Source organism: Sciurus vulgaris (genome assembly GCF_902686455.1).
Source record: "Sciurus vulgaris genome assembly, chromosome: X".
NCBI classification, from domain to species: Eukaryota; Metazoa; Chordata; class Mammalia; order Rodentia; family Sciuridae; genus Sciurus; species Sciurus vulgaris.
In genome coordinates, this window is record NC_136471.1 from 70,217,912 (window position 1) to 70,331,731 (window position 113,820).

Consider the following 113,820-nt stretch of genomic DNA (forward strand, 5'->3'; position numbering starts at 1 on the left):
ACCAACTGGCCTCCATTTTCTTAATTCAACCCAATTACCTATCTATCCTACCTGCATTTGTTTAATTCTGCCTTCAAGATTATGGAAGGAAAGGCAGAAACTCCTGACCCCTAGAGGTTCTAGGATTGGGGAGCTGCTCCCCAGCACAATCAATAAATGGGCAAGGAACTGAGTAGATACTTCACAGAAGAAGATCTACAAGCATTCAAGATATATATGAAAAAATGTTCAACATCTCTAGTAATTAGAGAAATGCAAATCAAAACCACCCTAGGATTTCATCTCACTCCAATTATCAATAATGTAGGCAATAATAGGCATTGGTGAGGGTGTGGGGAAAAGGTACATTCATACATTTGCTCGTGGGATTTCAAATTAGTGCGACCACTATAGAAAGCAGTATGGAGATTCCTTAGAAAACTTGGAATGGAACCCCCATTTGACTCAGGTATCCCACTCCTCAGTTTATACCCAAAAGACATAAAATCAGCATACTACAGTGATGCCACCACATCAATGTTTATAGCAGCTCAATTCACAATAACTAGATTATGGAACCAACTTAGATGCCCTTCAGTAGACAAATAGGTAAAGAAACTGTGGTATATATACACAACAGAATATTATTCAGCCATAAAGAAGAATAAAATCATGGCATTTGCAGGTAAATGGATGGAACTAGAGAATATCATGCTAAACAAGATAAGCCAATCCCCAAAAAACAAACGGCCAAATGTTTTTTTTTCTGGTAAGTGGATGCTGACACATAACATGTGGTGTGGAGGAGTAAGGGAAGAATGGAGGAACTTTGGATTTTGTAGAGGGAAATGAGGGGAGGGGAGAGGGGAGAGGGGAGAGGGTGGGAAAGATGATAGGCTGAAGCAGACATCATTACCATTACCCTATGTGCATGTATGATGGCACAAGTGATGTGAATCTACCTGATGTACAACCAGAGAAATGAAAAGTTGTACCCCATTTGTATACAATGAATCAAAATGCATCCTGCTTTCATGTATAACTAAATAGAACAAACCATTTTTTTAAAAAGAGCATTTTATCAAGCTGGTGTTCTCCAAACTAAAGTTGTCTGTAATGTTAATTTTAGACACATAGAAATAGAAAATTTAATTGGGGATTTATTTATATCATATAATGTTCTGTTCTGTAAATGGACCTGTTATCAATAACATATATGTAAAAATTTATGTTACTTTTTCACTGAGGTTTGAATTTAAATATATTTTTATAAGTTAATGAAAGCCTCATCTGTTTAAAGGTTAAAATTGTGAAACATAAAAACATTTTGCCACTTTCCTACAAAAGGAGGTTAAAAGTTCTTTAAGTTTTTGTTAGATTACTGTTTCAGATGTAATGTTATATCATGTTAGCTAACATTCATATAAAATCAGGAAATAATGTATATAAACATATATATATATATAAATTTTATAAATTGATATTTAAGAAAGAGGCAAAAACCAGCTTTAGATATAAAACACTTTACCTAATATTTGCAAGAGCCTTACCTTACCTTAATTAAGACTCTGCCTCTCACCTTACTCCATGTTAAGATAATTTCCAAGTAGGTTAAGACTTAAGCTCATTTGGAGTCATGTTCAAGGGATTAATTTTTGTTATGAAGATACTGTGATCTTGCAATAAACAGGACATATATAATGAAGTATGGTTTAAGAGTATAAAATTATTTTCTTAATTCATACTTACATAAACTTAATATGTTATTACTCTTGTTAATTTAATTTTGTATTTTCCTTTTAAACTTTAACTGTTGTCTGTTAATACCTTATAGAAGTACAAATTTAAATACAACAATCTGAGCTAATTGAGATAGTAGGCCATCATATGTAGAAAGACAGAATGTATGGTTAATTTCCAGTGCTAATGCTGACCTGATTAAACAAAAAGGGTGAATGACTGTAAAGTTATAGACATTAAAGTTAAAACCCATTACTCATACTTTAAGACTCATGAAACTGGCTTGTTGAATGTTTAAGACCAAGGCTTGAAGATAAAATTAAGGAAGTAAAAGGGCCAAGAAAGAAAATAGCCAATATTTGGCTCTAGCCCTCTGAGTCAGCTTGAATCAAGGGAATAGGGAACTTCCTTAAAGACTTTGCAACTCTGGTCCACAAGACCTCCCAATCAGGGGGATCTATGAGACCCTGGAGAACAGAAAGCTGACCAGTGCACGTGTTGCAAAAAAGGAGAGTCATTGGAGAAGGAAGACATCCCTGATGCTTCCAAGGGAAAACACATCATCAAGGAGACCCTAACCAATCCCAGCAAATGACACTAAAAGAGCTAAAAGTCTGCTCTCAAGTTACCCAGTACTGACCCTCTGAGTTAATTCTGCTGACTTTTAACAATAGATAGGAACAAGGTCAATTTGACCATCTTGGTCTAGAACACCTAGCAAAAACAGTTAAAACCAAACTACAGCCATACCTGGGTGTTTAAAAGAAAGACAATGGTTCTTTTAATAAAACTTAAGACATACACTTGTGTCAGCCCCACAAATTCTGAGGTTTTTGTTTTGTTTTGTTTTGTTTTTTGTTTTTTTTTTCCTTTTTGAGGCTCATATTTACCCCTGCCTATCTTGGTCTTCCTTCCTCCTCAAATTGATGTTTTATCTAAGAACCATAGTTTGTCTATCCTGATAATGGCATACACCAGACACAAGAGAGACCTTCAGTTTATTTTCTTACTCATAGAAATATCTGCCCAGATTGGCACAGGAGCAGAATGATTAGGAACATCTCTTCACTACTATAAAACAATTGTCAGTAAAAGTTATTTAAGATATCCAACAAGTTGCCAATTTGGTACTAACTTTACAAAATCAATTGGATTGCCTGGCATCTGTTGTTCTGCAGCATCATCAGGGCCTAGATCTCCTTACTGCAGAATGAGGTGGCCACTGCCTCTTCCTTGGGGAAGAATGTTGCTATACATTAATCAATCAAGACTTGTAAGAGATAAGGTTAAACAACTACAGGACTGGTTAGAAGAGCAGAGATGAGGACTAGCCGATTCCTCGTAGGCCTCCTTGGGAGACTTAAAAAAGGGAATTCCTGTTTTCTCCCTCTTTTAAACCCTCTAATACTAATTTTTCTTTTAATAACTTTTTCCTTGCTTTGTTAACTTTATAAAGAAGCAACCTCTTGACAAGGTGATCTGTCTAGCCTAGATCACCTCCCAAGAACATGCAAAAGCCATTCTCCTCCATCATCCACAAGGTAACTATCCTAAGTCCTATAAGGAAGGAATCACCCATGATGATGTCACAGTTCCCTCTCTCTACACCCCCTCTTAAGCCACAACTGCCAGGATTAGAAGTCTAAAATACCTCCCAACTTCTCATACTCTTCCAGATTCTGACAAGGGATTCCCTCTACTCCACACCTTCTCATCAGGAAGTAGCCAGATATGATGAAGTAATCCCAATTCATTATAACCTTTCAGAGTCTGGAATGAAGGTTATGAATAATAGGCCCCAGTGAACTTCCCTTACTATTCCCCTGCCTGACCTGCTGTCCCAGCCGAAATGACCCTGCCACCAAAACTCCTTCCATGACTAGCCCTGTTGTGAGCCCTCCAAAAGTAACTAACTCCTCCCATGACCTGGCTCTGCTAAGGTCCTATAAAACCCAGACCCTTGTGGTGACCTGCGACCATTTTCCCCCTGAAGAATTGGTGCTCCAGTGTTGAATAAATCATCGCTGGTTCATTGAGGTCTGCCTTCGTTTTCTTTTTCTTTTTGTATTCTCTTTCATGTGCTTTAACAAATAATTGATGATGATTAAATATTCCCACATTTTCCTGTTGCTACATATTTGTTCACATTGTTCCCAAGGAAGAGCTGAAGACTATTTTCTCAGCACTTTCAAAACTGCATTTTTCATGTAGCATTTCTTATAATGTTTTCATTTCTGTCTCTCCCACTAAAATATGAACTCATTGAAGAAACTCCATTTTGATTAAATGAAAGGAGATTGAGTCTTTGTTGATAGTACTTCAGTAGACAATTTGCTGATTAATACAGCAGTGTGCCACCTAGTCTAGATTTAAAAAGAAGTGCAACATTTTATTGACTCTAGTTCAAAGACAATAGTTAGATAAATTTCTGGAAATTATTTCCTTAAGATAAATAAGCCCACAGACTGTTCAAATAAAACATGATAAAGTTTATTAACCAGTTTTTCAGTTGTTTACTTTTTATCAGAAATGAGCCATTTCTTTGTGGTTTCTTTTTCTTTCACTTTTTTTTTTTTTTTTTTTTTTTTTTTTGTCATTAGGCAAACATTCCAGGCAAAATAACAATTCACTGAATAGTTCCCTGACCCAGTGCCCCTTCCAAAGTAGTACTATATTCACAGGGGCAATCTACCACAACTTAAATGAGAAATATGGTAGAACAGCTATTGAAAACTTCACTTGATTCCTCAGCTGCTAATTCTTCTCCAGAATTAAGAGACAGCAGGGTGCCCTCCCAGGATTCAAATGGCTTTAGATTCCAGGAATTTTTGTCTTTGTAAAGAAAATGACTATTCCAATGAGGATTACTGAAGAAACAGAGAGAGAGAGAGAAAGAGAGAGAGAGAGAGAGAGAGAACGATGTTCAAAAATCTTTTATTTCCTGAACAGACTATAGAAAAAAATTAATTCAAAATTTCCAACAGCAGCATTTTTTTTTCGAATTTTCCAGACATAATTTTCCCTTCCACTTATGCTTTTATGTCATTCAATTTTTCATGTTTTTTTTAGTTCTTCTGCTTTTTTTAGTTTCTAATTGCTACATCTCCCTATGCTTGTTACCATACGTACATTAGAATTGTATCACTGAATTACTAAACTGGGGCTTTCTCAGAAACTGAGGCAGTGTGAAGATTCCCCCTTCAAACCCCTTTCTTCTAATCAAGTTAGAGAAATTTCAGACATGTCACTCAGGGTAATGGTCATAAGTTTATTGAAGGGATAGAAAAAAGGAAAGGGGATACTCTCAAGGAAGAGAGTGGGTCCTCTGAGAGAAGAGAGGAACAGTGTGCCTCTCCTGCAATCCAATTTTATTGGGGATCCCAGAGAAGTTTCCAGAGAGTCCCACCCATGTCCACCTCTTGACTTTTGACTGACAGCAGGGTGATATCAGACTTTCAAGTCCCCACTGCCATAACAAATCTAGTTCATGTTGGTTCATGCTGACCAGTTCTAATTGGATTCTCAACCATAAATCTTCACAGATTTTAGAAGGAATTATCCTTATCTTCCTAAGTTTCAGAATCAGGTCTATGAAAAGGGTCACAAATGTCTCCCCATTCAGGGTAACTTAGGTTCTTCTTATCAATGCTATTTTTGTTCTGCATTTGCCCTCATGTTACAGGTAGTTTGCTGAGGAATGTGACATAATCTGTCCTTTTGAGCCAGGCAGAGCTGCAGGTAAATTGTTTCTTGGAAAAGAAAGCATGTGGGGGTCAGCACAGTAGGCTGTATTATAGAATTATTCCCTTAACCTTCTATTTCCACCATTTGCATCTGTCTGTTCCTTACAACAGGAAGAAAAGGCTTAGGAGTACTGAACTTGCAAATTTACATGTTGAAGGTTTGGGTCAGTAAGCAGTCTATCCCCTTCAACCTCAATTCCTTCTGTAAAATAACCAAGCTTCCAACATTTTTTTAATGCATCCCTTTGGCAAAGCCACCCTAGGAAGGCAGTTTACATACCACAACAAGGGAGAATTTTATACTGCCTTATTCTTCCCATGTTTTTATAATCACATGGTAGAATTGTTTGCACATGGCTCCTCACAAATAAATCTATGCAAGTAAGAGGCTATGAATGATTATGAGGCTCAGGTTTAATAAAGCACAATGGATATTTGTTTATAGGCTTCTTTGAGTATTTAGCAGTATACTGTGGTGGCATATGAGCCATAGGAATGAAGTAAGTGCTTTATTTCTCTGGAAACTATCATGGATAAAAAAAATTAAAGTTGATATCTGAGAAATAATGTCTCACATTGTTACTTAACCAAAATTATTTTTTGCCAGTGAAATAAATCTCATTGCAGTTTAAGATTTCTTCAATATGGTCCAGATTACATGAGAGAAGGGCTTTCTTCACAATGTATTATTGGGGTTCAATATCAACCGATCCCCAGAAAGTCAAAGTGCTTCGAAGCTGAAAGGGGGCAGCGAAGGGAAAGCAGTTTGGATTTCCCTTTTAAAAATCAGATTAATCGAGGGGTCCAAGGTAGAAGTCTGGTTGGGGAAGAGCAGATTGTAAAGTCATCTGGGAATGGGTGCTTCTATGAGAGAAGAACAAAAAGACATGAGTACTGAAATGAGATTAGTACAAAGTAAATGTTGCAGCACCTGGAAGATGCCAATGAATATCATGAAGTTGACAGAAGTCAATCTCTCACCAGGAGGTGGAAGAACTGAGAAATTGTCCCCATAATAAGGCCTAACAAAGGCTGGAGAGGACAAGGCCTTTATTTGGGAAGTTTAACATTGTCCAGGTTATCAGGAATGTGAACACAACATTTAACTCTTAATGTCATTGATGCCCCCAGAAAATGTAGTTAAGCTACTTAATGTCATCTGATTTTTGTAAAATATCCCTTTATTGGTATAACCTGTGTTTAGTAAAGATCTCTATACTTCTGTTACTTAGGGCTAGATAATCATACTAGCAGTGAATAGAATTAAGCTTACTTGTATAAACTGACTAAAAATTTCTGACTCTGGCAGTTTCTCCTGATAGTTATCAGGCACATTTGCTTAAGAATCTTCCACCTTGTAGCTTCCAGTCTTTATTCTAGTGGGCTAACACAAGTGTACATCTTAAGTTACATTTAACTATTATTTCTTTTAAATGCCCAAGAATGGCTGTATTTTGGTTTTAACTGTTTTTCTGGGTGTCTAAGATCAAGCTGGTCAAACTGACCTGTTCCTGTCTTGTTAAAGAGTCAGCTGAGTTCCCACAGGGGTCACTTGTAGAGAACTTAAGAGCAGCTTCTTAGCTCCATTAGTGCCCCTGGTTAAGTAGAGTCTCCTCGATGAGGTGGCTTCCTTTGGAAGCATCAAGGGATGTTTCCATTTTTCTATGACCCTCCTCTGCAGCAGGTGCACTGATTGACTTTTCATCCTCTAGTGGCCTCATTCATCTCGTTGATCAGGAGATTGTATTGACCCAGAGTTGCAATGCTCCTTAGAGAAGTCCTCTTGTTCCCTGGGTTCAGGCTGACTGAGGGCAAAAGATCCAAATACTGGTCTATCTTGCCCTCTGTATTTAATCTCAATCTCTAAATTTGATCTTAACCATTCAGCAAGCCAGTCTCACCAGTCATAAATTAAGAGTACTGGGCTTTAACTTCAATGTCTATAACTTTACAGTTATTTACCCTTTTATTTAACTGGAGTCTGTATTAGTACTGGAAGTTACCACTATCTGTTCTATAGGTGATGGTTTATTATCACAAGTTACCTAGGTTGTGTGTTCTTGAAGTAGCTACTTCTGCAAAACATTAACAGGTAACAGTTTTATAAAATGAAATTAGCAAGAGTAAAAATATATTCAGCTTGTATAATAGCTATCTTAAACTTTTGCTGAGCTATGAGATCACAGTAATTTTACAACAAAAACCAATCTCTTGACTATAACTTTAAATAAGCTGAAGTCTGACTTATTTTGGAGTCACTCTAACATGCAATAAGGTGGGAGGCAGAGCCTTATCTCAGGTAAGGCATGGCTCTTAATCTTGTGTTCTAATTCTGAAGTTGATTTTGCTTCTTTCTTAAATGTCATTTTAAGAAGTTTACATATATTGATTCCTGAGTCTAAATGAACACTAGTTAAAACAATTTAACATTATATCTAAAACATGAATTAAAGAAAGGCTGAGAGAGCTTTTAACATTTCTTTTGTGTGGCAAAGTGGCAAAATGCTTTTATGTTTCACAATATTAACCTTTAGACAAATCAGGCTCTAATGTTTAGAAATACATTTACAGTTAAAATTATCTCAGTGTAAAATGTAACAAATTTTACATATACCACATTAATAACTGATCCTATAATAGAACATTAATTTTTATAAATAAATCCACAATAAAATTTACTCTTTATAAGTTAGAATTACCATTACAGACAAGTTTAATCTGGAGAATAGCTGCTTGATAAATTCCCTGCCTTAAAAACTTGTATACCTGGAAAATATGAACACATTTAATATACAAAGAGTGATCATTTCACAATTACCTTGACACTTTTATATTACCAAATTTAGTTTTTAGAGAAAAATTTAGACTGTAACATAGTACAATACTCTAACAGTTGTTAAACCATAATTGTATAAACCCCAATTTTAAGACTAGTTGTTCTAAAGAATAAAACTTAATAGACACAAAGTTAAGAGTAAATTAGTGTTTCTAAGAAATCCTTGTCATTTTACCATATACATTAAACTTTGATTTATATCAAAACATTAGTATTCACCTTAGGAAAAACCTTAAATAGCTTTAACTGTCTCACATACATAAAACCAACTTAGTTACATGCAAGCTTGTTGAAATTTGCCCTTTACTTACACAGACTTTCTTAGCACTTACTTAGACCCTCATGTATTTCATCACATAAATACTTTCTTACCCAGAAAGATTTTGTTCTTCACTAAATATATTTCCATATCTAGAACCTTTTATTTTCTCTTTCCTATCTGTTGACCCCTTTTTGTTCACATTCTGAAACAACTCTTAAGATACTTCTGAATTTAGATAAATTATTCCATTTTAATAAGATTAAATATTTTGTTATTTATAGTACTCTAATTGAAACACAGTTGAAACTTTTGGAACTCTTTGTATATAGAATTGTACCTATTAGGACATACTCTTAGTAACCTTGTTTTTGGTAATGATGCAAAGCAATTTTAAATCCTTTTTATTTACCAATCTATGAAAACACCAGTAATGTTTAAGTAGTTACCCCATGGAATTTAAGGAGTTAAAGAGTATTTGATGTGATTTAACAATTAGTATTTTAACTCTGTAAATTAATCAGATGTCTCTAACACATTTGAGTAATCCCATACATGTTAACTCTAATTCACTTATTTTGTAAGAAAAAAACAAGATATCAGACAAGTGTCCTGAACAGTATTTGCCATCTCTTTCCTGTTGAAGGAAAGTCCTAGAAACCACTGATATTAGACATTTTATTAACATCGGCATTTCATTAGTTTGACTACCTAGAGACTTGTGAGGTATTTTCAAAGACATTTTACTTTTTATTAGTTTACCCAATTTAAACTGAACCCTTTTAAATCACGTGAATTAAAAGTATCTGGATCCATTTTTAAAATTTTAGTTTTAGGAGAGCTCAATTTTGATACAGACAAAACATGACATCAGACAGCATGACATACAAATAACACAAAATTGAAGGCCTGTAACTTTATAGGTGAATCTGCATTGCAATGTAACAGGTGTTCAAAAACTCTAGTTGAATAAAAAACTAGAACTGATCAAAAAGTCATGAGCTCAAAAAAAAAAAAAGAATTCAATTTAAAAAAAAAAAAACAAGAATTCTGAAAAAAAAATGATACGGCCATTAATTACTTTAGTAAAGTACCATAAAATTTACTTTTGCTGCAGTTCAGGTAAGACTCTTTTTACTTTTTTTGTTTTTGAGACCTTTCTCCTACCCAGACCTCAAGCTTCCTCTATTTACATTTCAGTGTAAGCCTTGATTGACATCTGGAAGGAGATAACAGGTTTTAGCAGAAATTTGTGCCTAGGACATTTTAACCATCCCTATCTGGACAGGCTTGAATGTCAAAGAAAATTATGAGACCTTAGTTTCCATTACTTTTGAGAATGAAGCTACTATGCTAAAGTCCTCACTGAGATATGCCATTGGTTATTGAGCTGCCTATGGCTGCCTATCCAGGATTTATTTTCCCCTCAGTGACAAACAGGTTAAATCTTACTCCATAGGTAAGCTGAGGACAGGAACTTGAAGTAAGGCCCCTTTTTGATATTCCTGGGGCAGAATATTGTTCTATGGTGGCTATCTTTCAGTAGTATTGAACCTATTGATGGAATAATTAAGCTTTATCTTTGAGATCTTAAAATTTCTATCAGTTAAGAAGTTTAGGAGCTCTGTAATGGTCTTTTGATATTCCTCCTGGGTGGAGGCACATAAAGGATGTCATTTACATACTGGAGAACAATTACAGATGTTTTATAAGTTGAGACACATTATCTGGTTCCTCAAAGGCAAACATAAATTGCTATTCAGAGTCTAGCATATACAGGAAAAACTGTCTTTTAAATCTAACTTAGTAAACCAAGCGGCAGCTGGAATTTCAGATAACAGTAAGAACTACAGGGTGGGGGGAAATTACTGCCTCATTATTTGGACTAGGTTTTGGACTAGGCAGTTTACTTTTTAACTCCTAAAATTAGTAAATTGCATGGGTTGCAAGGCATTAAAAGTTTCTGTCATTTTGAATGATCTTTAATAAGCCATTTTTCTTGTCTTTATGCTCCCTTTTCTTTCTTTTTGATCTCTATTAAGATATTGAAGATGCAAGCTGGAGAAGATTATCTAAGGATTGATCAGGGCCACATGCCAATTTTTGTAATTTCCTCTAAATATTTGGGACTGACTGAATGATAAATTTATACTTTAAAAATAGGTGGCCCTTTATTGATTCAGGGTGGTGTGTTTTCTTACTGCCTTCCTAAGTCTCTCCATGAAAATAGCAGGGTCTTCCTGAAGGCCTCATATAGTTTTCTAGGCATCCTACTCATTATTTTAATCCCAGTTAGTTTCTGAATCCCAGTTAGGATGGTTTCTGGGAACTGCCTGTGCTCTAGATGGCTAATAGCATAATTTCCCAGGCGAAGTCAAATACGTGGCATAAGTTTTGAAACATTTCAATATTTATTAGGATCCTCTGAAAACCTTCCTGAATTTTTTGTCTGTCTTAAGTCGGGAGGGTCCCCTTGGTCTTCCTCCCTTAGTCTCCGGAGGGCGAGGCAACATCTGTTGGTTGTTAGGCGATAACACCCTTTGCTTGGAGGGTCTCACGGGAGGGTTTTTTTTTTTTTTTTAATGCCTCCTTCTTGCAGCTTAAAGAGAACACAGTGAGCACATTTAAGCACAGGAACAGTAATGGGGAGACTCTAGATAGACTAGTGACAGGCTAATTATGCGAACAAAGGGAACCTGGGCATTTTCATACTAATCATCCCAGGCCTTAATCCTACAGTTCGAATTTCTAATGTCTGACTGGCAAGGGAAGGGGAACATCCAGGAGGGAGTGGTTGTGCTGGGGAGTGCTGAAGGGCCCATATGGAGGCAAAGGTAATTGGTGCTTTCCCTCAGTGTCATTCGTCAACCGATCACCCTGGATACCCCTTAGGGCGGTCGGGAGGAGGAGTCCAGAGAAGGAACCTTTGGGGTCCAACCGAGAGTAGCCCAGGCCACAGAACCCCGCAGTTGTTCCAACCTTTCCTCCACTTCCATGCATCCTGGGTGGGTCAGGACTAGGGACACAGTGTACTGGTGGCAATTGCGCTCCGGGCCTGGACAGAAAAGTAGGAAATGGGTTTGGCAGATTCCAACATGCCTGATCTGTACAGAGCAGGTGATTGAAAACTGCCTAGGCCAGGAACCTCTCACCCAAGTCTTGAAGAGTTGCGGCTGCACTAGTTGCCTTTAAGTAGCCGACGGGTGCCCATTTTGCCCTCCAAAAATAAAGAGACAGAAAGACACACCTCAAACAGATGTGGGGTGCATGGAGAGAGAAGCTTACTTACCTCACTCAGCACGGATCTTGGTGAAGATTGGCCACTCCACGGAGCAGAGTGTAGCAAACATATCCTTCTTTAGGTGGTCCACACCAAAGTTCCGTCCTCTGGCACAGACCTCTGAGAAGTGACTCAGGAGGAAAGTCTTAGGAGTTACCTAAGCCTGTCCCATAATAATGAGGAGAAAAGGTCCAAGCAGATCGAAAAGAACAAGGGAGGCAATACGCACAGTAAAACAAATTTTCACAGTACTCTCCAACATTCACTCGCCAGTCAACCACACCAATCTCACAGGCACAATGCCCTTCTCATTCACACTGTCACAATCAGACCAAGGATCCTTTACCAAATAGCCGCCCAGACAGCGTCCACTGGGACATTGGTGTGAATCCTGATCATCCGGGATGTCTCCCACGACTTCCAACAGTGGAACCTCCAGGGTCTCTCGCAACCCTTTCCTTCCACCAAATGAGAATTCTCAACCAAACTCAAATGGGGACCTGTGTCCCACCAAATGGAGGTGGCCACTCCTCCTTCCGTGGCAAATTTCCTTAGAAACCTCGGTACCGTGGGCTGTTTGTCTCTCCTGGGGCAGAGTTGGACGATCCTATCCTGGATGAGCCCCCAAATATTGGGGTTCAATATCGACCAATCCCCAGAAAGTCAAAGTGCACGCACGGTAATGCAAATCACACAATGAGGTTTTATTGCAAGCTTGAGCCTGGACCTCAACCAGCCTCTCAAACCACTACCAAGACTGAGTGGGAAGCGGCCCCGAGGGATGAGAAAGCACTCTACTTAAGAAATTTCCAATCATTCACATACAAAGACCTGTATATTATTGGTTAACATTGGAACAGCTAAACATTTGTTCTCCTTTGGTTGGGTCCTGCCATTTATTTGAATCTCATTGGGTCCCGCCAAAACTGAATGGTCCTGGAGGAAGAAGGGAGGAGGGAGGGGGTGAACTATGCAGGAGATGAGTCAGGGCTAGGCCCCCTCCCCTGTCCTTGATAGATAAGGTTTCCAGGCACCTGCCCATTTCTCAGACAGATATCTCTTAACAGTCTTGATAAACCCCAGGGACCCAGTACTTCCTGTTTGTCCTGTATTGGCTCTTGAGGGTAGTACCTGTGTGCCCTTTCCTGGGGAGAGGTTTTATGGGCCAGTTCCCAAAATGGCTTGTTCATACAACGTGGCTGCACAGATGTCACCTTGTTCTCAACAGTATCACATGCACATGCTAAAAAATGTACTGTGTAATGAATCAATATCCCTTTACCTTTCTCAGTTCACATTAAGTTCACAATTAGGGCTATTGAACTTCTTGTTGTGTATAGTGACTCTTCTCCAGTATTTTTCAATATTTCTGTTTTCTCTTTTCATAGGAAAATATACACAAGTATACCACTCAAAATATTTTATGTAACACATTTCTGTATTAATAGTCTATTATTAAATTCTACAGGACAAAAAGTCTCCTTGTCATTTTACTGGGTCCCCTATTTTAAAAAATCTTTTTAAATTTCTTACAGTGAGAACTCTATCAGTATCTTGCTACAACTTTTTAGGTGCATACAATTCGCAATCAACATCCTTTCTCATCTAAGAAGATCAGATTTGCCTTTGTGGAAGTATGCTTAAATATACAAATTTTTTAAAAAAAGAAAAGTAGACAAGAGAAAGACTAAGAAGGAGAAAAGAGAAAAAAGGAAAAGAAACAGCTAATGAAAGCTAAGGTAAATTCTCTATAGTGTAATCTTTTTAAACAGCTTACGGGAATAAAACTATTAAAGTACATTTCCATGAAACAATGCAATGTACAATGATAGAATAAAACTATGTTTTAAACATTTTAAAAGACTAAAATTCAGCAAAGAATTCATTATCCCTACTTAAGTTCAAGTATTTAGCAGTTTTCCACTCAGTCATAAAGTTTCAATACCATCAAAAAAATGACTTTTAACAAAATCAAATGTAAAAAGAGTTGAGATTATTAGAAATTGTATTAGAGGCATAAAGTAACTAGAAAATACATCATGAAGTACTTACACTGACTGAGGTACCTTGGAAAAAATGTATGATTTTTTATCAATCATAATAACTGGAAAATTAAGTGTAAGACAAAATGAACACTTAGAAAACAATACCTAGAAAAATACCTGATTTTCACATTGAATATTCTTTTTTTTTACATTTTTTAAACTAAAAATCATAAATTTATATAGCGCAATGTTGTTTGATTCATTCTGTTACTTTTTCCCCTTCCCACCCACCCCTCCCACACCTCTTTTCCCTCTATACAGTCCTTCCTTCTTCCATTCTTACCACCCTGCTTATCCCTAACCGGAAAACTAACCCTAACCCTAACACTAACACCTCCTAACCCCCATTATATGTCCTCATCCGCTTATCAGCGAGATCATTTGTCCTTTAGTGTTTGAGATTGGCTTATCTCACTTAGCATGATATTCTCCAGTTTCATCCATATGCCTGCAAATACCATAATTTTATCATTCTTCATGGTAGAGTAATATTCCATTGTATATATATGCCACAGTTTCTTTATCCATTCATCAACTGAAGGGCATCTAGGTTGGTTCCACAATCTGGCTATGGTGAATTGAGCAGCTATGAACATTGCTGTGGCTGTATCTCTGCAGTATGATGATTTTAAGCCCTTTGGGTATAGGCCAAGAAGTAGGATAGTTGGGTCAAATGGTGGTACCATTCCAAGCTTTCTGAGGAATCTCCATACTGCTTTCCAGAGTGGTTGCACTAATTTTCAACACCACCAGCAATGTATGAGTGTGCCTTTTTTCCCACATCCTTGCCAACACCTATTGTTGCTTGTGTTCTTGATAATTGCCATTCTAATTGGGGTGAGATGAAATCTTAGGGTAGTTTTGATTTGCATTTCTCTTATTACAAGAGATGTTGAACATTTTTTTCATATATCTGTTGATTGCTTGAACATCTTCTTCTGTGAAATGTCTGTTCATATCCTTAGCCCATTTGTTGATTGGATTATTTGTATTCTTGGTGTAGAGTTTTTTGAGTTCTTTATAGATTCAGGATATTAGCTCTCTATCTGAAGTATGAGTGGCAAAGATATTCTCCCACTCTGTAGGCTCTCTCTTCACATTATTGATAGTTTCCTTTGCTGAGAGAAAGCTTTTTAGTTTGAATCTATCCCAGTGGTTGATTCTTGCTTTTATTTCTTGTGCTACGGGAGTCCTGTTAAGGAAGTCTAATCCTAAGTCAACAAGTTGAAGGTTTGGACCTACCCTTTCTTCTATAAGATGCAGGGTCTCTGGTCTGATTCTGAGGTCCTTGATCCATTTTGAGTTGAGTTTTGTGCAGGGTAAGAGATAGGGGTTTAATTTCATTGTGTTGCATATGGTTTTCCGGTTTTCCCAGCACCAAATGTTGAAGAGGCTATCTTTTCTCCATTGCATATTTTTGACACCTTTGTCTAGTATGAGAAAATTGTATTTATTTAGGTTTCTGTCCATATCCTCTATTCTGTACCATTGATCTACCTGTCTATTTTGGTACCAATACCATGCCGTTTTTGTTACTATTGCTTTGTAATAGAGTTGAAGATCTGGTATTGCGATACCCCTTGCTTCGCTCTTTCTACTGAGGATTGTTTTAGCTATTCTGGGTTTCTTATTCTTCCACATGAATTTCATAATTGCTTGCTCTATTTCTGTAAGATACATCATTGGGATTTTAATTGGAATTACATTGAATCTGTACAGCACTTTTGGTAGTATGGCCATTTTGACATTATTAATTCTGCCTATCCAAGATCGTGGGAGATCTTACCAACTTCTAAGGTTTTCTTTAATTTCTTTCTTTAGTGTTCTGTAGTTCTCATTGTTGAGGTTTCTCACCTCTTTTGTGAGATTGATTCCCAAGTATTTTATTTTTTTCGATGCTATTGTGAATGGGGTAGTTTTCCTAATTTCTCTTTCTGAAGATTCATCACTTATGTATAAAAATGTGTTGGATTTATGAGCATTGATCTTGTAACCTGCTACTTTACTGAATTCACTTATGAGTTCTAAGAGTTTTCTGGTGGAATTTCCAGGTTCCTCTAAATATATAATCATGTCATCAGTGAACAGGGATAGTTTGAGTTATTCTTTTCCAATTCGTATCCCTTTAATTTCTTTGGTTTGTCTAATTGCTCTGGCTAGAGTCTCAAGAACAATGTTGAATAGAAGTGGTGAAAGAGGGCATCCCTGCCTTGTTCCAGTTTTTAGGGGGAATGCTTTCAGTTTTTCACCATTTAGAATGATATTGGCCATGGGCTTAGCATAGCTGGCCTTTACAATGTTAAGGAATGTTCCCACTACCCCAATTTTTTCTAGTGTTTTGAGCATGAAGGGATGCTGTATTTTATCAAATGCTTTTTCAGAATCTATTGAAATAATCATGCGATTCTTAACTTTTATTCTGTTGATATAGTGAATGACATTTATTGATTTCTGGATGTTGAACCAACCTTGCATCCCTGGGATAAAACCCACTTGATTGTGGTGCACTATCTTTTTAATATATTTTTGTATGCGCTTTGCTAAAATTTTGTTGAGAATTTTTGCATCAATGTGCATTAAGGATATTGGTCTGAAATTTTCTTTCCTCGAAGTGTCTCTGTCTGGTTTAGGTATCAGGGTGATATTGGCTTCATAGAATGAGTTTGGGAGGGTTCACTCCTCTTCTATTTTATGGAATACCTTGAGGAGTATTGGAATGAGCTCTTCTTTAAAGGTTTTGTAGAACTCGGCTGAGAACCCATCTGGTCCCGGACTTTTCTTTGTTGGTAGGCTTTTGATAACCTCTTCTATTTCATTGCTTGAAATTGATTTATTTAAGCTGTGTATGTTCTCCTTGTTCAGTTTAGGTAATTCATGTCTCTGGAAATTTGTTTATGTCTTCAAGGTTTTCTGTTTTGTTTGAGTATAGATTTCCAAAATAGCTTCTAATTATGTTTTGTATTTCACTCGTGTCTGTTGTGATATTTCCTTGTTTATTTACAATTTTATTAATTTGAGTTTTCTCCCTCTTTCTCTTTGTTAGTGTGGCTAAGGGTTTATCAATTTTGTTTATTTTTTCAAAAAACCAACTCTTTATTTTGTTAATTTTTCCGATTGTTTTTTTGTTTCAATTTCGTTGATTTCGGCTCTGATTTTAACTATTTCCTGTCTTCTACTACTTTTGGTGTTGGTCTGCTCTTCTTTTTCTAGGGCTTTGAGCTGTAGTGTTAAGTCATTTATTTGTTGATTTCTACTTCTTTTGTTGAATGCACCCCATGAAATAACTCTACTTCTAAGTACTGCTTTCATAGTGTCCCAGAGATTTTTATGTGATGTGTCCTTGTTCTCGTTTACTTCTAAGAAGTTTTTTATTTCCCTCCTGATGTTTTCTGTTATCCATTTATCATATAATAGTGTATTATTTAATCACCAGGTATTGGAGAGGTTTCTGTTTTTTTATTCTGTCATTTATTTCAAATTTCAATCCATTATGATCTGATAGAATACAAGGTAGTATCTTTATCTTCTTGCATTTGCTAACAGTAGCTTTGTGGCATAAAACATGGTCTATTTTAGAGAAGGATCCATGTGCTGCTGAGAAGAAAGTGTATTCGTTCTTTGTTGGATGGTATATTCTATATATATCGGTTAAGTCTAAATTGTTGATTGTGTTATTGAGATCTACGTTTTCTTTATTCAATTTTTGTTTGGACGATCTATCCAGCGGTGAGAAAAGTGTGTTAAAATCGCCTAGTATTATTGTGTTGTGGTCTATTTGATTTCTGGAATTGAGAAGGATTTGTTTGACGTACATGGATGAGCCAGTGTTCGGGGCATAGATATTTATGATTGTTATGTCTTTCTGATTTATGCTTCCCTTAAGCAGTATGTAATGTCCTTCTTTATCCCTTCTGACTAGATTTGGCTTGAAGTCCATATTATCTGAAATGAGGATGGATACTCCAGCTTTTTTGCTGTATCCATGTGCATGGTATGTTTTTTTCCCATCCTTTCACCTTTAGTCTATGGGTATCTCTTTCTATGAGATGAGTCTCTTGCAGGAAGCCTATTGTTGGATTTTTCTTTTTAATCCAATCTGCCAGTCTATGTCTTTTGATTGATGAGTTCAGAACATTAACATTCAGGGTTATTATTGTGATATTATTTGTATTCCCAGTCATTTGACTCATTTTGGTTTTTTGACATCATTTGGTTTCTCCTTTATTTGGCTATTCCTTTAGGCTAGTTCCTCCTGTTGCTGATTTGCATCGTTGTTTTTCATCTCTTCCTCATCGAATATTTTGCTGAGAATATTCTGTAATGCTGGCTTTCTTTTCGTAAATTCCTTTAGCTTTTGTTTATCATGGAAGGATCTTATTTCATCGTCAAATCTGAAAGTAAGTTTTGCTGAGTATAAGATTCTTGGTTGGCATCCATTTTCTTTCAGGGCTTGGTAAAGTTTGTTCCAGGCCCTTCTAACTTTTAGGGTCTGGATTGTAAAATCTGCTGATATTGTTATTGATTTCCCCCTGAATGTAATTTGATTTTTTTCTCTTGTGGCCTTTAAAATTCTGTCTTTATTTTGTATGTTAGGTATTTTCATAATAATGTGCCTTGGTGTGGTTCTGTTATAATTTTGTATATTTGGAGTCCTATAAGCCTCTTGTACTTGGATTTCCATTTCATTCTTCAGATTTGGGAAATTTTCTGATATTATTTCATTGAATAGATTGTTCATTCCTTTGGTTTGTTTCTCTAAGCCTTCCTCAATCCCAATAATTCTTAAATTTGGCCTTTTCATGATATCCCATAATTCTTGTAGATTCTGTTCATGATTTCTTACCATCTTTTCTGTTTGGTCAACTTTGTTTTCAAGATTAAATATTTTGTCTTCATTATCTGAGGTTCTGTCTTCCAGGTGTTCTATCCTATTGATTATGCTTTCTATGGAGTTTTTAACTTGGTTTATTGTTTCCTTCATTTCAAGGATTTCTGTTTTTTTTTTTTTTCAGTATCTCTAACTCTTTATTGAAATGATCACTTGCTTTCCGTATTTTCTCTTTTAACTGTTGATTGGTGCAATCATTTAATGCCTGCATTTGCTCTTTCATCACCTCCTTCAATGCCTGCGTTTGGTCTTTCATCTCCTTGTTTGCTTCCCTGATTGTTTTAATTATGTACATTCTGAACTCCCTTTCTGACATTTCTTCTGTTGTACTGCCTTGGGTTTTATTGATATAGTATCTAGGTTTGTTTGGGACATTTTCTTCCCTTTTTTTCTCATATTGGTCAGGTGTCAGTGGGACTCTGTGATATGCAGATTTCCTCTATTGTCTTATAGTGTCCCTGTAGATTTCCAGTGTATCACCTCCTAGCCTTCAGTAGCCTGAAGTCGTGGAGTAACTTGATAATGCAGTGCTTCCGAAGAAAGCTGCCCCTAGCGCACTACTGGTTCCAGGCCTTGGAGCTGGCTCTGTGTGGAAAGGCTCTCACTGGGGGGCCTGCTTTGAGAAAGGCGCTTCCTGCCAGAGGGAGCCAGGCTGCTTGGGGAAGTCCCTGGCTACCTTGTACTGGTCCCTGAAGCAACCTGCCTGCCGGAGCTCACTGCGCTGCCTCAGGGACTTGGAGCTGGTTCTATGCAGAAAGGCTCTCACTGGGGGACCTGCTCCGAGAAGCTGGAGAATCTGGCCCTGTGGGAGGAGCCCAGTGCTGGAGTGCTCAGGGCTGCCTGGGGAAGACTCTAGCTGCCCTGCCCTACTCTAATAAGCCACCAGAATCTGGGCCTACCGCCCAGGCCGAGTTTCACCAGGTGGGGGATACTCACCCCATGGTTCTATTTTAGTCTGAGTCTCTCAATGCCTCTCCTTCTTGAATCCTGGGTTCTGGAGTGACTGAAGATGCAGTCACCTTCTAGTCTGCCATCTGGGATCACCGAATATTCTTAATTTACAGATATTCTATTATATATATAGAGTAAGCACATGTATATTTGCACATGTATTGTTTTTCTCTGAATGGGTAACAGTTTTATTTTTCAAATGTCATATTTTGAAATAAAAATGGGTAGAGAAATTTAGCAGAGGCATTATTATATTCAAATTTTTTAATGACAAAATGATACCAAATATCAAATTAAAGAAGATTATAAACCTTAGTTGACGATCAAATTATTTTTGATCATATTCGATAAAATTCTAAGAAAATTAAATAATTTCAATGGTAACTTGTTAACTTATATGAAACTCACAATTTGAATGTTGTACATATTCTTATAAATTTTATTTTATATGAACATATAATTTGTTTTAGATTTTACACTGTATTTGTATTTATTTTCTAATGTTCTATTCAAATCCTTAAGAGATAAACAGGCAAAACAATGTGGCTCAGGAAGATAAATTGACTTAGTTGATATCAATGCAAAGTACCTGGTAAAACATTAATTATGATCCAATTATCTTGACTTCTAACCCATATTTTTTACATTTTTCCTGTGCTTTTCCAATGAATGTGAGTGAAAAAAAAAAAAAACACTTGTAAAATCTAAGAAAATTTATTATGCAATAATTTTAAAGCCAATATTATCCACTCACAGTAAAACTACATGCCAAATGCTGAGTGGCTTAATTGGGCAGTGCTGATTTGGATTTTGCAAACAGAATTAATTAACATGTAGAAGGAACAGACACACACACCCCACCTAATACAAGTTTGCTTCCTTGTATTACCATTATCTTGAAGTTTGATCAGTGTTTCTTCCCTTCCTTTGAATCTCTGTTTAACTGTACCCTCATGTCAAAATATCAAAAGATCAGTCATCTGCCATAATACTAGAACTCATTATTTCTTGAAAGACTTTTCTTCCAAATATACATCAGTCATTTCTCAGAACCCTAATTCTTGGCCCTTCTCACCTTTAAGTTATTCATATTTTGCATTGGCCTGAAAATAAGTCCATATATCCTTATCTCCCAATGTACTGGAGGCTACATAAGCTTAGAAATCATTCAGATAAATCCCAGCAATCAGTAAAATTGTTGCATATATTATGTGCTCGATAAGTATTTATTTTTTTTAGTTTCAGATTTGTTCCCCCAAAGATAATTTTTACATAATTTAAAATTTTTATTATTAGGTATTTATCCTTCTTCTTGACCTTAGAAAGCTTTTAAGGATAGAAGAACCATGTATCCCCATAACACATATAAATCATTCATAAGAATTCAGAAAAAAGGTGTTGATAAGCAGAATGGTTTGTGATTTTATTTGGTCATAAGATTCACTGTATGACATGGTAAAATGATTGAGTTTGCAATTATTTTTCTTAAATTCCCTTAAAAGACAAAAAATGTTTACAAATACATGTGATATTTTCACTTGTTTGTTCATCAAGTTCTGTCTGCTCAAGCAACCAGAGAGTCTTTTTCAACACCCTGTTTCAAAATTGGGAACATTTAATAGTGGAACTTTTAAGGTACATGATGGAAAACAATTTATTCTATTGGGGGCAATAGGATTTCTTATAATCTGAAATACATGGTATATACCTGGGTAGAGGTATCATTCATATACAAAAGATATTAATTTGAATCATCAGTACTATGTAGGCAAACACAAAGATAAGAAAATAGAAAAGAAAATCACACCATGAAATTGATCATGCTTATTGTATCCAAATATTTAAACTCCACAAAGCCTCTTTACTTTTGAATTATTTCAATTACCTTGAACTTCTAAGAGAATTTACTAAAACTCCATATCTCAATCATGCCATTCAGTCTTTGGTATTAAAAAGGGTGATTTATTTCTCATTTGAAATCTGAGGTTTAGATATCAAGTAAGAAGAAATGAGTAGAATCATATGATTTCAACCATTGACACAATGTCTATATTAGAGAATTACAGTAGCACTACATACAATCAACTAATATGAATATATATAAATGGAGCAACATGATAAGGTGTCTTACATTGAAATTACATTTAACAGGTACTATTGTAAGATTTAGCTTTTTACTTGAAGGAAAACAACTCAAAGTGTAACTCATTAAAATACTGAAGTTACTCTGTGACCTCTTCTCCATTATACGCAATGAGCATTTCATTTAAATAAGTGAAATTACCTTTACATAAGTTAATAAGTGAAATATTTACATTGGAGAGGTATAATGTATTAAGTGGAAAATTCTTCATCTTCTACAGTGGCAAAAATGTAGTCTATATGAAATGGAATATGATTTCTTATAGACCAGAAGAATGTAAATAAAAACATTGGGTGAAGAATGACATGGATCTAGAGTAGAATGAATAAAGATAGAAACTATATGATTACAGTGCATTATTATACTATTTAAACAGAAGTTTCATGTCTTCCCTAATATTAATAATAAGATATATCTCTTTTCTATCATTGCCAATATGGAAGGCAATACACTTATATATTTCAGTGTACATTATTTTAAACTTTATGATTAATACATTTAAAATACATTTTCTTGTGGCACATGGTGGTGCATGCCTGTAATGCCAGCAACTCAGGAGCCTGAGGCAGGAGGACCCAAGTTCGAGGCCAGCTCCGGCAACTTAGTGAATCCCTGTCTCAAAATACAAAATAAAAAAATGGCTAGGAATGTAGCATAGTAGTGGAATGTCCCTGGGTTCAAGTCCCAGTTCTACAAGAATATATATATATATATACTTTTTTCTGCACATCTTTAAAGATGGACATAACTTTTGTAATATTGAATTTTGAATACATGTGTTCATTTTTCTTCTACAGAGATAGGGACAGTAATCTGCCCAATAATAGCAAAATGGGGCTGGGCAATATAGGAAGTGTTTTCCATAACAGCAAGAAAAAAATGGAATAAAGAACATAAACTTCCTGGTTGCCTAATTTTAGGTTTGATTTTAATGATTATGATACTGATGTTCAGTCTATTTGATTGACATTTACATTGAGATCTATAAAGTGAAAATTACAATAGATATAAGAAAGAAATACAAAATGGCCAAGTCTCAAAGGAAAAATGTGCTTTGAGGAATTCCAATAGTGCATTCACCATTTTGAAAGCAAATTTCATACAGAAACAGTTAATTTGACTGTATTCAGTTATTTACAGATTCTGGCCATAAGTTTTATTACCCTGGTTGCTTTCAGAGTTCTAAAATTTCATTGAATTTATAATTCACATTTTTTGTTTTCTTTGTTTTCACAAACTAATGAGAATAATTTATTTATATCATATCAAGATGACTATTTTTGCAAGCTGTGCTCAACTCCGTCAACAATTTCTCTTTCAATTTATAAACTTTTGGTGATTTTGTTTGTGTATTCTCAGTTGCCACTATTAGATTATATATTTTAACTATGAAGATTAAAAGTTTGATTTAGAACTCCAATCAATGAATAATAAACAGAATAATAAATCTTATATTGGTTGCTAAGCAAGAAGGTATTTCTATATATGGTACCTTCCTAATTTGTGAAAATTGCATTTAGCACTCAATTTTTTTGAGCACTCAATTTTTAAAACAAAGAAAACTAAATTTAGTATCAAATTCGGTTCACTTTACAAACAGATATCACTAATTATTATAGGTATATTACTGTTATACACCAATTATTTTGCAGACTTGGCAAATATTCATTTAATTAATAATTAATACAATCACTGGTAGTTCCATGAGATAGCCACAGATCACCAGGTTTGGGTTTTATAATCTTTGATCTCAGTCTGTTTCATCTTCATTTACTATTTCCACATTGTTCTCCTTCAATGAAGTAATATAACATTCTGACTTGGAACGGCTATATTTTACACCAGAAGCAGCTATGGAATCACCTGCTGGAAAGTGAAGAAAATTAAGGAACAGTCAAGACTATCAGAATTGTTTAGACTAAACATGTACCTGAAAGAAAATAAAGGAGTAAATGTTTGGAATTTTTTTTGATTATCCCAAAATTTACTGTCATCTCATTTTTTTCCTCAAGTATTTGTAACTCTAGAATTCAGAAAATAATGAATGGGGGAATAATTTCTTAGAAATTATAAATTCAAATAAAGGCAATACCAACCAAGTACAACAATAGAAAATTTCCCCCTCCATTCAAAAGTGTATTTTTCAAACTTCCACCTACACTTCTTCTCTAGAGTGGCACTATAGATAAAATATTTAGTAAGCAATTTGAGTTCAAAGAGAGTTATCATGATTTTCATAAATGAAATTCCAAATAGTTTTCAAATGAGTTATTTAAATAATCAGGCAGTAACAATCCAGAAGAGAAAAATAAAAACAATTAGGTGGATATGGGGTTTTCAACATCAGTGTTTTGTTTTGTTTTGGTTTTGTTTTCATTTTGGTTTTGGTTTGTAAAAGCTGAAATACATGATTCTTCAAGAATCACTAATTGCTGTGCTTATATTCCCTGGTAACCAACAGAGGCTGCATGTTAGGAAACCATCTACCACACTGTGCATACTCATCAATTCTTTCTTTGAAAACATAATACTATGTGGATAATAATCTATTGTAATGAGGAGATTCAGACTGCATAAATGTGATTATAACTTCTCCCCTTTTTAAGGATATAAAAGAAGCAAAGCATACACTTTTGATTTCTTACACATTACATTTCCATCTGTTTCTCCAGGGACTATAAATTATTTACAACTAGAAGTTCAAATGGAAGCCTTGACGTTCTATGCATAAAACTTCCAAAATTTATTTTGCAAATGTTGGAAATGGGAAGCTTCTTCAAAGTATTACAACACTTTATTCCACATTTTTTTGCACTGTGGGAATCCTCTTCAATCCTAAAATAATCAACAGGACAGAATTCCCTTCAAATTACATGGAAGAGGAAGAAATTAGAGAACAATCAACAAATAAGGAAGTATAACTTCCTGAACCTCCCTTAAAGAGTGTGAAGAGGACAAGATGATGGATTGACATTTTTTATTCCCTCTTATTTATTGGACGGTTTGAAAAGAAAAAGAATGGTAAATATTATAAGGCATTATTTTCAAATATCCTTATGGGTCTGAAATTTCACATGTGAGAGGAACAGATCTATAGCAATTTAAGAAACCAAACAGCAAGAAAGAATATTTTAAAGAAAAAAACAAAGCAAAGAAATAATCATCTTAGTGACCAAGCTACAATATTCATCAACCTATATACTCTATCATGTTTTTATCCCTTGAGAAGAAACAATGTGGGTAAAAACAAAAAAGAAATAAGAAATAAAAAAGATCCTCTAGAATTATTCACAAACCATTACAATATCAGACAAAATAAATCCACCCTGTGTCTCAGAATATTTCAAACATAAAAGAAATTGCAAAATGTATCTACATCACTGAATAAGCAATTAATGTAACTAATGTAACAGAAGACAGAGAAGAATTTCGAACTTATTTCCAAATCCTACAAATTAATAAGGCCAGGTTACATAATACCTGGGCCATTAATTTGGGTGTTTCACAATTTTGCCCACTATATTGACCAAACTTTGAAAAATAAGTAAAGACTACTGAAAAAAAATATAAATTAAACCAGGCAAAATATTTCTTGTCAGCACATTTTTCTACTGAGACACAAATATTATTGGTAAGGCAGTTTGTTTCATTTTATCTGCGTTCATAAAAAAATCAATTTTTATCATTGTCTTTATAAAGAATCTAATTGTAGATTCAGTTAACTTAAGTGTAATGTAATGAACCACCTTGAGCAGTAATGAGTTTGCACTGATATTCACAAATTCTTGTGTAATTAATTACCCTTGTGACAAATGTCTTACAATATTCATAGTTATAGGAATGGAAACCTACCAATTATATACAGGTTACCCATTATTTTGGAACACCTATGAAGTAAGACACCTGATCATGGTTCATGATATAATTTTCAACGAAGAATTAGAGTGAAACTAACAGGTCCATATGAGACCAAAACTATGACTGTAGATTCAGTTAACTGATTGAACTAACCTAATAAGGAGATAGCTCTGTTAAACATGTGATATATTTCTCAATCAAATTATAAGAAGCTGACATAACATAGGACAAAAAAGATTAAATTAAGTATAAGTACTAGAGTAAAATCCCTATTGTCAGAAGCAATGCTCATTTATCATCACTAAGGTTATAGAAAGTACATGAATTGGTCTTAGTCAAAGTATCTTGAGAAGAAGCACCTTGAAGTGACCACTTTCATTCTGCAAATATGATTCAGAATGGATAAATATTTTTAGAATTTTATTCAGTGTCAAAAACAAAAAGCAAAAAATATGGCTTCCAACTTACCTATAATACTGATATGTACATATAAAAATATACACAGGGGTGAGAGATTATTGAAAATTGACATAATTTTTAATAAACTGCTTTTTAAAACCTTAAATTTAAAATAAAAACTCAGAAAAATACCTTTCAACAGCTAATTTGACAGAGTTAATAAGATTACATTATTCAAAAACTGTTCAATTATTAAATAAATAATCATAATTATTTCCACTGTCAGGAAGTGGAAATGTGCACCTGAACATATCACCCTTAGGTTGTGATGGAGATATGTGGCTATTATTGTCATGGCAAAAATACTGGGGGAAATAATATCTACAATTATCAGATTACCAACTTACTAGTTAATGACTGACATCGTTTAGCCTTTATTTCAGAATCACCATGCAATGAGGAATAGATATCTTTCTAGAAAGAAAAGAGACAATTGATTATTGTACTCATAAAAACTGCTAACACAATTGTTAATATTATTTAAAAATTATTAAAACAAAAATATGCTTCACTAGCATTTTTTTATTCCTCATTTTTTAATTACCAAGAAAATGCAAAGCAAATATATTTTATCTTAATATAAACAGAATTGTATTATAATGATATGCAAAAACAAGTTTGTAAAATTTTTCTTTCTTATTCTTTCATAATTCCACTTGGTTTCTTCCCATAGTTTTATAGTTTAGGGTCTTGTATTCAAGTGTTTAAATAAATTTGAAATGAATTTAGATGTGTAAAATAAACTAATTTTATTTTTCTGCATGGAGATATACTGTTTGACCCCAAGATTTTTAAAGAGACTGTCCATCCCCAGTTGGGTATTTTGAGTATCATGGTCCAAAATCTCTTGAACACAAATGAATGAAATTACATCTGGATTCTCAGTTCTGTTCCATTGATCTGTGTCCGTTTTTATGCCAGCACCATGCTGTTTTGATTACTATACCTCTATAATAGATTTTGAAATCAGGTCATTTGAAGATTCTTCTTTGTTCTTTTTGTGTGCTTATGTGGTTCTATATGAAATTTTTATATTTCTATAAATAATACATCAGAGTTTTGGTAGAAACTGAATAAGCCTGCATATAATGTTTGGTAGTATGAAACTTATTTTTCATTATTGGTGCATTCTAATTTTACCTAATAGAAGAAATCATTATGTCATATCTGTATATGCACATAATATAATTTGTTCAATCTCATTTCCCTGTACCAACCTATACCCTCCCTTCCACCTTCTCCTGACCTGATTGCTCTATTCTACTAGTCTCCCTTTTATTTTTGCCATTTTTATTTTAATTGGTGCATTAAAATTATGTAAAAAACTGTATTCTTTGTGATATACTTGCATGACATATCACAATTTGATAGTTATCATTTTCCAGTACTTCCTTATCCCCTCCCCTCTTTACTCAATCTCAAACGAATTTCTCTACCCAGTCCGTATCCTTTCTATTTTTATGCAGTCCTTTGTTTCCCTTTCATTTCTCTCTCTACCTCCCAAATATGAGAGAAAACATTCAGCTCTCAACTTACAGGCTGATTACACTTAGCATGATGTTCTCCAGTTCCATTTACCAACAAATGACATAATTCACTCTTCTTTATAGATGAGTAAAACTCCATTGTGTATATATACCACATTTTTGTTACCCATTCATCTGTTGATGGGTACATAGGCGAATTCCATAAGTTGGATACTCTGAATTGCACCGCTATACACACTGCTATGCATGTATCAATATAGTATGCTGATTTCAGAGCTTTTGTATAATTTCCAAGGAGTGTGATGGCTCGATTGTATGGTGGTTCCATTCCTATTCTTCTGAGAAATCTCCACAATGTTTTCCAAAGTTATTGTAATAATTTGCAGTATTGTCAACAATGTATAAGTGCACCATGTCCCCATGTTCTCATCAGTAATTATTGTTATCTGTTCTTTGATTGACATTCTAAGTAGATTGGGATGCAGTTTTGATCTTCATTTCCCTGATTGCTAAATATGTTGAACATTTTTCAGACATTTGTTGGCCATTTGTATTTTTTCTTTTGACAAATGTCCATTTGGTTGATTTACCCATTTGTTGATTGGGTTATTTATTTTCTCTGGTGTTAAGTTTCTTGTGAAATCTGTATACGTTCTGGATATTAATTATTTGTCACAAACTAGCTATCAAAGATTTCCCCCCACTACTTAGGCTCTATATGCTCTCTCTTCATGCTTTCATTTTTTTTTTCTTTGCTCAATAAAACTTTTCTGTGTGTAGTGGGGATTGAACCCAGGTGTGCTTAATCACTGAGCCACATCCTCAATTCTTTTTATCTTTTTTTTTTTTTAATTTTGAGGCAGAGTCTAAATTGCTTAGGGTCTCTCACTAAACTGCTGAGGCTGGCCTCAAATTTGTGATCCTCCTGCCTGCCGCAGCCTCCCAATTAACTGCTATGTAAAAGCTTTTTAATTAAATATCATCCCACATATAGAATCTTTATTTCTTTTTTTTCCTTGTTCTTCCAGATAACAAGTCTTGTTATAAACACATAGAAATGAAGATAGTGTGACATTAACATAAGGGTAGACAAAATTCAATACAATAAAATATATAATGTTCTTGTGAAACTCGTGAGATTTTTGGTAGAGGTTGAACTGCTGGGCAGTACCAAATCATTCTCTTTTCAATAAATATTTCTGTTTCACCCAATTAGATGTTGAGATTGCAAAAATTTCTAACTCACTTATAGTAAAATATCTGTCCATATTATGTACAAAAATGTGAAAAGAAAAACAAATAGCTTTGGCAGTATTTATTTAAAAATCTTCATAACATTGGAATAAAAATATTTTCACAATCACACAAAACTCAAGTGAAAAGTTATAAACATTTGTCTACATTAAAATTGAGAAATCCATTAAAACAGTATTAGACAGTGAACAGAAAGCAAAAAAGAGTGGGAAAAGAGATTAAGAACCACAAAATGAATAATATAAAGACAAATACAGCCAATTATTTTTAAATCAAGGCTTAAAGAGGCATTTTACAAAGAAAAAAATCCAAGTAAACATACAAAAAATACTTTTAAAGTTAGTAAGAACAACAATGTAAATTAAACCCCCAATGAAATAGCATGCCTACAATAATGACTAAAATTAAAAAGCCTGCCAAGATCATTTGTTGAAGAGGTTGTAAAAAATCTTTCTTCTATTTCTTGAACTTTAAGAGTTTTGTTAAGGAAGTCAATGCCTGCCATAATTTGTTGGAGTATTGAGACTATATTTTACTCCAGTGATTGTAGAGTTTCTGGTTTAATTCCTAGGCCACTGATACACTTCAAGTTGATTTAAGTGCAGAGTTAGAGATTGTGATCTTATTTAATTCTTCCATATATGTATATCCATTTTTCCAGTATCATTTCTTTAAAAGGCTATCTTTTTGTCCAGTGCTTTTGGCATCTTTCTGAAGGATAGATAACTGTATTTATGTGGATTTATATCTGTGTCTTTTATTCAATTCGATTGGACAGCATCTTGTTTTATGTAAATTCCTTTCTTTTTTGTTGTTAATAAAGTTCTTCAGAAGTTTTTGATATTGTATATTGTTTGCTACCAGCATCATTCTTATTGCTCAAGATTGCTTTGGCTTTTCTGGGTCTTTTAGTCTTCCACATGAATTTCAGGACTCTTTTTTGTAGTTATGTAAAAAATGACATTGTTCTCTTGATGGGAATTCCATTGCATTCATGGATTGCTTTTAGTAATATAGTCATTTTTACAATATAAATTCTGCCTATCTTAGAACATTGGAGGCCACGGCATCTTTTAAGTTCTTCCTCAATTTTTTTCTTAGGTGTTACATAATTTTCATTATAGAAGACTTTCACCTCATTGATTAGATTTATTCCAAGATATTTCATTTCCTTTGAGGTTAATGTGAATGGAATTGTTTCCCTGATGCCTTTCTAACCAGACTCATAATTGGTGTATAATAAAGTTGTTGACATTTGTGTGTCAGTCTTGTATCCTGCTACTTTGATGAATTTATCAATTCTGGAAGCCTTCTGGTGGCATTTCTTGGAGTCTTCTATATATAGGATCACATTGTTGGCAAAGAAATAATTTGAATTCTAATTTTCATACTTGAAACACTTTGATTTCATTCTCTTGGCTAGTTCTGCTGACTTTACTTTCAAGTATAGTGAATAGGAGTGGGAACAGTGAACATTCTTGTCTCATTCTGATTTTAAAGGAGATGCTTTCCGTTATTCTCTATTCAGTATGATGTTGGCTTTATCATATATAGATTTGATGATGCTAATGTAAGATCCTTCTAGCCCTAATCTCTTTACTTTTAAATAAGAAGGGGTGCTGAATTTTGTCAAAGGCTTTTTGTGCATGTGTTGATATGATGATGCAATTGTGTTCTTAATTCCATTTATGTAATTAATTATATTTATCAATTGGTATCTGTGAGAAAAATTTGCATCCTTGGTATGAAACCAACTTAATCACAGTCTACAATCTTCTTAATGCATTTTTGAATGTGGATATCTAATACTTTTTTCCAAGATTTTGCATTTATGTTAATCAGGGATATTGGTGTGCAGTTTCATTTCTTCATGTGCCCTTATCTGAATTTGTTATCAGGGTGATGGCTGGATTCATAGAATGAAATTTGGAATGTTTTCTCTTTCCCTATTTCGTGGAATAGTTTGAGGAAGATTGACATAATTTCTTCTTGTTAATTCAATGTTATTAATCATTATTGGTCTTTCCATATTTTCTATTCATTTATGATTATTTCTAATTTGATTTATGTGTCTAGGATTTATCTATTTCTTATAGGCTATCCAATTTGCTGACAAATAATTGTTCAGAGTTGTGTGTTAATAAGTTATATTTCTATAGTATCAGTTTTAGTCTCCTATTTCCTTTGAGATTTTATTAACTTGACCTTTCTTTATTTTTCATTAGTCTAACTAAAGGCTTGTCAAATTTATCTTTTCAAAACACCAACTTACTTTCATTGCTTTTTCTATCATTTTTTCTATTTTATATTTCATTTATATCTTTCTTGATATTTATAATTAACTTCTTTCTAAAAACTTGAGCTTCATTCTTCACTTTCTAGTTCCCTCAGGTGTTGGATTAGATTATTTAAGATTTTTTTTCATTTTTAGATATAGGCATTTATTGCTGTAAACTTCTCTCTTCAAACAACTTTAGCTTGGTATAGCCACTCTGGAAAGCAGTATGGAGATTCCTCAAGAAACTAGGAATGGAACCACCATTTGCCCTAGCTATTCCACTTTTTCATATATATTCAAAATATTTAAAATTTGCATAGCACAGTGACAATGCCACATCAATGCCTATAGCAGTTCAATTCACTAAGCTAGGCTATGAAGCCACGGAGCCAACCTGGGTTTCTATCAACAGATAAACATAGAAGGAAAATGTATATCCACAAGGGAATATTATTCAGTCATTAAGAAGAATGACTTTGATATTTGTCAGTAAATTAATGGATCTGGAGACTGTCATTCTAATTGAAATAAGCCAGTCCCCATAAGCCAAAGTTTGAATGTTTATGCTGATATATGGAAGCTAACCCACGACATGCGGGGAGGGGATGAATAAAAATTCATTAGTGAGAAAAAGGAGAATGAAGGGAAGGGAGGGGGGGATAGGACAAGTAAAGACAGTGGAATGAGTCTGATGTAATTTTCCCATGTACATATACCACAGTGAAGCTCACAATCTTTTGCATCCAAAAGGATGGGGTCCTAATTAGAATGAGATATAATCCATGGTTACATAATTATATCAAAATGGATTCTACTATCATGTATAACTAAAAAGAACAAATAAACAAATTTAAAAAGTACTTCCAAGTGAAAAAACAAAGAACTATTGCTTAACCAATAAGTTCTGGCATGTTCTTTTTCCATTTTAATTAGTCTCAAGATAATTTTTAGTTTTTCTTTTCATTTTTTTCTTTGCTCCTTTATGTTTTTTAAATAGCATGTTAAGTTTTTGTGAATTATCCAGAAATTTTCCTATTGTTGATTTCTGACTTCATATTCTTGTAGTAGGAAAATACATTTGAAATTATTTTAATTTCTTAAATTTGCTAATCATTGTTTTTTTTTTTGCCTAACATATGATCTGTTCTTGAGAAATTCTCATGTGCACTTTAGAAGAATGTATACTGTGCTGTTATTGGATAGAATGCTTCATACACACACACATGCATATCTCATTTGTTCTAACATGCAGTTAGAGTCCTGTGTTTCTTTTTTTTTCCTTTTGTTTTGTTTTTCTTTCTGTATGTCCTGTACTTTGTTGAAAGTAGGACATTGAAGTCTATTGGTATTATTGTACTGCAGACTCTCTATCTCCCTTAGGATCTTTAAATGGATGCTTTATATTTTAAGTGCTTCCATGTTGAGTGTATATATATATATGAATTATTATGTTTTCTTAGTGAATTGAGTCCTTTATCATTGTATAAGATATTGTTAGTTTGTTCCATGATTTTAACTTAAATATATTATAAGTGATTTAAGTAACCTACTTGGGCACTCTTTTCATTTCCATTTCTGTGAAATATTATTTTCCTTTCCTTTATGTTCAGTTTATGTGTGTTCTTACACATGAAGTGATTCTTTAGGCAGCATATAGTTGGGGTTTTACTTTTATGTATTAAACCACTTTATGTCTTTTATTGGAGCATATATTTCATTTACATTCAAGATACTTTTGATAGATGAGGATATAATACTACCTTCTTGCTTTCTGGTTGTCGATCCTATGTCTACACATTTGGTGGATCAGCCACTTCTTTCAGACTTTATAGGTTGATTTCAATAAAGACCTTCTGGTCACGTGAAGGAGTTGTGAGGGCACAGGCTTGTGGGGGTACAAGAGTGATGGCCCCAGTTTGGCTGCAGGAGTGTTGTCTTCATGCCACTTTGTCAGTTCAGTTTGTTGTTGATTAATATTGAAGTGGTCACCAAGAGACAGTGCTATGAATGTCCACATCAAAAGAGAGAGCTATTGGGCTGGGGTTGTGCTTCAATGGTAGAGTGCTTGCGTAGCATATGTTTAGTTCTCAGCACCACATATAAATAAATAAAATAAAGGTCTATCAACAAATAAAAATATATATAAAAAAGAAGAAGAGAGCCATTAAGTTTTTCAGAGGTTATGACTGCTTAGGTTATTCCAATTTCTTTTTCTTTCACTGGGAAAATTGTGACTGAGAATATCCCTTTTGCCACTGGTCTGGCTTTTTCAAGTCCTAGTCATGGTAGTCGTGGCACTTGTATCCAATGAGCGGCACCCATGTACCAGCCATAGAGTTTATGTCTAAATCATAGGCACATGTGAACGTAGTATGGCTCTGTGGTCTAGGAGGATTGATATCAGCATAAAGGACTCAGTGTGTCAAATATGATAATGATATTGCCAAATGTACAATGTTGTATGAGACACAGGTGTTTATGCATCAGTGAGTGAGCCAGGGATGGGAACATGAACATGTGCAGATCTATGGTGGCTCTAGGGTCAGGATAAAACCTAACTTCTATGGTGGATGAAATGTACCCAATGTATGGATGAATGTAAAGAGATACTGGTTCCAGAACCAGGATGCAAGGTAGCTCCCTGTGATCAACGTTCTAGTTCCTGAGGCATAGGCATTCACAGTGCACCATTGGAACTTAGAACTAGGATCCAGAGCATAGGCTAGCACTCATTGTTTGATGAGCTGGTGTCCACAGTCTGGGCACGTGCAGAAACCTGGCTCTTAGAACTGGGATTTAAACTATCTCATTACTGAGATGATTCCAGTGTCTGAGGTATGAGGACAGTGCAGGCACAGAAATTAGGTCTTGTGTATGAATACTTATGGAATTGCCATAAATCAGAGGTAGTGGGCATGGGTAAGTTTGATAAAGGTAGAGACTCCACACCCAGATTGGCACAACAGTAACTGTTTCCTGGAAGGTTTGTTTGTGTGACTAATCCCTCTCTGGGATTTCCCTGATACAATAGTTTTTGGTTAACTCAGTGGCAAGAAAAAAGTGTGTGTCCTATTCAGAACAGGCTCTCATAAACTTTGGTTGTTCACACTGCATGGCTAACACTAATAACCTCCATCATCTTGCTTCACTGTTTTTGTTGTTGTTTTGTTTCGTTTTTCACATCATGGTTCAAACCCAGGGGTGCTTAACCACTGAGCAATATTCCCTTTTTATTTTTATTTTTTATTTTGAGACAGGGTCTTACTAAGTTGTTTAGGGTCTAACTAAGTTGCTGAGGCTTGCTGTGAACTTGAAATCCTTCTGCCTCAGTCTTCTGAGTTGCTGGGATTACAGGTATACACTACATCCAGCTGTGTTATTGCTTTGAAGACATTTTATGGCTCTTGTATATGCTGATGTCAGAGGTGATATTTTTAAAAAAATATTTTTAGTTTTAGATGGACACAATACCTTTATTTTATTTATTTATTTTTATGTGGTGCTGAAGATGGATCCTAGTACCTCACACGTCAGGTGAGCCCTCTACCACTGAACTACAACCACAGCCAACTGATGATCTTTTGAATATGGATTTTATATGTTTTTTTCTCCTCTGGACTACTGTAGACTCTGAGATGGGACCTTGACCACCCCAGGGATATTCTGGTTTATTGATAGGTGTGTATATTTGTTTTCTGTAGAGGATGAAAACCATTATCTCTTATGGCAACATTATGCTCCGTAATTACTTTTCACATTATATCACATTCCAAAGAGCATTGTGCCCCACATCTTGCCTTCCAACATTCCCAAATTAAACTTTATCACTTGCCATAGATATTTCTAAAATATAATCTGACAAATGTGACTGTCTTTTATTTCTGATATTTCCCTTAAAATTTAGACATATTATATTATTTCTTATATTTACATAAGACATTAAAACTTTGAAAGCACATTAAAATCACATTTTACTATTTACTCTTTTTCTATAGGATCATTCAAAAAACTGTGGTTTTATATTAAAACACAAGTTAAGAATTTGGATCACAAGTTGTTATAATTACTGACCCAAATTCACATAGAAATTGAGCAAAGACTGGCACCTATAATTTTTGTTCCCTGTTTTGTGCTTTCACCACTACATTGTCTTCTGGTCTCATACTAGGTGCTCAATAGTTAATTTGTCTTTGGCTGTTTAAACATCAGTTTGTATTCAGAAAATGCCCTACAAAGCCAATAATCTGTGACAAATAATTTCCTCTGAAATTCTCTGTGATATTCAGAAGCCATTAATTTCCACTTCTTATTACAGAATAACTAAAAACTAAACTTGACACAGGTGAACAGGAACTTCTTAAATGCTTGTTATGGTTTATATATGAGGTGTTCCCCAAAAGTTCATATGTGAGGTAATACAAGAAAGTTTAGAGGTGAAATGTTTGGGTTATGAGAACCTTAATCTAATCAGTGTGTTAATCTATTGATATGGATTAAACTGATGGTAACTGTAGGTAGGTAGAGTGTAGAAGGATGAGGGAGGTCACTGGGAGCATGCCTTTGGAGATTATATTTTGTTCCAGGTGCACAGAACATTCTCTCTGCTTCCTTGTTTCCTTGTTCTGAGCTGTTTTCCTCCACCATGCCTTTCTGCTATGATATTTTGCCTCACCTTGGGTCCAGAGCAAAGGAGTCAGTCATCTATGAATTTAGACCTTGGAAACCATTTGCACCAACTAAACTTTCCCTCCTCTAAAATTGTTCTTTCCAGGACTTTGGGTTACGTGGTGAAAAGGCTGGCTAAAACAATGCTATGAAAGATCGTCAGCGAAATATTAAGGAATAAATTGCACACATTATAACTAAACTCAGAAAAACAAAGTATTTTCTTATAATTTCCCTGGGAAGTAATTTTTTAGTCAGGAAAAAAAAAGGAGGGAATAAAACATAATAATAAAGAAAGAGGAAAGACTAGAGGGAGAGAGGGACAAAGTATAGGAAAAGAAATGGAGATAAAGATTTAAAAAGAACAAGAACCTTTGTAGCATTTTGAACATTCCCCCCAAAATGTATAGTATAAAACCAAAATAGTTGTTTCCTTTGTAATATATTACTTAAAATATTGATAGATGATCTAATGAGAGCCAAGTGTATGTGCTGTATGTTTACCTTAAGTAGTTACTTAACGATGTCTATTAAAGTCTAACCATAATTTACATTCCCTCTTTCACTACCAATACAGATACATAGTAAATTATTTCTTTTAGTCATTTTCTTTGCAACCAATAAAACCTCCAATTCGTGGATATCTACAAAGGTAATTAGAAAAATGTGATATTAAAGTTATTGCTGCGTCTCTAAAACATGCCAAATACTCATAGTAGTTTGATAGTACTGTATGCAACCATCAACATTATAAGTGTTTCCTCAGGTAACAAATCTTTATTAAGTCCAAGTAAGAAGAGTGGAGATGTAAGGTGTGCAAGGAGTAAGAAAATGCCATGTGAGCCAGGCTCGGTGCCACATGCCTCTTAAGCCCAGGTTGAGGCAGGAGGATCAAAAATTCAAAGCCAGCCTCAGCAACTTAGAGAGGCCCTAAGCAACTTAGTGAGACCCTGTCTTAAAATAAAATATAATAAAAATGGTTGGGAATGTGGATCAGTGGTTAAGCACCCCTAGGTTCTGTCCTAGAAAAAAAATAAATAATACATGAAAATGGTGAAGATAATGAAAATGGAATAATAGAAAGTTATAGTAAGCTTCATTACAATATATGAGTTAGAAAACTTGAGTTGCAAATGACATAAAACAGTACTGCAATAACAAATCAAAGAAATAAATAAGTATAATTATGCTTTTAATCACAAGACCTTCTGGTACATGGTTGTCATGGGTAAAGGAACTGAAATATATTGATGACCTGAACTTCAGATAAGTAATTAGTCTAAAAAGATGAGAAGAGTAGGAATCTAAAACAATACCCCAGAGAGTGGGCAACATCAAAATAATGAATCAATAAAATGTGTTCATCACTGTAGATCTAAACCTGGTGAAATAAAACATTTAAAACAAAACGTCAATGTCCTTTGAATATTTTTAAGTAACCAGAAAAAAAGAAAGCTAAAAATTAAAGGGAAAGTAAAATAATTACTATCTAAGGCCAACTTGTTAACATATGTAGTACTTCTCTTCTCTTATCACAATTCAGACAGTTGTTTCCTGCTTCCTATCCTTCTTCCAGATGGTGCTGGCTTTTCTCTAATGGTGTCATTGAGGGAATTTGCAAACATTAGTTCAGGAATGAATTCTGAGCCAATGAAATGTTGTTTTATGGACTATTTCCAGATTCATGAGAATCTCATGTTTTAAAAGTAGTCAAAATTCTACTACTGTATTAGAAATAAATACACTGTGTGTGTGTGTGTGTGTGTGTGTGTGTGTGTGAGAGAGAGAGAGAGAGAGAGAGAGAGAGAGAAATAGGTATTATCAAAACAAAACTTTATTCTTAAATAAAGGTATTAAGTTTTCTGTATATTGCTTTATTTTAAGCTTGTGAATCGTTCATTACCTAGAAATTGTGCTTAAATGTTTCATTACAAAACTATTCTTATATAATGACAAGCAATAAAAAACAAAACCTACGCAAATAAATTTAAAAGACTGAAATATCATAAAATTATTAAAGCTATTTATGATTAGTTTGTTAAATGGGTAAAAGTTTTTCATCATACACTTTCATTATTGTATTAATTTTATGTAAATATGCATTATATTTGTGATAGTAAAATACATTTTAAGTGGGAGCATTAAATTAGTGCCTTTTATGACATTGGAAGAAAGAAAAACAATGAAATGGATGTGCTGAGTGTGAATAGGAAAACAATGATGACATCTGCAAGCAATACTGAATTGGAGGGTCAACCTATAAGGGATTGAAAAGAGCTTTGGACCATATATGTATATAATGGTATAGAAAGGAGTGTCCTACGTTTGGGGTTCTTAAGCTGAGTTAAACTATACATCATAGCTCTCTCAGCTCATCGAAGCAAGCCCATATCATGTAGATGCCACAATTTTGTGGAGCTCCAAAATTCTAAGTTTATTCCCAGCTCACAGGTGATGTTTCCCTGATTTCAGACTCCTAATTGTACAGCATATTTACTAATTCATTGAAATATCTAATATGTGTTGGCAATGTACAATGCAATGAAGATAACAAATTAGACACAGACACATTCCCTGACTTAATATTGTTTACAATTAGAGAAACCAGATTTATAATTGAATTATAAAGTACTAATTACTGTGAAGGAAGAGAAGTACAAAATAATTTTATATGTGATAGAGAGATCTAACTTGGTCTATTAAGTAAGGTAATTTTTGAATTTATATCAGAGGATAAAAGAAATTGATTAGGTCAAATATAAGGGGAAGATGTTGCCACATCATTGTAATATTATGTACAAAATCCTTGAGATACAACAGAAAGTAAATGTGAAAATTAGGTAAGAGGCTAATGAGGTTGAACCTCAACAAGTAAATGAGACAGTAACACAAAATAGAGTGTTAAGTGAGGGAGTAGGGGATAAATTATACGAACCTTGGTTAAAAGTTGTTGCCCTTAGATGCAGAGCAAAATGGAGGCAAGTTCCTCTGGCAAGCTCTCCCCATAGACACCAACTTAAACAGCTACTCACAAACATAATTACTAGCACTAGAGCTAAGTAAATCAGGTGAGAAACCAAGGTGTCTTCTTTCAGTATAAAAAAGTGAAGAGAAATACTAAAGAAGGCAGGAATGAAGTAGTTTTATACATCACCCCTTCTCCAACTATAAGCAGCCCAGCATTGATAGAGGTGCCTTTCATTTGGTAGAATGAGGGAGAATTAAGGCCAAGCCTTAAACTTGAAACTCAGTACTAGGTTGGTCATGGTGAAACCCAGTGTCAGACAAAGCCTCATGATCTCTAGGTGTTGGCAAGGATATGGGGGAAAAGGTACACTCATATATTGCTGGTGGGGCTACAAAATAGTGCAGTCACTCTGGAAAGCAGTGTGGAGATTCCTTAGAAAGCTTGGAAATGGCCCACCATTTGACCCAGCTCTACCACTCCTTGGCCTATACCCAAAGGACTTAAAATCAGCATACTACAGAGATACAGCCACATCAATGTTCATAGCTGTTCAATTCACAATAGCCAGATCGTGGAACCAACCTAGATGCCTTCAATTGATGAATGGATAAAGAAACTGTGGTATATATATATATACAATGGAATATTACTCAGCCATAAAGAATATTAAAATTATGGCATTTGCATGCAAATGTATGAAATTGGAGAATACCATGCTTAGTGAGAAAGCCAATCTCAAAAAACTAAAGGAAGAATGATCTCGCTGATAAATGGATGATGACACATAATGGGGGGGTGTGGGGGGCAAGAATGGAGGAAGGAGGGACTGTATAGAGGAATAAGAGGGGTGGAAGGGGTGGGGGGGAAGGAGAAAATAACAGAATGAATCAAACATCAATACCCTATGTAAATTTATGATTACAAAAAAGGTATGCCTCTACTTCATGTACAAACAGAGAAACAAGATGTATCCCATTTGTTTACAATAAAAATGAATTTAAAAAAATTATCCCAACCTCAGGAAACATGAGGAAGCACAAGACCCTATTTATTGTGTTAGGGTAAGGTAGTAATCTTGTTACTTTGCCCTGGAACTTAGTGCTGGAGTGATTAAACCTAACCAAAAAATAAAACAAAAAATAAAAGTAAAATCTTACAAAACTTTGGAAAGTTTACAAATACATGAACATTAAACACTTTACACTTTAATAATCAATGTATCAAGGAAAAATCAAGAAATGAATCTAATAAGGATTTTCTTGAATCAAATTAAAAAAGGAGACACAATACACTAATACTTATGAAATACAAAAAAAATCAGCATTAATAATGAAATTATAGTAATCAACGGCCAGATCAAAAAAGTTGAAAGATTTAAGATAAAAAAAAAAAAAACATGACTACATCCAAGGAACTAGAAAAAAAGAACAAACTAAATCTAAAATAAGTAGAATGAGAAAAATAATAAATATCAGAGCTGAAATAAATTAAATGGAGAAGAATAAAGGGACAACTTTGTGGACACATACACAAATTTAGCAAAGAGGATATTAAAAGTATAAATACATCAATAAAAAGTAATGAGATTAAAGCAGTAATAAAAAGTTCCCTCAAAAATCAAGCCCAGTTCTGAACCAATTTAAGGTGAATTTCACCAAACTTTTAAAGAAAAACTAATACTAATGCACGTTAAACTATTTATAAAATACAATAGGAATAATTTCTTCAAACTCATCCTACAAACCAATATTACTCTGCTACCAAAACTCATTAAGGAAACAACAATAATAATTTAAAATATTATAGACCAATATCCTTGATGAATAAACATGCAAATTTCTCAATAAAATACTTGAAAATCGAATGCAACATAACATTACAAATATCATATGCCATGACTAGATAGTTTCTTTCTAGGGATGCAAGATTTATTCAACATACACAAAGCAATAAATGTAATATGACATATAAATAGAATCACACATAAAAATCACATGTCAATAGATGCAAAAATTATTTTGAAAAAATTATAAGTTTCAATGTAAAAGGCTTGAAAAACTTATGTATAGAAAGACCATACCTCAGCATAATAAAAGATATGCAGAGAAAACCCAAAACCAACACCATACCGAAATGGGAAAAATTGAATTTCTTTCAAAATGTGGAATAAAACAAGGCTGTCCATTATCAGCATTGTTTTCAGTATTGTAAAATTTAGCTAAAGTGACCAGGCAGCAAACATAAATAAAACAAATAAAAGCAGGAAAAGAAAAAGTCAGATTATATCTGTTTGCAGATGACATAATTCTATACATAGAAAAAACTGAAAAGTGTCCACAGATGATATACTGATATAATTCTATACCTAGAAAAAAACTAAAATATCCACAAAAATCTCTTAGAACTGGCAAACAAACTAAGGATACAAAAGTAAAATACAAAAACTCTTAACTTTCCTGTACACCAACAATGAACTCACTGAGAAAGAAATCAAGAAAACAATCCCATCCAAAATAGCTTAAAATGCTAGTAATAAGCCAAACCAAGGAGGTAAAAGGATCCTAAATGAAATGATAAAATTCTGCAGAAACTGAAGAATATACTAGAAGATTTAAAGAAATCCCATCCATGGGTTGGGAGAATTACTATTATTTAAATGGACATTCTACCAAAAGTAGCTTACAAATTAAAATAGAAACCCCCTTAAATTACTAATGAAATTCTTAGTAGAACTAGAAAAATCAGTTTTAGAATTCATATTAAAGCATAAAAGATCCAGAACTTTCAAAGCAATTCTGAGCAAAATGAACACTAGAGGCATTGCAATATCTGCTATGGTTTAGATATAAAGCGTCCCCTGAAAGCTCATGTGTGAGACAAGACAGGAATGTTCAGCAGTCGGATTTTATGAGCTATAACTTAGTTGGTGGATTAAAATATTTGATTAATAATTTGAATAGATTAATGGGTGATAACAGTAGGAAGGTAGGGTATGACTGGAGAAAGTGGTTCACTTGGGGGCATGCCCTTGGAAATTATATTATCCCTGGTTCCTTGAATTCCAGCTCTCTCTGCTTCCTGATTGTCATAAACTAAGCAGCTTTCCTCTGACACATCCTGTGACCATGACGTTCTGCCTTAAGTTAGGTCCAGAGCAATAGAGTCAGCAGACCATGAAATGAACCTCTGAAGTCATGAGACAAAATAAACTTTTCCTCCTCTAAGTTGTTCCCATTGGGTATATTTGTTGCAGCAACACAAAACTGATTCATATTGCAATACCTTATTTTGAATATAGTATAGAGCCATTATTGTAGCCAAATACATGTTATTGGCATGAAAATAGACATGCAAAATATCAATGGAGTATAATAGAGGACCCAGGAATAAACTCATACATCTATAACCATCCAATGTTTGATAAAGGAGCCAAAAACCATATTTTGGGGAAAAGAGAGAGCTTATTTATCGTATGGTTCTGGGAAAATTGAACTCTGATTATCAGAAAATAGAAATCATAGCCCTATCTCTGACACTGTGAAAAAATCAACTCAAAATGAATTAATGACATGAATTTAAGACCTGAAACTTTAAACTATTAGGGAAAAAAGGAGAAAAAAAAACCACTTCAAGATATAGGTACATAAAATGATTTCCTGACTGGGACTGTAATGAACAAATAATCCAATTGATATTTGAAGAAAATATATATGAACAGAAAATACTCAAAAGAAATACAAATGGCCAAAAATTGTAAGAAAAAGATGTTTGACTATTTCACCATTTGGAGAATGCAAATCAAGACTACATTGAGATTCCATCTCATCATAGTTAGAATGGCTATTATCAAATAAAAATTCTGGCAAAGATGCAGGGGGAAATGAATCCTTAGATTCTGTTGTTTGGAATGTAAATTAGTGTAGCCACTATGGAAAACAGTATAGAGGTTCCTCAGAAAACTAAAAATAGATGTATCATGTATTCCATCTATGCCACTCAGGGTATATATACAAAAGGTATCAGATTCAGAACACTATATATACACTTTCATACCCATGTTTATTACAGCAATACTCACAATAGTCACATTATGGAATCAGTCTTGATGGTTCTTATGGTTTAGATAAAAGATGTCCCCCAAAACCTCATTTGGTAAGAGAATACATGAATTTCAGAGGTGAAAATATTAGATTATAAGAGGTATAAATTAATCATTGGATTAGTATACTGACATGGATTAACTGGGTGTTAACTGTAAGCAGGTAGGATATGGCTAGAGGAGGTGGGTCACTGAAGGCATTTTGGGTCTTATATTTTGTACCTAGTAAGCAGAGATAGATCCCTCTGCTTCCCGACACTGCCATGAACTAAGCACTTTTCCTACCCTGGATGTTTCCCCATGATGTTCTGCCTCACTTTGGACCCAGAGCTATGGAATCACCTGACGATGAACTGAACCTATGAAACATGAGCCAAAATAAACACTTCCTCCTCTGCACTGTTTTAGTCAGGATTTACCAACACAGTCATGAAGAAACTGACTAAAACAATGGCCATCAGTGAATAAATGCATAAAGAAAATGTGGTATATATGGACAATACAGAATTACTCATTCAGAAAAGGAACTAAATCATGTCATTTTTGGAAAAACTGATACAAGGTGAAATCAATCACATTCAGAAAGACACTTGTCACATATTTTCTATTATATGTGGCATCTAGAAAGAAAAAAAAATCAAAATAGATAACAGAAAAGTACAAGGGGAACTATTAAGGAAATGATAGGGGCTGGAGTGAAGGGGAGAACGGGATAGAGAGGAAAATAGCAAGAGGACACACCACCAAAGACATACAACAAAAGTACATCATACACATGTATGAAATTGTTACAATGAAAGTCGTTGTTTTATACAATTACTATGTACTAATAATCATAATAAAATGCATTAAAAATTTAATGTAAGATCTAAAATATAAATGTGATAGAAGAACATAAAGGAAATGCTTCAGGATCTGCTATGGGTACAGATATTTTAGGAAAAGACTTCAAAAGCACAGAAAACAAAAGCAGAAATTGACAAGTGGGATTACATCAAACTAAAAAGTTTCTGTACAGCAAATGAAACAATGAATGGAGTGAAAAGGCAACCAACAGAATGACAGAAAATATTTGCAATGTATACTTTGGCAAAGGTTTGATATCCAGAATACAGAACTCCAGAGGAGATCCAAGATGGCAGACTACATTCCTTGTCACTCCATGACTAAGAATTCAAACAGAAGAAATACTGTTTCTCTATGGGGCAGCCATTGCTGCCCACCAATCCCCTGCTGTTTACCCTCCTTTTGTCTGCCACAATCTCCCATGGTCTGCCAACATAATGCCCACCTTTGGAGCACAGATCACTTGCTGAGCACCACCTATCATCTGCCATTTGTCCGTTTGCCTGCCTCTTTCCTGCCTATCCTGCCTTTCACCTACCCATTGACTTCCAACTTACATCCACCACTGATCATACATCATTAATCTGTAGACGACCTGAAGACCACCAACAGATCTACTGCTCCCACTGCCCACTGCTGCCTGGAAGTCCATTTTCATAGTACCCACAGGTTTGGTTAATTCATGCAGCTGCCGCCATCTTGAGACACCCATTATGGCCTACAGGTTTGGTGCTGCCATGACTGCAATCTCAGGGTGCAGGCACCTCAGTCTGTGGACACCAACCAGGGCCTGGAGATGTATTGGGGTACCTGTAGGCATGATTGCACCTGGGGTACTTCTGGTGGATGTGATAGTGGCTGTGATCTGGCTTCCTCTTTGAAGGGTTACTCCTTTGTGTGAGCACATCCCTGGTGGTCTCTATGCAAGTTGAATGGGCATTGAAATCTATAGCAAGGCAGGGCCAGGGGAAACTGAAGTTGAAGTCCATCAGATTGTAGCTGGGTTTGCGTGGGCCAGTCTGGGTCTGGCAAGCCTGTAGAAAGCTGGAGAATAGGGACAGTTCCCCAGGGACAGAGCACAGGTTGGAGATAATGGAGAAAACTGAGCTCTCTCCAGCTCAGTGAGTCCTGAGGTGTGCAGGGAGAGAAAGGGATGGCTACAAGGGGTGAGAAGAATGTAAGAGGGTGTGAGGGCATCTTGCTCTTGGCTTGCCCACCCCACCATCAGGAACTCACTGTATTGGAGCTAATAACAAACTTCAGACAACCCCATCTATCAGCAGAGAAGGGAAACTGAGAAAATTTGAAAAAGCCAATGGAAGCAATCATTCAATTTTCCATTGAGACTTTCCTTTATTTTCTCCTCTCTCTCACACCTACATCATGTTTAAATCCAAATATTTTTCATTGATCAATTTGTTGCAGAATGGGATTCTGAATAGTATACTACAGATTTGTTGTGTATTCTTACATTTTTAATTTTTGTTACATCTGTATATATATTTTTTTCTCTCACCTGTCTCCCTAGATTATCTTTCTCACTTCTCTCATACTAACAGCCAACTTCTATTAATTCCTCCCTCATTCTTACTATAATTTTTTTACCTATATCTTCTCTCCTCCTCCCTCATAAACATCACATCTTATCCTACTTCTGTTCTGTCATTGTCCCTCATTTGAAATGGTAAAAAACTTTTAGCAAACTCAGTGTTATACTGTAGACAATAAATGAACACATCATTTCTGGTTTTTGCTACAAAACTGTAGACACATTAATAGGAACTATTTGGTTTAAGTTTACATATTGTTTGCATTGGGTGCTGTTAATATTGGTCTCACCCTTAAAGGTGAGATACTGGTAGCCTTCAGGGACACTATAAGACTACAAGGTAGGAGCTGTACTGCCTCAGATCCATACCACTAGATGGGAAGACACAGAAACAACATGAAAGAGCAAGGGAACAAAGCACCTCAAATGAACCAAGATGTTCCAACAATAGAATCCATAGACAATGCAGAAGAAGAAATGTCAGAGAAGGAGTTTAGAAAGTACATAGTTAGATTGATCTTCTAAATATAGACGGTATCAAAAAGAAAATACATGGAGTGAAAGATTACTTCAATAAAGAGGCAGAGATTATAAAAAGGAATCAAGTAGAAATCCACAAAATGAAGAAAGCAATAAACCAAATTAAAAATTCAATGAAAAGTTTCCCCAACAGACTAGACCACTTGGAAGACAGAACCTCAGACAATAAAGACAACATATATACTATTGAAATTAAAGTCAACCTCATAGAGAAGACGGTAAGAAACCATGAACAGAACTTCCAAAAAGTATAGGATAACATGAATAGGCCAAATTAAAGATTTATTGGAATAGACAATGGCATGGAGATAAAAACAAAAGAAGTGCACAATCTTTTCAATGACATAGTGTCAGAAAACTTCCCAAATCCAAAGAATGAAATGGAAAATCAACTACAAGAGGCTGACAGTACCAAAAATGTACAAAAGTATAGCAGACCCACATCACGGCACATTATAATGAGAATGACTAACATACAGAATAAGGATAGAATTTTAAAGGCTGTAAGAGAAAATAATCAAATTACATATAGAGGGAAAACAATTCTGATTTCAGCTTACTTTTCAACTCAGACCCCCAAAGCCAGGACGTCCTGGAATAACATATATCAAGCTCTGAAAGAAAATGGATGCCAACTGAGAATTTTAAATCCACCAAAATTAAACTTCAGATTTGAAGATGAAATAAAAATCTTCCATGATAAACTGAAGTTAAAAGAATTTGCAACTAGAAAACCCACACTACAGAATATTCTCAGAATATTCCATTAGGAGGAAATGAAAAAAAAATCAGCAAAGGGAGTGAAGGGAGGAAATACACTAAAGGAAAGGACAGTCAAAGGATAAACTAAGTTATGTTAAAAACCAAAATAAATCAAAATGACCAGGAATACAAATCATGTCTCAGTAACAACCCTGAATGTTAATGGCCTAACCTCAACAATCAAAGACAGATTAGATTTAAGAAATAAAAAAGACCCAACAATATGCTGTCTTCAAAAGACTCACCTCCTAGGAAAAGACAGCCACAGACTGAAGGTGAAAGACTGGTAAAAAGCATGTCACTCACATGGACTGCATAAACAAGCAGGGGATTTCATCATCATATTAGACAAAGCAGACTTCAAACCAAAGTTAGTCCGAAGGGATAAAGAAGAACATTTCCTACTGCTTAAGGGACAAGCATCAAGAAGACATAACATTCATGAGTATATATGCCCCAAACAGCCCATCCATGTACATTGATTTCAAGAATCAAATAGACAACAACAAAATAACACTAGGTGACTTTAACACACCTCTCTCACCACTGCATAGATCTTCAAAACTAAAACTAAACAAAGAAATCATAGAATTAAATAATACAATCAATAATTTGGGTTTAATGAACATACATAGACAGTAGTTTACCCATCACTGAGTGACACTTTCTTCTCTAAAATAGACCACATGTTATGCCACAAAGCAACTCTTAGCAAAAACAAAAACAAAACAAAAAAATAGGAATTCTACCCTGAATTCTATCAGATCATTTTGGAATCAAACTAGAACTCAATGACAAAATTAAAAATAGAAGATACTCTAATGCCTGGAGACTAAATAGCATGCTATTGAATGATGATTGGATAGCAGAAGAGATCAGGGAGAAAATTAAAAAATATTTAGATGTGCACAAGAACACTGATACAACATATCAAAATCTCTGGAACACTATGAAGGCATCGCTAAGAGGAAAGTTTACTGCATTGAGCTCATACATTAAAAGAACTAAAAAATCAATAAACATTACATACCAATTCCCTAGGAAAAAAAGAACAAATCAATACCAAAAGCAGTAGAAGACTAGAAATAAACAAACTCAGAACTGGAATCAATAAAATTGATACAAAAGAAACAATTGAAAACAATCGACAAAAAGTTGCTTCTTTGAAAAAATAAAATTGATAAACCATTAGCTACACTAATAAGGAGAGAAGAGAAAACTGAAATTACTAAAATCATGATGAAAGAGGAAACATCATGACAAACACTACTGAAATACAGAAGAGAATCAGAAACTATTTTGAAAACTTATACTCAAATAAAATAGAAAATGTCAAAGACACTGACAAATTTCTAGAGGCATACAATCTACCCAAACTGAAGCAGGAGGACAAACACAATTTAAAAGATCGATTTCAAGCAATAAAATAGAAGATGCCATCAAATATCTACCAACAAAGAAAAGCCCAGGACAAGAGGAATTCTCAGACGAGTTCTATAAGATCTTGAAAGAAGAGTTAACACCAATACTCCTCAAATTATTCCATGAAATAGAAAAAGAGGGAACCCTTCCAAACTCATTCTTTGAGGCTGATACCAAAAACAGGCAAAGACACATCGAGGAAAGAAAACTTCAGAGCAGTACCTCTCAACTCGAAGTAGATGAAATATTTAGGTATTAGAACAGAGACCTTGCATCTAACAGAAGGAAAAGTAGGCCCAAATCTTCATCATGTTAGTTTAGGACCTGACTTCCTTAACAAGACTCCTAAAACACAAGAAGTAAAATTAAGACTCAATAAATGGAATACATTCCAACTAAAAAGCTTCTTCTCAGCAAAGGAAACAATCAATAATGTGAAAAGTGAGTCTACAAAATGGGAGAAAATCTTTACCACATGCACCTCAGAAATAACACTAATCTCCAGATTACATAAAGAACTCAAAAAACTTAACACCGAAAATACAAGTGACCCTAACAATAAATAGGCTAAGGAATTGAGCAGAAGAAGAAGTACAATCAACAAACATATGAAAAAATGTATATCATCTCTAGCAATTAGAGAAATACAAATCAAAACTACTGAAATATGTCATCTCACTGCAGTCAGAATGGCAATTATTAAGAATACAAACAATAATCATTGATGGTAAGGAAGTGGGGGAAAAGGTACACTTATACATTGCTGGTGGGACTACAAATTGGTGCAGACACTATGGAAACCAGTATGGAGATACCTCAGAAAACTCAGAATGGAACCACCATTTGACCCAGCTATCCCACTCTTCAGTTTATACTCAGTAGACTTAAAATGATCATACTACAGTGATGCAGCCACATCAACATTTACAGCAACTCAATTCACAATAGCTAAACTATGGAACCAACCTAAATGTCCTTCAACAGATGAATGGATAAAGAAACAGTGGCAAACAAACACAATGGAATATTACTCAGCCTTAAAGAAAAATGAACTTATGGCATTTGCAGTAAATGAACGGAATTAGAGAATATCATGCTAAGTGAAATAAGTCATTCCCCAAAAAACCCAAGTTCAAATATTTTCTCTGATAAGGGATAACTGATTTATAGTGGGGGGAGGTAAGAATGAAAGAACTTTGGATTATGCAGAGGGGAGTGAGGGGATGGGTGGGGCAGTGGGGATGGGAAAGACAGTAGAATGAGACAGACATTATTACCCTATATACATGTATGATTACACTACTGATGTGACTCAGCACCATGTGCAGCCAGAGGAATGAGAATTTATGCTCCATTTGGGTACAATGTGTCAAAATGTATTCTACTGTCAAGTGTAACCAATTAAAACAAATAAAATAAATAAAAATTTTAAAAACACCAAATAATAGCAAAAGAAAAAAACTGAGTCAAAATGGGCAACAAATGATTCTCAAAAGATTTCCTACAAAGGATTATCACATACAAGAAAAATGTTCAACATCACTTATCACCAATAAATGAAAACCTAATTCACAATGAGATGTCAACTCTCCCTGTAAGAATGCCTAATATCAAAAAGGCTAATTTTAACAAGTGCTTGTGAAGATGTGGAGAAAAGGGAACCACAGAACAAAATCATAGAATGTTTAATAGAACCATTATGGAAAACGGCATGGAATCTCCACAAAAAATCAAAAATAGAATCACCAAAAAAAAAAAAATCTAACAATCTCATTACTGGATATATATTAAAATAAAATTAAATCAGTATATCAAAGAGATATACGTATAAACTTCTATGTTCATTGTAGTGATATTCACCATACCCAAAATATAGAAACAACCTAAGTGTCCACTAGTAGATAAATACCTGTAGAATATATATACAATGAAATACTATTCAACCATAAACAATTAGACTCAGTCATTTGCAACCACATAGGTGGAACTGAAAATTATTAAGCTAAATGAAATAAGTCAAGGAAAGGAAGATAATTACAGCATGGTCTCATTTATATAGAGAATTTAATTTTTTTCTCATAACATTTGAGAGTACAGTGGTGGTTACCAGAACTGGGAAGGGTAGGTGGGAGGAAGCAATAAGGAAATGTTGATTAGTGGATACTTAGTTATAGTACAATCTTACTATAGTAAGAACTTCTTGTGGTCTGTTGCATAGTAGAGTGAAGATATACAATAATAATGTACTGTATAATACTGTATGTTTCAAAAAGCTGGAGGAAGCATTTCTGAATAATTTTACCCCCAAAATGATAAATGTTTGAGGAGATGAAAAATTTCATTTCAAATGAGTATTACACAATATATGAATGTACCAACATATCATATGGCACCCCATAAGTATGTACAAATTATGATTTTTATGTATTATTTGAAATTAATTTAAATTTTAATAAATGAATTTGAAATAAATAATAAATGGAAAGTAATTATTATCAAAGAATAAAGCATGGCAAGGCAAAACTAGAAAAAGGTCTAAAACCCATGGGATATGAAAATGGAAAGTCATCATGTTCATTTTTAAAATGGTACATTCCACTTTATAAACGCACATTAAATATTTCTGAAAGATAAAAGATAAAAGAAGAAAACAAAAGTATAAATAATCTTATTGAGAAAGATCAGTGGAGTACAGGAAGAGGATTGAGGGGGAAGGAGGAAGGATGGGTTAAGGGGTGAGCAGTGGAATGAATCAAATCTAACTTTTCTATGTACATATATGAATATACCACAGTGAATCTCATCATTATATGTATTCAAAAGACCCTAATTTAGAAAAAAAACTTTAATTTTTTTAAGTAAATAACAGAAAGAACAGTAGAGTAGAGGGAAGGTAACAAGGAAATGGGATTAAGGAAGTTTTGGGACCTGAATTAGAGCAAATCACATTCCATGCTTTCATAATTAAGTCAAAATGAATCCTTATGTTATGTATAACTAAAAAGAACCAATAAAAATACTTAAGTTGTATTAAATCATTTAAATAGTTCCTTCATTAATGTGATGAAAGTCTTTACATTTCAAATTCATTTACGAGAGACAGCTTCTCAGCATTCCTGGATTTTCCTATGATAAAATTAGTGATGACAAATAAAGTCCCATTTTATCAACGAGTTTTAAGATTTTTCTCTTTCAGCTGTCATGGTAATAAACAAAATAAGACATAGTAGCACCAACTGCAAAGACCCCTCTTTTAGGGTTAGAAATAAATGTGCTCAATTTTAAAAAATAGTTAAATATTTATTTCATATAAAATAATATCAATCTTTCCCAAAAATTCCCTGATAAGCATTTATGGATAGGGAGCATATGCCTAGATTATGTAATGCCTAAATATCTTCTTTTTAAATAAACATATGGTAAATTTAGTAAAATTGAAAATTGTATAAATTCTCACAGCTTTGACTTCAAGTTTTTATTATTTTTTTGTCCTTCTTTAACATCCGAATTCTAATGGTTCCATCTTGTGGTGATAATCAGAATAGGTTCTCCATATTATGTGCTTTATTTTTTCTATAAAATTCCTAAAATTAAAGCAACCCTTAAAAAGTACAGAAACTTAGTTATTACAGATGTATTTAAATATCTTTACCTGGCCCTCAAGTAATTCATAGCTAGTAAGAAAGAAGGGCAACTTAGGCAGACATTCCAATAGACTATGATTGGTATGAAAAGATTTGCACAAGGGGCAGTAACCGCAGAAAGGATCCTAATTCTTATCAACTCTTGAGAAGGTCAGGTTAGAAAATGATACTATTTGGTTTAACTTTGGGGATTTGAGTTAGATTCTAAACTATGGCTACATAAGAAAGAAACCAAATGTCTGGAGCCAGATGTCTCTTTTTGAGGCAGAATGACAAATCTTCAAAACTGGGATTAGGGACATCAGGATGATACAAATATCATGAGTCAAATTTGAGAGGTAACCAACCATTACTTATCCAGAGATGATCCAAGAGAAGAGAAATAGGTAGAGAGAGGCAAAGATGGAGTAGTGCAGAAAATTTCTAAAGGCAATAAATAGCTAGTGAAATGGTAAACAGAAGGGAGACAGGGTATACACTTCCAATCCAAATGATATTATAATTTCATCCTTTGAGGCACTATTTTGAACCACATATACAGTAATATTAGGCAAAATAGTAAAAACTAAAATATATATTCATGTAACAAAGGCAAGTATTTTCTGTGAATCATAAATAAAAGAGAAATGCATAATAATGAGTAAAACTAAACAATGACCTGCTGCTCTCTTGAGCTCAAAATTGGATAGAAGATGTAGGAATTAATCTGTAACATGGTCCTAGGAGTTGAAAGTGCTTGATATATGTAAATGTGGGCTAGGGACCCTTATATAGTACATAGTAACTAAGAGGAATAAGGAATGGTTCTAGAAACAAGGAATAGAAACAGGAGTAGCCGCACTTACTATGCCAAATGACCCAGTAGAGTACTTTGTGTCACTGTCTCTGAAAATCTGGGTTCTGTAGGATTAGAAGTCCTAAATACTACATTATGTATTTTTGCCTGGTATTAAAGAAATGGTCCGAATGAACTATAACTCACAGCTGTGACATGTCTCTTTGAACTACTTATGTCCAGAGAACCCCATAATTAACCCATATATGTATGATAAACTAATCTTCACAAGGGTGCCAAGAATACATAATGGGGAAGATATGACTTCTTTAACAACAGAATTCAAAAATGAGGTATGCAGGGGTTGAGGATTTAGCTCAGTGAGAGAGCACTTGCCTAGCTCATGCAAGGCCCTGAGTTCAGTCCTCTGTCCTGGAAAAAGAAAAAGAAAATAGAAAAAGGAAAAAAACAGGATATACACACAAAAAAGTGAAACTGGACTCTTATCTTACACCAAACACAAAAATCAACACATAAAGAACCACATATCTAAATGTAAGAGCTCAAACTATAAAGCTCCAAAACTGAAACATAAAAGGAAACCTTTCTGGTATTAATTTTGGCAATTATTCCTTGTATATAGCACCAAAAGTACAAGAAATAAAAGCAAAAATTGACAAGTAAGATCACATAAAACTCAAAGGCTTCTGTACACAAAAGGAAAATGCAACATATGTAGTGGAATAAAACTTGTACAAACTGAACATATGATAAAGTGTTGGTATCCAGAATACATAAAAATTCAAAGAACTCAATAGCAAAAGCAAACAACCTGATTTTATCAAGTCTCAGCAGATACAAAAAAAATGGATATAATTCTTTGCATTTATCAGATCACTATAAATTGAAATTACAAGTCAACTGCAAGAAAACCATGGGAATTACCTAAACCTATGAATATTAAACAATATGATTTTGAAAAACCATTCAAATGGATCAGAGAGTGAATTCAGGGAGAAATTAAACTAGAATAAAATGATGATAGACAACATACCTGATATCTGGGACACCATGAAGGCAGTTGTAAGGGGAAATTAAGCAGCTGTGAGTGTGTCCATTAAAAAATGAGATCCTAAATAAACAACCTGGTGTTTCATTTCAAGGTTCTAGTAAAGGAGAACAAACTATTTCCAAAACATGTAGAAAGCAGAAAATAGTAAGAGCTGAAATCAATGAAATAGAAAAATTAAAAATTAAAAAATATTAAACAAAGAATTGGTTCTTCAAATTGGTTCTTTAAATAGATAAACATAATTGATAAACTCTTAGTCAATCTAAAACCAAAAAGATAATACACAAATAAAAAAATTATATACTTAGTGTACAATGTAATGTTTTGATATATGAATATACAGTGAAATGATTATCACAAGCTAATTTATGCATTATTTTTTGTTACATTTTTTGAAAGAGACAGATAGAGGAGACAGAGAGCATATGATAATACTTAAGATGTACTTAGAAAATTTCTTATATACAAACATTATTAACCATGCTGTTACTGTTGGCAAATGATAAGATCCTACATTTAGAAATCTCAAAGAACTCCACCAGAGGACTTCTAGAGTTGATAAATTCAGCATAGTAGCAGTATGCAAAACCAATATGCAAAAATAAATAATTTTATGTAAACCAATAATCAATCAACTGTAAAAGAAATGAGGAAAACAACTCCATTTACAGTAACCCCCCGAAAATATAACTTTCTAGGAATAAATCTAACCAAAGCAGAGTGAGATCTATACAATTAAAATTACAGAACATTGAATAAAGAAATTATAGAAGACGTTAAAATATGGAAGACTCCAATGTTCCTAGATAGACAGAATTTCTTTTTCTATTTAAGTTGTTGTTTATTTACTTACTTTTATTGTAAACAAATGGGGTACAACTTGTTCTTCTGGTTGTACATAAAGTAGAGATGATTTGTGTAATCATACATTTACATAGGGTAATGATGTTTGATACATTCTATTTTTTCCTTCCCCCAATCCTCCCACCCCTATTTTCCTTCCATACAGTTCCTCCTTCCTCCATTTTTGCCTCCCTCCCACCCCAAATTCTGTATCATCATTCGCCCATTGGTTTTTTGAGATTAGCTTATCTCACTTAGGAAAATATTCTCCAATTTTATCCATTTGCCTGCAAATGCCATAATTTTATTATTCTTTATGGCTGAGTAATATTCCATTTTATATATATATACCACAGTGTCTTTACCCATTCATCAGTTGAAGGGCATTTAGGTTGGTTCCACAATCTGGCTATTGTGAATTGAGCAGCTATGAACATTGATGTGAATGCATCATTGTAGAATGCTGATTTTAAGTCCTTTGGATATAGGCCAAGAGTGGAATAGCTGGGTAAAATGGTGGTTCCATTCCAAGTTTTCTAAGGAATCTCCACACTGCTTTCCAGAGTGGCTGCACTAATTTGCAACCCCACCAGCAATGTATGAGTGTACCTTTTTCCCCATATACTTGCCAACACCTGTTGTTGCTTGTATTCTTGATAATCGCCATATTAATTGGGGTGAGATGGAATCTTAGGGTAGTTTTGATTTGCATTTCTCTTATTACTAGAGATGTTGAATATTCTTTCATATATCTGTTGATTGCTTGTACATCATCTTCTGTGAAGTGTTTGTTCATTTCCTTAGCCCATTTGTTGAGTGGGTTATTTGTATTCTTGGTGTAAAGTTTCTTGAGTTCTTTATATAATCTGTTAATTAGTACTCTACCTGAAATATGAGTGGCAAAGACTTTCTCCACTCTGTAGGCTCTGTCTTCACATTGCAGATAGTTTCTTTTGCTGAGAGAAAGCTTTTCAGTTTAAATCTATCCCAGTTATTGATTCTTGCTTTTATTTCTTGTGCTATGGGAGTCCTGTTAAGGAAGTCTGATCCTAAGCTGACATGTTGAAGATTTGGACCTACTTTTTCTTCTATAAGATTCAGGGTCTCTTGTATGATTCCAAGGTCCTTGATCCATTTTGAGTTGAGTTTTGTGCAAGGTGAGAGATAGGGGTTTATTTTCATTCTGTTGCATATGGTTTTCCAGTTTTCCCAGCACCATTTGTTGAACGGGCTGTCTTTTCTCCTTTGCATGTTTTTGGCACCTTTGTCTAGTAAGAGAAAATTGCATTTATTTGGATTTGTGTCCATGTCCTCCATTCTGTACCATTGATCCAACTGTCTATTTTGGTACCAATAAAATGCTGTTCTTTTTACTATTGCTTTGTTGCATAGTTGAAGTTTTTGTATTTCGATACCCCTTGCTTCACTCTTCCTGCAAAGGATTGCTTTAGCTATTCTGGGTTTCTTATTCTTCCACATGAACTTCATAATTACTTGCTCTATTTCTGTGAGGTACATCATTGGGATTTTAATTGGAATTGCATTGAATCTGTATAGCACTTTAGGTAGTATGTCCATTTTGACAATATTAATTCTGCCTATCCAAGAACATGGGAGATCTTACCATCTTCTAAGGTTTTCTTTAATTTCTTTCTTTTGTGTTCTGTAGTTCTCATTGTAGAGGTCTTTCACCTCTTTTGTTAGATTGATTCCCAAGTATGTTATCTTTTCCAAGGCTATTGTGAATGGGGTAGTTTTCCTAACATCTCTTTCTGAGGATTCATCACTTATGTATAAAAATGCATTCAATTTATGTGCATTGATCTTATATCCTGCTACTTTACTTAATTCACTTATGAGTTCTAAAAGTTTTCTGTTGGAATTTCTGGGTTCTTCTAAATATATAATCATGTCATCAACAAATAGGGATAGTTTGAGTTCTTCTTTTCCTATTTGTATCGGTTTAATTTCTTTGGTCTGCCTAATTACCCTGGCTAGAGTTTCGAGGACAATGTTGAATATAAGTGGTGAAAGAGGGCATACCTGCCTTGTTCCAGTTTTTATGGGGAATGTTTTCAGTTTTTCACCATGATATTAGAGTGATATCAGCCATGGGGTTAGCATAGATAGCATTTACAATGTTAAGGAATGTTCCCACTATCCCTATTTTTTCTAGTGTTTTGAGCATGAAGGGATGATGTATTTTATCAAATGATTTTTCTCCATATATTGAAATAATCATGTAATTTATGACTTTAAGTTTGTTGATATGGTGAATTACATTTATTGATTTCCAGATGTTGAACCAGCCTTGCATCCCTGGGATAAAACCCACTTGATAATGGTGCACTATCTTTATAATATATTTTTTATGTGATTTGTGAAAAGTTTGTTGAGAATATTTGCATCAATGTTCATTAAGGATATTGGTCTGAAATTTTCTTTCTTCAATGTGTCTCTGTCTGATTTAGGTTTCAGGGTGACATTGGCTTAACAGAATGAGTTTGGAAGGTTTTCCTCCTCTTCTATTTCATGGAATACTTTGAAGGGTACTGGAATGAGCTCTTCTTTAAAGGTTTTGTAGAACACGGCTGAGAACCCATCTGGTCCCGGACTTCTCTTTGTTGGTAGGCTTTTGATGACTTCTTCTTTTTCATTACTTGAAATTGATCTATTCAAATTGTGTATGTCCTCCTGCCTCAGTTTAGGTAATTCACATGTCTCTAGACACCTGTTGATGTCTTTGAGACTTTCTATTTTTTTTTTTAGTATGGATTTTCAAAATAGTTTCTATTTATGTTTTGTATTTCAATCGTGTCTGTCATGATATTTCCTTGTTCATTCCAAATTTTAGTAATTTGTTTTCTCTCTCCTTCTCTTTGCTAGTGTGGCTAAGGGTTTATCAATTTTGTTTATTTTTTCAAAGAACCAACTTTTTATTTTGTCAACTTTTTTGAATTTTTCTTTTGTTTCAATTTCATTGATTTCAGCTGATTTTTAACTATTTCCTGTCTTCTACTACTTTTGGTGTTGCTCTGTTCTTCTTTTTCTAGGGATTTGAGCTGTAGTGTTAGGTTGTTTATTTTTTTATTTTTTCTTCTTTCATTGAATGCGCTCCATAAAACAAATCTTCTTTTGAATACTGATTTCATAATGTCCCAGAGATTTTGATATGCTGTTTCTTTGTTCTCATTTACCTCTAAGAATTTTTCAATTTCCTTCCTGATATCTTCTGTGAGCATATTATTTAATCTTCAATTGTTGGAGTAGTTTCTGCTTTTACTCTGTCATTTATTTCTAATTTCAATCCATAATGATCTGATAAAATACAAGGTAGTATCTCTATCTTCTTATATTTGCTAACAGTAGCTTTGTGGCATAAAATATGGTCTATTTTAGAGAAGGATCCATGTGCTCCTGCGAAGAAAGTGTATTCACACTTTGTTGGATGGTATATTCTATAAATGTCTGTTAAGTCTAAATTATTGATTGTGTTACTGAGATCTATGTTTTCTTTGTTCAATTTTTATTTGGAAGATCTGTCTAGTGGTGAGAGAGGTGTATTAAAGTCACCTAGTTTTATTGTGTAGTTGTCTTTTTGATTCCTAGAATTGAGAAGGATTTGTTCTGATATCCGTATTGGTTTCCCCCTGAATGTAATTTGGTTCTTTTCTCTCGCAGCCTTTAAAATTTTGTCTTTATTTTGTATGTTAGGTATTTTCATTACAATGTGCCTTGGTGTGGGTCTGTTGTAATTTTGTATATTTCGAGTCCTATAAGCCCCTTGTACTTGATTTTCCATTTCATTCTTCAGATTTGGGAAATTTTCTGATATTATATTTCATTGAATAGATTGTTCACTCCTTTGGTTTGTTTCTCTGTGCCTTCCTCTATCGCAGTAACTCTTAAATTTGGCCTTTTCATGATATCCCATAATTCCGGTAGATTCTGTTCACGATTTCTTACTATCTTCTCTGTTTGGTCAACTTTGTTTTCAGGATTAAATATTTTGTTTTCAGTGTCTGAGGTTCTGTCTTCCAGGTATTCTATCCTATTGGTTATGCTTTCTATGGAGTTTTTAATTTGGTTTATCATTTCCTTCATTTCAAGAATTCCTGTCTGTTTTTTTTCAGTATCTCTAACTCTTTATTTAAATGATCTTTTGCTTTCTGCATTTCTTTTAACTGTTGATTGGTATGATCATTCAAAGCCTGCATTTTCTCTTTCTTCTCATCATTTGCTTCTCTGATGATTTTAATTATGTACATTCTGAACTCTCTGACATTTCTTTTGCCACGCTGTCATTGGATGTTATTGATGTAGCATCTAGGTTTGTTTGGGACATTTTCTTCCTTTGTTTTCTCATATTGCTCAGGTATCTTCTCCTCTAGTAGTGAAACTCTGTGATATTGCAGATTTCCCCTATTGACTTAAGGTGTCCCTGTGGATTTTCTATAACTCACCTCCTAACTTTCAGTTGCCTGAAGTCTTGGAGGATCTTGATAATGTGGTGCTCACTAGAAAGCTGCCCCTCTAGGGGTGGTGGCCTTCAGGTGGTGTGTATTCCTTGTTAGTGGGCAGAGGTGCCTACACTTGTTGACCGATGGTCAGCCAAAGGGGGACTAGACTGCGGGCTGGGGCATGGCTGGTCTGGGCCTGTGTCACTGATTCTTCTGCCCTGGTGGGAAAGCCTCATCCAGCAGGGAAGACTCACCAGGCAGCTCTCCTCTGAGAATTTCCCTTTATTCTGGAACTACCACCCTGAGAGGGAGTCTGTCATTGGGCAGCCTTGTTCTGAGAAGCTGCCTGCAGTCCGGGCCTGCCTCCCAGGCCGGGAGGGCCTAGCTCTGCGTGGAAGCCATTCTCTGTGCAGCCCTCCTCTGCAACTTTCCTGGTTGTCGGGGTTCACCACTCCAGTGGGGGAGTCTCGCTAGGCAACTTTTCTCGACAAAGTTCCCTACATTCTGGGACTACCGCCCTGGCTGGGGAGTCTCGCCCAGTGGGAGAGACTCACCCAGTGGCTCTGAGTTGGTCCCAAGTCTCTCAATACCTCCTCTTCCTGAATCCTGAGTTCTGGAGCAACATGAGATGCAGTCACCCTCTAGTCTGCCATTTGGTCTCTCAGAGGTAGAATTTATTTATCAATATGGCCATACTACCAAAAATAATCTAGTGATTCAATGTCATCCCCATCAAAACACCAATGACATTCTTCACTAAACTAGAAAAAGAAACAGACATAAAATTCACATGGAAGAACCAAAATAGTCAAAGCAATTTAAGCAAAACAGCAATACTAGAAGCATCATAATACCTGATTTCAAATTATACTACAGAGCCGTGGTACAAAGACAAAAAAAAAAAAAAAACCCACGTCATTGGCATTATAGCAGAAATAAAGATCAATGTAATAGAATAGAAGACACAAAGTTAAAAACACATATATACAGTCATATGTTCCCATCAAAAGATGCCACAAATGCATGTTAGAGAAAATATTATATTTTTTGGCTATTTTTATTTCTTCCCTTCAGAAATGTCTGCTTAGATCATTTCCCCATTTATTTATTAGGTTATTTTTTTAATGTTAAGATTTTTGCTCTTTATGTATATCTCTATTCTGTATATCAATCCTTTTTTGGAGGACTAGCTGGCAAAGTTTTTCTCCCACTCTAAGTACTTTGATCATGCTCTTGTTTCCTTTGCTCTGTACAACATTTTAAGTTTGATGGTACCTCATTCATTGATTCTTTTTTTTTTTTTTGGTACTGGGATTGAGTTCAAGGGCACTCAACCACTGAGTCACATCCCCACATTCCCCAGCCCTATTCTGTATTTTATTTAGAGACAGAGTCTCACTGAGTTGTTAGCACCTGGCTTATGCTGAGGTGGGCTTTGAACTTGAGATCCTCCTGCCTTAGCCTCCCAAGCTGCTAGGATTACAGGTGTGCACCACCGTGCCTGGCCCATTCATTGATTCTTAATTTCATTTATTGAGGTTTATTATTCCTTATTCCTTATTATTTTACTTCTGGAGTCTTATTAAAGAAGTCAGAGCTTGTGCCAAATGTAGGAGTGTTGACCCTATGCTTTCTTGTGGTTGCAAAATGTTTATGGTTTAATTCCTAGGTATTTGATGCACTTTGAGTTGAGTTTTGTGCTGGGTGAGAGATAAGAATGTAGTCATATTCTACATATGAATATGCAGTTTTCCCAGCAAAATTCTTTTCAAGTTTAAATGCACTTTAGTTTTAGACAACCTACATGACATACTTAAAAAACAATGCCCTCCCTCCAAATAAATCATGGTTAAAATAAATGTGCTCAAGATGATATCAGTTCTATTTGGCTGAAGTACTGGTGTTGTGTGGATGACAAGCAGCAGCCATTCAGGATGACAGATGATAGATCCAAATAACCACCAAATTTGTTAGCATTTTCCATTGCTAAACCGTCTTTAAAGAAAATCATATATGGGGTTACACTATCCTCACAGTAGTCCAGGAGTGCAATCATGCCATCTGGATTCATGTTTTTAACCAGTAAAGAAGTGATACTTTTTGAAATCAGCAAGGATGTGCTTGCTTGTTCTATAGCCCCTATCATAAAATGTTTCATTCTCTCTGGTCTCGGTTTTTCAATTTTGCCTTTGATTGATTTTTTTGATGTAATCTTTGATGTACTTGTATGCTTTTTTGTGAAACTGGTTTCCTGCAAGTGATGGTTCATGATGAAATCAACAGCAGTGATCACTGTGCTTTTGTTACCTTCACCCTCAGGTCCTTCATCAAGGCATTTCCACCAATGAGTGAGTGAGTCACTATTGTTTCCCTCTGTCCTACTGACTATGTTGCCCTCCACATCCAGGCACAGCCTCATGTGTGATCTCCCAGATCTTGTAAACTTCAGAGAACATCTCATCATGGCTGATGATCTCTCAAAAGATAAATCATGGTGGCTACTGGAAGGAGATGGTGGGGATTCTAGTTTAGCAGGAACCCAGAGCTCGGAGTGAGCACAGTGTAGCCCAGTGGCACTTGTGGTGAGGGGAGAGTGCGTGGGAAAAAAAAATCAGCACCATTATTGAAAAAGTTAATCTTTTCACTCCTCTTGCTAAGGATTACTTTTGCTATTCTGGATTTCTTATTCTTTCCAAATGAATTTCATGATTGCTTCTTCTATTTCTATGAGCTATGTCATTGGGATTTTAATTGGAATTGCTTTGAAGCCATATAGTGCTTTTGGCAGCATGGCCATTTTGTCAATATTAATTCTGCCTATCCAAGAACATGGGAAAAATTTCCATCTTCTAAGGTCTTTAGTTTCTTTCTTTACTGTTTTGCAGTTTTCATTATAGAGGTCTTTCACCTCTTTTGTTAAATTGATTCCCAAGTTTTTTTTTTTTTTGAGACTGTTGTTAATGGGATAATTTTATGAATTTCTCTTTCAGAGGATTCATCACTTAAGAATAGAAATGCATTAGATTTATGTGTGAATAACAACTTCTATGTTAACATTTCTCTTCGTCTAACCTATTCTACAAACAGTAAATTTTGACACAGAAGAAATATTATGTAAATGGGGGTGGCAAAGATGGAGGGACAGAAAATTATATAGCAAAACATTATTATTTATTTTCTGAAGGTAAAGAACCAATAATAATATAGATAAACACAGAGACACACAATCCTGCTCTTAAGTTTCATACTGCAAGATTCATAAGACAAACATCATTTTTCTTTTTTTGCAGGACTGGGGATTGATATCAGGGCTTCACACATGCTAGGCAAGTGTTCTTCCACTGACCCACACCTCAGTCTACCATCATAATTTTTTCATATTGTAAATTATGAAACATTAAATCTGACATTTCCAGGTCTGTCTTTTAACAACGTATTTATTTTAGAGATTTTTATTTATGACTCATAACTCCCAACCTAGCTCACAGTTAACTGATAAATAAAATTATACAACATCACACAAAAGTGTATGAAGTATGACTAAAAAGATTCCATAAATTGAATAAACTTTCAGAAACAGATTATTAAAAATGAAGTTAATAAGTGTTCATGTATTCAGAGCAATGCTATATGCATGGTAATGATAATAGTAAAAATGCATTAAGTGTTAATTATGTATCAGAAATTAATTTTCTTACATATATTATGTTTAATCCTGAAATAATTATTCCAGAGAAAATTATTATTCCTATTTTTCAGATAAATAAACCGAGATTATCTACATTGTGTACAACCAAAGAAATGAAAAGTTGTACCCCATTTGTGTACAATGATACAAAATGCAGTCTGTAAAACTAAAAAAAATTTTAATAAAAAAACCCACCAATCTTATACCTGAGAGATCTTGCATTTAAACTCAATCTAAATCGAGATTATGTATGCTTAACTAATATGCTATACTTGCACTTAATTAAATTAATTGACAATTTAATGATGGAAATCAAGTACACAAGGAGAGCACTGATCTATTACTTTGTTGCTTATACATGCCCTATATTGGTTGCTTTGAGTTTATATCCTTAATATAATCAATATGAATATTTTAGTCTATACTAAAATATTGTTTCATAGATCCAAAAACTATCAAACCTGTCCTGAACTTTTAATCTCACTTCTGGGCTCTGTTACTTTGTTTTGATTTGAACTTTGCGTTGCAGTATCCACCTTAACTCCATATTTCTACTCAACTGAGATAGCACATGAGCACCATCTTTATTAACAGTTTTACAATGGTAGCTACACTGGGATATTGAGTACTCTAGAATGAGATACTTATTAAATATTTCCAAATATGTAAACTTGACTCTGGTTCAAGGCAGCTTCTGAAATCACTGATTTAAAAATTGGTTCAAATATATGCATAATTCTTCTGTAACTTCCATGCCCTGACACAAATACAGGTGTTTTCTAACATTAGTTTTATATTGTCACACACTGCATTCAGTACCATGAGCAAACCAACTGTGGTAGTTGTATCTATAATACAGGCTATGTTTTAGGTATACTATCTTAGCAACAACATTATTACTGTTCTAAAACTACCTGATCCAAATAAAAAGATGATGAATATATAAGAATGTCTCTCTGCACCAGAATATTCAGATTTATAGCTAAAAGGAAGTTTATCTTTGTCTCCAGAGTGGCAGTTACTGTCTTATCATGATGTATTTTGGTGTATCAGATAGTTTAAAAAACCAAGCCCTGCTTTGATATGCCTGAGAACCAAATGATTCACTGCAATGATTTATAGAGTAGGACATGCTACATCACTTCATTCATTCATATAAATGTGTTTCATCATATACTTCTTGAGTATCTATATTGAATGTATTTGATTCCTGAGTCTTTGGATAATGACCTCATTTTCCTTATTCCCAGTTTTTTTCATCCATCTGTGAAATGGGCATAATAATATCAATGTCAAACTGTATTGTAAGGGTTAGATAATATAAAATGCTTATAATATTGATTGAAAGATAAATGTCACTTATCACCATATCATCATAATCACTATGTGTTAGGCAGTATTTTCAGGTACTGGAGATAGAATAGTAAAAAAGACAATCATAATCACCTATCTTATGGAGTTTAAAATGTAGCCCACAAAGACTATACATTAAGGCCAATGAAATACTGCCTTGCTTTTCTCCTGGTTTCCTTATTCTACTGGCTGAAGACTAACATCTTGATTTTTGCTTAAGAAACATAAACCTTGAACTTCACCTCCAGGTTTTGCCACTAATATTTCTTGAGGGCCCTTCAGACTCACGTTCAAAGTATCTGCCTCTATTATGTGCATCATAAATCAACATGGTAGCTGAGCATGGTGGTGCATGCCTGTAATCCCAGCATCTCCAGAGGTTGAGTCAGGAGAACCATGAGTTGAAAGTCAGTCTCAGCAACTTAGTGAGTCAATAAGCAATTTAGCAAGACCTTGTCTCTAAATTAAATATTAGGGGCCTTCAGAAGATGAGGGAACAAAGAGATCACTTCCTTAGATGAGCCATGGCATGAAACCAAGAAAAGCAGAGAGGTAGCTTCTCAGCAAGGAGGGTGAATAGAAAAAATTAAGGGGGACTTTGCTGGAATTTAATACTTGACACTCAAAACAGATCAGGGATTCAGGAGATTGAATATAATATTGAAGGAATACCCTACAGCAGCAGCCAGAGGCACAAGCCAAAATGGTCCCTTTGCAAACCCAATAAAGTGATAAGGGAATCAGAGGAACACGTGTTTGGGGAAGACTGAGGTGTGTCTGGGTATGGACAATTTAGATAATCAAAGACATTTCCCAGGCTGCTGCACAGTATCCTGGTACATGAAAGAAACCACATCTCTCCCACCAGCTTTCAGAGGACAAAGGAAGGAACCATTTTGCAGCCTCAGTGCAGCCCCCACAGTGGCTAAGGGAGCTGACTTGTGGCAGACCCAAATCTGGTCCAAAGAACAAGCCTGGCAAACCCACAGTGCATGACAGAAAGTGGGCCTAAGTAACCAGGAGAAAAGCAAGCATGAAGAGAGGTTTACACAAGGGATAGCTGATCCTGGAAACCAACCCAGTTTCTACCTACCCGCTCCAATCTGACTCTTTGCAGAACCAACTGGGAGAGAAGCACCTGACCAGGAATTCAAAAGGGCAAGAGTGAGAGAGAGAGAGTTTGGAGAGTAAGCCTGTGACCTGGGATCATGGATTCTGCAGGTGACTTAGTGAAATAATTGACTCCTATATCAAAGGAGTGGAACCCAAAGGAGATTCCAGGGGTACAGCCTTCCAGCATGGACCAGCAATTGGTGAACTTTGGAGGTGTGCTGATTTAAAATCTCCAGACCAACTGGCATTCAACAAAGAGTCAGGAGTATACCTAAGCCTACACTCCACCTCCAGGAGTTCACCCTAGCAACCCTACCCTGAGGGTAAAGTAAATGTCACACCTCATAGAGGAAAAGAGAAACTAAAATCTTTTGATCCCCAACAAAAATAATTCCCCAACTTTGCATTGAGATTTTCCCCCCTCACGTTTGCACCATTATTGAAAACAATTATTTGTTATGGATCAGTTTGTTGAGAACTAGTATGTCTGATTAGGATATTTCAGTTTTGTTTCATATTCTTTTAGTTTTCCTTTTTTTTTACTTTTTCTTCTTTCTTCAATTTATATATTTTTACTTTATATATAATTTTCTCTTACACACTTATCTTGATTGTCTTTCTCTCTTTTCTAACAATCAACATCTATTGCTCCCTCTTCCACTCTTTCCTTAATTTTTTACTTTAATCTTCTCCTTACTCATAATCATCACATCCTACACATCTTCTATCCTTAACCAATACTCAAAATTGTGAACCCTCTAGCAAACTTACTGTTTTTATTGTAGGCAATAGCTGTGCATATCATTTCTGTTTATTGTGACAAAACTTAAGATGTCTTCACAGGAGTTATTTGGGTTAAGGGTGTATATTTGTATTGGTTGCCGTTATCATTTGTCTGCCCCTTTACAGCAAGGTACTGGAAAACTTAAGGGACATGATAAGTCTACAGGGTAGAAACTGTGTGGTCTCATACTGCTAGTTGTTTACAAAAAAAACAACATGAAAAAACAAGGGAACAAAGTGCCCCAAACAAACCAAGATGCTCCAATAATAGAATCCACGACACCACAGTGGACGAAACATCAGAGAAGGAGTTTAGAATGTACATATTTAAACTGACCTGCAATATGAAGGACAACTTAAGGAGTGAAATCAGGGAGAATATACAGGAGGTGAAAGATCACTTCAATAAAGAGATAGCCAGAGATAGACATCCTGAAAACCAAGCAAAAATCCTTGAATGAAGCAATCAATAAACCAAATGAAAAATTCAATGAAGAGTATGACCAACGGACAGAGGTTCAGGCAATGAAGACAAAAAAAATATATAATCTTGAAAATAAAGTGGACCATGGAGAGAAGATGTTAAGACACCATGAACAGAACATCCAAGAAATATGGGACAAATTGATAAGATCAAATTAAAGATTTATCAGGATCGATGAAGGCATGGAAATACAAACCAAAAGAATATAAAATAGTATCAGACAATTTCCCAAACGTAAACAATGAAATGGATAATCAAGTACAGGAGGGTTAAAAGATTCCAAATATTAAAAAAAAATACAGCAGACCAACACAAAATCACATTATGAAAATGTCTAACATACAGAATAAGGATAGAATATTAAAAACTGCCAGAGGAAAAGGTCAGATTACATGTAGCGAAAACCAAGTGTGGATCTCAGATGACTTCTCACTCCATACACTGAGATCTAGGAGGTCCTAGAATAATACATAAAATCTCTGAAAGAAAATGGATGCCAAGCAAGAATATATACACAGTAAAATTAAGCTTCAAATTTGACAATGAAGTGAAAACTTTTCATAATAAACAGAAGTTAAAAGAATTCACAACTGGAAGCCTACACTATAGAATATCTCAGAAAAATATTTAATGAATGAGAAATGAAAAATAAAAATGGAAACTAGCAAAGGGAAGAACTACATTAAAGGAATATTCAATCAAAGAAGAAAGTAATTAAAATGAAAAACCACAAAAAACAAAATGATTGGGAATATGTCATATTTCAATGATAATTTGAATGCAAATGGCCAAAATCCATCAATCAAAAAATATAGATTGGCAGATTGGATTAAAAAACAAGACCCAAAAATATGCTGTCTCCAAGAGGCTCACCTAATAGGCAAAGACGGTCACAGAGTGAAATGAAAAAAATAGGAAAAATCATATTACTCACATGGATATAGGAAACAAGCAAGAGTTTCTATCCTCATACCAGAGAAACTGGACTTGAAGCCAAAGTTAATCAGAAGGTAAAAATAAGGCATTTCATACTGCTTAAGGGAATTATACATCAACAAGACATAACAATCATAAATCTTCCTGCCGCAAACAATAGGAGCATCTACGTACATGAAATAAACCATTCACAATTTCAAGAATCAAATAGACCACAACACAATAATACTGGGTGGCACATCTCTCTTATCACTGGATAGGCTCTCCAAACAAAAACCAAAAAAAAGAAAGCATACAGAATTAAATAATACAATCAATAATTTAGCCTTAACAGACATATAGAGAGTATTTCATCCATGAGCGTCTGAATAAACTTTCTTCTCAGTAGCACACAAATTCTTCTCTAAAATACACCATATCTTAGGCCAAAAAGAAACTCTTAGCAAATACAAAAAAATAAAGATAATGCCTTGCCTTCTATCAGATCATAATGGAATGAAATTAGAAATCAATGACAAAATAAAAAAATAGAAGCTAGTATAACACCTGAAGACTAAATAATCTACTATTGAATGAAAAATGGATAGCAGAAGAAATCAGGGATGAAATTTTTAAAAAAATCTTAGAAGTAAATGAGAATAGCAACACAACATATCTAAATTTTGGGGACAGCATGAAGGCAGTTCTAAAAGAAAAGTTCATGGCATTGAGATCATCATTAGAAGAATAGAAAATCACCTAATATATTACCTAACATTATATCTCAAAGCCCTAGAAAAGGAATAAATCAAAACCAAAATCAGTAGAAGACAGTAAATAATTAAAATCAGAACTGAAATCAATGAAATGGAAACAAAAGAAACAACTCAAAAATCAATAAAACAAGTTGGTTCTTTGAAAAAATAAATAACATTGATAAATCCTTAGCCACACTAATGAAGAGAAAGAGAGAGAAAACTTAAATTACTAAAATTCAGGATGAAAAAGAAATATCACAACAGAAACTACTGAGAAATAGAAGATATCCAGAAACTATTTTGAACATGTATACCCTAATAAAATAGAAAATCTTGAAGACACTGAAAGATTTCTAGAGACATATTACCTACCCAACCTGCAACAGGAGAACATAGACAATATAAACAGATCATTTCCAAGCAATGATATAGAAGTTGCCACCAAAAACCTACAAACTATGAAAAACCCAGGACCAGATGAATTCTCAATCGAGCTCTACAGGACCTTCAAAGAAGAATTAATACCAGTACTCCTCAAATTATTCCATAAAATAGAAAAGGAGGGAACACTTCCAAACTCATTCTATGAAGCTAGTATCACCCTGATACCAAAACCAGATAAAGACACATTAAGGAAAGAAAACTCAGACTAATATCCCTGATGATCATAGATGCAATTATTTTTAATAAAATTCTGACAAATGACACACAAAAACATATTAAAAAGATAGTGCACCACAATCAAGTGGGGTTCATCCCAGGGATGCAAGGTGAGTTCAACTTGCATAAATCAATAAATGTAATTCATCACACCAATAGACTTAAAGAGAAGAATCATATGATCATCTCAATGGAGGAAGAAAAATCATTTGAAAAAATACAGCAACCATTCATGTTCAAAACATTAGAAAAACTAGGGATAGTAGGGACATGCGTATACATTGCAAAAGCTATATATAATAAACTCAAGGCCGTTATCAATCTAAATGGAGAAAAACTCAAATCATTTCCTCAAAAAACTGGAAAAAGATAAGGATACCTTCTTTCATCACAAGTATTCAACATTGTCCTTGAAACTAGCCAGAGTAATTAGAAGAAAGAAATTAAAGAGCTATGAATAGGAAAAGAATTCCTCAAACTATCCTTATTTGCTAATGACATGATTCTATATTGAGAAGACCCAAAAAACGCCACCATAAAACTTTGTGAGCTGATAAATGAATTCTGCAAATTAGCAGGATATAAAATTAACACAAAAATCAACTGTGTAACTACACACCAGTGATGAATCAACTGAAAGAGAAATTAGGGAAACTACCGCATTCACAATAGCCTCAAAAATTACATACTTGGGAAGAAATCTTACTAAAGAGGTGATAGATCTCTACAATGAAAACTATAGAACACTAAATAAAGAAGTAGAAGAAGAACTTAGCAGGTGGAAAGATCTCTAATGTTCTTGGATGGGCAGAAATAACATTGTCAAAATGGACATACTTCCAAAAATGCTATATAGATTTAATGCAATTCCCATTATAAACCCAATGATGTTCTTCATAGAAATAGAAAAAGCAGTCATGAAATTTATTTCAAAAAGTAAGAGACTCAAAATAACCAAAGCAATCCTTAACAAGAAAAGTGAAGCAGGAGGTATCACAATACCAAAACTTAAATTATACCACAGAGCTATAGTAACAAAAACAGCATGGTACTGGCACCACAACAGACATGTAGACCAATGGTACAGAATAGAAGACACAGAGTAAATCCACATGAATGTAAGTATCATGAACTTGACAAAGGTGCCAAAAACATACATTGGAGAAAAGAAGCCTCTTCAAAAATGGTGCTCGTAAAACTGGAAATCCATATGTAGAAAAATGAACTTCAAACCCTATCTCTCACCATGCACAAAATTCAACTGAAAGCTGATCAAAGACCTAGGAATTAGACTAGAGACCCTGTACCTAATAGAAGACAAAGTAGACCCAAATGTATATTATGTCAGCTTAGAACCTCGCTTTCTTACCAAGACTCCTAAAGTGCAAGAAGTAAAATCAAGAATCAACAAATGGGATGAATCAAATTAAAATGATCCTTTGCAGCGAAGGAAACAATCAAGAACATTAAGAGAGAGACTACAGAATGGGAGAAATTCTTTGTCACCTGTACCTCAAAGCAAACCTGTACCTCCAGGATATATAAAGATCTCAAAAAACTTAATTAACATTAAAAAAACACAAAAAATCCAGTCAATATATATGTAAAGGCACTGAACAGACTTTGCAGAAGAAGAAATATGATCAGTCAACAAATATATGAAAAAATATTCATCTCTAGTAGTTAGAGATATACAAATTAAAACTATACTGAGATTCCATTTAACTCTAATCAGAATGGCAATTATCAAGAATACAAGTGACAGTAAATGCTGGCAAAGATGTGGGAAAAAGGTACACTAATACACTGATGATTGGACTACAAATTGGGGCAACCACATGTGGCTCAGTGGTAAAGTGCTCCTGTGTTCAATCCCTTGTGCCAAAAAAAGTAAATAAATAAAAATAAAATAAATAAATAAACATGGTAGTTAACAGGTAGTATTTTTAGATGAGGAAATTAAAAATATCACACACACAAGAAATATTAATGGGTTATTTACTTAATACCTACAGCCTAAGGTCCTGTTATCTGGTAATACTTATTTCAAAGGCTGAAACTGAGGTCTCCCAGAGCTACATCAATAATAATTTGTGACTAGGATACAACAGGATTTCCACTTTCCCTGTAAAGACCTGTTTACTAACTATTTTGTTTTGGTTTGTTTTTAAGTGATATTAATACTATTTGAGTTTCAACAGAACTATAGTTCTGGTACAGAGGAGTGAAGCTGTCTAATAAGAGAGAGCTACAACAGAAGAACTACAAGAAAATGGACACAACTTTAAATAAAAACATACCTCTTTTTGAGATTGATCAGAGTCACGTCGAGAAAGACTCAGTTGCAGGCTCTTGTGTCGGCGAATGAGAATTTCCTTTACCTGTTCTGCTGTTCCCATTTCTCCTGGAAGGGTATATCTGTTATATGCTGGAGCCTGGTCAAAATATACAACACCGAGATTTCAGAATTAAAGTACCAACAACATGAAAAAATTTAAACAACCTACACATAATTGAAATTGATATCAACTTCTAAAGTATGATAGGTATTAGAGTTCTTCAAAGATTCAAGAAGGTATTGATCTCTTTTATTCTTTATATATTTCTACTGGGCTAAGACCATAAGGCATATTTCTCAGGAAAAATCATTAAATATATCTCTACTTTAAAAAATTCATAAATATGTAACTGCAAAAAACCCTATATTTTAAATAAATCCATACTTTTTAATACATCATGCCTTTAGAGATTTGTGTGGTATTTTTGAAACTATGTATACATCAAAATTTTGATGGCTGGATTAGATTAATGTTAAAACTTAACAATTATTTTATTATCTTTTCCAAAAGAAAATATAAACCATAAAGTACTTAAAAATATGTTACCTCTAGATGGAAAGAAGAAACAGGGTGGAAGCAGAAAGGGATGAGAGCTACACTTACATAAATTATCTAATAGTGTATTTTCAACTGCAAAACCAAATTCAAATTTTATATAATAAAAGGAAATCTAAATTAAAAAAGACTTGAAAACAAACTGAGTTTAAGGAAAGATTAATTAACAGAGATCATATCTAACCTCTCTCCTAAAACAACCAAAGCATGGAAAAAGTATAGAAAACAATGGTTTGTAACAACTAAGTAACTGATTAATAATAATAATCAAAAATTCATAATTAATCAAGTGATTAGAAAAGTGAAAGCAGAAAAATGGAAACAAAGGAGGTAAGCCCTACAATTACTCCGTCTTACTGCTTTGGGAGATTTCCCATGCTGTGATGCAGGAAGTGAAAGCAGTAAAATGGGTTTTTTTACAATGATGAACTATTCCATTCATTAACAGAACATAAGAATATTTAATAAGTTGTATGTGTATAAACAAAGCTTTAAAATATGTAAACAAAATCTGAATCATAAGTAATAATAAACAAATCTAAATTTTAGATTTTACAACGCCCTCCCTCCACTTCCTCCTCCTCCTTCTTTTTCTTCTTTTCTCCCTCTCTTGCTCTCTCTCTCTCTCTCTCTCTCTCTCTCTCTGAAGATCTCATGCACTGTGTAAACAGAAAATCAACAATAGAGAAAACCTGAATACCACTATTAGTTACATTCACCTAATTGACAAATGTAGATCATTCCATCCAACAAAAATAGAATACATTTTCCTTAATGGAGTATACAGAGCATTGACCAAGATACATCCTATTTTAAGCTATTAAAATACATTCAAAGTATCCAAGTAACACAATTTGTATTCTCAGATGAGAGTGGAATTAAATTCCAAATTAACAACATAAAGATTTTATTACCAAATATTTGGAAACCTAATAGAATACACTAAACAATCAATAATTCAAGAAATATTTATTAAGGGAAAATATAAATTATTTTGAACTGAATTAAATTTAAAACATAATATACCAAAATTTGTGAGGTGCTATTAAACCATATTTACAGAGAAATTTCTTGCATTAAGCACCTGCAACAGAATAGAAGAAAGATCTAAAATGAACCACTGCAGCTTCTAATGTTAAGAAACTAGGAAACAAATGATCAATTGAAATCAAATACCAAAAAGGAAAAATAGAGACAAGTGTGGAAATTAATGAAATTGAAAATAGAAAAATGATAGAGAAAAATCAATACAAATATTTGATCTGTGGGGTCATTAATATTAATAAACCTTTATTCAAGTTTATCAAGGAGACAAAAGATATAAATTCCCAATATCAGGATGACATCACTATAAATTCTATTGCAATGTAAACAATAATAAGGGAATAGTTTGAACAACTTTATGCTGACAAAGAAATGACAACTTATATAAAGCTGACAGGGAGGTCTAATCAGTGTAATGAGGCAAAAAACATTTGAAATGCATGTCAAAGACAATAAGAAGTATTAAAATTGTGTCAGTTGTTTGTAGAGGACATCATCATCTATATAGAATATTTAATGTAAAATAAAAATATCCTATTCAAGGCCTGGCACAGTGGCACACACCTGTAATCCCAGTGGTTCAAGAGGCAGAAGCAGGAGGATCTTGAGTTCAAAGCCAGCCTCAGCAAAAGTGAGGCACTAAGCAACTCGATGAGATCAACTCTCTAAATAAATAAAAAATAGGACTGGGGATGTGCCTCAGTGGCCAAACTCCCCTGAGTTCTATCCCCAGTACCCCCCCAAAAATATATCCTATTCAAATAAATAAGTGATCTTAGCAAGATTATAAAATATGATATCAATATTTTAAAGTTTTCTTTCTATATCTCAGGAAAAAGTAACATGAAAAAGTTAAAATAATATTTACAAGAACATCAAAAAATTTGAATACATAGGTATGAATTGTACACTGAAAAATCATTACTGAGATAAAGAAGACATAAAAATGGAGACATATAAGATACACCATATTTATGATTTAAGAATCTGTTGTTGAGATATCAGTTCTTTCCAACTGATCTGTAGATTTAATGCAATAAAAATGGAAATTTCATCAGGCGAAGTGATGTAAGTTAATAGGCAACAGGGAGTTCAAAGGACATGCACCTCTACAAAGACAGAAAAATCAAGTAAAAACTATCTAAATCTACTTTTCAAGAATTCTCGAAATTAGTTGAAGGGTCATCACCACCAAGTAAATCGCAACTTAAGAAAAGGGCCACTTAAAAATGATACCAAAACTTTGTGGCATTTTTATTTGCCCTTGTCCCATGCCTCTTCACATCTCTGTATTGATCTTAGAGATCACTTAGAGACAGTCTCAGGATGGATCTCCATATTATCCCATTTTATGTTATTATAAAAATGCTAGAGACTGAGTTCTTTATACAAAACAAGAGGTTTACTTAATTCACAGTTCTGGAAGTCTAAGAACATGGTGCCAATTTCCTGACTGTATCAAAACACAGCAGAAAAGCAGAAAGGGAACCATTCACATGCAGAAAAGCTTAAGTGTTTGGGGTGGCCTCAGTTTATAAAAACATTGTCTTATAAGAACTAACCCATTTCAGAAGACTGGCATTAATCTCTTTATAGGACAGTACTCTCACAGTCTAATTATTTTCCACTAGGCCCTGCCTCAAAAATTCCACTACTTCTCAATGGTAGCACACTGAGGACCAAGCTTCAAATACAAGAAAATTTGGGGAACATATTAAATTCATATCCAAGCAATATTATACCTTTATTCTATTTCCAGAGAAAGCAGAAAGGCCCTTAATCTCTAAGAATTATATTTGCATACGCTAGCCTATCTAGGGTTGCATTAACTGAAAAATGCAGTTGCCTTTGTATTGCATAAATGAGAATTACACAGAGTGTGAAAGTGGCTCTTTAGAGGTGATTCTCAAAATTATTGCAAGGCAAATGAAAAAACTGTTTCTGTGTCAAAAATATGGTGGAGGCAAAAACTGAAAATATACATCAAAAGTGTAGGAGACAAAAAAACTCAGATTTCCTTGAAAGATTACATCATTCAAATTATCAGCATATATTAGAGTATATAGAAAGCCACAAAGCTGGGCCAGGTGGCACACACTTGTAGTCCCAGAGACTTGGGAGGCTGAAGCAGGAGGATTGTGAGTTCAAACCCAGCCTCAGCAACTTAGCAAGGCCCTAAGCAATTCAGCAAGGCCCTGTCTCTAAAAAATATTTTTAAAGGGCTGGGGATGTGGGTCAATGGTTAAGCACTCCTGAGTTCAACCCCTGGTACAAAAAAAAAAAAAAAAGTAGAAAGTCACAGGCATACAAAGGAAAGGATGTATGCACAGAAAAAAAAATAAGAAAACTTGAAGTGTTTACCTCTAGCTGATGTGTACACCTAGCTCCAGAAGACACTGAATGCTAAGACATACTTACAAACAACTTGAGTAAACATTTATATAGTGTTCCAACACAGGACCAATCTACAAAGACTGTGACATATTTTTACCTCATATCAATTTTTTTCTGACTTTTTTTCCCCACTTATGGCATTCTTGGAATCTCTGCCTGTACACTAGCTAAAAGCAGGTTAAATGCACAAGGATTTTAGAACTTGCATATGACAAAGACACCACTTTAAGAGTTAATCAGAAGAAGGAGGAGGAGAAGGAGGTGAAGGAGGCGATGGCAGATATAGCCCATAGAAAACAACAGCGAAGTTCTGGAGAAGGACAGGGAAGAATCTTATTTCCAGAATTGCTGTATTATAATATTTGAAATGTCCAGCTTTAAACAAAAGTATAAGCCATTCACAAAATAAACTAACAAACTATTAGAGAGGAAGCACATGGGTTGGACTTAAGAGATGAAGAATTTACATCAACTGTTTCACATATAGTGAAAGAGATAAAGGAAACTATAGACAAAGGAATGATGGGAAATGATGGAATGATTTAAAACTAGATAGTATTTTAAGAGTTTGAAATTATAAAAGGGACTACAACAAATATTCTGGACCTGAAAAACAAAGCTAAAATGGTAAAAAGAAAATTGAAAATTAAGATTTTTAATAGCATGTTTGAGCAGGTAGAAAAAATAAAATTCTTGAGAAGAAATGATTGAAATTATCAAACCTCAGGGACAATATCAAGAATACCAACATATGCATAATGGGAGTTTTGGAAAGGAGAAAAAGAAGGGGAGGAAAAATATTTGAAAATATAGTGGTAAAAACATATTTGGTAAGATAAACAAATCTACATATCCATGAAACTCAATGGACTCTAAAAAGGAGAAACTCAAAGACATTCACACTGAAATAGATTGTAATCACATTGACACAGATAAAAATGAACAGTGAATCTTGAAAGCAGCAAGAGAGGAGTGACTCATCATGTCCAAATAATCCTCAACTCTTCACAGTAGACATGTACTGGAATCAGCCTATATACCTTTCAGCAGAAAAATGGATGAAGAAAATGTGGTATATATGCAAAATGACATATAATTCAGTCATACAAAAAATTAAATCATGTTATTTGCAGGAAAATGGATGGAACAAGAGCTATCATGTTAGGCAAAATAAAGCAACCTCAGAAAGACAAGTATCATGTGTTTTCTCTCATATGTGGAATCTAGAAAAAATAAAGAAGACATGAAAATAGAAGTGAATAAAAGGAATGGTGTTTAAGAGAGGGTGTTACTAAGCAGATGAGGACATATAATGGAGGGTGGGAGGGGTTAGCGTTAGGGTTAGGGTTAGGTTTAGGGTTAGGGTTAAGGAGGGTGGTAAGAATGGAGGAAGGAAGGACTGTATAGAGGGAAAAGAGGGGTGGGAGGGGTGGGGGGGAAGGGAAAAAAATAACAGAATGAATCAGACAACATTACCCTATGTAAATTTATGATTACACAAATGGTATGCCTTGACTCCATGTACAAATAGAGAAACAACATGTATCCCATTTGTTTAAATAAAAAAAAAAGAGAGGGTGTTACTAAATTTGGATATGATTTAAGTACATTATATGCATGTATGAAATTGTCACACTAAAACCTGTTATTTTATACAATCAATGTATTCTAATAATTACAATAAAAGGATCAATAGTCAGTTGATTACTCATCAGAAAACATGGAGACTAGATTCAATGCTCTGACATTTTTAAGCTGTTGAAATAAAATAATTAAGCAAGAATGCTATATTGTTGTTTATACATTGGGCTGGGGTTGTAGCTCAGCGGTAGAGTGCTCACCTAGCACATATGAGGCACTGGGTTCGATCCTCAGCAACACATAAAAATAAATAAATAAAATGAAATAAATGTATAAAAAAAAGAAGAAAAACTTAAGAATTTCTCAGATGAACAAAAAACTGAGGGAATGCACTGATAATAATCCTCCTCCTTAGGAAAGGCTAAAGATAACACTTCAGATAGATATATAAAAATATTAGGCAGGGATTTGAAGTCATAGGAAAAATAAAGAATTCCAATGAAGGTGAATTACACAGGCTAATACAAAAGTTAATATTTTTATACTTTTGATTTGCAAATCATCTTTGTTTCCCATGTGATTTTAAAGAAAAATATATGACAATAACTATGAATTAATGTTAACATGTATCATACATTGTACATAGGGAAATATGTAATGTGTGGCCATAAAAACAGAATAGACAGATATGGGAACAAAGATTTTCTATGATATTTAAGTTAACTTATTTTTAATTTAAACTAAAATGTTAAAAATTTAGGATGCTAGTGGTAAACCTCATTTAATAAATAAGAAAATATCTTTCAAAGTGTTTAAAGAAATAAGGGAATAAAATTGGTACCCTTTAACTCCTGCCTCCATCCTGATAGGAAGTAGAGGAGTACTTTCTAATAGTTTCCCCTAGGGAAAAAAATCAATTTTTAACAGATTACTTTGGTTTACAGATATATTTGTAAGATTTTATAAACTACAAGTCTCAGCATTTAAAGTCAAAAGAAGGTCAGGTACTTCATCTCTCCTACAAAATCAATTATATAAAAAGGCTGGAAACATTATTGTAGAGTTTTTCCTCTTTCTATAAAGAATCATATTTCACTTTAGTGAGAGTTTAGTCATGAAATAGCCTCGAATAAAAGTGAAATATGACCTTTTTTTCTCTTCTTTTTAGCAGATTTGGACACTTTTGTTAAATAAAGAAAATAGGTTTGGGTTAAAAAAAAAAGAAAGTGGTAGAGGAGAAAATGAATCAGAAAAAGTTCTATAAAGACATACAAAAAACAAAGAGTAAAATGGTCCTTTTTGAAAAAAAGTTTCAATGCAAATGGATTAAATACTGCATTAAAAATTCAGAGAGTAGGCCAAGTGGATAAAAACACATAATCCAAATATATGCTGTCTAATAGTAACTCACTTTGGATCCAAAAGAAAGATAGCTTGAAACAAATGGATGGAAAGAGATAATTCCATTGAAATAGTCACTAAAATGCCCTGCATTCTGAACTCCTACACACAATAGAAACAATCAAGAAAAACACTGCTTGCTCCAAGCAGCCACAGGCCCCTGAGCTGATAAACAAGAACAGGCCGGTGGGAGGTGCTTAGCAACTAGGGAAGTGCCTCCTGTGCCCCAGCAACTCTAGGGGGATCCACAGTCAAAGAATGATGGACATGTGCTAAATGTCCAAACCTCTAATGAAATACAAACAGATTTGACAAAAATTTTCTTTACCTTGGCATGGTTTACTATAAATAAATTCTATATCAATTATGATCACATATATCATTCTTTAACCTTTGTTGAAAGTTGTTACTTTAATAGCCAACATTGTAACTTCAGCCTGTATTTCTTCCAATGGATAAAGGCATTAATTGGAATTCTTTTCTTTTTTTAATCTTAGCTCTAGTTTGTACTTGCTCCTTTTATGCCCTATTTGCCCTATTTCATATATTCAACTATCTAAAATACCCACCATCCATCTTTTTCTCCTTTATATATTTGTGTGTATTATTCTTTTCTTTCTTTCTCTTTTTCTTTATTTCTTCTCATTTCTTTTTTATTTTATTTCATTTTATTTCTTTTTCTTTTTTTTTTTTTTTTGCCCAGTCTTCCTTCTCACCCTTTTAACCCTCATTTAACATTATAGCAATTTTACTAAATTCAATAACTAATTTTTCAACCTATATCAGAATTTTGCTACAAGTTTATACTTGAATATAAGGAACTGTAGAGAACAATCTGAGCTAGTTTTTCTGAAAGGCTTGACTCTGAAATGATTATAATAAATAGGACACACATTAAGTTAAGGTTGCACTGATACTGGGGTCAGTAGAGGACAAAAAATAAGTTAAGGTATCAATATCTAGAAAGAAGCCCAACCCAGGGCACTTAAAAGAAAGAAGCTCGCAAAGTAGTCCAATGCTTTAAAAAATAAGCAATAACTATCCCAATATATGGGTAGACATAAAAACAGTACAAAAAAACAAGGAAACAAACCACATTGAACAGGCCATATGTTCTATTAATTGTATTTAATCTTTTCAATGAATAATATTAGAAATTTTTTTGAATCTAAGAAATTAGATATAAATTCAAATATAAGAGGTGTATATAACTTCAAATAGACAAAATAAAAGCAGATCTACTCTAAGACATATTATAATGAAAAGGCCTACCACAGAGAATAGGGATAGAGGTTTAAAGCTGTAAGAGAAAAACAAACTGGTCACATTTAGTGACCACAATTCACAATTCACTTTCAAAGATTTCTCAACCCAGACCCCAAAAGCCAGGAGGGCTTGGAATACTATATACCAAGCTATGAAATAAAATTGATGCCAATCAAGATTACTATATCCAGAAAAATTAAGCTCCTTAATTGATGATGAAACAAAACCTTCCACAATAAACATAAGCCAAAATAAGTCATAAGTGGAAAGAACTGCACTAAAAAGTATTCTCAATGAACTATTTCATGAAAGAAAAATGAAAAATAAAAGTGAAAACCAGTACAGGGATGTATTACATGAAAAGAGTCAACTAAAGGAGAATCAATCAAATGTAAACACTAGAAATATATCAAAATGACATGAAATGAATATTTTTCTATAAAAACATTGTATTATTGAACAGTATGAACTCTTCAATCAAATGATATAGGTGGACAGATTGGATTTAAAACAAGAATATGTTGTTTGCAAGAGACTCACCTCATAGGCAAAGACATTCACAGACTGAAGGTGAAAGAATGGGGAGAAACATAACATGCAAATGGTATATACAAACAAGCAAAGATAGCTATTCTCATATCACACAAAGTGGATTTAAGGCCAAAATTAATCAGAAGAAACAAAAAAATAACTTCATACTGATCAATGGAATCATCCAAAAATAAAAAATAATGATTATAAATATTTATACCCACCAAAATGGTGCATCTATGTACATAAAACAAAACATTCTTAATATTAAGAATCAAATACACCACAATACAATAAACTGGGTTAACACACCTCTCTTACCACTAGATAAATCATCCAAACATAAACAAAGTAAAGATTACACATGACCAAAAATATGAACCTAGCAGACATCTAGAGAATATTTAAAGCATAATCAACTGAATTAACTTTTTTCTCTGCAATACATGGAACATTTTCTAAAATACACCATATTTTAGTTCATGAAGCAAATTTTAGCAAATACAAAAGAAATACAGATGATACCTTGCATTCTATCATATTATAATGAAACGAAATCAGAAATTAATGAACATAAAAAACAGAAACCACTCTAACAACTTGAGATTAAATAATATACTTTTGAATGATGAATGGATAGCAGAGGAAATCAGGAGAGAAATGAAAAATTCTTAGAAGTCTATGAGAATAATGATACAACATATCAAATCTCTGGAATAGTATGAAGACTATTCTAAAAGGGAAGTTTATAGCACTAAGTTCATATGTCAAAAACAATAGAAAGAAACCAATTAACAATGTATCATTACACCTCATGGACCTAGATTAAGAAGAACAAAGCACCACCAAAATAAATAGAAGAAAGGAAATAATTAAAATCAGAGAAAAAAAGGAATGAAATTTACGATTTAAAAAAATAGAAGAGATCAAGGAACCACAGCATTGGTCTTGTGAAAGGATAAACAAGATTGATAAACTCTTAGCCAAATGTACCAAAAGAGAGAAAGATGACTTTAAAATCAAGATATTAGAGATGCAAAAGTAAATATCATAGACACTACTGAATTCCAGAGGACTATCAGAAAATATTTGAAAATTTATATTATAATAAAACTTGAAGATTTTGAGGTATTTCTAGAGACATATGACTGGCCCAAATTGAACCATAAGGATATAGAAAACAAACAAATGAAATTGAATCTGCTATCAAAAGCCTTACAAAAAACAAAAGCCTAGGAATGGATGAATTCTCAGCCAAGTTCTACCACACCTTCACAGAACTGACATCAATCCTCTTTAAATTATTCAATAAAATAAAAGAGAAGGGAATGCTGCCATACTCATTCTACAAAGCCAGTATCACCCAGATACCAAAATTAGACAAAGAAAACTTCATGCCAACATCTTTGAAGAACAACCATGCAAAAATTCTTAATAAAATATTGGCACACTGCATACAAAATCACATTAAAAAGATAGTGGACTAAGGAGCTGGGGAGATAGCTCAGTCAGTAGAGTGCTTGCCTTGTAAGCACAAGCCCTGGGCTCGATCCCCAGCACCAAAAAAAAAAAAAAAAAAAAAAAAGATAGTGGACTAAAATCAAGTAGATTTCATGTCAGGGATGCAAGTTTGATTCAATATACAGAAATAAATAAATGCAACTCACCACATAAATAGAATTCAGGGCAAGAATCACAATAGACGCAGAAAAGGTAATTGACAGAGTACAATGCCCATTCATAATTAAAACAGTAGAGAAACTGAGGATAGAAGGACTTAACACAACATGAGGAAACCCAAGGCCAACATTATCCTGAATGGACAAAAACTGAAAGCATTTCCTCTAATTACAGGAATAAAACAAGAATGCCCACTTACCACCATTCCTCTTTAATGTGTTCCTTGATACTCTAGCTAGAGCAATTAGGCAAGAGAAGAAAGTTAAAGGGATATAAATAGGAAAAGAAATAATCTGTTTGTGCTTTATATGATCCTATGTTTAGAAGACTCAAAAAACTCTATCAGAAGATTTCTGGAACTGATAAATGAATTCAGCAAAGTAGCAGGATACCAGGTCAACACCCATAAATCAATCATGTTCATATACTTCAATAAAGAATTTGATGTAAAAGAAATTATGAAAATATCTCATTCACAATCACATCAAAAAAAGAAAAAATATAACTTGAGAATCAATTTACCAAAAGAGTTGAAGGACTTCTACACTGAAAAGTACAGAACACTAAAGAAAGAAATTGAAGATGACCTTAGAAGTTGGAAAGACCTCCCATGTTCTTGGATATGCAGAATTAATATTGTCAAAATGGACATACTACCAAAAAAGCCATACAAATTCAATATAATCCCCTTAAAATATAAAAAACATTCTTCACAGAACTAGAAAATAACAGTTTTGAAATTCATTTGGAAAAAAATATGACCTAGAATAGCCAATGCAATCCTTAGCAAAAAGAGAATTGTTGGAGACATCACTATACTGAACTTCAAATTATATTACAGAGCTAAAGTAACAAAAACATGATGCTGGCACCAAAACAGGCATTCAAATAATGGAATAGAAGAGAAGTCATAGATGCAAACCCACATAAATACAGTTATTTCTTACTAGATATTTTGGTCAGCTTTTTCACTGCTGTGACTAAAAGACTTGACCAGAACAATTGTAGAAGGGGAAAGTTTATTTGAGGGCTCATGGTTTCAGAGGTTTCAGTCCATAGACAGCTAGCTCCATTCCTTGGGGCTCCAGGTGAGACTGAACATCATGGTGGAAGAGTGGTGAAGGGAAGTGGCTCACATAATGAACAAGAAGCAGAGAGAGACTCCACTTGCCAGATGCAAAACATATATCCCAATAGCATGTCCCCAGTGAGCAGCCTCCTCTAGCCACACCCTGCCCATTTTCAGTTTCCACTCAACCCCACCAGGGGATTAATTCACTGATTGGGATAAGACTCTCATAACCCATCATTGAGCCTCTAAACCTTCTTGCATTGTCTCATATATGAGCTTTTGGGGGACAACTCACATGCAAACTGTAACACTAAACAAAGATGCCAAAAACATACATTTGGGAAAAGATAGCATTTTAAACAAATGTTGCTGGGAAATCTGGAAATCCATACTTAGAAGAAATTTAACCCTTATCTCTCACCCTGAACAAAAGTCAACTCAAAATGGATCAAAGACATAGAAAATAGACAGAAACCCTGTAACTGCTCAAAGAAAATATAGATCCAGCACTCCATTGTGTCAGTACAGGAGCATACATCCTTAACAAGACTGGTAAAATGCAAGAAATAAAATTAAAAATCCATAAGTAGAATGGCATCAAATTGAAAAGCTTCTACACAGGAAAGGAAACAAAATCATGAGGAGAGAGCCTACAGGATGAGAGAAAATTTTGCCATCTGCTCCTCAGGGCACTAATATACACAATGTAAAAGAACTCAAAAAGCTTCACACCAACAAACCATATAACTCAATTGATAAATGGGCAAAAGAACTAAACAGACACTTTGCCAAAGACAAAATACAAATTGACAACATGTGTATGAAAAAAATGTTCAAAATCTCTAACAATTAAAAAAATGAAAGAAAAACTACATTGATATTTTATCTGACTCCAAAGGACAATTATCAAGAGTACAAATAATAATAAATGTTTGTGAGAATGTGTGATAAAACATACACTCATACATTGTTGGTGGGACTGCAAATTAGTGCAACCACTGTAGAAAGCAGAATGAAGATTCCTCAAGAACTAGGAATGGACCCACCATATGACCCAGTCATCCCACTCCTCAGTATACACCCAAAAGATTTTAAATCAGCATACTACAGGAATGCAGCCATATCAATGTTTATAGCAGCACAATTCCCAATATCCAAGATATGGAATGAAACTAAGTACCCTTCAACAGAAAATGAATAAAGAATATGTGGTATATATACAAAATGGGTTACTACTCTGCCATAAAAAAGAATGAAATTCTGGCACTTGCCAGTAAATGGATGAAACTGGGGACTAACATGCTAAGTCAAATAAGCAAGTCCCAAAAAGACAAAGGTCAACTTCTCTGATATGGGGAAGTTAATCCAAAATAAGTGTGCATGGTGGGGGGAAATGTGTTGGAAATTCCATCTGAGGGAATAAAAATAGAGTAGCTGAAGAGGATAGAGGGGGAGGAAAAAGGGATGTGATAGAAGAATAACAGTAGAATAAATCTGAACAAACTTTTGTATGGACATACATGAATATACCATAGTGACTCTCAACATCAGTTATATCCACTATTAAAAAATACTACAAGTAAATTGCAAAAAGATAGTAGAATAGAGGGAGGGGAACTGGTGAGGGAGCATGTGGGAGTAGGAATGTACTGGGGACCAACTAGAGCAAATTATATTCTTTGCTTTCATTATCATGTCAAAATGTATCCAAACATCATATAACACTAAAAAGAATAAAAAATACAATTAAATAAAATAAATGGAAAATCTAATACAAAATTTTTACAAGTAAAGAGTTATGAACCAACAATCAAATTCCTGAAAAACTCCAAGGCTTGGTGGATTAACTTGTGAATTTTACAAACACTTGAAATATTTAATATTAATTCTCTGAAACTCTTTTAAAAATGTACAAAGAGGCAACACTTCCTAATTCATTCAGTGAAGTCAATATTATCCTGATGCAAAAACCAGACAAAAATCATTAGGGAAAATATGCAGAATTATGTCAGTTATAAAAAGTGTTGTCAAAATTACCAAAAAGATAAAAAATACAGCAAATAACTATAAGGTAATACTTAATTTTACTGTGATTTTTTTTATTTTGCTTCAGACAGTGTGGTTTTTTACAAAATGTAAGTTTGTGGCAATCTTGCATAGAGTAGGACTATTGGCACCTTTTGTATTCCAACATATGATTATTTCATGTCCTGCATCACATTTTGGTCATTGTTCTAATACTACAAATGTTTTTCATTATGTCATTTTGCTGATATGTGAACAGTGATTTTGTTATTACTATTGTAATTGTTTGGGGTGCCAGGAAATCCAGTCCTTTAAGAGAGCTAGTGATGTATTCTGACTGGTCTACCAATGGATTCGCATCTTTCTCCTTGTCCTTAGGCACCCCATTCTCCAGTAGCAATTAATTGAACCAATCAATAATACTACTGTGGCCTCTAAGTGTTGAAGTAAAAGGGAAAGTTTCATATCTCTCACCTTAAATCAAAAGTTAAAAACAAATTTCAACTTAATGAGGAAGGTATGTGAAAAGCTGTAATAGAACAAAAGCTGGGCCTCTTATGCCAAATAGGCAACTTGTGAATGCAAAAGAAAAGTTATTTAAAGAAAATGGGTGTTACTGCAGTGAACACACAAATGATAAGAAACTGAAATTGTTTTTATTACTAAATTTGGTAAAATAAAAGTGTCAAGGTAATTGTGAAATGGTCACTCTTTGTATATTAAATGTGTTCATATTTTCCAGGTATACAAGCCTTTTAAGCAGGAAATTTATCAAGCTGCTATTCTTCAAATTAAACTTGTCTGTAATGGTAAACCTATCATTTAATGTTCTATATAGGACCTGTCATCAATAGGGTATATGTAAAATTTGTTAAATGTATTTCTAAAAGTTAAAGCCTGATTTGTTTAAAGGTTAAACATGAAAACATTTTGCCACTTTGCCAGACAAATGGAAAGTTAAAAGCTCTCAGCCTTTCTTTAATTCATGCTTTAGATATAATGTTAAATTGTGTTAACTACTGTTCATATAGACTCAGGAGTCAATATATGTAAACTTCTTAAAATGACATTTAAGAAAGAGTGTAATGCGCAGTAGCAAAAATGGGACAACAGTGATTAAGATTGGGGTCTCTGACCTCATGACTTTGGACAGTGGACTTCCTTGACAGCTACACAGAGTTCCTAACATTGTACTTTGCAGCTCTACCATCTTAGATCTACAGGCTCAACTTGATTCCTTGGCTGCTTCATCCTGAAAAATCATTGTGGTTTGGATCTGCTATTGGTGAAGGAAGGAGGGCTTTGCCTGATCCTTGGTGAAGAGTGCTGTTTATACGCCAACTGCTCTGGCATTGTGCAAGATAAGATCAAAAACCTACAAGAAGATCTGGAACATCATAGGAGCGAGCTCCACTCTAATTTCTTCTGGACTGGGTTACACGGGTGGCTCCCCTACCTCCTCCCACTTATGGGCCCACTAATCACCATTATCCTTGTGTTCACCTATTGGCTTCGCATAATCAATAAGCTTATCCATTTCCTGAAAAGCTAGGCTAAATCTGTGCAGCTCATGGTGGTCTGACAGCATTATATCGCCCTTCATAATGATGATTGAGAGCCCTATAGGATCATGGATCACTCGTATCAGGACACTGGGGTCTAAGTGTCTCTCCCTTAAGCCCTGCTCCTCCTGAGGGTCCCGCCTGAAGTGCTAAGGTGGTAGTCAATGACGGGTAAGATCCTCAGAGGAGGACAACCTAAGACAGGCACACCTTCAAGTAAGGCGGACCCCCAAACTGCTAGGGTGAGGTTCCATGACGGGTAAGACCCTCCCAGGGGCAACCTAAAACAGACACACCCTTAATATAAAACAAAAAAGGGGGATATGTTGGGACTAATGACACATTAACTCAGGCTGACTCCTTACTCCTGGCGAGTGAGCAAGATCAAGGCCTCAAAGGCAGTTTCAAAGGTTAATGACGATAAATTGGGCCACCATTAGGGATTGGTTAGCAATAGTTCTGCGAACGTGATCAGCTCGTGCTTGCCATATATTCCTATGGGACTCTCGCCTGTGTGAACACCCCATGCCTTGCTGTCCTTTAAGCTGATTGGTTCCCACCTAGCCCCCACCCTACATAAAAGCTGTGTGACTTACTCAATAAACGAGTTCCTGCTGTGACTGGTCTCCCTGATGCGTCTGATTGTCCTCTGCCCGGAGGGCTGGGAGTGGGCGGTCAGCCGGCCCTACCTATCCTGGTCTGACCTTGTTGGGGAGGGTCCCCTTCCCTTGTCGCTGGTCGAGAAGAGCAAGGGGGCTTAAGACCCCGACAGAGATGCAATCCACTTTGGGTGAAGTTGCTTTGAACGCTGTTGAAATTACAATATATTTAATTACATAAACTGAATTGATAAAGCAACATCATTGTTGAAGAGAACTGACTCTGATTTTGAAAGACTTCTACTGTGGGTAAAATACTATCAAATAGCACTTCTTCAGAGAAATCATTTGTGAAAGAAGTTCATTGATGAGCCCAACTCCATTGTTGTCTTAATTTAAGAAATTTCCAGTCACCCCAGTCTTCAGCAATCACAACCTTAATCAGTCAGCAATCATAAACATCCAATGGAAGGGTCTCCACCAGTAAAACAATGACTCATCGAAGGCTCAGATGTATGTTAGCATTTTTTAGTATTTAAGGAATTTTTCTTAAATCAAGGCATATATATTTTTTTCCTTTAGACATAATGCTATTTGATACTTAATAGACTATAGTGTAACTGTAACACTAACTTTTATATGCACCAGGAAATATGCATATACCCTACAATATATGCAATACCCTACAATAATAAAATGAAGGAAAAAATAAATGATAATATCAATTGATGCATAAACTTTTGACAAAATTTGACAACTTTTCATGGTAAAATACTTAAAAGAGTTTTATAGGGAATTTTCCTCAACCTGATAAAGGGTATTTAAGAAAACCTACAAGTAATATGAACTCAATGGTGAAAGCTGAACGTTTGCTACCTAAGGTTAGTAACAAACAAGGAGGCCTGTATTCACCATTGCCATCTAACAGTTTTAAAAGTTGTACCCAGAGAAATTAGGCAAATAAAAGTCATTCAAGGTGGAAAGGAAGACGGAAAACCATCTCTAGCCACAGACAATATGCTGTACATAAAAATTCCTAAAGGATTCATACAAAAGTAACTGGAATTTAAATATAGTTAGTAGTTACAGGTACGAGATCAACGCATAAACTGTGGTTGTATTCTTACATATCCGAAAAGAAAATTAACAAAAGTAATAACATCAAAGAGCATAAAATGCCTGGAACTAATTTAACCAAGGATGTGAAAGACTTGGACACTAAAATGTATAAAATATTAACAAAATAAATAAGAACTGAATAGACGTAATTCTACATCAAGTACAACCAACACAATGAGAAGTTTTACTCCATATATGTATGTCAAAATACATTCTGCTATCATATATAACCACAAAGAACAAATAAATTTTTTAATGGAATGTAGGAGGGGTACGTTGTCCCTCTCTTCTATGAGAGGACTCACTCTGTCCCTTGAAAGTATCTCCTTTCTCTTTTCTTCTCCCTTCAATAAACTCCTTCCTGTTACACTAAGCAAGATATCTGTAATGGTTAATTTGAATTGTCAACTTGATTGGGTTAAGAGGTGTCAATTATTAAGAGGCTTCTGGGTGTGTCAATGGGGTGTGTCTAGGAATGATTAGAATGTGGGTTAGTGAACTGAAGTGGAGACCCTCCCAAAGCATGGGCACCATGGCCTAATAGGATGGTGGCTTGGATGGAATAAAAGTTGAAAGAACAAGGAAGCAGATGCAGATTCAAGCTCAGTTCTTCTTGAACAGGTTCTTGATTGCTGCTTCTATCTTCTGAGGATATCCGACTCTCACTTCTGCACTTTTCCAAAATGGATTCTGCCAGTGATTCTCCAGGTAGTTTCCAGAAGCCTCGGACTCAGACTAGGGTAAGTGGCCAGGACTGTTTCTGCCATGCTGCATGACAAGGTCTGAGCATGGGGACGGGCTTGGCAAGGCCACCATTCCAGGATATTGCTACTGTCATGTCTCCTAGGAATTGAGTGTTTTCTTGTAATTATCATACTTATAACTGTGCAACTGCATTCATATTTCCTGGATTGTTGTGATAAGTATTTAACCTCAATGAGTCTGCGAAGCTTGGAGGAGGATGAGGAATGCTTTAAAAAAATGTACCAATATCACACATAAGTCTGAAAGTACAGAGTTTGAGGAGTTCTTCAGAAAACTACAGGAATTGCTTGCTCCTATGCTGACCACACCTACCCCAGTTAATGCTGTGTCAGCAAAACAACCTGACAAACAGAACAGGAGACTTGTCCCCACAGTACAAGGACTGCCCTACTTAGCTTACAGGATTGGGGGACGTTTGTGGTATCCACCTAGAGGGAAACAAGTGAATAAGTATAAGGACCCAACTCCCACAGATTCACCTCTTTCCTATACAGGTGTGTATAATGAAATTGGTGAATGAATAATTAATATTAATGGTAGATGGACCATTAATGTCCAATGTTTGTCCTTCCTTCAAATGCTTGGACATCAAAGGCCACCCTGGAAATGTAGGACTAAAGAACAAAGAAACAGCATATGCAAATAACTAGAAAAATATTATAAGATCAAATGCCCTCATTGCATGTTAACTGGTTATGAGTAGTTTATGGTGGCTTAGGTCTTGCATATGTATTACAATAGGTGGAGGACAAATCAATAACATAAAGAATATTAAGATAGAAATTAAGCACTCACACTGATTGTTTGGCAGTAAATAACCTAACTTAGTTTTAACTGAGCTTGTTTAGGTAATAGAGTAGACCTTTAAGGTTAAATCAAAAACATAATAATACGAGCTAAAGATTAAAATGCATGTTTTGCTTAGCAGTTCAATAAAATTAGCTTAAAACAAAATAGAGTCATTATGCTGACAATAGGTCTGCCACCAAAGGGTAAACAAAGGCCGGTAGGATGAAAAGAGGAAAATATCTTTCACTGTAATATGCTTACGTGAGTAACTTTAAGTAAATATAGAAAGTTGACTTTAATGTACCCGCTATGTGTTAGACACCTGCTGGAAAGTGTGGTTAATGACAAATCTTGTGGTAATTTTTCTATAACTTCTATCCTGTTTAATCCTGCTTTACATAATACTATACAAAAAGAGATAAAATAAATCTGAGCAGCACTTGCTTCAAGTTGCTCAGGGGTTAGCGCTGTTCCTCTGTGCCGACTCCACCCATCCTTCGGGAACCCGCAAGTTGCGGGTGCTGGCTTCCGGCAGGTAAGACTGTTGATCCTTCTAAGGCTTCAGCCTCTTGGACTACACGGCTACTGGTTTTTCAAGTTCTCCAGCTGCGGATGGTCATTGTGGACTATCCAGTTTCTGGTTATATGAACCAATCTAATAAATCCCCTTTTACAATCATACTTCCTGTTGATTCTGTTCCTCTAGAGAACCCTGAGTAATACAATATCTGAAGTCTTTCTAGAATTGATTGCAAGAATCAGGATTTGAAGAGGGTGTTTCACAGTGCCTCATTTTCTTGGAAAACCCCAGCTCCGTAACATCCCAACTATGGTTTGGGTATTTAAATAGATGTATCTATATGTAAAACTTATAAAATGTTATCCTCTTATATGTGTAATTTATTTTTTGTCACTTGTACTTCAATAAATCTTTTACAAAATTAACCAAAAGAAGTAACCATAATCTAAGCATTTCCAAGAGGAAACAATATTTTAACTGACATGGAAACCATATTTTCCTTTCATTTCATTTCATCTATTCTAAGGAATAAGCAATTATATATAAATATTAAATTTCATTCATTCGACTAATTGTAATTAGCAATATTTGTCTGTTACTTTAAATATTATATACATGTTACATAATTTATATACAATTTTCAGTTTAGGAGAAAAGAGATGTAAACATAAAATCAGAGTTAGAGAGAAGTACTGGAATATTTTATATTAATTCAAAATACCTGTAAAATCTCAGGAATTTTCTTTTTCTATGTATATGTAATTTCTAAGATTTAACTAATAAAACCTTCTAGAAGTAATGCCAAACTAGTCATAACGATGATCAGGTCTATAAATGTCATTGTCTACCAAAAGCTTCAAGAGCCTTGGAGAAATGGCTTGTTTCAAGTCTAAATCAGTAATATGATCCTTGGACATCTTATTATCCTAAACAGGGGAAAAGTTCTTAAAGATTTCTTGAGTGATGTTAGAAACACATGGAGGCCAACTCTGACTAGCACTCACTGGCCAAAGATGGGATTGTTTAAGCATGAATAATCTAAATATTTAAAAGCATCAAATATACATCAAATGTAAAAACACATCAAATAGTAAATATCTATTAATTTATAAAGATGCTTAATTCTCTCTAATTACCTTTGGAAGTTTCTAGTATATCAGACAAGTACTCTAAAATGTATAAACAAAGTGAAAAAATTAAAGCCCATATCCTGCCTTTCCTGCAAGGAAACAGCTTCAGGTTTATCAAATACTTAATGAACAGTATTTCTTCTTTATAGAAGAATTCTAGCTAAGAAGTGTAGAAGGAATGTTATAAATAGGAAGCTACCATTTTGCAACCTCTGATGAAATGAACAGCCTGGGTAATAGTCATCAAATTTGGAGAACTTTATACTGAGTGGATCAAGCTGATAACGCTTGAACCCAATTTTCAAGTGATGATGATACCCAATTTTAAAGGAAATTATATTTCCTCTGATTGCCTTCTATATGAAATAAACATTATTATCTATGAAGTACCCTTAATAAATAATACATAATTAAAAAGGAATCTGTATGAACCTCAAATCTATTGATTTAATAGAGATCAGAGATTAGAGAAACATGTTAAATTATACTGCAAGGGCTCATTCAGTCAAATATAGAGACTGAGAATTTCTACAGACAGATTATCCACTTTCTTTAACAAATAATTGCCTTATTAAAGATGTAAATTGAATCTGTTATATATTAAAGGAGATGAATCTAGCATAACTGTGTGAACTTGTTGATCCTGCTTCAAACAAAACAAACATGAAGAGATGGTGAGGCAATAAGGGAAAAATGAACATGTACTATGTATTGATAATATTAATGAATTATTGTTAATATGGGAATGTGATGATGGTATTGTGGTTTTCATTTATCTGTTAGTATACTGAAGTATTTGTAGGTGAAATAATATGTCTGGAATTTGCTTTACATCTATTCCAGAAGAAAAAGTAATTTGCAGTGTGGAAATTAAATAAACCTAAAATTCCAAATAGATGATAATTATTTAAACTAAGTAAAAAATATTCAAAGATTCATATTATTTTCTACTTTTTTATGTGTTCAAAAATAAAATAATAAATTTTAATGATCTGTTGGGTTCATATGCTCATGTATAATAGAAAACATCCTTGCCTAGTAGCTATTAAAGGCTTACGAAAGTATTTTGAATGTAAAAAAACCAACCTTATTGAAAGTTAATTTGGCATTCATAATTAACTTGCAAGTCAAAATTAATTTGCAAGTCTCTGGATTCAGACTGTCAGATATAAAATTTTGGTTTTCCTGCTTATCAACTGTACAACCTTGGGAAAGTTATATTGGTTTTTCTCAGCACTTTAATGGAAATGATGATGGTATTAACTTCATAGAGGCAAAGTGAAATCTAGCTAAAATAATTATTAGAAACTTTTAGCACAATACATGGCACATAAAAATGTCCAATAAAGGTTAACTAATTTTATTAATATTTAGATTCAGGCACCATTTTAAGAGACAAGAAAACTATTCAAATCACTATTTTTTATTCAGACTTTTTTCATTTGTTCTCATTAGTTATACATGAGAGTAGAATGCACTTTGGCACATTATACATAAATGGAGTATAATTTCTCATTCTTCTGGTTGTATGTAATGTAGAATCACACTGGTTGTGTAGTCACATATGCACATAGAGTATTAGTGTCTGATTCATTCTACTATCTTTCCTACCCCCATACCTCCTCCCCTCCCTTCACTCCCCTCTACCTAATCAAAAGTAACTCTATTTGTAATATCATAGAACTTTGAACCTGTATATCATTGGCAGAAATCATCTGGTACCTTTAGATAGTTTGAAGCCCAAATCACCTAAAATGATTATCTATTCATCTGGGAACAGAGCTAAAAAGATATTATAAGACCTATTTTTCTCTCACTTGGATGAATTGTTTCTCTTTTTTTTCCATCCAGACCCTGCCTTCTTCTCCCAATCCATTATTTAAGTTGAAAAATTGATTAGATACAGGGGAGTAAAGGGAAGGGATGGGGATACAAATAGGAAAGACAGTGGAATAAATCTGATATAACTTCCTATGTGCATATGTAAACACACTACAGTGAATCTCACCATCATGTACATCCACAGGACTGAAATCCTAATTAGAATAAGAAATGTTCTTTGCTTGTATAAATATATCAAAGTAGATTCTACTGTCATGTAACTAAAATGAACCAATAAAAATTAAAAATATGCAAAAGATAAAAATGAATAAATAAAACTAGGACCATTTTTTAAAAATGAATCTGACAATTTAGAATACACACATATTTCTTCAGAACACTTTGAACATTATAATTCATACCCTAATATAAGAAGTAGTATTTATGCCAAGTGTAGTGACACATGCCTGTGTTTCCAGCTAGTTGGGAGGCTGAGGCAGGAGGATCACCCATTTGAGGCTGGTCTCAGCAACCTTGCAAGACACTAAGCAACTTAGCAAGACCCTGTCTCAAAATAAAAAAAAAAAGAAAAAAGACTGGGGATGACTCAGTGGTTAAGCACCCCTGGGTTCAATTCCTTGTGCCAAAAAAATGGAATATTTATGACCTTGAAATTTATAAAATGTTTATGACCATGAAATCAGAAAATGAGCTTAATACATCATTATGAGAAAATAATTTAGATTATGTATGAACTGACATAAAAATTATATACAACCATTATTATTAAATGTTTGTGTTCCAGCTTTTCTCTCAAGAGCTCAAAGTGGTTTTCATATGCATTCAGCTCTATTCTTTAAGACTTTACATTGCAGAGTAACTCCATCATCCAGCATACAATCAAAACAATATTTTTGACACTTATGTTAAGTGGCACTTACAATAAATTTATGTGTATCTAATGTACAAAATGCATAGAATCAAAAATTGTCTTAACAGAAGTGACCTAAATATTGCAGGTTTAAGTCAAACATTTTATAACATAAATATAAACTTCTTAATTTCAAAATAAATGTGTACCTCACCACTTGCCAAAAGTATTTTTCTCCAGTGAAGAGGAGGGAAAGGAAGAATTCTGATGTGCTGTAATAATTTTCATATTTCTAAATTATCAAAGAAACATTAACTAATGTTTAATTGTAGACATATTAAAACTATTTTTCCATGATCTAAATTTTTAAAATTTGGAATTTGGCAACTTTCTAGTAACAAAAACTACTTTAATACTAAACCACCCAATATTTGTGATTTGCTAAATAGATTTTACTGTAGAAAATTATATATTCAAGAAAATGCCTTAAGTATCACATAATGCAGTGCACTTTCAGTTAAGTAGAAATTGTTAAAGCACTTTCCTATGAGTGACAAATCTATGACTTAAACTCTGATGTTTCATTTCATTTACCATGCCTATATTCCTGTGACACATACAGCAAAAGAGATTCATTTGGAAATATAAAAAGAAAAGTAACTAGATTTTGTTTGTGTAATTAATAGAGTGATATGTACTTTAAAAAAAAAAAGTCTTACCACTCTCCTGATTTTATAAAGGTTTGTGGTCAATATTTCTTGAATGTTAGCCATAACATCATGATCAGGAGGAGCTGGAGATGAGATTGGCATGGTTGTTTGACGGTTGTGGCTGGAAATAAAATACCTGGGTTACTTACATGCATTCAACACACAAATATGTAAATTCAAAAAACACATTCAAAAAAGCTAATGTATCAATAAATACATGTTTTCCAAAGATATTTTGAAAGGATAATTGAAGGCAGGGTGGAGAATGAGGAGCATAGAAAAGTCACATTGAAAAGCAGAAATCCAATCTTCGATCATAATAAAATCAGATATTAAGGTAATTTCTTCTTTTAATCCTATTTATCTCAACATTTAAAAATATACTTGCAGTAGATATATGAGCAAAATATTTTAAAAGGCAGTTCTTTTAATGTGTGCTAAAATTTTATAATTCAAATGACTGCATACTCTACATACAATGAAATAAATAAAATGCTGATAAAATGTTCCTCAAAATACCTTTAGTAAAGTTGCAGATAGGATGCTTGTTAAGATTTAGTTTAAATAACTTACTCTTTATGGAAAGAAAATTGCAAGTAAGATAACTATGATGGTTGAGACCAAACATCAAATTGTGCTATTTTATATTATATTGGAAAGATTTTTCAGATTTTCTTTTGAGTGTGAAACAATGAAATAATACCTGAATTTAATTTTACTACATACCCCTTTATAATGCTATTTTTATGTTAATCGTGCAATTAATGCCTTATTCTCCAAGTTCTGGAAAATATTATTATTATTAAGGGATATCAAATCTTAAAGATTTACTATGTTTCTTATGCTAATATTAATTTCAGATTTGTATTATTAAACAAAAGGGAAATTAAATGATTTATATGGTAATTTCAGATAGTGGTAAGAGCCAATCTACCTAATTTAGATAAAATAAACTTAGGGTTCTAAATTAATCAGATTTGCTATATTCACTTCTCAAATACATCAAATTTATGTTGAGCCTGTGATGTGGTTTTAATTTTATAGGTATGGCTTCATAAATAAAAATATTAATGATATACATCCTAAATATGTTCAAAGTCTAAGGTACTTGAGGATTTTCAGCAAACAGCATACAATCATTATCCACTTATCTTTCCTTCTCTATAATAGATAATCCCTCCATATGCAGAAGATCCAGCTATGATGATTCTAAGCAGAGATTTCAGGAGTTCATCTGGTGCAGCCCACATTAAAAAGGCAAGTCAAAATCCCAATAAAAAATTATGTTCTCTCTTAATTAAAAATCTTTTAAAATAAAAAAGTATTCTGTTAATATATTTCAATATCCTATTCCAGCACTTATTTCATAACTTTCTCTTGACATCCCTTAACTTCAGTCAATTGTTTAAAATTTCCAATTCCTGATCATGAATTTAGGATATTTTTGTTCATTTTTACCTTACATACTGTTTACTTTCAATTCTTACAGTTTCCTAAACATATTTTTTCTGGTTACAAAATAAATATATGCATACTAACAAAAATATAAAAAATATAAAGAATAATTAAAAAATCAAATAATCTCACTACCTAGATAAAACTATGATTAAAATTTGGTATATGTATTTCCAGAATTTTTTATACCCAGATACAGATAACAGCACAAAAATTATATATTCTACAAAAATAATCATATATATACACATATATATATTTTCTATTTTTCAAAATTCTTATTCAATTTAATAGTGTACCACAGATACAGGTTCTTATCAATACTTACATATCATCATCATTTGAAAAGATATATATTATTCTAGCTAATTATTAAATATCAAAGAAGAGCTAAGATTTAGTCCTTCATTTCTGGATATTGAATAGAGACATGAGCTATTTATTGGTTAAATGTATTCCTGTAAAATCAAGCATTGATCAGTTGAAAAGGATATATTCAATAATAAGTTAGTAGCCGGGTGCAGTGGTGTACACCTGTAATCCCAGGAACGCCGGTGCCTGAGGCAAGAGGATCACCAGTTCAAAGCCAGCCTCAGCAAAAGTGAGTGCTAAGCAACTCAGTGAGACTCTGTCTCTAAATAAAATACAAATAGAGCTGAGGATGTGGATAAGTGATCCAGTGCCCCTGAGTTCAATCCCCAGTACCCCCAAATAATAATAATAATAATGTTAATTCTTTTATCTTTGTTTAAATATGAAACTGCAGTTACTTCATACTAAGTTTAAAAATTATACTTAAAGGACAAAAATATTGTATAATAAATTTAATCAAAAGAACAACCCTTCAAGAAAAATCTCATGATGCAGAAAAATATCAAATTCCTACTGAATCAGCACACACAATGAATAATCAGAGTAATAGCTTTCTATTACTTTTCATTCTTATGTTTTCCCTTTTGAGAGCAATCTACTCTCCCTCAACAATTGCCTGCAGATACAGAGCCAGGAAATCACCAACTTATATACTTTTTCTATATTGATTCTCTCCAACAAAAACAAATTAAACACTTAACAGTTAACTAAATTCTTAATCAACAAAAACCTACACATTTATTTTACTTAACATGAATCCTTACCTGAAATAAAAATGCAAAGATAATTTTTCCTTTGGAGATCGATAATGTTTTTAAACCTTTAGAAGCTAAAAATTTAATAGACATAATTTATTCCATTAAGCTCTATTTATTACTCTATGTTCAACAATGCAGCCAGTGATGCCCAACCAAACATCCTCAATTTTATCTTAATTCTTTATGTTTTTTTTTTTTTCCCAAAAGGTAATGCAAGGAAAGGCAAACTATGTTTTAAAACTGAAACACAGCCTGGGGATGTGGCTCAGTGGTAGAGCGCTTGCCTACCATGTGTGAGGCAGTGGTCAGCGACACATACAAATAAATTAAATAAAAGCCCATCATCGACTAAAAAACATTAAAAAAAGAACCCTAAAACACATGGAAGAGCCCTGTAATTGTTCTGTGATAGCTAATTAAACAGATAAAAACACACACACAATAATACACTATATTACTTACAGCACATATATATACTTACAGCAAAGACGTACTAGATGGTGTGTGTATTAGCTGGCCTGCTTCTGCCAGCTCAATGGCATGTTTTCTCTCAAGTTTTTCATAAAGAAGCACAATGCTCGATTTGGGCTGGTCATATTCTCTGAGCAAAATCTTCTGCAAATATCTGCTGTTGAAATATTCCAATCTGTTCACAAAGCAAATGAAATATAAATTCAAGGAATTTTATGCCACTTTTTCAGGAGGTTTACACTTTGGTGAAAAGATCTCAAAACTGATTAACCACTGCCTAATCCAAATTTACTTCATTTAAATATAAGTTTAATATGTGATAGAGGGAGAAAAAACTCACAAGAAATTCTAATTTAATTTCAAATATGTGCTTATGAAGAAATTAATTTTTTAGGTTTAACCAAATAGTGTCAATTAGGCCAAGGAAAAGCAGACCATGAAGGAAAAAAAACAACTCTAAGGGCAAAGACAGAAATAATAGCCAAGCAGGGTCTCCATTTCAGAAATAGCCATGAAAGAAGAGGGTACTTGATACAACTTATTTTCAAAGAATGTGAATAGAAATGAGTCATATTTTTGAAAGGTTTGCTTGAGGAACCTGAGTTTAAACTTACACAGTAAACTCACAAAATGGAAAGAAAAATAATGTTAATTCTTCTTTGTAACACCTGAATGGAAATGTTCAGCCTTGATTCTAGGCTTAAGAGCTCAACCTCAAATTTGCTTAAGAAGACGACAGGTGGCAGTATTGAGCTCAGAAAATAATGAAAGCAAACTAGAATGTTATGATAACAACTTTAATTGATAAAAATAATCGGACACAGAAATTTTGGGGACTAGAAAAAGATACTATTTTAGGAGAGGTGATATATATATAAAACATGAGAAAAATGAGAAAAATGAAAAGGGATTACCCACATTTGTGCAACCATGAAATTATCAAAGACTTTGTAGCTCCTCACAGAAAAAATAAATAAAAAGCTCACTGTATGAAACCATATAGAGCATGTTCAAACAGAAAGTGGAGTAATTAGCTCAAGCACTTTACTATAAAAAATTTGGTGTTTCTCCAAGTGTGGTCATAGAAATATCTATTTCAGATTTGTCCAGGTCCCTTTTGGAAAATGTCTGAGATGTATACAAAATGGAGTGAATAATACATATATGTTTAAAAGGCACTTTCAGAGATTCTCATGCATGTTGTATCTTTAGGCTAATTTATCAAGGACTCTTCTTTCATTTCACATCAACTTCAAGTTCTGCCATGTAGCCTTCGTTGGGGACAAATACAAGCACAAGTATGGATGGAGTCATTTCCCCAGAGAAAAGAGATTGGGGATCTAAAACTGATGCTGGGAAAGAAAAAGAGAGCAGCCTAAGGAGGGATTTATCCAGCTGGGCTGAGCTGATAAGGGATGAATTCCAAGCATGGCAGAGACCAGAACAGCTCTTTAAGAAGGTAGTAGGCCATTGATGCAATTGACTCTTGGATACTAGAGATCTGATCCCTGTGGCCAGGCTGGCCTTCTGTATAGATGACCTCCAAGAGGGCACTTCTCTGGCTTCTTACAAGCAGAGTCCAACAGATGCTCCGATGTGGCATTAGAGAAAACAAAGTCATAAATATGATAGAAACCACTACAAACCAAAGATCAGACTGTACTTAACTTTTCTGATATCATATAAGGCTTCAGAGTTTTGCATAGTACACAAATGCATCGCTTGCTCTCAAGAAGAAAAGGAATGGGAAAACGCTTCTCAACCTTTTAAAGAACTAACAATTGACCTTCAATGTGGAGAATAAAGACAATTTCTCTGTCTGCTTATCTTGTGTATGTGTTGCAAATTTTTCTAAGATATGAAGATTCTGAGCATCAGGATGAGAAACTGTTCTTCTGAACTGACAATTGATAGTAGCTCAAGTCATCAAACAATGCCAGAAGCAGAAGAAGTGTTAACATGATCAAACTGGACTGCTTTACATGAATACATAAATTATATATACATATTTTCAGATTTTGGTTTTGCAAGCAGTTTCATCAGCTTATATTGTAACACTGTATGTTATACTTATTCATGTATCTATGCCTTGTAGAAAACCACAAAATAATTTTCCTCTTCTCATAGAAACCTTTTTGCTTATTTGCTTATTTTACTTTTACCTCACAGTATATATCAAGTCTTATAATGATAATCATTTCTGCCTAAGAAAAGGAGGAAGTGAAAAGTCCAAAGCAAATAATGTAGCAACTTTCAAAGCTGCAAATTTCAAAGTGAAATATTGGTTTTCTTCTTTTTCCTCCCTTCCAAGAAATGCTTCAAGACATCCATTAGCTGTCCCTAGGGGAAAAAATTACCTTTGTGAAATATAGAAGATTGGTAGCTGGAAAATGTAAAATACTAATGATAAAAATGCAAACTGTAGTCTCTGGGAGGAGAAAGATACATCCAAGAGTTTAATTGTCTTTCTACCATCACTATAAATAAGATAGAGGCAGAGAAACCTCAGAGAGAGATATACTTATGATTCTGGAAAGATCGTTTCTCTCTTTGAACACCTATCCCAAGAATGATTTTGTTATCATGCTATTCATAAAAGTGAAAAAAACATTGTGAGTTAAATATAAAATACAACTGCATATAAGTACAAAAAAAATATTTGGGGCTGTAGGTGTATCTCAGTGGTATAGCACTGCCCAGCATGCATGAGGCCCTGGGTTTTATCTCTAGCACTACTAAAAATAAAAAAAATTAAAAAAAAATGTTTTGCTATTTGACTTGTCAGGAAAGGAAAAGCAATTAGTGTAAATACAACTGAATTAATTGTTTACATCCTTTCCCTATGATCAAAAATAAGCATTGAAATTCAATAAGTAGAAAAGATCCATTTTGTTAGATCCTTTGCATCTATAATTATGGCAAAGAACTCTATAATTCTTACTTGAGTTCACTATAAAGTTGTTTATATACTGGGGGAGACCAACATAGTAATTTCCCTTGGTTCTCTTACCTTAGCCTCACTTTATAACTATCTTGGACAGTAACATAAAAGGATGCCTACAAATTATCAGGTGTCAGGACTTGTGTCATGTATTTGTTGCTAAAAGTAAATCTGATATTTTACAGAGTTCCAGTCAGGATTTAACATCAAAGCAGTGAATCTTAATATATATTGCTACAGAACTACTTTGGAAGAGATCATAATTAAACATAATTCAAATCTAAGACTAGATTTAGTATAAGCATATAATGCCCTTTATAATTTATTGTCACTCATTTATTTATTCAAAAATATATACTGATAGCCTACTGAGTGAAAGGATCTCTTCTGAGTGCTGCAGTTATAGAATTTAACAAGATAGACAAAGTCGCCACTCACACAACTTACATTGTAGTGGAAGAAAAACATGCAAAATTATACATTTTGTTAATTATATTCTTAAATCATTTGGAAATATTTAATAAGCCTTTTAGAATACCAGAGATTCATATATTATTCATAGAATTACAGTACACTGATACAATAGAGAAAACCTGAATGGTGAAGGAAGATGTTTCTGAGGAGACAAAATTTAAATTAAGACTTGAGTGGCAAGAAAATACTGGACATGCAAGTATCACATAGAGGAGTACTCCAGGCAGAGAAAATAGTATACACTGACTGACTTTAAGGTAGAAATATGCTGAATTTATTGGACAGAAAAAAATAGAATGACAAAATGACTGCAATGACAATCTCTCTGTAAATGACAGAGAGAATACTGTAAGATGGTAGAAGGAAATTTCTCTGAAACTATACTTAATATTCCCAAGAGAAAGGGATGGCCTGTGAATTTTATGACACAAAGTTTAGTTTTAGAGTGTATTTTTGGTGTCAGTTGTGTACCTTTCTTGGTAAATAAAAGAAAGAGGAAAACCCTCACCTTTCTTTTTAGCTGCCATCTTTTTTTTATAACCATACCCAAAGAATCAGACATAAAGAGAAATTGATTCATTTTGTTTCTTTTTTTCTACACAAATACAGATGTAACTTTTGGCAAATTCTCACTTGTCTTTCCAGTAATATTGTCCCCAGTGTCCTGATATGTCTTCTATGCCCGCCAGCAAATGATCAAAGAACTGAAACAGAATGAAACATGTATCTAAATACAAAGCATATATGAAAAACTTGATCAATTACTGCCTAATTAAAGGATCCATCAAAAGCATCTACAAAATTGTGGACTACCTCTGATTTTCTTATATCATCCTAAACTCTTTTTTTTTAATTTTTTGTTCTTTTTAGATATACTTGACAGTAGACTGTGTGTGACATATTATAAACTTTCTACAGAGTAAATACAAAAAGAACCATCTATGCTTATATGTGACAACGTTGGCAGTATCTCTAGTATACTCATTAGAAATGCTATATTTGAAGACAAAAGAATTTTGTGTCAATATTATGTGACAGATTCATTCACCTATCAAGGATCTGGACTTGGAATTATGAAGGAAACAAAAGAAGCAAAAGTCATGACCCCTGACTTTGAATGACTTAGAACCAAAATAGAGGGAGGCACCACTTAGAGACTTAGAGATCAAGGTCAAACTTGTAATGTGTGTTTGTATAAATACAACGGGAAAAGGCAAACATAGGAAAGAAGTAGAAAAAGGTAGTATTAGAAGAGGCTCATATGAAAATGTGCATTATGGAACTTACCCTGATTAAATGGGGGTATGTATGAAAAAGAAGTCATACTATGCACTGTGAACAGCATGAGAAAACGTGGGAGAAAATAAGGAATTTCAGAAAAGAATCATAAAAACAGAAGGTTAGATAGATATGGGTCAAGGGTTGGGCAAAAACGAGCAGCTGACAAATTATTTAGAATATTAAAATTAGAAGTTTAATTTGATATAGCATCTCAGAATTGCATTACCTGAATTTATGTATGAAGGAACAATCAACAAATCTAACTTGAGGGATAGTCTACAAATACATATTTTAAAAGTGCCAGTGTCATGAAAGACAATGAAATGCTGATAAATAACTTTAAAAGTATTAAAAATATGACAACAAGATGCAAAGCATAATCCTGAATCCGGAGGAAAATGCTCTAAAAAGCACTATTGGAACATTTGACAAAACATTTAATGTAGAATTATATTAGATGATAATATTGTGTCAACTTTGACCTTCCTGAATTGTATAAGCTAATTGTGATTATATACTAGAAAGTCATTTTTCTTAGAAAATACTTGCTGATGTATTAGAGATGAATAGTCAGGGTATCTTCAACTTAGTTATAAATGACTGACCAAATGACAATAATAACCTACATATATAAACAGAAAATGGTAAAGCAGAGGTAACAAAGATACCAATGAATACTCTGCATTGAACTATCTTTGAAATTCTACAGGCTTAATACTTTTAAAAATAAAATGTTGGGAAAACAAAATAAATAGAAGTTTGATTTAGTCACATACATTGCTTAAATGAGTTATGTCCTATCAATGTAATGCATACTATGCCATCATTAAAGTTATTAGCTCATATAGCAGGAATAAGACAATATCAATAAAAATTGTCCCTAAATTAACCTAAAATATCACTCAATTATAATAAAAAGACTAGCAGTTTTCTTTTTACAACTTGAGCAGTCAAGTATTAAAATCAAAGAGAAAAATGTAAAGAGTTAAATTAATCATGCTCATACAGTTTTGTACACATGATTATTAACAAAACATACACTTGATAAATATAAAGTCATCATCTGCTGAAAATATGTCCCAAAAAATTATGGATTCTGACAGAGCATGGTGGTGCAGGCCTGTAATCAGAGCAGCTCAGTAGGCTGAGGCAGGAGAATTTTAAGTTCAAAGCCAGCCTCAGCAATTTAGTGAGGCCCTAAGAAACTCTTCAAGATTCTGTCACTAAATAAAATATTTTAGAAAGGACTGGGGATGTGGCTCAGTAGTTAAGTCCCTCTTGGTTCAACTACTGATACCAAAAAAAAAATTATCAACTCCATCAAATTGATGTTAGAAGCAAGAAATAAGGTAGTCTTAGTTTTTTTGGTATTGACAGAATAAAGCATATCTTTAAATCAGTCTTAATATCTTCTATATTTTGATATTTTTATCGTTATATTTTATATCAGTTCATATATGATAATGATATTTCTAATCCATTTCTATAAGAAAATAAAAATAGTAAAGTTATGAAGGACAACAGGGAGAGGGAGAAGGGGAAGGAAAGGAGAAGTACTGGGGACTGCTTATATGATTATGTCAAAATAAAGCCTACTATTACGTATATCTATAATGCACTAATACAAAGGAACAAAAATCAACTGATACAAAGTTTAGACTTTTAAATTTCTCTGACTGTCTCCTTACTTCTCATGTAGACTGAGTCAATTTCTTTTCAACACTGTGCATTTAAGATGCCCTGTTTCAAAGAGTATATGTTATGAGTTAACTGTTAAAATCTTTAACTTCCTTAGACCTCAGTAATATAAAAAAATTCCACCAAACACAAAATCATCCCCCAAAACTTTCCAATAATGTACAACTTACACAGTTCAGGTTATAAGCAATTTCTCTACATAACAAATAGAAGGTAAATTAAGCTACTGGATTAATTGAGCCTGTATTAAGAATTAGTATGATAAAATAACTAAGAACACTGATAATAACAATTTAAGTATAAATATTTATCTTTCATAATTATTCAATCTGGATGTGTCCCTAGACATCATGAAGACCAAAATTTTAATTTACTGATTAGGAAGCCAAAGTCACAAAGAACTTAAAACTCCACCAAAATAATATAGAAAGCTAGGTAGTAACACAGCAAAAGTTAAAGTTCAGATTCTCTGTGTTCTTCCTCAAAATTGTTTCTTGACTTTTCAAATTACAGATAAGTACAAAATAATAAATACCAATTTGAAAGTCAGAAAATTATGTCTCATTTTTGTTAGGAGGACAATCCAAGAATAAAAAGACCTTCATATAAGGGTTAACTCCAGTACAAGATTATGTAGTTGATATATAGACAGCTTACCCTAATAAGAATTTGTTCACTCACAGTTGGAGAGGTCTCTCTTCTTCTTGTTACATCTAATAAGTCAACAAGAGGACGAATGGTCATCCCCTATAAAATGACAAGCAAAAGGTCACATTCTTTTTCTTAGGTAGGAGTTAGATACATTCAGTGGATCAAGGGTTTAAGAAAATAGCGCAAAACTAATCAGCTAAGCAATAGCTCTGCCTCAGTAGCATCATAAGGTATGATAAGAGAGCTACTTCATGACCCTTAACTGATCTCTGCTCTAAAAATTATTCTTCTTACAAAAGGAGAAAGATAGATTAATTCGGAGGGTAAAAATCAGGGGACAAGGGAATAGTTCAAAAGGGCCTAAATGCAAAAACATTTTCAGCAAGACCTTACACCAACAATGCTGACCTAAAATTAACTGTCACACCATCCTGAGTCTGGGTCTGGGGGCTGTGGCTCAGTGGTAGAGTACTTGCCTAGCATATGTGAGGCACTGGCTTGATACTCAGCACCACATAAAAATAAATAAATAAATAAATAAATAAGTAATGTTAGTGTCTATCTACAACTAAAATAATTTAAAAACAAGATCCTGAGTCCCTGGGAAAACAAGATATAAGGCCCATGAAGAAAAATGTAAGCCAGTTATGGTGATGAAGAGTCACCCCTAGCTAAATGGCATATAAAATAACTGTCAATAAGTAGAGTAAGTTGGTCTGGGAGATAGAGACAAAAATAATTCCCCTTATATCCTAATATACCTGAACTCACAAAGAGAGATGGGGTCAATCTCCTCTGCAATGACCTGCTCTCCAGTCTGAAGGTATACTTTATTACTTTATCTTTACTAATTAAGTCTCAGTGATACAGCTGTGTATGTTTTGTTCAAAATTTTCTCAGCAAGGCCACAAGAATGGAGAAGGACTTCCTCCCTGAACATATTTTTGGTGTCATTACTGATCATCTTCTTCTGAGTAAAATGTTACTGTGGCTCCCCTCTTTTTAATTTTTTTTATTTTATTTGTTTTAATTAGTTGTACATAACAGGATGCATTTATGTGTTTTGATAGATCATAAATAGAGTGTAATCTCTCATTTTTCTGATTATACATATTATAGGATCACATCGGTCATACAGTCATACATGTACATGAGGTAATAATGTCTGTTTCACTCTACTATCATTCTTGTCAGGACTGAGTCTGAAATATTTACTACTTAACTCACTTCATTCTCTGCATATTTGATAGCTTGGGAGGTGACAGAACCTCAGGTTTTCATTATCCCGAGGGATTGCTATTGCTACATACTTGGTCCATGTGTTCACTGTCAGACTAACCAGTTCCATATGCATGTTTATTAAGCAGGCTCAAAGCATCCCAATGAACCAAGAGAATTCTTGGCAACTTCCCAATATTTCATGGAGGTTCTATTGTCCTTGTAGTGCCCTAGAAGAGAGAGCCATCTGGCACAACACCATGACTGTTTGGAGTATGTATGTTGGATTGAAGAGAGCATGTGCGGGATAAAAATAAAGGCAAAGGCATGTGGAGAACAGAACATAGGCCATGAATCAAGTATATGATTTCTGAACATACTTTCTAAAGAGTGTGAAAGAAAGGAATCGAGTAAAAATAAGAGAGGAGAAAAAAAACATATGAATGCATGGTTATAAGTATAAGCACATTTTTGGTAGGGAAGGTTAAAAAAAGAGAGAGGATATGTTTGCATATGAGAGGATTTTGTACAGTGAAATAAGATTTCGTCCTAAATTAAAATGACTGGGCTGCCCCAAAATGAGGTAAGATGAATAAGAATTAAATTAAAAGATTCTAGCAAGTTATAGAGTCTAAGTCATAAATTTTGTCAACATTGGAACAGATGGGTTAATATCTCTCTATCTCTCTTTCTCTCTCTCTCGCACATTGACCATCCACACCATTAACTTACAAGATATAGTTATTTAGAGTTTATTTCAAATGGTAGTAGGAGAGGCCACGAGTAATTTGGTCTTTGTCCTTCCTGGGGCTAATTTCTTGCTATGGAAAGTGGCAATTCTATCACACACAGTTCCTGGCTCGCTAAGGAAACAACTCCTTCCCTGAAGGATCTCTGTATGAATTTCTCTTATCTAGTATTCTTAGGTCCTGTTAGTAGAAATAGACCCAGGCTCTCTACTTTTGACAGCATTAGGCTACTCAGACACCATTTATGTTTGAGGACAACAATCCCTAATGCTAATTATCCACATATTTTCAATTTCTATCTCACTTAGGGATATTATTTACTGAGTAATGGGATACATGACTGGCGTGGCATGAGAAAAAAGTAGCCCAAACTCCTCTCTTCACCATCTGAATCAGCAGGGCCTCCAGGACAGGCTGAGGGAATTATAAGATAAAGACGGGATGGATGCCTCATGGCCTAGTTATATGATTTTAGAACATGGAACGGAGGCAACAGTAAGAGTGACCACTAGTCTGAACTTCACTTGGGAGACATTGATAGGGATACCCAGCTTTGTCTGAAACCCAAAAGACACTGAGCTCAAGTCAGAGATGTCCACTCGCCTGAAGATGCTGTGATCCCTCCCATTTTTGACAAATGGGAAATTCCATGTCAGTTCCCTCTCATTCTCTACTGAGCTGTATCCTCAACAACTGAAGGAAATTTGACCCTGAGATACTCAGGGGAAAAGCAGCTCATTTTTTTAATAACACTGCTTAACATCAATATCAGCCTTGAAGTAAGGAATAATGCCCCTTAATGGGAACCTTAACACAGACCCCTTCCTGCAGTTAGATCTTCTCCACAAGCAGGAAGAGAAATAGGGGAAGTACATACAATTTTTTTCCACACTAAAGGTAGATGAACATCATACCAACAATGCTGGCTAGACTCATATTTTATGGCAGACCTAATCAGGTTCCCTCCAAGATTGGGAGATGCACCACCTATGAATCCTCCTTCGGAGAAATCAAAACCTACACCTGCCACTTCCATTGCACTTCCCAAAGTTCCTACCCTCTATCCTGTTCTGCCTTACCTAGCCCTCCACGCACAGGAGATATGGAAATGGAATGTCCAGGAACTAAGTTGATGATGCAATGAGCGTCACAGCCTCTAATGTGTGGGGATAGCAAAATGCCTGTAAAAAAGTTGGAAAAGATTTAAATCCTTTCAACCCAGTGCTCATGGGCCTGCCCCTTCACTGAGTAACAACAGATCATCCCCATTGTGGGTCAGAGGTACTATCCATTGGATGGAGGACAATTCATGGAAGCTGCCTGCCTTGCAAAGAAATGGGACAACAGGGAGAGCAAAACTCCGAGGCCTTGGTCTCTGCTCTGTCCAAGAGAAGAGGGCCACTGGCCAAAAAGCATGTGACAATTGCTGGACTATGATACAAGAACTGAAATAGTACCCCTTTTTCAAGATCTGACAGATACCCCACTTGGCCAGAAGTTACCCAATATCTGTGTCAGAGCAATTGTTGCTACAGGAGTATCCTATTGATAAATACACAGGAAGAATGACAAGGACAAACAATTGCATGTGAGAAAGATAAAAATAAGAGCATCTGTGGGCCATAAGCCACTGGCTAGAGTATGAAGCAGGAAAGAAAAAACAAAACCGCAACCTCTTTTGTTAGAATTTGCTGCTTTGGACAAAAGCAGCAGCCATGTGAACACTCAAGCAAGCCACAGGTCCTAAGATTTGACTAAAAAAGAAACGTCAGGCCCTCTCTTGAACAGTCATGCTGGAACTGCAATACAAGTAGCAGGGACCACGTCTGCATCATAAGCAGTAAGGACCATTCTCACATAAAGACAAAAACAGGGTCTCCGGTCTATCCTGCTTACCCAAGACAAAGTGGCCAGACTGCTTTGGCTATAACAAATGCAAATAGCCAGCAAGGGAGACGTGAGGCTTCCCATACACATGCCCCCATCTTGCCTGCCCTGAACTCCTGAGCTCTTTGGCACACCAGCAGGCACTTCTGGATGGAGCCCTGTTTGCTGCCCACAGAGTTGAGTAGGTACAAGGTCCTCCAGTAGTCCCCCATATGTAGGCAGCTGCCTCTTGACTCTGCTGGTTTCTACAGAAAGAGAAGTCCCTGAAAATCTCTCTGTAGTCAATGTGACCTTCATTGGACAGAGTATCTAGACATAAGGAGAAAGCTTCAGTAGGTGAAGAGGGTGATTGACGTAAACCACTCATATTTAGTTAATACTGCCTTTAAAGATATATAATGCATGATAGAAAAAGAAACTAAAGCCAACGTGTGTTTTATTAGCAGCCCCTGCAAAGGGATTCTCAAGGAAGCCTTAAAAAAAGGATGTAAATAGAGGACATGGACACAAACCCAAATAAACACAATTTTCTCATACTAGACAAAGGAGCGAAAAATATATGGAGAAAATATAGTCTCCTGAATAAATGGTGCTGGGAAAATTGGAAAACCATATGCAACAGAATGAAACTAAACCCCTATCTCTCACCGTGCACAAAACTAAACTCAAAATGGATCAAGGATCTCAGAATCAGACCAGAGACCCTGCCCCTGCATCTTATAGAAGAAAAAGTAGGTCCAGATCTTCAACATGTTGGTTTAGGACCAGACTTCCTCAACAGGACTCCCATAGCACAAGAAATAAAAGCAAGAATCAATAACTGGGATAGATCCAAACTAAAAAGCTTTCTCTCAGCAAAGGAAACTATCAGCAATGCGAAGAGAGAGCCTACAGAGTGGGAGAATATCTTTGCCACTCATACTTCAGATAGAGCACTAATATACAGAATATATAAAGAACTCAAAAAACTCTACACCAAGAATACAAATAATCCAATCAACAAATGGGCTAAGGAAATGAACAGACACTTCACAGAAGAAGATCTACAAGCAATCAACAGATATATGAAAAAATGTTCAACATCTCTAGTAATAATAGAAATGCAAATCAAAACCACCCTAAGATTCCATCTCACCCCAATTAGAATGGCGATTATCAAGAATACAAGCAACAAAAGGTGGTGGCGAGGATGTGGGGAGAAAGGTACACTCATACATTGCTGGTGGGGTTGCAAATTAGTGTAGCCACTCTGGAAAGCAGTATGAGATTCCTCAGAAAGCTTGGAATGGAACCACCATTTGACCCAGCTATCCCACTCTTTGGCCTATACCCAAAGGACTTAAAATCAGCATACTAGAGAGATACAGCCACATCAATGTTCATAGCTGCTCAATTCACCATAGGCAGATTGTGGAACCAACCTAGATGCCCTTCAATTGATGAATGGATAAAGAAACTGTGGCATATATATACAATGGAATATTACTCCGCCATGAAGAATGATAAAATTATGGCATTTGCAGGCAAATGGATGAAATTGGAGAATATCATGCTAAGTGAGATAAGCCAATCTCAAAAAACTAAAGGACAAATGATCTCGCTGATAAGCGGATGAGGACACATAATGGGGGGTAGGAGGGGGGAAGAATGGAGGAAGGAAGGATTGTATAGAGGGAAAAGAGGGGTGGGAGCATTGGGGGGACGGAAAAAATAACAGAATGAATCAAATACAATTACCCCATGTAAATGTATGATTACACAAATGGTAGGCTGTTACTCCATGTACAAACAGAAACAACATGTATTCCATTTGTTTACAATAAAAATAAATTTGAAAAAAAAGAAAGTTTTATATAAACATGTCTCATGTTTAGATTTCCTAATTCTAAATCCATGCCTTCTAAAACATAATAACATCAATTCAAGTAATACGGATTTTGTTTGAAGTTCAAAATGTTCTTAAATTAGTTAGAAATCAAAATTATTAAAATAAAACCTGTAAGAGGAAGCCTTAAGAGCTTAAGATCTGATAATCAGAGAGGTTAATATTTTCAATAATTTTTTGGATATTTGTGCTGAGAGGCTCTCTACTGTTTTTTTAAATGTGATTATTCCCTTGTTGATCATCTATAAAAATGAGCATATTGTGTTCCATTGGTATGTGTGTCTGTTTTTATGCCTATTCCATCTATTTTAGTTATTATAGCTTTATGGCATATTTTTCGGTACCTTCAGTTTTGTTCTTTTTGTTCAAGATTGCTTTAGTTTTTTGGCATCTTTTGTAATTCAATAGGAATATTAAGATTGTTTTTTATCTATTCCCATGAGGAATGACATATTTAGCACTATTCAAAATAGCCAGGGTATTCAATCAACTAAATTTCCATCAACAGATGAATGAATAAAGAAAGAGTGTTATATACATACAGTGGAATATCATTCAACCATTAAAATGATGTAATCTTGTCATTTATGATAACGTGAATAGATTTGGAGGACATTATATTAAGTAAAACTGCAAAGAACAGAAAGACAAATAAAGAAAAATACCACATGATCTCACTCATATTTGGAATCTAAAAAAGTTTATCACTGAAAAATTGAAAATAGACTAGTGGTTACCAGAGTCTAGGGAAGGTAGCAGGAAGAAATGGAGAGAGATTGTTCAACAGATTCAATACTACAGATAGAAGGAATAACTTCTGGTTTTCTATTGCAGAGTAGAGTGAATATAATTAGCAATAATGTGTTATTTATCTGAAAATAGCTAGAAGAAAGGATTTTGAGTATATCCACATAATGATAAACTTGTAAAGTGATGGATATGTTAATCATCCTAATTCAATCACTACCCAATGTATACATATATCAAAACTTTGCATTTTTATGTGTTGGAAGTAATATATCACAATGAATTCTGCTTTTATATATATTTATAATGCACCAATTAAAATAAATATATAGAAGTGAGACCAGTAGAGTAGAGGAGGACAGCCAGAAGAATGGAGGAGGGGAGAGAAAGGGGAAACACTGGGAAATGAAATGGAGAAAATTGTACTATGTGCATGCATGAATATATGAAATGAACTCCACTAATATGTATAATTATAATTTGGTAACAAACACACAGTAAAAATCATCACATTATATACCCTAAATAGTATACAATTGTAATGTTAATCAAAATATATATAGTAAATTAATGTATTTCCACCCTGCTAGTAATAATTATGAAATAAAGTCAAAAGTACCAGAAGTCTTATATTTAACATTTTAAAATAATTATAATGATTAGACAATAAGCTTAGAGAAGTTAAACTCAGTGTTTACTCTGTCTACTGCTATAGACCAAGTGCTCTGCATGCTACCTAGCAAATAAGAATCGCTCAAGAAATATTTGTTGAATGCATCAAAAATATTAATCCACATAAATTACAAAATGAAATAGAAGTAAAAGCACTTTACATTGTTCATGCAATTTTGTGTTCTAGTTAAACCTGAAAAAAAATATAAAAAGCACCAATTGGCCACTACTTCTAATAAAGATCCATTATGAATCTTTTAATCTGGCTTTTAGACAACAGAAACAAATATTTTTTTCAATTGCACTTATCCTAATAAGATCTAAGGAAATAAGGAAATGTTGTACTAATAGCTCCTATCTACCAATGACCGCTATTTTTACCAGACTAGAATGACAGCCCTTAACTCTTACCTTTGGCAAAAAACTCTTGTTTCAAAGCAAGAGAAAGGACTGGACTGATGAATTCTATTTATCCATAGTGTATTATTAAGGAAATCTCACTCCCTAATATATCACTTTGTGAGTCCTAATGTGACAAATTAACTTTGATTCTCAAATCCTTAATTGGACACCTTAAGTGACTACATAGTCTACATTTATTTAATATCTGATTTTAGGGACATTTAGGGACTAATATGTAAAAATACATATTAGTATTTCTACTAAAAGTAGAGCTATATTAGACAAAATGCCAATTTTGAAGATTTTGAACACATATATAACAATACCATTAAATAAACTGACAGCAAGAGTGAGTGATGCTTCTTCACCTTCCATGTGGAAGATAAAGCAAAAATGACAATAAGAGAGAAAAGAAAGAAAATGGGGAGTTAGAATTGCCCAAAACACCAACTTTTGTTTTGGTTTCCAAAATCAAAGTGTGGTTGCATTAAAAGTAAGAAAGAATTGATATTTGCTCTAGAGCAAATGGGGAAAGAGGGACTTTAAAGAAGAGATATATAAACCAATGTCCAAACTCTAAGGTGGAGCAGGTACGGTGGCACACTCCTATAATCCCAGCAGCTCGAGAGGCTGAGGGAGGAGGATTGTGAGTTGAAAGCCAATCTCAGCAAAAGTGAGACCCTAAACAATTCAGTGAGACCCTGTTTCTAAATAAAATACAAAATAGGGCTGAGGATATGGCTCAGCAGTTGAGTGCCCTGGAGTTCAATCCCCAGTACCCCTCCTCTGGGAAAAAAAAAAAAAAAACTCTGAGATGGAATATGGGGAAATGTTTGGTAATAGACAACTAAACCCATTGCTCTCAAATGAGCGTCTGTACTACTTAATCATTTTCAAAGCCCTTTGAAAATGCATTCTCATAAAGTTGCTATTTCATCTCAGAAACGTGGAAAGAAAAATGCAGTAATTTCCATTAATGTTAAGGTTGAAACTTAGAAACTCGAGGTGTCCTAGTCCTTTATCAGCTCTTCAGCTCTTTAAAATGACAAATACCTAAGTGTGCCCCTGGTTTTTTAACATACCAAGAGAGCATGTCACCAAAAGAGCTTCCTTTCCAACTTGGAACTATGAATTTTTTTGCAAATGCATCTGAATTACTCAAAGTCAGAGAATCACCTTATTTGTATGGTTTCCACACATAATTTAATGTAATTCTTGCTCTCTAGGTGATATTTGAGTTTTGGTATTCCACTAAATTCATTCTGACATTTGAAAAATTATAATACAATGGGATAAAAAATCACATCATTTTAATCATGCTTATTACAGACAAAACACTCCCCAATGTAAGTAGATCTGACTAATGACCTGGTCTTTTAAAAGGCTGACTTCATATTTGCATTTTTAACCCATTTACACTACTGTCCATCTTCACTTATCTTACAATTCATGCCACTCAGTCTACCAGAAGTAGATCAAAGTGGGTGCTTATAAATATTAAAATGTCAAACCAACAACATTTTGACATCTCCTTATACATCCACCTTAATGCATTTGATATTCTTCTATTCCATTCATTTGAAGATGTAAACTGCAGCTGAGAAACTATATAATACATGTATTTATACATATAATGTATATACATGTACAAATATATATATTCAATACATTGGAATATATGTAGTAACTAGCAAATCTGACTAAATGGAGTATCTAGAGATCAAGATGATGAATATATATATATATATGCATACACACACATATATATTACATAGTTCTACTATGA

At 34.1% G+C, this 113,820-nt stretch overlaps 1 protein-coding gene and 1 pseudogene across 7 annotated transcripts; both read right to left on the reverse strand.

Annotated features, from left to right (window-relative positions):
* Nucleotides 1-59,177: 59,177 nt before the first annotated feature.
* On the reverse strand, nucleotides 59,178-108,042 carry LOC306650791 (sodium/hydrogen exchanger 2-like). Of its 6 annotated transcripts, XM_079123105.1 has the most exons (6): nucleotides 107,521-108,042; nucleotides 104,505-104,570; nucleotides 97,440-97,604; nucleotides 94,383-94,494; nucleotides 70,900-71,034; nucleotides 59,178-59,606 (listed from the first exon to the last, which is right to left on the reverse strand). In XM_079123105.1, the coding sequence occupies exons 4-6, from the start codon at nucleotides 94,473-94,475 to the stop codon at nucleotides 59,541-59,543; spliced, it is 294 nt and encodes a 97-aa protein (XP_078979231.1). In that variant the 5' UTR covers nucleotides 94,476-94,494; nucleotides 97,440-97,604; nucleotides 104,505-104,570; nucleotides 107,521-108,042; the 3' UTR covers nucleotides 59,178-59,540. The 6 variants fall into 6 exon arrangements, 4 of the variants coding, with proteins under 4 accessions (XP_078979231.1, XP_078979232.1, XP_078979234.1 ...); XR_013761019.1 differs by lacking the exons at nucleotides 104,505-104,570; nucleotides 107,521-108,042 and adding an exon at nucleotides 72,554-72,636 and having other exon boundaries at nucleotides 97,453-97,846; XR_013761020.1 differs by lacking the exons at nucleotides 104,505-104,570; nucleotides 107,521-108,042 and adding an exon at nucleotides 72,554-72,636 and having other exon boundaries at nucleotides 97,440-97,846.
* On the reverse strand, nucleotides 60,576-61,310 carry LOC306651105 (translationally-controlled tumor protein-like; annotated as a pseudogene). The gene has a single exon. The product of its transcript is annotated as a translationally-controlled tumor protein-like (transcript).
* Nucleotides 108,043-113,820: the final 5,778 nt, after the last annotated feature.

Bases quoted from the DNA above. Each gene is read 5' to 3' on its own strand.
- LOC306650791 (XM_079123105.1), bottom strand. From the start codon at position 94,475: ATGCCAATCTCATCTCCAGCTCCTCCTGATCATGATGTTATGGCTAAC. The intron at 71,035-94,382 runs GTAAGACTTTTT...TATTTTGACCAG, and splicing joins TTTATAAAATCAGGAGAGTG to GCTCCAGCATATAACAGATA. The intron at 59,607-70,899 runs GTATGTTTTTAT...TTCTTTTTCTAG, and splicing joins CTGATCAATCTCAAAAAGAG to TTTAGTGAAGAATGTCATTG.